This window comes from Ambystoma mexicanum, chromosome 1p (assembly GCF_040938575.1).
Source record: "Ambystoma mexicanum isolate Mex_15411 chromosome 1p, UKY_AmexF1_1, whole genome shotgun sequence".
Taxonomy (NCBI): domain Eukaryota; kingdom Metazoa; phylum Chordata; class Amphibia; order Caudata; family Ambystomatidae; genus Ambystoma; species Ambystoma mexicanum.
The window spans coordinates 206,072,273-206,216,451 of record NC_090921.1 but is presented as its reverse complement, the minus strand read 5'-3'; the positions used below and the strand labels follow the sequence as shown (position 1 = coordinate 206,216,451).

At 44.2% G+C, this 144,179-nt stretch overlaps 2 protein-coding genes across 2 annotated transcripts; both read right to left on the bottom strand.

The window, feature by feature from the left end:
* Positions 1-688: 688 nt before the first annotated feature.
* On the bottom strand, positions 689-21,464 carry LOC138470389 (vomeronasal type-2 receptor 26-like). Its single transcript, XM_069609035.1, has 4 exons — positions 21,427-21,464; positions 15,056-15,138; positions 9,781-9,915; positions 689-1,617 (listed from the first exon to the last, which is right to left on the bottom strand). The coding sequence occupies exons 1-4, from the start codon at positions 21,462-21,464 to the stop codon at positions 689-691; spliced, it is 1,185 nt and encodes a 394-aa protein (XP_069465136.1).
* A 9,600-nt stretch (positions 21,465-31,064) lies between these two features.
* Positions 31,065-101,116, bottom strand: LOC138470223 (extracellular calcium-sensing receptor-like). The gene is made up of 4 exons (XM_069609034.1): positions 101,076-101,116; positions 82,764-82,931; positions 38,007-38,298; positions 31,065-31,934 (listed from the first exon to the last, which is right to left on the bottom strand). Exons 1-4 carry the CDS (start codon positions 101,114-101,116, stop codon positions 31,065-31,067), a joined length of 1,371 nt encoding a protein of 456 aa, XP_069465135.1.
* Positions 101,117-144,179: the final 43,063 nt, after the last annotated feature.

Sequence of the window (144,179 nt, the reverse complement as noted above, 5' to 3'; positions counted from 1 at the left end):
GTGAAGACGCTAAGTGTATTTCTCGATGCAGAACTTACTATGAAGACTCAGTTTTCACACATTCAATCTTCTTGTGGATATACTACCAAGCTACTGAATCGTATTTGTTCGTTCATTTCAGTCAGCTACTGTTCTCTGCTAGCCACATCACTAGTAAACTCTATCCTTTAAATGCCAATGAAAGCCCAAAGTACCGCAAGGATTTCTTAAAACCACACATATCGGGAAGACAGCTGCGATCCCTGGACAATCCGACCCTGTACCAACCCAGATATAAGTTGGTCAAGTTTGGAGGCACACTGTTTGATGTCCAGGCTCTGTTATTATGGAATGTTTTACCTGGACCCATAAAATCGGCAGCTAACCTTGGCCTCTTCAATAAACAGCTCAAACACCATCTTTTCAATCTCAACCCTGACTAAATATGCAGCCTATGCAGCAGCCCATCCCTGGTTTTGAATCTTGTCTGCCATGTCTTTTATTTTTATGTTTTTTGTGTGCCCTGAGGCCCATGGGCATGTTAGCGTGCTACAATAAATAATATAATAATAATAATGTGTTAGTCATGCAAGTTTCTCCTACTCAATTTAGGCCTTATCAATAACATGTAACACTTATGGAGACATCTAAAAACAATGTATTGATGAGGCAGGGACACCAATATTTTTAAAATCATGAGCTATTGTTTCTAGACTATTTTAATCTTTTTGTAGTGTGACTTTTTGTTGCCTAGCAGATGATCTCTGGTGTTTAGATCTGGTCTCATTAATATGACGTAGCATTTGGGAAGAAATATGCAGAAGAATAATCCAGCGCTGGAAGAGATGATGCTAAAGACCTCCACGGCCACCATGTTTTTTCCCTGCGTGCTCAGATATCCTGGCACGAATGACAGCCACACACTGAGGAATACAAGCATGCTGAAGGTGATCCACTTGGCCTCGTTAAATGCATCTGGCAACTTCCGCGCTAGAAAGGCCACTGAGAGGCTGACACAAGCCAACAACCCCATGTATCCCAGCATACACCATAAGGCAGTCTGAGAGCATTCATTGCACTGCAGGATGATGGTCCCAGTCTTTAACTTCATGTTATTCTCTGGGAAAGGTGGGCAGACCACCAGCCAAGTGGCACAAATGAGGACTTGTCCAATGGTGCAACCAGACACCGTAATCACAGGAACTCGAGGACCCAGCCACCTCCTCATGTTACCACCTGGCTTTGTGGCTTTAAAGGCAATGACCACTATGATAGTTTTGGCCAAAACACAAGACACACAGAGAACAAATATGATGCCAAAGGCAGGCTGACGTAGTAAGCAGGTAATAGTCTGAGGTTCTCCAATAAAGAGAAAGGAGCAGAGAAAGCTGAGCAGGAGGGCCCCTAGGAGAAGGTAGGTGAGTGCCCGGTTGTTGGCTTTGACAACTGGAGTGTTTGCATACTTGAGGAAGATGATCAAGGTGGCCATCGTCTTCATTGAACAACAAATCACTACTGATGACAGCAAAAGACCCAGCAGCTCTGCATATGAGAGGAATTCTAATCTCTTTGGAAGGCATTTGCTTCTCTTGTCATTGGACCATTGACTTTTTGGACAGGGCCAGCATTTACTTGAACCTGGAATAGAAGTAAACATTTAAGAAATGTGTTGTTAAGAGGGAACACAATTTTGTATTTTTGCCTATTTGATGTACAGTACATTTTGCACACCTCTTCCTCTACTAAACAATTTAACTGAACTCACTTTCTGTTTGTTTTGGCATATAACTGGTGCAGTATTGCCACACGATAAAAACACTAGTGAATTTAAAAACAACACATCATTATATGAATAGTTAGAGTGGTGGGAATTGTGTAATGCAAACATGACTCCATTATATAATTTGATCCTATAGCAGAGATAATAAATTAACACATGTTGTGCAGAGCCTTCACTCTATTAATGAGAGTCCCATCATCTGGCATTAACAGAAATTATGGCAAATAATTATAGGGAGAGTTTTCTTTTTCAATTTAAAGTGGCATGCTTGAATGTATGTATGTATGTATGTATGTATGTATTTATTTATTTATTTAGTTATTTATTGGTCGCTTGTTAGGCAATTATATAAGAAGTAAATACTGTTTCAAAGCGTCCACCGGGCAACAGGGAGAAGCAGGGAGAAACAATAAAAATACATAAAAATATTAAATACAGTGGGGGGGGGCAAGACATACCTACTATACCTTGTGTGTGCAGTGCAGAAGGGAGAGGGATTGGGATAGGTGCTGTGGTGCTCATGGGTGAGCAACAGTAGTGAGCAACATGAAGTGCAATGTAGGGTAAGTGCAAGACTCCATTGTTGGAAGGTGAGCCGAGGCAAGTGCTGAGGCATTTCAGTGTGGGAGGTCAGGGCCCTGAGGATGCATAAGGGCCCTGAACACCAAATCATCAAACTGTGAGATTAGCAGAGAAGAGAGGGAGGGAAGAAGGCAGAGGAAAAGTGGAAGGTCTTGAGGATCTTCTGGAATTTAAGAAAGTCCTGCTCAAGATTAAGAGGGAGGAGGAGGCTGCTCCAAAGAAGGGAGCAGGCTGAGGAAAGCGATCGACCTTCTGCCCTCTGTTTAGCAAAACCCTTTACAGATGGGAATGGGAGTGGGAATATTTAGTAAGAGAGAGTTAGATATGCAGTCCCTGGGCTTGATGCCAAGGATAAGTCTTGCTGCCCGATTCTGGATTAGCTGGAGGGGAAGAAAGTAGTTTCAGGAGGAGGCTATTGCAATAGTCAAGCCTAGAGAGAACCAGTGCTCGGCTAACATTGAGCTTCTCAGGGAAGTTGAGAAAAAGTAGAATTCCTTTCAGAAGGAAGAGCTAAAGTTGGACTTCTTGACAATGTCCTGAGTGTGAGGGAGGAAGGAAAGAGAGGAGTCAAAGATGGCGCTGAGGTTTCTGGTTTCAGAAGAGAGAGCATGGGGAGGGCCCATGGAAGAAGGCCAGATGGAAGGGTAGACGTAGGATGCAGGGGTCCCAATCAGAAGGATCTCTGTTTTGCTGCAGTTGAGGCAGAGATCATTGGAAGCGCACCAGTCCTGGATGGCAGAAAAGCAGTCAGGGATGATGAAAGGTGCAAGAGGGTCAGCAGGAAGTTTGAAGAAGAGTTGTGTGTCATCAGCATGACACTGGAAGTAGGGGGGGAAGGAGGAGATGAGGGGTGCCAGATAAGTAAGGTAGATGTTAAAGAGCCACAGCAAGAGAATAGAGCCCTGGGGGACACCACAGGTATAGAAGGAAGTAGGAGAGGAAAAGGTGCCCAGAATGACTTGGGAAGAGTGGTCAGTTAGGAAGGAGGTCAGCCATTCAAGTGCCCACTCTGAGATACCAAAGGTGTCATGGAGCCTTTGTATGAGGATGGAGTGGTTGACCGTGTCAAATGCAGAGGAGAGATCAAGAAGGATGAGTACAGCGAGGGAGTTGGAATTCAGGCATGCAAGCAGTTCTTCACAGGTGTTCAGAAGAGCAGTTTCCAGACCTCTGGATGCTCGGACTCCAGATTGATGGTCGCAGAGACTGCCAACAGGTTCAGTGTGAGAGTTGAGTTGGGACACAGCCAACTTCTCCAGCATTTTCCCCAGGAAGGGGGTGATGGGGATGGGGCGGTAGTTGGCAGGACAGAAATGGTCTGCGATTGTTTTTTTTTAAGGAGGGGGTGCCGAAGGGTGTGTTTGAGGGAGGTGGGGAAAGAACCTGAAGCAAAGGAGTAGTTACAGAGATCAGCGATGCAGGGGCAAAAGAGCTAATGTTGTCCTTGATGGTTATGGATGATCAAGGGGAAACCTGTTTGCAAGAGACCTTCATGGAGCGGACAACTCTGGTTACTTCTTCCGGTGAGACAAGTGTGAAGGAGAAGGAGGAAGGAGGAGGGTGAGTGGCCAAGGGAGACACAGGGGGAGGGATGGGTTGGTAGAGTGAGTTACAAGGTTGTTAAGCATGTCCTGAGTATTGGTTGTGAAATGAGTGGGGAGTGCTTTGCAGAGGGCCCAAGAAGGCATAGGGAAGGAGGATACTGTGGAAGGGTTGACAAGTTCCCTGCACATTTTGAAAAGTTCAGCCGTGTTGTTGGCTGAGCCAGATACCTGTACCTGAATGTTTGCCCTTTTCATGGCACAGATAGAGAGTCTGTATTGCCTTTGGAACAGGCGACAGGCCAGTTTGTCAGAGGATGAGCCTGCAGTTTGCCACTTCTGTTTTGCAGCTCTGCATTTTCGTTTCAGGTCTGCAAGTTTAGAGCCATACCAAGTGTAAACATCTTCGCCAAGCAATTATCAGATCTGTTTATATGAAGAGGAGAACTGGGGGGCTGAATATTGAACAAATTCATAAAACGAGCGTGGCAGCGTGCGTCTTGCTAAGCTGTCAATGTGGATGTGATAGTAACACCTTCCTATGTGGACAAATGCATCTATGTTGTATAATCATCAGTGAAGTTGAATCGTTTCAGCAACCATAATTAGCAACCGTCGCCTATGCAGAGCATTCTGTGAGCAGAATAAGGGGAAGATCACACTAACTGGATGACACATTTCAAAGGATTTAGTGATGCATTCAAGCTGCACGGCTAAGTGCACGAGCAAAAACATGAATATACACCATACAATTAATATGATCCTTTATCCTGCCCTTAACATGGACATCTGAATTAGTTTACTCAGTTGTAGAAGGCTAAAACACCTTAATCCAGTGGTGTTTAAACTGGGGGGCTGGAGCCCCTACTGGGCTCTGAAGTATGTCCAGGAGAGTGTGGGGACGTGGCGGACAGACTCTTTTAAAATTTATTAAAAAGACTTGTTTTAATATAAAATATAATCAGATTTTCTACTGTTTATGTTTTTCTATTAAAAGCAGTCACCGTAATCCTTTTTTAAAAAGCCTGCCCACCCTGGGGGGAGCCGAAACAATATTTTTAGTCAAAGGGGGCGGGTGGTATGAAAACGTTTGAATATGCCTTAATCTTAAAAAGACATTGGGCCTCATTACTATAGTGGTGGTAAGGCAACAATGGCGCCGGTAGTGCTACTGGCGCCGTTGTTACCATGCCGCCACATTACGAGTTCTGCTTGCGGGTGCCGGTCTGCACGCCCTGTCAGACCAGGCGTGCAGACCGGCACCCACGAGCAGAACTGGATGGTAGCAACGGTACCGTTATGAACGGTACCGCTGCTACCATCCTCCCTATTCCCATTGAGCCCTATGGGGACTCAAATGGGAATGGGGACGTACCGGCTCCTGGTCCCTCGCAAGGGGAATTACCGGGCCCGTCAAGGTCGGAATGGTCCAGTAATTCCCCTTTCGCGGAACCCGGAGCTGGACCCGAGTTTGGGGGTAGCCATGCCATCATTAAGGGCATGGCTACCTCCAACCTCGTAATGAGGCCCATTGCCAATTGAAGGATAATTCATACACTCTTACAATAAAAAAGAAGCTTGCAGAATAAAGGAGACAGTCTACCTAGGCCTGTGGTCTTTAAACTGTGGGGTTTGATGCACTGGGAGGGCATGAAGGATGGTAGGGGGGACATATTTGAACTTAATGGGGGGCTAGTTAACAATATGCTTACTCAAGAGGGGGTCTCAGCATACAAAAGTTTGAATAAAACTAACCTAGGCAATAGTGTGTCCCATTGGTATTTTCATGGAAGCTGCATAAAATTGGCAGAAGAATCTTCTGCAGTTCAGCGTTCAAAATTAAAATAGGTGTCACAAGGACCTGGGAGCCCTTGTCGTTTGCAAAAGGCAGTTTTTGCTCAAAAGATGAACGACGACTCGGACTTGCTTTTTGACTATTTTTATTTATTTAAAACAATCATAAACCGCTGTTATTATTTTTACATTTGCACACGTGTGAGGGTGCTTAGCCAATCAGGTCACTGGAACAGCGGGCAGGAAAACACATTCTCTGCCCACTGCTTCCAGCCACCTGAGGCCCTTCCCTGGGTGGCATAATTTTCTTTTATGTCGGGAGGCAACAGAGATTCTCTCCCTTTTGTCTCCCCACCCCCAGTTTCCCCCAGAACAATCCCCTTCCCCTTTGCCTGCCCCTCCCTCCCGACTTACTTGCTGGGTCTAGGTACTCCTCCTAACTGCCGGCCAACACCACAGAAATGGAAAAGGGACTTAAGGGCCTCATTACAAGTTGGGGGTATTCCAGCGGTAAATCCAACAGAGTACCACCCAATGGAATTACAGTTACCCCCACTTGGTCTGGCAGAATTAACGCTGAATTACTAGAGGCGGTGGCAGAGTTAATCCCCATTTTTGAGTGTCCCTTGGACTCTATGGGGCATTTTCATTAAAATTACTGCCGACAAAATTGCAGCTGCTGCAATTCTGCCAATGTTGCCACTTTTCAGTAGAAAGTGGGAGGATTTACCTCCAGCATGATGTTAAAGGTAAATCCCCCTCTCCAGGGCCATACTAGTAGTATGGCGGTGCAGGAAAAATGGCAGTAAAGCCCTAGTCCCTTTGCCCTATGACGGCAGGTATCTTTTTTTCATTTTTTATTCGTTTGGATGCATAAGTAATGCCAATCTTCTGTCTGAAACAATATAGAACATTTGCACCCCAAATGGCTTTCACCCCTGCTGTAGGGGGCATACACAGCCTTTAATGGCCCACAGTCCTTGCTGAGGCCCTTGTTTCGCTCAGGCCTACATGGGCTCAGGCTGGTAGATTGGTGGGCAGTTAAAGGCAATTCCCGCCCCCACAGCGGGAGTGAAAGTGCTAATCTGATACTGTTACAACAGCGTGAAAGGAGAATTCGTGTGCCCTGTGTTTTATAAAAATGAAAAAAGCGAGATATATTAATTCTCTAATGGCCTGGAGGTATGGGTTCTTAGAGTATAACTCCTATATACACATTATAAACCTAAGAAGACACCTACGGCTATAGCAGTTTAGATGGATGAGTGAACCTTTCAAAGCCTAAGGGCCTCATTACGAGTATGGAGGTAGCAATGGTGCTATTAGCGCGATGGCTGCCTCCATATCGGCTCCAATACCGGGTTCCTGCAATGAGGACTTACCGTGTCATTCCGACATAGTAGTACCTGGTAATTCCTCCTTGCAGGAACCCATCCACATTCCCATTTGAACCCCCATAGGGCTCAATGGGAATGGTGAGGGAGGTAATAACGGGCACATTACAAACGGCCCGTTATTAGCTCCCTCTTCCCCTCGCGGGACCCGCCAGCAGGGTCCCGCAAAGGGAACCTCGTAATTGTGCATGCCGTAATGAAGGGTGCTGGTCCCGTACCAGCACCCTTCATTACATGAGCGCACGCTTCGTAATGAGGCCCTAAGTGTGTTTTATGACAGTCCATTCCACATAGGCCAATTTATATTAATCGCAATTTACAGATCGGATCAAAACTCCAAACGTCTACTTGACAGCAATACATTCTGTTTGGTTTAGGTGCCCGTCCGTTATTGCTGCTTGTTACTGTTTTGGAAGAGGAATGATATAAGAAACTGTTTATTCTCAGGTTGGGCGGGATGGGCCCCGCCAGCCCAAGTGGAAGTACCCCGAGCAAAGAGAGCTCTTTACGAACGGGCGGGATGCAACCTAGTATTAATACTATCAGCACTCCAGAATGTTGTGCAGGATTAAAAAAAAAAAAATGATTCCGTTTGACTGGGGCACGCACATCTGTGCACCCCTTCATCAATGATTTCCATTATAAATTTGACCACCTCCGATATGCGCCAGAGCCCTGGTAGTGAGTCCCTTTTCACTCTCTATGGTGCCCCTAAGGAACAAAAGGAGTGCAATGTAGAAGAGGGAGGTGCTATCGTGGGGAGATTTTTTATCAAGTGAGCGGGGTGCTCTTGGGTGCTGTGGAGGGGGAGGGCGCAGGGGACTTCAAGAGCAGATTTGCGCCTCAGGGTAAGCCAGAAGTCCCAGGGGGAGATTGGCATCCATAGCACCTCCCGCTGAATATTGGATGCAATTGTAGCAACTGTACGTGCATGTCCACCTGACTGGCTGTCTCTTCTGTGCCAGCTACTAATATTAGTGTGTTTAGCGATTATGATATTATGCCGTTTCCAAACTATCTGAACACAACGTGGCTGTTATGTCTTACTGATTTCCGTCATATTGGCTTTATGTGTAGAAATGAATGCACCGGTCTTGTTGCATAGTAAACGGTGCTGAGCCAGCAATATGAGGGTTTGAGCAATAATAGTTTTCTATCACTACATTGACAGTAAACATATATTTCACAGTCTTTGAACCGAATGTAACATGTAGAGAGATGGGAATTGTTAAGAGGCATGATTGGAGCAGTACTACTGACAACTTAACACAACTATTGAATGCATTGGGCCTCATTAGGACCCAGGCGTTAAGGGATTAATGGCGCCTTAAAGGCTGCGGCGCCGTTAACCCCTTAACGCTTTTCTACAAGGTCCCTTTGCGGCTCCCGACCTGAACGGCTGGTCTGGACCCGCCGTTAAAGGAGGGACCCGCAAAGGGACCTTCATGGCAATTATGCTACCTCAGTGTGCGGTACCGTAATTGCCGCCTTCCCCATTCCCATTGAGCCCTATGGGGCAAAAATGGGAATGGGGAAGGGCCATGGAGAAAGGGGGAATTACCGCCCCACCAACCTTGGAATGGGGTGGTAATTCCCCCTTTCTCCATGGCGGACTCCGGCATGGCCCATGGTGCTAATAGCACCATGGTTTAGTGCCGGAGTACTAATGAGGGCCATTGTGTTGACTGCTCCCTAATGGGAGACTAACAATTTGCCCAAGAGATGAATGTGGGGGGCCAATTAGCCACAGGTCCAGCAAATTCTAAACAGTGAGCAGGTTTTAGCAGGGTAATGAAGAAGCTTAAGCAGCACTGAGTGCCTACTAATACAGAAATTCCTGCCATTGGGCCTCATTAGGACCCAGGCGTTAAGGGGTTAACGGCGCCGTAAAAGGTGTCGCCGCCGTTAAACCCTTTACGCCTTATTACGAGGTCCCTTTGCGGGATCCAACCTTAACGGCTGGTCTAGACCAGCTGTTAAAGTAGGGGCCCGTAAAGGGACTCTCGAGGTAAGTACGGTACCGCAATTTGCGTTACCGCACTTACCGCCTTCACCATTCCCATTATGCCCTATGGGGCGAAAATGGGAATGGGGAAGGGCCATGGTGGCATGGGGAATTACCGCCCCGGCAACCTTGGAATGGGGTGGCAATTCCCCATTCAACCAGGGCGGACTCCGGCATCGACCATGGTGCTATTAGCACCATGGTTTTCCGCCGGAGTCCTAATGAGGCCCATTGTATTAGGCAGATGAGAGACACAAGAGAGGAATAGCAGGCAACAGCAGACAATTATAGGATGAAGAATTAAAATAAGAATGAGACGCTGTGATACACTCGGGGCTGGGCGTTACATAAATGCAATAAATACAAATAAACAGACACTGAACTTTTGGAATAATCAAATCCAATCAAAATGTAGATTCCATTAGTCTTCCTGCTTCTCAAATTTAGAAATGTTAGGGTAGGTTAGATGGTCTATTTTACATTGCTGCATATATAAATTGTATATTATAGCATTATACATTTTAATTTCTCTTTTTATATCTCCAAAGGTGAACTCTACAGACTGGAAAATGTAGTGTATTTGCACACCTCTACTGCCACATGCTACAAATTATTCTAGGAGGAAAAAAGCTTGATTTCTATGCACTTACACAAGCCAAAATATTTCTGAGAGTAGATATCCCAACAGCGACTTCTTCCACCCACCTGTTTCATTTGATATCTCGCCTTCTGAACAACGGAAGCAATCAAAGCAGCAGGCTGGACGACCAACCTGGGTGGCTTTCCTGAAGCCTGCGTCACAGGTCTCGCTGCACGCAGATCTGGGTACCTGTGGGGAGGGATCAGGAAAAGATCAATGTTTTCATGATACGTTGATGAAATGATTGCAAAAAATCAAATAATGGCTCAAGTTTGTTCTATGTGAGTGAAAGGATTTTGGGCAAATTAAAATATATGTAGATGGCAATACAGAAAGTTTTCAGATTTTTTTCGATACAATTCTGTATCCGATAAATATTTGGGTGGCTGCCAGATACATAAAAAAGAAATCTGAAGTTTGCGTCATAATTTTAATCTGCCAGAATTGGGGAAATAAACCACTTGTGTGGATTATGTAAAACAAAGTTTTAGCACTAAGGGGCTGGCCATGTATATGTTGAATATTAGGGATCCCAATGTGCACAGATGTATTCTGCATTTGAGAGTAGAGCAACTCCCTACTTGGTCACGTCTTGACGCCCGTTTTGCAATTCCCAGACAGGAGAGACTCTGTTGATTATGTGATATAGAGACGGAGACCCCCAGACATTTATTAACGGGTTACCTAGTTCTAAACAACATCTATCGGAAAGGTTTTGGAGGTTACAAGAGTATTAACAATATAAGAGGAGCGCCATCATGGGCATATATGTATTCTGTGCAAAATACATACTTGAGTTATAATCTATATTCAATGAAAAAACTTTGTTAAAGGACGTTATGGTTAATTTACGCTCCTAAAAACCTCTGAAATTCAGTGAAAAAACTTTGTTAAAGGGACGTTATGGTTCCAAGTAAAACCAAAAACCCTGTGAAATTCGCCAGTTATGGTAAGCTAAGCAACCATAACACGCGCCACCACAGTGCACTGCTAAAACTAAATCCCAGGACATCAAAGATGACATCACAAATGTCATTGATGACATCACTGATGACATCACATGTGCATTTACCTTTCATGAAAAGTCTGTACATGGGATTCTTATTGTAATGTTAATAAATGTAGTGTCAAGGATCATTGGAATAAATATCATGAGGTACGTAGTGCATTAATCAATTAATTAATCCAAATAGCATTTTATTATGAAGTTTTTTCCAATATACTAACGTACACATGTAGTAACATAGGCATAGTTTGGAGGAGACATGATGAAGATGCAATATTAATAATCTTGCCATGTTAAATACTAAAATTATAAATGCTTTCTTATTAGAGTTTTGCATACTGTGAAACATTTAATAAGTACCTAATAAAACCCACTTACTACATTATTGCACTACTGCACACAAAACACAAACAGACAACTACACATACAAATATGAGCATATACAGGGAAAGTGAAGTAATCTAACTGATTACCTTCATGCAGAGAAATGATTGCTCTGCTTTAAAGCTACTACTTCCCTGTGTATAACTATCACATATTGTGACTAGGCCCTGAGGAAAGTAGCATAATTGCAATGTGTACAAATATGAGCATATCCAGGGAAAGTACAGTAATAAAAAAACAACAGAACTATAAGACATTGTTGATAACCTTACTAATCATCTTCATACATAGAAAGCATTGCTTTCTTCCAAGTCTGTGTGTTCCCCTTTGTATATGTTTCATATGCTGTGAGTGGACCCTAAGTGAATTACTGTAAGTGCATATTTGAAGTATAAGTCTACAAATATAGTACTTTTTGAATTTTTAGTTCCTGACTGTTATTGGCCTAGATATATCAGCAAAGGAAAAAAGAGTGAGCCAGACATGTGATGTCATCAGTGCTGTCATCAATGACATTTGTGATGTCATCTTTGATGTCCTGGGTGTAAGTCTTAGCAGTGCACCGTGGTGGCGCGAGTTATGGTTGCTTAGCTTACCATAACTGGCGAATTTCAGGGGTTTTTCGGTTTTACTTGGAACCATAACGTCCCTTTAACAAAGTTTTTTCACTGAATTTCATAGGCTTTTAGTAGCGCAACTTAACCATAACGTCCCCTTAACAAAGTTTTTTCACTGAATTTCATAGGTTTTTAGTAGCGCAACTTAACCATAACGTCCCTTTAACAAAGTTTTTTCATTGAATTTCATAGGTTTTTATTAGTGCAGCTTAACCATAATGTCCCCTTAACAAAGTTTCTTCATTGAATTTCATAGGTTTTTATTAGTGCAACTTAACCAAAACGTCCCTTTAACAACGTTTTTTTTCAGTGAATTTCATGGGTTTTTACCAGTGCATGCTATTTTCCTACAACTTAGTAAAATCATACTTACCCAATATAGCAATATTTGTGTCCCATTTACAAAGTGTCACCTTAAAACTCTGCCATTTCCCACCTTCCGGAATCATTTTTAACACTTCTATCCACATTTTGCAAGTAATTCAACTTGTTTTGCATCCGTAAAAGTCTACGAAAATCTGACTTCATAGCGGACCTTCCGGACAGTGCCACATGGCCATACGCTGGCGCGGGGCATGATGACGTGTCCGAGAACCCGTCCGCACTTCACGATAAGATCTCTGCTTCACAGACAGTTCAGAACTGCATTTTCTACTGATCTAGGAACTAGATCTAAAATTTCCATTTGCACAGCTCCAACACCTATTTGTACTCATTATCCATTAACAATCTAGTACACAGTAAATACCTTTAGGAAAACTGCTATTTATCTTAAAATGGCATCAGCTAATGCCATCTCTCCTCCCCAAAAGCCACCACCACTGCTGTAATCAAGGAGCATGAGAAACACTGCCCCTACCTTAGGAATAACATACGCGCAACATTTTCCCTTGTCCACCTACCACTCCATATTAGTGTTTGGTTCCCCTTCTCTCATTTCCCTCCCCACCTTTTGTTCTCAACTCTCCTGCCAAAAAAAATACATCCAAAAACAACAAAAGACATATTCCTTTAGGAAACACCTTTCACAGTTAAAAAGATAGAACTAAAAAAACATGTATAGACTCCATCTACTTTATATTTCTCAGTAAAGTACATAAACTCAATAGGATTTTCCAACATTTCCATTTGCATTTTGTGTTATGCTAATGGGTATATTGTGGTTCATCCTCCGTTTCAGGGACTGGATTGGTGGATACCGGCCCAGCAGCCCAGTTTATCAGCCAAAGCGAAACGAGGGTAGATAACAAGGTCTCTGGACCATTATCCCCCCATTCCAGCCCCTGAAATGGGGGATGAAGGCCATTAGCACCATACAGGCCCCTCTTCACTTTCCAGAAGTCGAAAAGAGGACCCTATGACCATATTACCACAAGCACATTTTTCTTTCAGATCTATCCTAATTTTGAATAACTTTACCACAAAGCCAGTCCCAGGTGGACATGGCCACTTGAATCCTATGCGCTGTCCCTTGTGGTCATGGTCAGTAGCCAGATTGTCTGGATCATGACCTTATTATATAATTAGATAAGAATTATAAATTGTAAAAGACAAAAAATGTAATGTTTTTTTATTATGATGACATTTTTATGGTATTATATTTGTAGTGTTTAAGGTTTATGTTTTAAGCACAAACACTTTAATGAAATAAATACAGAATGATTGCAGTAACGCTTTGAGTAAGGTAAGGTTACAACTATTGATCCAATACAAATGGACAAAATAGTTGTGTCCCAAATCCTCACTGCTTACTATTAATGCAATGAATTCACTGATACTTATCACTGTATTATCACATAGATTTAAATAAAGAATCAGTAGCTGCATAAAGGGTATCTTTACAGAATGGCTGAGTCATGTCCTTTGCTCGTATCTTCACACTTTTCAGTTGTTATGAGAGAGCTGTCCTAGACCCAGGCACAGGCATATCGTATTGATGTTTAGTTACTGATTTTCAGATTACTTAACAACAGTGGTGTTGCTAGGTCTGGAAACGATCCGGGGCTATGCTGATGTCGGAACTGTCGAGACTGGGGGCTGGATAGCCTTTTGGTTGTAGCTCCTGAGATTCTATCCGGGGCTACAACCAAAAGACCAGGGCCTTATCCCCCTTAGCCCCCCCCTAGCAACGCCTCTGCTTAACACTACCGTAAAATGGCTCATTTCAGCCCTGTAGAGCAGTGTATGTTAGTGAAGCTTGTAGATAAGATAGCATACATGGAAATACTTTGCAAAGAATGAGGATGGTGGAAGAGATTCAGAAAAGACTTAGACATAAAATAGAACAGCAAGATCAGGGTGCAGAAATAACTGCGGCAAGACAAAATAAATCATCAAGGGTCATATGTGCAACCCATCCATGTCTTATTGTCCATATCTCATGGAGAATCATCATTAGACCTCCAGAGAATCTTGATAATAGTAGTTCTGACGCTCATTCTCATTGGAGTTTATTTAAATGTGGATTCAGCTCCTATCTTTCTTAAAGCGAACTGAAACAGCCATGGCGAAATTGCTCATGCACTCGCCACACCGATATGTTGCTTTTCACATTGTCATCAAATTATTTGTGTAGGAAGTCATCATTAACAAAGCAAGGTGGATGTAGGTTTTACAGTAAAATGTAATTATACAAACATGGTGGCAGGCCAAAAGTGGGCGCTGCATGTGTTGCCCTAATGGTGGTGTGCGCAATGTCAAAAACCTGAGGTTTCTGGATTCTACACGATTTACCTGCCAATTTGGGAGAGCAGGCGGATATGCAGGAATAAAATGTGGACTATAAAAGGTCTGTCGGATAACATCATTCTATGGATCCTCAGCGACCAGCTTCCTTGAAATATTTGTTTTTCAGGAGATACTTTTGTTCAACATTCACTGTGTCTCTCTAAACATGAATGCTATGGAGAAACCCAGAAAGAAACGCTTATTTTAAGGAGAAGCCAAAGTTGCAGCCATCTTGTTTGGAAAGTAAAGGTTGTACTATACCTCAGAGGCGTGTGGGCCCCACCGGATGGCACTGTGATCAATAAGCATCTCATGTCCATTTGATGCCCTGGACTTGATGCTGCCGACCTTCACGTATTGTACACCACCATCAGGGCCTTCCTGCCAGTTGATGATGTCATACCGGTTTGAGGGATCACCGTGGTTGTCAAAGGACATCTCTTCACCTGCCTTGTTCTTAAAATGTACATTCTTCATGTAATGCAGGAGCTGGTGGTGGAAGGAGAAGGAGTTGCCTCAAAGAATATAGAGACAGCCTTAGAATCAGGTTCCAAATCATCAATAAACAAAACCTCTTCTGATCAGTCTAGGAGCATTAGAAAAACAAGTCATAGTAAATGACCACTCTGCAAAGATTACTATTACGACAGTTTGTAATTTCAGCAGTGTTATACGTATGTATTGCCTGACTATGTTTTGTGCATACAAGTGATCCAGTTGTCTTATCTCATTTCAAATATTGTTTGCATTGTGTTGGATTTTGTTGGAGTTTTTAAATTCTATAATTTGGGTCGCCAGCAATTAAACAATTACCCAGGGCTGTAATGTACCAATGGTGGTAAACATAGTACCATGCGTAACCTAGAGGAGAATTATGTCCTGCAGTGCTTGCCAATTACTTCCTGTGGAATCATCTCCATGCTTTTGCAAGCAAATATCCTCTTATGCAAAGGAGTGCATTCATCATATTGATGGCTGCAGAATCCCCTATTGCATAACTGTATTGTACAAGCGTATATTTCTGATATCATACAAAATGTTTCGGGCTATTCTCCAAATCCTCTTTTCTCAGCAATATGCGAAATCATGAAACAGATGGGACCTAAACATGCTGCTGTAGCATCTAATAGCACATAAGATTTATAAAGTGAAAAAACAACTCAAATAAAGATTTAAAAAAACAATCAGGACACATTTTTATGCATTCTAATACAAAGACCTTTCAAACATTGATTTCACAACTATTACTTTACATTTAATTTTGTTGTCTCTTTAATTCTTTGTAATACCATATTTCTATTAAAATAAGTAGTTCTTGAAAACTTGCCGCATACACCTAAACCTGTTGGGCATAAGTGGAAAATATGGCATTGCCAATTGATTAAGTTTTGTTGTGTTATACAACTCAATACTGTAATTAAATAATTATAGAAACTCTCTGAACAGTAAAGGTATTTCATGTCTTGGGCAGATGAAAACTGGCTTTGAGGCAGACTGAATTTTGCATATTTTAACCAATCCAGGGTTGGATAAAAAAAAATGATATATAAAAGATAACAATTGCATTACAAGATGGATGATTCACAGAGATTTTATGAGTAGGGATTTACTCTTTATATACAGAATGGGTGGGACTTTTGCACTCATAAAGAAGTTAATAAGAGAAGGGCAAGTCAGGAGTCAGTCAGAACTACTAACGGTAGCTTCTCTTTGAATGTAAAAGTTTCTCTGCAAGAGTTATTGTTGGTAACTTGTTTGTTTGCAATTTGGCCCTGAACCTTTATGTAGTGGGTTTGTTCATTCATTTCAGGATCATGTAGCTTGGCACTGATATGCAAAGACGCTAACAGTAGTAGGTGGGATTTACTACTGGAAAAAGTGGCATTTTACCCATGAGTAGGTCAACCTACATTTACAAAAGTATTTTCAATGATTCCCAAAATATTTTAGACTTATCTGTAGGTGTATAGTTTGGAGTAAGTTATGCCTAACTGCATAATTTATATTTATTTATTTATTTAGTTTTGTAAAGCGCACTAACAGCCCAAGGGCATCGAGGCGCTGTTGCATGAAATTGCGTTAGTTGCAGTAGGTTACTTTTGCACATGGTTACAGTGAGCGTGCCTACAGACAGAGTAGTTACATTCCTGTTACTTTGATACAGTAAACACATTACATTCTTTCGATGCAGGTTACTTTGGTCAAGGTTACATTGAACTTGTCACTCATAGTAAAGGGTGGATATACCAAAGGTTTTTTTAGATAAACAACCTTGTTTTCAGTGCTATATGTGTAACTTCCTCCAAGACCAGCAAATTTGGATGCACTTAGGAGCCTTTTAATGAGTTGAATTCACCATGGCGGAATCGGTATTATTATCGGTAAAATACCGGCGGCAACCATGGCGCTACTAGCGCCATGGTTACCGCCTGGGTCGTAATGAGGCCCCATGTATTCACAAAAAACACAATTGCCTTGGGAACCTTTAATGATTACAGTTACACCCCAACATTCAAAGTGTATGCGTGGCATGTGAGATGTTAAAGCCAATAGGTGTGTACTTTATCTAAATGTGTTGATCTATTCAATGTACACCACCACAAGAACAGTATAAAAAGCTCAACCTTCCCACTCTTGATAACATCTAACAGATGCACACTCTTCTACCTAAGTGCGGTTCCATGTGTTAATATCCCTGCAAAAATACCGCGATACAAAAATATTGCCATATTTTTACGGTGATATCAAGGCATGGAACCTGCAGAGGACACCGCTGCATTATTTTTAAAGGAGCACCTGCAAATAAGTAAAAGAGATCACACTCTTTAGGGTTTGCCTGCCATGCTATTTAAACTAAACCAATAGAGCAATACATCTCATTAATAGAGATGACTACCAAATATTCCAACAACTCCATGCCAATGACCTTAAATTAAAAGCACCGCTCTCGCATAAACAGTCGCCCTATACCTCTAATTGACTAACATATTCATCTATTTTGCTTTTACACTGCTCACGTAAACAGCCTACGCACATGACAGCAATTAGCTTCTGAACATACTCCATTAACAGAGAAACACCATCACTCACCTCTGTAGCACTATCACACACTCTATGCTAGTTGCTAACTAGGCCCTTGCAGTTCTGGCTTTTAGTGGCTGATATTGGGCTACCACTTCTGGATGAAACACACACCCAAGAGCCACTTCCCACCTAGAATGGCACTGACAGTGACGATTTGAGTATGTCCTACCGATATCAACACCGTAAGATACACCCATTCTTCACCCTCTATTCAATGAACATCCCCCTCTAACCTCCCACTTTTTGCAGGGGCACATCCAAAGAGGCTGACAAAATGGCAGAAGTGTGGCTGTCAATCCTTTTCAATACGAAGAATAATATTGTTGGCCTGACTTTGTAGGATCAGTAACTTGGGGGATTGTTCCACTGACTGATATCCATCCTTTTAGATTGCTGTAACACCATAGTTCAGTTCTTTGAAAACTCTGAATTACAGTTCAATGTAAACGGAGGGTTCTCTCTGTTGCTCAGAGATAATTGTTACCTAAGGTATCACTTTGGATAAAGAATGATAATTCAAGATCATTGCAACCTGATAAGCAGCCCTGCAACATGTGATTCTGCTTGTAGAAGCAGCCTGACTGAAAGTCTGTCCCTTTAGCTGGGTCGATAGCACTGCTGCCTGACTCCTGAACCTGTACATGTGTATGTGACCAGGCATACAGTTCTGCAGTCTAACAAAAGAGTCACTGCTGCTTCAGCCCATACCCTACAAATACTATGTAAACTGAGGAATAACACTGTTGTCTGAGAAGTGTTCATGTAAGGTGCATGTTCCTTTGGTATTGTTCTACTGTCTGTGGCCAGTGCATGTAATGTCAGTGTAGGGAAGGGGATAGGTCTGCTGTGTGAAACTTGTGCTTGTAACATCTGTGCAGCCTGAAAGTTGGCACCGCTGTTTGAGGCCAGAGCCTGATCTAACCCAGATGATTGGATGTTGGATACCAGTATATGCAATAAAGATAGCTTTGCAGCCAGAGGTTTAATGCTGGAAGAGATGGATAACCTTAAGAGTATTGATTATGTATTGAACCTTAAGCCAGTAAAATATGGACTCTGAGGAATAGCCCAGCAGCTGGCACCTGTATGTGTACAATCTGTTCAAACAGAAAGATTGCATGACATTACTTAGCTTTATATGTTTGCCATGGTTTGGGTTAGAGCCTACATACAACCTAAACGCCTCATGGGAACTACCTATAAATTGTAGAAAAAACACAGGTTTAACACGTTAAACCAATACAAGAAACATCTAATTCGAAATTGAAAGCAAGAAACCATTACATTAATTGGGGCCTGCAATCAATCAGTTAAGATAGCAATTGTGCAGTAAATGTAACCATGCAGGATGGTCATTCCAGAAGAGAAAGGGCAAAAGCATGCGTTCTCAAATCTTGATGACAAAACCTACTGATTACATTTAGAAACATGGATTCAGCCAGCATAGTAGTTAGTTGAAGGGACATGTTGACAGACTGAGCGCTTTATACCTCTCCTGAATACTGGACTATGTGGGGCACATATCTCTTGTACCTATCAGGATTTACTGAGATGGGCAAGTGGGGTTACATTTCCGCCCCCTTCCTTATTATCCACGATCTTGCAGCTTGGAAGCCACCAAAGCACTTGTACCAAAAGGCCCTTTTAAGCAGTGTTTGGACACCTTTCCTGTGTTCTTGCTTCAGGTAGGTTTAGATTTGAGCCCACCACCCCTCCTTCCCCCTTAAAACCAACCATGTTGAAGCTTGGAAGCCTCCTTCACAACTATCTTTGTTAATCCCCATTTAAATCTGATTTTTGTTAAACTACATTTGGGTCAATTTGGGAACATACGCACTTCCATTACAAGTGCCCGGGCATCAAAACTACATGGTAGATTGAGCTAAGGGTAGGAATAAATATCTGAACACTTTGTAAACCCCTTCTTCCCAGCCAGAGAAACCAAACACATTACATCACAGAGCTAGCGCCACAGATCATCCTTCATCCATTCCAACATTCCACCATATTCAGCAACAATTACAGCACCACAATCACCCAGACACAATCCAACTCCTTTCAAAACACAAATACCTCATAAACAGCACCACAAACCATGCCTCAACAATTGTACCCTCTGCATCAAACAAGAAAGACATATGCTTTGAAAGAGGCTGGCCAAATGAGCTGCTGTCCCGCCATCAGGACACTCCTAAACACTGCACAACAAGTACAACATGGCCATACCAAAGCCAAAAACACACTCTAACTACAAAAACTCGAATCTGCCACCAATTGCAAGTTACTCTCCAAACCACCATCCACCACTAGCTTGCTTCCATCCACCTCAGTATGAAACTCTCTCATTGACTTCTTCCACTCTAAAATACACTTTATCAGACAAGCCCTCTCATCTTCTGCCCAACCGTCACCCGCTTCTCCCAAACATTCCAACACATGGGCTCATCCCACCCTTTTGAACCTTCACATTATCATAACACTCATGGCCTAAACAAAATCAACACCCTTTCTGGATGTTACATTGACTCCTCAAGCTGCAGCAAACTGCATCACAGGTTTGGCTGCACTGGGTCAACATCATCAACTTTAGTCTCTCAAATAGTGCAATACCCTCTGCACACACAATTAGAAAATCCAATCATAGACTCCAGGCTTCCTGAACACTACTGTCCCATAACTCACAAGAATTATGGAACGCATCTCAAGCCAACTCCAACAGCATATCACCAACTCTTCAACACCTTTCAATCAGGTGTTCCACCCAGCCACAGCATCGAGAATGCAATGCTTCACATCATGGGTGACCTCCAAAATATCACTGACAAAGGCTGGGCGGCCTCCTAATACTCAACAGCCGTTGACGCCATCAGTAACACCATTCCCCTAGATATCCCATGCAATAGAAACAAACTCTCAGGCACCGTTCTCGATTGCTTTACCACCCTCCTCACTGACAGGACATACTGGTTCTCATTACGAGTGTGCCGGTCCAGTAACAACGGTGCTGCCAATTGTTACCGGACCGCCACACTCCAGGCCTGACCTGGCAGGCAGAACGGCAGCCGCCCACATACTTTCACGGAAGCACCGGCACCGTTGTTAACGGTGCCGGTGCTTCCGTCAACCCCATTCCAATTGAGTATTGTGGGGCTCAAATGGTAATGGGGATTAACGATTTTCCGGCACCTGACTTCCAGGAACACCAGGGTTGTAATCCCTCTGTGTTTCCATGAAGGCAGTCGCCCGAAAAATTCACAAGTCTGGTGTCAGCCTGCAGGTTTTAATGAGGCCCAGTGTGTCTCTACGTAACCCTATTGATATGACCCCACACAAGTAAAGTACAGTTTTCCTCAAGGATGCTCCCTACTAACCCTCTATTTCAACCTATTTGTGTGAATCCCTAGAACACATCCTGAGCAAAGGAATGTTGCATGCTATACAACAGCCATATCCTCTGCATGACCCATGGAGTGACATGAGGCGCAGCAAGCATGGCTGTGCAGATTCACTGTATGTGAAGCACATGCAACATGGCATTTAGCTACACCATGTGCTTTCACATACATAAGCAAATATCATGCCCCACGAAATTATCATATTAGTCCTTTATAGCCTTTGGCCATGCCATGTGTGCCGGCGCTCTAGGGCAGAATGTTACATGATTCACACAACTATCCATCAGTACCATCATAAACATGCCACTGTGGCCATCAATGCCCTCCTTTGCTGCTGTGCAATATGCCAGCATGTGGGAGGAGTTTGAAGTTGCGGGAGTGGCACACTGTGGCTCCTACTCATTTTAAGAGATGTCCCATGCAGCCTCTTGTTTTTCTCCACGCCAGGCATAGCCCCTTCTCCAGACTGCCCCCTGAGATCTCTCACAACTCACTTACCTGGTTTTGGGTCCTAGCACCACCAACGGCCACGCCATATCCTCACAGTGTTGGAATTCTCCTGCCAGTGTTTTATGTCCTGGCATTCTCCTGCATATGGCAGCAAATGGATATGACCCAGGGCCCAGGTGAGGATGCCCTTTACTCGGCTGAGAAGGGGTAGCAGGATTTGCCAGTCATTTGCCAGGATTTGTCGGTATTGGGGCAGAATGTGGGTGGGGAGCATGGATGCGCAGTCACCGCTGTCGCTGTCAGGAACCTGCGAGTAGAACTCATAATGCGACAGGACAGTGTGAACGGTGCCGGTGCCTTACCGGCACCGTTCATACCGTCACCGGCAGGGTCCTAATGAGGCCCAGTGTGTAGATCAGGATCCTGAATTAGCAGTAGATTCACACAATCAAGTGTATGGCATAAAGGTACTAAAGTAAATTAGGCAAATGTTCAAATCTATTTAGTTTTAAGTAATTTAGAATAAGTCTCAGGTACACAGAGAAGTTAAGTTGCTACATCAGTTCCAGATGGAAAGTGCAAAGCTGCATATACTCCTTAACAGCTATTCTAGAGTATGGACCAATCTCAATATGGCAGTGTTCAAGATGGCACTACTGAAGTGGCAAAGAGATGTCTATTTGACCGTAAAGATAGCATAGGCTAAGTTGTGCAACCGCCTGAAGAAAAGAAACCAATCAATGTATAACATTTTCAGCAGCATAAGACGGCCATAGGGCCCGCCCATAAATTTAGCATTAAGTGTCAAGGCAAAACATTCATCAGAAGTACTCCAGTGATCAGTGTTTAGTAGTGGTCCTTGACCCTAATAAATAAAAAGAGGTTAGCAACCAGTATCCTCAATAGACACTATTGATAGACAAGGTATTCAGTAAGCAACACTCCGAGGGAATTGAATGAATTACTGCATTATTGCAAGCACTGTGAAGAAGGGACTTTTGCAACATTATTTAATTCTATATTTAATAGGGATAAATAGTATAGTTAGAACACACAGAGGAGAGCGAACAACTATATTAGACGTTTACTTAGTACTTAAAACGAGTAGTAATGTGGAGTGGTTTCTTCCACTTATGCACATTTCTTAGAAGGTGGTAGAACTGATTTTAGTGTCAAAAGATCAAGCTTATCACTTACATAATCGATTGGGAAGAGTGGAGCTCTATTAATACACACCAACTCATTTTTTGGAGAATGCCTATTTAAGTCAGCTAGGAGGATAGTTGTAAGGAACCTCTGGCTGATCAGAGGAGACTGACAGGTAAGCCAACAAGTAATCTAAGGGGAAACAAGGTATTCAAAGTGGGAAGTCATTCCTGGGGATATCATTAATACAATGTACCCTATTTCTGTGGTGGCATTCGGTCATATGCGTTACTTGGGTTGAGCAGCTCCTGTGGGGAGATGAAAACTGAAGACTGACTTGACAGCCCAAATGCTGGGCCTGGAGGAACACACAGACATGGCATGCACCATCTATGCTCTGTACTTGATGTGTAGCTGGGAAGGTGATTGATAAACAGAACACACTGCCATGGAATGCTTCTGTGTATGGTCCAGAGATAGGCATGGAGCAGAGTTTTCACAAGCAGCAGTCCTGGACTGTATGTAGCATGCAAAGTTCATAACCTTCTGACATTTTCATTTTCATGTCTCTGGCAAGAACCTAGCACACAAAGTGCATGGTGGAGACCATTTGTTTTAATGCAGATTATAAAGTGTATCCAATTAGTAAACCTATTCAATTTGGTTTTATATTTTCAATGTTTCAATGTTTTATGTATATTCTTATTTGCTTGTACTGGACTTCCATATTTTCCCATCCCTGGCACTTAGCTGCTCGTAAACATTGAAAGACTCTCATGGTCCAGATTTCCCTTTTTACGTCCCAGCCCGCTTACCATTTCTGTGTTCTACTGTTGGCTCGGGCCACCATTAAGCCTTGCAAAATGATACTAAAAGCATAAATAAATGAATGAATGAACATTCTCTATTTGTTTATTTAAAAATTCTGAAAATGTAAATGCACATTTGAGAGTTCATTTGATCTGGAAGTTCTACGATTGCATGGACCACTTTTTGAAAGTCATCGTTTGATCAACCTGCATATTGGGGGAATCCCCCAAGTCACCTCTCCCTTTCCCACACCTCCCGTTATTAACTAGACCCAATCCCTTAGCCTATCTTTACATATATCAAAGGGAAATGTGTTGATATGTGTGTGTGTCTGTTCGAAAAGTTCTGCAACCTGAAATTTGGCCTGTAGTGTAGGTTCCATGGCGTGGACAATTTAAAAAGTATATTATGTACATTGATCTACTTTTTCTTTTTGCAGTCTGCAGGCTTACCCCTGCCATATGTGAATATGGGTGTGTGTCTGTTCGATACTTCCCAACATGCTCCAAACGTGAAATTTGGCACGTGGGTAGGTTCCATGGTGTAGACAAGGTAAAAAGTGTGAAAGACTAGCAGGCATCGTCGTGCTTCGCCCAGTAATTCCTACTACAGTCCTACTTTGAAGTGTATTTAAAGAACTAAGCCAATGCTTCTTTGTAGACGATATTGCTAGTCCTTCCTGTAGGAGCTAGTGTGAGCACATTGGGCCTCATTACGGATCCAGCAGTAAGCGTGCCGGTTGTTAGGGAAAATTCTCCACAGTGGCTCATTTCCATTACCTACTGAGTCCCTCAGCAGCTTTGCTGGATTTCTAGGTTTGATTTTTCTCACCTGGTAAGAGTGTGGAGCCTCACCTATTCCACAGGCATCATCTTTTTACTGTGTGTCACACTGCACCTTCAGTGCAGCGACACAGGGTTGTCTTTTAGACTTCCCAACTCAGACTCCATTTTCTGGGACTGACTACTGTCTCCCAGAACATGTAAAGTTGCCATTAACTTTATTAGTCTTCTAAAATCCACAGACCCAGTACAAACGATTTTACATAGAGTACTGGAAAGGGTTAATACTTATCCCTTTTTGTCTGTTTCTCTTGGAGCATTGTTTCGCTCCCTTTTCATCAACACTTGGCTGGTGGCAGTGGTAACTACCCTATTTTTCCTACCACGGTTATCTTAAATAACCTTGGTATTGGTTTTGGCTATCTTGGTATGCTCAAACTTAAATACGCTAGACCATATATGTTTTTATATGGTTCCAGCTGGGTTTATTCACATTTATTTTTTTAAATGTCTTATTCGTATTTTACTCCACGCACCAAACCAGGTTTGGTTCCTTTGTTCACCGTCTTTTTGCGGGCTTCTATGCAGAAGCCCTCCTTAGGCGCCTGAAAGTCTGGGTAGGCAGGATGTAAGAGAGGGGTTTTAGGACCCCTGCCATTGGTTCCCTTTGTAACCCAAGTCACACTCCTGTATGATTGGCTAGGTGACTGTCCTGGCAGGACAGCCATCCTGCTGTGTGATTGACAGCCAGGCTGTGTGAATGGGGGAAAGCTGCATAAAAAGCAGGTCTCTGGGGTTGGAAAGGAAGAGCCGCCACTGGAACGAAAGACCTGATGAGGAGCTGACAGAAGAGGACCCCTACAAAGACTGAACCCCCCGGTGAAGCCCTGCTGTAGGTCCGAATCACCAGACTCCAACAACAGAGAAGATCTTCCTACTTCATGTCAGGAACTGCCAGGAACATGCGCCTCAGCTACAGCTTCTTCTTCATTTAAAGGTACTGTGCAAATCTGGTTGTTCGTTTCTTCCAGCCCGGTGAAGGTGTGTGAAACCTTTTGCCAATCTGAGGGCCTGTCCTTCTCTACTCTTTAAACTAACTTTTCTGCCGACCCACTTCGTCCGGAACTCTTGACTTAACCATGAACTACCCTGAACTGTGTGATCTTGAGCAAAAGACTTTTGTCCTATTGACTTTGGCCCTAAGAATTTCTGATTTGATTCCATCACTGTAGTTCATCTTTCTAGATTGCCCTGCTTACTTACCTGTTGGTGCTGCTTTATTTGTGTCTAACTTTGTCTTTCCCTCCCCTTTAAAATTACTGGAGTGCCATTTTTCTCATACTTCATTTTGAGTTTAACTTGTCCAGAATCTATTGGGAGTGGTGTGGTGTATTAAGAGTGTGATTTTTCAACTGCTTTACTTTAGTGAGATGTTATACAACGGATGTGTAAATAAATGTATATTATTTCACTCAGAAACCTTGAGTCAGTGTTTGTTTGAATCATAGTAATTGCTGTCCTTTGTGTAACTATTGATACTGCTCACTTGCTCTTGAGATAAGTCTGGCTGCTCAGCCATCGCTACCACTTTACTGTGTAGTGCAGGCTTGTACCTAAATTGAATTTGTACTGTCACTTGTAGTCTTAATTGTGTGTGATGTTCCCAAAGGGTACTGCATATAATTCTGCCTAACACCGTTGATACCGGCCGGTTGCCGCACGCAAATAAACATTTACCGGTGCCTGACTTGCCGTGGCCGGGAAGTCAGGCGCCAATAAAATGTTATTCCCCGTTCCCATTGGTTCCCATAGGACTCTATGGAGTGGGGACCACGGAAACACCAGCACCAGTAATAACAGTGCCAGTGCTTCCGTGAAAGTCTGCGAGTGGGTGTCAGTCCGCCCGGCAGGTCAGACCTGCCGGATGGGAGGGCACCCGCCCGGCAGAGTTGTACTGTGCAGGTGCGAAAACAACGGTGATGTTAAGCTTACCAGCACTGTTGTTTACAGAGCAGCATGCTTGTAATGAGGCCCATTGTCTTTGCTCCCAACTCTGGAGCAAGCCACATAAAGCTGACCATGAGAATAGCATGAATCCCGTAAATTGCTTACAGCTACTTTGAGTTGCAGCATCCGCAAAAGATATATTTTATACTTGTTCCATTGTCTAAACCATGGAACTGACCCACATGCAAATTTCAGGTGTGTGTCATGTTGGGAAGTATGCTGACCATTTCGAACAGACACACACACACACATATTCATATATTGCATACCGCAAAAATGTGCAAAATGTATATATTATACTTTTTACATTGTCTACACCATGGAACCTACCCACATTCCAAATTTCAATTGTGAAGCATGTTGGAAAGTATGCTGAACATTTCGAGGAGACACACACACATACACACGCATCGCAGACCGCTTAAAATAAAAACGCTAAACATTTTTAAAAAAATTGGAAAAGGTACCTGTTTTACTTTTTACATTGTCTACACCATGCAACCTACTGACATGCCAAATTTCATTATTATAGCATGTTGGGAAGTATGCTGAACATTTTGAATAGACACGCACACACATATCCACACATTTCTTTTATATATAGAGAGATAAGCGGTCTGCAATGCTTACCCGTGCCATATGTTGATATGTAGGTGCGTGTCGGTTCGGAATGTGCAGCATTCTTCCTAACATGGTACAAACCTGAAATTAGGACTGTAGGTAGGTTACATGATGTAGACAATGTTAATGGTATAAACATATACATTTTACACATTTCTTTGTTTTTTAAGCATTCTGCAATACTTACCCCTCCCATATGGCTCTTTGTGCCGTAGTTCTGCCATAGTTCTACATACATTTCAGCAGTTCTTTGTTCCTAAACTTTCCAAACTATCAGCATTCTAGCTGGCATAAGTGGCACTTACTTCTGAAGTCATGAGGGGTACACAAAACGGTTCTTTTGTAGTAATACGGGTGACAGGAAATGGTGCATGTCTCTTCAATAGTGCCTGCAATGACATTGTCCATCACATCATGGCAAATCTCTCATGATAATTACAAGAGCTTTGTTTCCCACAGGAGTTGATGAATGTATTCCATATCAACAGTACAAAGCTTAGATACTTCAGCTGTACCCATACGGGTATGGCATTTCGAGCTAATATGCTTCAGTCCTACACGTACGCCACTTGTGTTGAGGTTGCTGCTGGTCGGCTGTAGATTGGAACACCAATAATGTTGCTGCGTAATCTCCATGCACCAACTCAAAGTAGCTGGTATTGATTGCGGTGTTATTCAGATAATGCAAACAACCATGCAAAATCATCATCTATATTTGTTTATTCAATGAACTGCAAACTAGAACTGACGTGGGAATTACCAAGCAAAATGCGGGTACACTTGGTAGTATATATTACAATACCAGCAACTTTTCAAGGCTTGCATTGAACATTCTGAAAGATTCTCCAGCACAATTTCAAGGTATCTGTCTGTGCATAGAAAATTATAGGATTCTTCATAGACGGACTAATATCTTTTTTTTTTTTTAAATGGTAATCTGGTTGCCAAATCTGAATGCATTTTGAGGGGCTTTTAACATGGGGAAAAATAAATAGAGAACAATCGCAAAATGTACCTCGTAGATTTTCATAATCTCATAAGGTATTGCTGCAGTGAAAATAACATTTGAAAATCAACCTGGCAAATATTGAAATATGAACAATTTAAGCTTTATGAATATGTGGCACATTTGCTGAATTAATGTGCATCTTTGATACAAACTACACATAACCCACCCGTAGGACTGACTATGATGCGAGTTTTCAGGAGATGTAAATGTAATAATATAGAAACTGTAAAACTCATGTAAATTGAATAATATACAAACTGTAAAACTCATATACACCTCTTCTACATTTTGAAAACACACCTCAAAGCCAAAACCGACTTCAATGTATGTTACATATAGGAGGCGTATATCATGGGTGAATTGTATCACTTAATACTAAACACTCGTACACTACTCACACGACATACAATAACATATCAGGCACTTATACACCAAAACATCATATGCCTTATGCCATGAAATACTACAACACACACTCATACAGTGCCTGATCCTATGACACATGCTCATATGACACACACTTTTTGACATATGCTTCTAAAACACATGATCTTATGGCATACTTAGGAGAGACTTAAATCACATGTCCCTCTAACCTAACTCCCAAGACACACACTCCTATGACATATGCCTTTATGACACATGCTCCTACAATACACACTCATACAACACTCACACAATGCATGCTCCTATGACACACGTTCTTATGACACACTTAGGACACTCACACTTATGACACTAGCTCCTATAATATATGCTCCTCTGACAGACGTTCATAGGACACTCACACTTAAAAGACACACTCTTACAACATGCTCCAACAACATACACTCCCATGACACACTTACGAAACAGACTGCTATTACACATGTTCCTGCAACACACACTCCAAAAACACTATCAACACTCACACTCATGACACACCCTCCTATGGCGCATGCTCCTTTGAAGCATGCTCTTATATTAGACTGAAACAAAAGACACAGTGCTACCATACACACTCTTACAACAAACACTTAGAACAGACACAGGCTCTTATGCCAAACACATTTAGGCTGCATGTTCTTACAACACATGCTATTACAACATACACACCTATAACACATGCTCTTTTGAGAAACGTATGAAACATGCTCCTATAGTATACGCTTCTACAACACACACTCTTGCAACACACACACACTCAAAATTACTAAACACACTCTTATGGTGCATATTATTACGGCACACTTAAAACACTAATACTTCTGCCACACACTCCAATGACAAACAATGATATGACACCTGCTCCTTCAACACAAACTCATGAACCCACCTACCCCACTGACACTTATGGCACATGCTCCTACTACACATGCTCCTAAAACACACGCTCCTACAACAAACAATCTAATGACAACCCGGTGAAACAGACATGACACACACTCTTACAACACACACTCTTACAACACATTCTCCTATGACGTATGCATGGGCATAACTTTAGGGGGAGACAGGGGTGTTTGTCCCCCTCAACTTTCATGGCACATGATTTTGTCCCCATTCATTTAGCTGGGGCACTTTTTTTTCAGAAGTCATGTCCCCCCCAACATTTTCAGCAAAGTTACTCCACAGGACATATGCCCTTATGACATGCACACTTCTGCGAAATGCTGCTATATAACATGTTCTTATGCCACCCACATTTACACATGTTCTTAAAATGCATGCTATTACAACATACAGTCAGAATAAATGAACAGCTCTATAAATAATGTACACAAACAAGAAGAAAATGTGCATTATTCACATGTATACTACAATACATGTGAAAACAAAAACAAGAGTCAGCACTCACTTTGATGTTGATGTCAATTGCATTCAGATGCAAACTGCAGAACTGATTACACGTATCAAAAATTGGAAAATACACAGACTATAAAACTAATATGTGCCTCTTGTGCATATTGAGAACTCACATCAAAGTGAAAGCTTGCTTCAATGTAACTTTCTAGACATAAAGGAGGCATATAGGACAGTTGGAAACACTCATATATTACTTATATACCATAGTTACATATCAACCAATTACACACAAATGCTCATATGCTTACACCACACAGTCTTCCGACATGCACTCCCACGGGACATGATTCTATGACACAAACTCTTATGACACAAATTCTTACCACACGCGTACTACACTGACACATGCTCCTATGTCACACACTCGTATGACACACATTCAAATGACACAGACTCCTACTACACACTCTTTTATGACACACGCACTTATGATACCGACACATATGACACTCATACTCACAACACATGCTCCAAAGACATACACTCCTATGACAAACACTCACACTTATTAAACACTCCCCTACAACACATACTCTTACACACACCTATGAACTCACACTGATGGCACTCACACTTATGAGACATACTCCTAAAACACACGCTCTTATGACACATGCAACTATGATACACAACACTTACAACACACCTTTACAACACGCGTTCCTATGACACACAATCCTACAACACACACTTTTATGACACACGCTCACCCTTTTGACACAAGCTCTTAAGCCACATGCTCATTTGACACAAGCTCCTATGACACACACAACTACGACACACTTAGAAACACTTGCACTTATGAAACTTGCTCCTACGATACTTGTTCCTCCAACACACACTCCTATGACACACACTTTTGACATACGAAACATCAAACAGGAAACTCAAACTATAAATAATAACTCTACACCACTTCATATCGAACCTTAACAATCAATTTAAGTTTAAGGCAGGTTATATCAATAACATAGTTGAAATTAGAATTAATTTTGATTTGTTGTGGTATCGAGTTAGTACTATACTTTGAGTTTAAGTAGTAAGTAGTGAGTGTTTGTAGCTTAACGTTATAATTCCCACTCTTTGTACAGTTTAGTTTTTGTTACACTAACCTTAACTCTTTTTTTATAATATATAGACAATGAAAATCTCTGACCTCAGAGTTCCATGACATTATAAAGGCACGCAGATGTGGTCACAGAACTCTTCAGTGACTAGCTATGTCCTCATAACGTACAATAGGGGATACTTTACCCCATATACATTTTATTAGCAAAGGAGTCTGAGAAAAGAACAAGAAAGATGAAAATTAGCAATGTACAGTAGATGGATGCACTGAAATGATGTTGGAAATTCATTGATTTTATGGCATAATGGTTAATTGTTGATATTATTTTGTGAATAAACACATTTTACTACTGATAAACTTTGTTATCTAGAGCCCTTGCCTCAGGTGTCAACAGAATTCACATTAGTACAAAGTGATTGCTGTGCTTCCTCACCTCCCAAGGTCTAAAATTCAAGACGTCAGCACAGGTGTTATTTATGAAGGGCCCACAGCCTGGCACACATGATTGCATATTCCTCAGGGCATGTGCCACAGCGTAAACTGCATTGTAAACAGCATAGCCGATTCGAAAGTCAGGTTCACTGATAGAAGTGTTGCTGAATGTCCCGAGGTCTTCTTGACTGGTACACAGATTTTTCACTACTTGGTCCTGCCTTGTGGCATTTGGTTCACCACTTGACCATTGGCACCTGAAGGCATACTCCCAAAAGCTTTTAAGGAATGTGTCGTTTGGAAAGGAGGAAGGGTGAATCCGGAGGAGAAATTCTCTGAATCCAGGCATCTCACCTTTTTGGATGGCAAACCCAATGGTGCCACTCATGACTTTGGCAATGTCTATGTTGGAAACAATGGCAGCAGTTGACCACCCCTCTGAGGCCACCCAAACCTTTCTAGTCGCATTCAGTTTATATAACTTCTCCATCACAGGCCATATGTATGGATCAGAGGAAAAGACCAATATGACTTTAGCAGTGGACGTTGTGACCTTCTCAACAATTTGGTTGATCTTGCTGTCTTGCGCTATGAGAGGGATGGTTTCATGGAAAGCAATGCAGATCTCAAATTTGGAGAGCTCTTCCTTCAAGATCTGAGAACCCTGCTGACCATAGTCATTCTCAGTAGACAAAATCCCCACCCAAGTCCAACCAAAGTGGAAAACAAGCTGTGCAAGTCCGCGTGCCTGGAAGTCATCACTAGGGATCATTCGAAAGAAGGAGGGGAACTGGAGCTTGTCACTTAGCAGAGTGCTGGATGCAAAGTAGCTGATCTGCAATTAAGGACAATTTTATGATGAAATCATATTGCCAGCACTAGTCATGATGATCTGATTTAGCAGTGAAATAAGTGGTATTTGGACATGGAGATACATAATGAATAACCTACAGAATACCATGCCTGTATTTTTCAGGGTTGACTGTAAACTAAAAATATGTGAACTTGAAGTATATCTCAGGATAAACACCATGCATGCTAAAAAGGAATATCCTCTTTGTTGTTCATGGATGTGACCAGGAAGGCTCCCTGGTCGGTTATCCTTGAACAATAAAGATAACCTGTATGTTTTTTTACAAACTTTAGAAACAGCAGCGACATGGAATCTACTAGCAACAATATAAGGAGTGAAGCACAGATCTGGGTGACAATGGGCCTCATTCCGACTGTGGTGGCCACGGAATGAATGGTGCCGGTAAGGGACCGGCACCGTTCATTCCGAGCGCCACATTACGAGTTCTGCAGCGGGTCCCGCCCTGTACACCTGGCCAGACCAGACGTGCAGAGCGTGACCCGCTAGCAGACCAAGATGCTAACAACGGGCCCATTGTTAACGGCCCCGTTGTTAGCATCCTCCCCATTCCCATTGAGCCCTATAGGGGCTCAAATGGGAATGGGGATGTACCAGGTCCGGGACCCGCGAAAGCGATTTACTTGTCCTTCTAAGGTCGGAATGGACCGGTAAGTCCCCTTTTGCGGGACCCGGTCCCGGACCCAAGTTTGGAGGTAGCCATGCTGGTAATGACGACATGGCTACCTCCAAACTCGTAATTGGGCCCAGGGAGGAACATTTTAAAGAGATGGATCTGAATCTAGGCTGTCCTGGGAGGCCATGGTACAGTTGAGGTTGTTTAAGTTTTGGGAGTCACAAACTCATGAAGGAGAGTAAAGGGAGATGGACTCAGCCAGCTGGTGGGGAATATACTATAGACAGATTTAAATATAAGGAGTAGAAACTTGAAGAGGACCAATTTTGCATAATGACCAACCTGGCATGGTAATGGTACACCAAGGTGGTAGAATTGATAAGTGGGTTGTAAAAGGTGAATGTAGCAAAACTGTGTATTTTCTTGAGGAGGTTAAAACAGTGAAGGGGAGGTCCCGGGTGGAGGTTGGAGCAGTTTCCAAGTGTCCTATAGACTAGGGTTGATTTTAGAGTTTTGGCTGAGAGGTAAGTGAGTTGGAGACACACATTTCTGATATTTACAACTCAGAATGAAGCTGCAGTGACTGTGTTGCTGGGATTTGGTTTTATTTCACTACTGAAGAGATCTATGTGGTTATGATCCTTGAGTAATATAGAGAGGAGATCTGGAGGGAAGGATATTGGGATGGGGGACATTTTCTTTGGAAGAAATGTAATCTCCATTTTAGAGATGTTGAGCATCAAACAACATCATTTCATGGTGGAGTTTCCATGAGTGAGGCACTCAGAGGAGCAGGGAAAGCAAAATATCTGGTAATCAAAGAAAAAGTAATGTAACAAGAAGTTAAAGGATAAGGTTACTTTGCACAGCGTAAGAGTGTATAGAGTAGTAGTAGTAAACTATATCTATTGCATATTATAAGTTTGTAAAATGATACAGGAACAATCATAACCACATACGCAGATGTTATTCATTTATTCACATAGCATTTTTCATCTGAATACATTCCGCAATAATTGTCCTGAACATGCACATTGATATAACTGACTGTAACTGTATGCAATACTTTTGATAAAATGAATCCTATAAATAATATACAATTGATAAAAAGGAGCAGCCCAAGGACAATCATTTTGTGATAGATACAATAGGGGTTTAGGTGTGTTTCACTGTCTGAGAACTGATTGCAGCAAATTATTTGATTAAAAAAACAGCCCGCATGCGGTCAGTTCTCAGAGGATCAAATGCACTCACACCAATCCCCCACCATCAACCTCCTTCTCTACTTACCTTTTCGCTCGCGGCCTGGTTGACTGCAGCCCTCCGGCATCAGATCCGTCCCTCAAATGCAGGTCGGATCAGACACTGCAGGGTCCCTTTTTCTTTTTTTTTTCTTTTTTTTGGTCCTCCGTCTCCAATATTGAGGATGGAGGGGACACCCCTGCAACCCGAAGGGTAATATATACCGATCATAGGAGCTGGGGACACCAAATGAGGTCTGTGGACGATGAAATGGTCAGAGTGATCAGAAGCCTTCATTTGCAATACCTTTCCTTCGAGCAAATGAAAAAAGATTATTTTCAGTCTGGAGGGGTGATCCACAGTGTTAAAGGCCACAAAGGAATTGAGTTGCACGAGGATAGATGAGAGGTCCAAACTGTGAGCATATAATATAATTTTGGGTGGGTTTACCGCTGGCGGAAATATGGATTGATAAATTGGCCTATTTTCAACCAAAAAGTAGGGGAGTCGCCTCCAGCTTGTTGCTGGAGGTAAATCCTCCACTTTCCCCCCATAAATTGGTGGATATAGGATTTACCATGCAGTAATTCTGCCAGCACTAAATCCGGCCAAAATCCCCATGGAGGCATATGTACTCCAAAAGTGCGGAATTAGCCCCACGTGTATTCCGTGGTAAGTCACAGAGCCAAGTGGCAGGAATGGTAATTAAGTTTGGTGGTATTTCAACATTTACCACCAAAATACCACCAAATTCGTAACGAGGCCCCATGGACCAGAGCAGTTTCTTGGTGATCACACAGAGCATTACACTCTAGGTAGTTTTAGCGATACAACAGGGCAAATGTTTTTTAGTTATGCAGGATATTTTGGCTGAGGGGAAGATTGTTGTAAGTTCAGCATGACAAGCTGTATCCAAAAAAAGGAAACAAACGGTTTATTATTCTGTTTCTAGGTCATACACATTGAGAAATAAATAATGTATATTGTTTATAGTGATTGCATCGAATGCCAAACATTGAATGCCTTAGCATCTAAAAAAAAGCAACGAAAAAAAAGCATTGAATGCATTTTTTTTACTGTTTTTTAATGGGGGGGTCCCAACCATACCCTGTTTTTTTTACCCCTTAAACTCCACCATAATTTAAATAAAACCTTTACCTTTGAACAAAATGCATTGAAATTCAATGCTTTTTTTTCAATGCATTTTCTGTCCATGCTTTTGGCATGCAGTGCTTTGTATTCGATGCAATGACTGGAAACCAATGTATATATGAGCTGTATGACTGAGAAAACATGAAGTGAACTATGTAAGTATTTTAGGGTGAATTATAAAATTCACAAATTATGAACGATACAGCAATGACAGGCCTGACATAACTTTCGATAACTGCAGTACGTGTGTTAACATACAAACATATGTGTGATTCGGAAAACAGCGAAATTAAGTGTTCAATGGATTTCTATTTCCAGACAATAACTGAAACCATCCCCTTTGTTCATACAGTGTCCTTGCTAGACATAAGACCGAGAACACTTCCCTTTTTAGTTAGACGGGGATTTGGGAGAAGGTAGTGAACTCAGTGGGCCTCTTTCCGAGATTGGAGGTAGTCATGGCGCTATTAGCGCCATGACTGCCTCCAATAACGGTCCTGAGTCCGCCCTGGTTCAATGGGGACTTACCGGTCTATTCCGACCTTTGCAGGACTGGTAAGTCCCCATTGAAAAAGGCAATCCCCATTCCCATTTGAGTGCCCATAGGGCTCAAATGGGAATGGGGAGGGAGCTAATAACAGTACCGCAATTTGCGGTGCCGTTATTGGCTCTGATTTCCCTTTGCGGGTCCCCTACTTAACGCCTGGTAAAACCAGGCGTTAAGGAAGGGACCCGCAAAGGGAACTCGTAGTAGGGCGCAAAGGGATTACTGGCACTGACGTTCTTAACGGTGCCCGGTATCCCTTTGCGCCCTACTCGGAATGAGGCCCATGATGTGGGCAGCTGGCATGGCAATGTCACCAGGGGGGCCCAGGTTTCAGGGACATCCATCACAGACAGTTTGGGGGTGATGGGAGTCAAAATGGACAGTGAGAAAGGAAGTCTCAGTTCAGAGGGTTTGAGTGTTGCAGAGGGCAGAACAGGTTCTCTAGGTGAGCGTGAGGCTGCAGCATGAGTGTTGTTGGGTAGAGTAGTGTGATTGCAGAGGCAATGTCTAGGGTGCACTTTGAGTGCTGTGTGGAGGATGGAGATGGGAAGATAGGGAGAGAGTAATGAGAAGCTGGGAGAGTTTGTGGAAACACACACAGTTTGTAGGAGAGAGCAGGATAGTAAACAGTAAGGGGAAGAAGGATGGGCAGGAGCATAGAGGGCTAAGAGGCGGAAGAACCTAGGAATGAGGGAATGCTGGACGTCCTCAGGGTGTTTGTTGCCTACTTTGACATGTGGGAGATGGGCACAATTGGAATATGAGGTGGGCCATTGCCCCTTACAGACCCACACAAGGCCAAACAGAATTCAGCCTTGGCTTAAGCACCCTATTCCTGAGGCTTCAGGTGTGTAGGGTACTCGTAGGTCAGAAATAGGAAGGCTGTGGATGGTGGGACCGGGTGACTGAGATGCCCACAGCCCCACTGAAATGCTCTATCCTCAGCCATCAGGGCTATTCTATCACTACAACTATTGAAAATCAGGCACTGTGAAAGGGTATCCTCCCTCCACAACTCTCTATACACCATTGCTTGTTATAGTTTAGTTATAAATGTGCACACACCTTACCCTCCTCATGACCCCTGTTTCTTTTCACAACCTACGACCTATCCTCTCAGAACTGGGCACACCTCCATCCATATACACACTGTTACTAAGTAAGCCCACCCTGGGAGTACTGCTTTTGATTTCTATTGTTGTCCTATGCACAGCGCTTCAGCCACTGCCAACCAAATAAATACAAGAAATATAAATGATGCCACATAAATTATTCGACATATCTTATCATATCTTATCACTGTCCCCAAAATAATGAGTGGGCTAGGATTTACAGACTCCTGCTGCTATTGATAGAAAACAAGGGGTTCGCTTTCAGGGGGGTTCTGGTCCTGTGATACGATGACTCCCGGACAGTGGTCAAAGGAAGCATTGAGTCAGCCTGTAGCTGGCAATTCAACCTGGATTCCGTGTCAGCCAGCACAGGAGCAACCTTCCTACGTTAGGGCCAATGTCTGCCTATGAGGAACAAGGGCACATTAGTGTAGTCAGATGTGTTAAAAGTGAGGAGTGGTACATCTTTTTGGAGACTGGAGAGATACGTGTGGCTTAAACAGGGGTCGAAAAAAGTCCTTGATTTATGTTCCCTGCTGGCCTGCCCCTGCTCGCCACGAACCTCATCGCCACGCCCCCCTCTCACGCACACTGCAAACCCCTAAACAAACACAACTGCTGTTTAAGGGAATGTTCAGTGCAGTGCAGTGAAGAGCAAGTTTCAACTTCTTCCTGCACTTTTCTTTTAAAACGATACCATCGGGAACAATTTATTTTTAAAATAAAAGTATAGGACCAGTAAAAACTTTTTTTTAAAGTAGAGGAGCACTGCTCCCACTCACTTCGACCAATTCGCTGAGGACATACTACACCTGCCTGATCTGGACAAATGAATGCTCCACACTAAAATAAATGTGTACTATGGAATCTGGAGGAAGTTCAGAGGCGTGTATGCCACTTGACCGATTATTCGATTTGTACCTATTATGAAGTTACTAAAATAGAAATTGGGAAGTAAAGAATCGAGAATCTTTGGATTTCCTCTAACAATGAAACGATTCATTGGTGACAATTTAAGGGTTAACATATCTTTTATACAACATATCCCCAAACTGCAGGATATTTGATTAAACGAAAGTATAAACATGACAGCGAAGTATACACAATTCCCACTGGGTAATTGAATCAAACAGAAACAGATACAAGCATTAGATTTCAGCCCCAAGTCTTCAGACATCAACGATCAGTCAATGGTAGGGAGTGTTTGTGACACTAGCTGATCAGATGACGCGCGATGACCTTTGCGTCCTGTCATTGCACATCTGGCCACTGCTTGCTAATATGGGAGAAGCAAATGTTTCATGTCCCAGTGTTTCTGTATTAAGCTGCTTCTATTCAGTTGCCCGTTGCTTCCTTAAACTGCTTACCTGAGGGTACCTGTACAGACCCAGCCACCTAGCAATGGCAATGGACTCCGTTGAGCCGGAGTCTGCTATGACAGATGCGAGTGGGGACTTGCCCTGGTAGCCATAATTTGGGAATTCTGCACCGCCTCCTGCTAAGAGCCATGTGATTGCCTTATTTGATCGAGCCAATGACAGGCAAGAGTCATACATCCGGAAACCCAAGGTGATGTTAGGGAGGAAGCTTTGGTCTTGGTTAATTTCTTCCACAGCAAAGTCCACGGCTCGCGACCAGTGGTAAGAACGTAGGTTGAAGCTAGGAGGAAAAGACATGATCAAGTTACAAACTCTCAGTGAAGACCATCCAAAGAGCAAATAACCTTTTCATGCCTTACTCCATAGCATGTCAATACAAAGTTGATGGTGCTTGGACACCATACTTTTAGAAGTTTGAATTGTCCTGACAGTGGGCCTCATTATGAGTTTGGAGGTAGCCATGCTGTTTTTAGCGGCATGGCTACCCCCAAACTCGGGTCCCGCAAAATGGGAAATACCGGGCCATTCCGACCTTTGCGGGCCCGGTAATTCCCATTTGCGCGACCTGGACCCGGTACGTCCCCATTCCCATTTCAGCCCCCATAGGGCTCAATGGAAATAGGGAGGATGCTAACAACTGACCCATTAATGACAGGTCCTTTGTTAGCATCCTGTTCTGCTAGCGGGTGCCGCTCTGCACATCTGTTCTGGCCAGGCGTACAGAACGGGACCCGCTGCAGAACTCATAATGACAACATTCATTCCGTGGCCGCCACAGTCGTAATGAGGCCCAATGTACTGTTAGCACAGACTCCCTAGCTCTACACATCTTGTGTATTTGAACAAAAATGAGTAACACTGAATGACTCTTGAGAAATGGCACAAAAACCTTATTATTGATTGATGGACCACTGAGTTTATTGATCAAATGATCTGCAGTATTTGATTCACTACACAGGTGTGTATCACCAGTGCAAGCAATGGCCACAATGGTTATGATACCATGTTTTGTTGTGGTATGCATAATTAAAGAATTACAAAAGTAATGAGTGGAAGGTTTTGAATGAATCTGAAATGGCATTGCTCTCGGCAACCTTCACCACCACCGTTTTCTAGCCCGTCAAAAGTGGTTCAGCCATATGCAAATCAGTTAGGTACTGCCACCAATGGTAGCAGCCCAGCCCAAACTGCTATGCCAGGTCCCCTCTGCACGAGAACACAAGCAACCCCAGACATGTTTCAGCCTTGCATAATTATGGAGCACTGTACTCTTGAGATCCTTTTTTTAGAGTACTACTTAAGCACACTGCTTTCCATATATTCTTTCCCGTCCTGCATTACCGCATCTGGAGTGTGATGCAGTGGTTAGCAGATGTTCTGGGGGCTGTGAATGTTTACAAGATTGGATTCTATCATTTCTAAACACTGTACAGGATAATGAACACAATCAGAGAAAATAGTAAAAATACAGAGAAGAAATGAGGGGAAAAATATTAGATTCTACAGCATTATCTTGGCATCATTTAAGTGGCTACATTACAAGCCACTAAGCATGGTAGGGTTATAGTTAAACATGTTGACATGATATACATTTGGTTATTATTGACTGATCAGATTAGGATAAACCGATGGAACACGTCCATAGCAGAGGGGCCAAATATCCTGCTTCTAAAACCAAAAGTGCCATGTCTCGATGGCAGCTCTTAGCAAAGAAGGGCAATATCAAACAGGCAGTGAGTCTGTAAGCCCTTTTCAAGCAGAGATAATCCCCATAGATGGTCCTTGCTAGATAGGAATAGAGGAAGTTGTACAACTGAGTGGCAGGGCCTGGTCACATGGCCAGCAGCCTACTCAACGCTGTCTGCCTGGAGCTGGCATAGAGTCATTAAGCAGAGGCTTGGACGACGGAAAAATAAAGTTGGGTGGAGCAACTTGCTAATGGCTAGTAAACATGGACTTTGTTCACTCACTCACAACCCTATCAAGATATGAGATATTTCTAAACTGATGCCCTCATTTCCCTCTTCTCCAGCTCTCTGATGAAATCAACATGTCATTGCACTCACCGTTCATTCAACAACTCCCTGCTATGGTTCTGGACTTGACTACACTCTCTTGTAATGCAATTGCTGTTTAAACACAAATTGGTAATGCACAAGGGTATACATATAGTCTTACTCGTGGCAGAGGAGGGGCTCTGGTGGCTCCATGAATAGGGTGCCAGGCTCCTTCCAATTCCAGTGTATTGGGAAGATTCCACCAATGAGGATGTCTCCATCCCGCTGGTGACCCATATCCGTTGAGCTCGGTAAGGTGCACCCACCCCTGCTGGTGGTACAGTAACGAAAAGACAAGACCAGTAGCACAAGGAGCAGCAGAGCACAGCAGCCCATTCCTGTCACAGAGGAAGGGGGTGACACCCACACGAGACCTCAGCATTGATCAAAACCCCTGCCCATTGCTAAAAAGTATCAATGCTGGCCATGGACTCAATGACCCATCAATCAACAGAGCCAGTGACGAGTACGACCTCTTGCAGAATGTGAAGGCAGGACTAATTGGTGCTTTATATATTCTCAGAATCCGCATCCTACGTCCCCAGGTATTGCAATTCATTGTGCCATAATGATGTCCCAGGTGGCATAGTGAGAGGTTTTCCTTTGGGTCCTTGCATATTTGTCCTCATTTGTTCTGTAGTCAGTTGTACCACTTTTCGATATGCCAGTGCAGGCGTACTTAGCTTCACTGTAGCTTTGGGTGCACAACCGTGAGTAAAACATTGGAATAAGGAATGTAGCGGTACAGAAGGGTGACAATGAATCCGTAGAGGGGGCGTCATTGGTGCCCCTTTAATCCACAACGCAGGCACTGTGCAGCACAGATCCTGGAAATGTGTCTATGTGCATGCATGTAGACTATTTCACACAAACAGCAAATACACTGGTTGTATCTGCAAAGACCCTGGTCACTTATAGATGGCAATACAGTGCAATTGGGGCATTTAACCCAAAAACCTGTAGTCGGTCTCTGTTTGCATAGAGCTATTTTATTGAGTTGGACTTTATAGAGAGCTTGTCTGACTTTCATGAAATACTCTGAATATTAGCAGGCAGGTAGGTAGATAGCGTCATGAGAGTGATTATTCAGATAGAGACTAAGAGAGAGAAAAAGATGGATGCACGGACGGACAGATGGATGGACGGATGGACACACGGACAAAACGAAGCAACGAAGGAACGGACTGACAGCGGGATGACATGATATGATATGATAAGGGATTTACTACGCGCCTATACACAAGCGTTTCAAGGCGCAACAAGGCAAGGGAGGGGGAGCAAGGGGAAGACAGCAACAACGATCTTACTAGGCCAAGTGGCATTGAGATCGCGCAAGTGCAGGGCAAAGGGAAAAATGCAGGGGGTAGGGGGCAGTGCAGTACATGCGATGACAGTAAACATAAATAGAATAAATAAAAGCAATAAGTAAACGTACGGCCAGCTGGAGGCAAGTGCAAGGGTGGGTGCAGACATGAGGTGTCAAGTGCTGATAGGGGGCTGTAGGGATACAGAAACACACAGAGGAGCCTGGTGAGAGTGCAGCCAATGTTCCCTGTCTTGAAATAGAGGTTCTTCATTGGGTCAATTACATTTTCCATTGTGCAAAGCTTCTGTTTGCCATGACAGTCTACCCATGCACCGTTTACCCCGGCCGGAGTGGCCAGGTCGTTGCTTGAATTCATCTCGATAGACAAATAGAATGATTCAAAAACAGGGAAAAAAGAGGGGGTCAGGGATGGTCTTTGCATCAGGAACCCAGGTGTTTGCCTTGGGGGGCCTGTTTATGGACTCATCAAACAGGGCCCCAAACCATGACTCTGCTTAATGTTCAGTTGAATCTTAAATGACTGCATGTTCTCTGTTTGACTGGATGAAAAAGAGTAAATGAGGGTTGGCCTTCTGGGAAGTGTGAGACACTTTACCGGGATACTGGGACATGATATGTTATGAGAATTTGTAAAGCGCGATATTCACACGAAGGCATGTTGGCGCTAGATCGTCAAACCCTATGTTAAGTTAATTCACTGTGTTGTTAGCAGTTTTGACCAGTATCCATTAAAGAGCTCTATTTACGAAACATGTTACCTAAAATGCCTCTATAGGTACTAGTAAATTTCGATTGTTGTACTGGCCTATATTTTCCCCAGTTCAATCTTGCGAGTGAAGATCGTTTTCCACTTCTGCAAATGACCTGCACTGCTTCAAAAAAAGCATTGTGTGCTGCAAGAATACACTTTGCACCAGGCAGCTAAGGATACACAAGAATACATGTCTACGAACACATTTTACAGCAGCTTCACACCGTCAGTTAGTATATAAAGATTAATATTAAAGTGGCATTTTTCAGTAGAGTAACAATACCGTCGAAATTATAATTGTATTGTGTATTTATACAGCGCTTATACACAGGTGGAGTGCTTCAAAGTGCTTCAAGGAGGGAAGGGAACAAGGGAATGCAGTAATCATTCTTACGCCTTGAAGTTTCTTAATGATCCGTGAAGACCTGTTCTCCAACCTGGATTCTAACACCCCCTGTGTCCTCATCGTGCTTGATCTCTCTTCTGCCTTTGACACTGTCAACCATGCCATCCTGCTCAAATGACTCTGTGATAACCTTGGTATCACTGGTCAGACCCTGGCTTGGCTGACATCTTTCCTCTCTGACCGACACTCCCAGGTCCAACTTGGGCCCTTCCTCACTGCTATTTTTTTCTCTACCTGTGGTGTTCCCCAGGGGTCTAACCTCTCTCCCTGGCTGTTCAACCTATACCTGGCACTTCTTGCCCACCGCATTGCCGCTCTCTGCCCTAACTTTCAGTGCTATGTGGACGACACTCAGCTCATTTTCAGGCTACCTTCGGCCACCTCTTCTCTGTCTCTCATCTCTGACTGTCTATCTGCTATCCAGGAGAGGTGTGCCGCCAATGACCTCTGTCTTAATGCCAGTAAGAATGAGATTCTCCTCATCGGCACACCCGCTCCCTCCTTTCCTGTCGCTCTCCTGTCCCAACCTCTGAGGCTAAAAACCTTGGGGTCATCTTTGACTCCTCACTCTCCTTCTCTCCTCACATCTCTAAGAAGTCACACTACCAGCTGCACCTCCTCAGGGGTATTCTACCTTTCCTCTCCTTCCCGCAGAAGCTTACTGTCTCCAGAGCTCTGGTTCTCTCTAGGCTGGACTACTGCAATAGCCTCTTTCTAAATCTGCCTTCCTCTACTCTCCGCCCTCTGCAACTCATCCAGAACAGGACTGTGAGACTTGTCCTTGGCCTCAAGCCCAGGGATCATATCTCTCCAGGACTGAAATCTCTGCACTGGTTCCCAGTGGCTGCGAGGATCAAGTTCAAAGCCCTCTGCATTGTCCACAAGGCCTTCTGGGGCCTGGGCCCTCAATACCTTCAACTCTCTCTTACTAAATATCTTCCTTCTCGAGCTCTTCACTCATCCGCCTCCAACTCCCTCAGGGTCAGTCGCTTCTCCAAGCAACAAGTTGGTGGTAGATCTCTTTATTCGGCTGGGGCTTCCTTCTGGAACAGCCTCCCTGCCTCCCTGAAACTTGATGAGAACCATCTCTGGTTCCAGAAGCACCTCAAAACCTTTCTCTTTGCTTCTGCCTTTTCTCCTCCTCTCCTCTGCTGACCTCCTGGCTGAAACGGAATGTGCACTGGTTACCTGGCCACCCTTTGATCCCGGGCCCAGGCCCTCCCCCTCCAGTCACACTCACCTGCACTGCCTGCCTGGCATCCCCCCGCACTTGGGGACTGTTTCTATATCTCTACAGTCCCACTACGAGCACTTGACACATGATGTCTGCACTTACCTCAGCACTTGCCCTCTGCTGGCTGTTACTTTTACTTATTGTTATTATTCTATTCCCATGTACCTCACTGTCCCTACCCCTCCCCAGCACCTTTCCCTTTCCCCCATCCTATGCACTTGTGAGATCTGAATGACACCATGCCTAGTATGATCATTGTCTGTCCTCCCCTTGTTCCCCCTCCCTTGTCTCATCGTGCCTTGAAATACTTGTTTATAGGCATGTTATAAATTCCATATCATATCATATCATATCATATCATATCATATCAATGATCTAATCAGAAAAACTAGCATACTAGGCCTCACGACATTTCTCCTAGTCGAGTGCATGAAGTGTTACAGTTGCGACCAAGCTAGGGAGTGAGGACAGCAAGAAGGGAGAGACAAGACAGACAAACTTACTAGTCCTAGTACATTTAGGCCATGCATGCGTACAGACATAGTTGCAGTGAAGAGGGTGTGGGGGGTAACAAACACTTCAGTCTAACAAGGCCCCCGGTTAAGTGCGCAGAGGTTGCTTCGCTGAAAAGTATAGTGATGCTGCACCTATTGCAGTGGCCCAGAGTCAAGAGCAAATACTGGCGGGGGTCCTGGGACCTGAAAAGCTCTGGTGGTGAACCAGGCAACCCGTCAGCAAGAAAACTGAATTGAATAGGGAGGGGAACAAGAAAGGAGGGTGGAGAAAAAAGGAAAAGAGGTTAGCAAGGGAGAGGGAGAGAGAAGTAGGAAAAGAAGAGGAAGGTCCTAAGAAGTTTCTGGAACATAAGGTGCTCCGGCTCAAGATGGGGAGAGGCAGGGAGGCTGTTCGAGAGGGAGGCAACTGCAGAGGATAAAGATCTACCCCAAATATCTGTTTGTGGAAGAGGATCACCCGCATAGAGTTGGAGGAGCATGGGGGCAGGGTTCTAGAAGTAGAGTATTTAGAAAGAGAGCATTGCAGATAGTGTGGGCCCTGGGATTGAGGCCAATGATAAGTCTTGCGGTTCGGTTTTGGATGAGTTGTAGAGGATGGAGAGTAGAAGTAGGAAGATTGAGGAAGAGGCTGTTGCATTAGTTCAGTCTAGGGAGAACCAGGGCTCTCGAGGTGGTGAGCCTCTGGGGGAAAGTGAGAAAAAGTAGAATACCTCTGAGGAGGTGCAGTTGGCAGTGGGACTTTTTGGAGATGTCTGAGATGTGAGAAGAGAAGTGGAGTGTGGAGTCGATGATGACCCGAGGTTTTTAGCCTCGTTGGTAGGTGCGGGCGCAAAGCCAAGGAAGGATGGCCAGTGTGAGAGTGGCAAAGCGGGGGCAGGTGTCCCAATGAGGACGATCTCTGTCTTACTGACGTTCAGGCAGAGATCGTTAGCAACACACCAAGACTAAATTGCAGAGAGGCAGTCATGGATGAGCATGAGGAGGCTGAGGGCAGCCTGAAAGAGAGCTGCGTGTCATCCACATAACACTGAACGTGAGAGGTAAAGGTAGCAATGCTTTGGGCCAACTGGGCCATGTCAATATTGAAGACCACAGGTAGAGAGAGTGATAGAGGAGAGAAAGGACCCAAGTTCACCTGGGAGGGCCAGTCAGAGAGAAAAGAGGTGAGCCACACCAGAGCCTGATCTGTGATGCCCAGTGTATCACGGAGACGGGTGATCAGGATGTTGTGGTTTACCGTATCGAAAGCAGAAGAGAGGTCAACAAGAATCAGTACAGAGGGAGAGTCATGATTTTAAAGCACAGGTGTTCAGAAGAGCAGTTTCTGTGCCTCTGGATGCTCTAAAGACAGACTGATGGTCATGAGACAAATGACAGATTCAGTGTGGAGGGTAAGTTGGGTGATAGCTAGTGTATCCAGGAGTTTTTCCAGGAAAGGGGTGATGGAGATCTGCTGATAGTTTGCCAGAATAGACTGGTCGGCGGTGAGTCTTTTTAGCAGAAGGTGCACAAGAGAGTGCTTGACAGGAGAGCCATGCATCACACTTAGAATGAAATGTGAACATTAGCCACACATCACACTTAAATAGCATTGTGAAGTTTAGCCATGGATTACAATTAGATAGATTTGTGAAGATTGACCATGCATCACGCTTAGATAGAATGATGCATATTAGTCATTTGTTCCAACAGATAGGACAATGTGGATTAGACACATAGAAGAATTTAGCGAGCTCCCAAAGCACTACCATCCCTCTTCTACTTCCTGAAACACACCACCCAAACACTATACACGCCCACTGGGCTAGCCAACCTATATCCGAACACAAACCCAAAATAAGCAACACACACAACAAACGAAACACGGAAAATGGGCCTTACCCGTACGTACGTACGTACGTACGTACGTACGTACGTACGGACATAACAAGCCAATGTGCACAAGCTTTCACACCTGCCAATCGACACATAAAACACATAAATACTCCAACATAACAGTCACATAGAAACATCTCAGGCATTGGACCTTACCCATCCGGATACAACAAGCTAGTGCATGCAACCCTTAATGCCTGCAATATACACATAAAACACACAGACACACTCCAACACAACAAAGCGCCACACAGAAAACATCCCAGGCATTGGACCTTACCTGTACAGATCCAACAAGCCAGTGCACGCAACCTACTATCTGCAAGCCACCACACACACACGCCAGTTTCTCCTGGTTCTTTTCATATCCTGAATCACATCTTCAGACCAGGAGGATAGATCAGGGGCAATGCACTCGCCTTACAAGCAAGATGGCACTGAGCAACACAGGTGTGATCCCTGGGTCCGTGCTTAATATCCAGAGGTTAACCAAATAAAATTATAATCATTCTTCTCTCGCTAATGAACCAGGACAGTCAGTCCAGCCCTTTAAGATGAGGTAGAAATACTTTGAGATGAATGGGGTTGCAGAAGATACTCAAACATCAATAATCAAAACGACTCAGGAAGTTGGCAAATTTGACTGTTTTAATGTCAATTATTTAAAACAGGGAGTACAACAGACATCATCAGACATCTCATGGCATAATCGAAATTAATAAAAAACATTCCTTTTATAGCAAAATCTCGTCATTGCTGATGTTAACCTACGTATACTAACATCATCCTATGTGTCAAACTACAATAACCTAGTGACAAATGTTATAGGCTTAGAGGAAACATCTAAGTATACGCTCCATACTAGTCGATGTAAGTGATAGGCTCTTCAATGATAGGCTCTTCAATGTCAGGTGGGACTACTAAGCCCACCCTTCAAACAGGTCACTCTGAACGTCACTAAATGTATGACGTCCCATTGGCTACACAAACTATAGGGCCCTTAATTACGTAGGCCCCTACAATTGGTTGGCTTACGCAGGCTGGACTTCCAGGTGCTGGTAAGCTGGTCATAACCATTGCTTCTGACCAATTAGCATATCATCCATCAACACCTCAGTTGTTTGCATGTCAATTAAGGCTTTGAACTTGGCTTTGGAAATGTTCTTTGCTTTGGAGAATATGAGAGAGTGGAGGCACGCTCTGTCTCCCTGCGTAGGTGCAGCTCACATGTTTGTCCATTTTCATCCCTCCACGTGACTAAAGAACACAAATGTGAGCTCTGGTGCATTTAAAATATTATTATTTAATGAAACTCTGACATCTTCCTTGTTCTTGTGCATATCTTCTGAACAGGAGTTTCATTCTTTCACATGGTTGTAACTACCGTCTGATCTTCTCGTCTCGAGCGACCTTGGCTTCTTGGGGCTGGTCCAGCCTTGCCCCACAGAGATTTGTTTCTGTATTTCCATTGCTTTTCAACTGCGACACACTGAAAAATGGCCTTCCTTTCCTGGTCCAACTCTGCTATAATACGTAGTGGAATCGTCCATCATTCACTCACTTCCATATATGTATATGTTGGTGCATAATGCAATCTATTCACTACATAGCTAGCCTTAAGAATACTTCATCTGCTTGCGTTTCTTTGCACCTGTACACGTGTAAAATAAATTGATATCTTCATTGTTTCTGTAGCATAGGCCTCATCAACTCGAGCCCGAGATGTTGCTTATCTTTGATACTTTCTTGATGCCTAATAGAATATTAACATTTTCTTGTCTCTGCATCTCTTCTATACACGTCAGTCTGGTTTCGTGTGACATCACCAATCTGCTCTTTTGTTCATTTGTCCTGTTTCTTCTGGGATTTTATTCAAACGGCCATCATACTGTCTCGTATGCAGTTATGGCTTTCTTAATGGGAACCTTGCTTCCATGACTCTTCTTGGCATTGATACCCTCACTGGTACTGCACGTATTTCACACTCTGGTTCCCAACATATAGGCAATATGGGTGAGGTACTTGAGGGGGGTACTTGGCTCCACCCCTACACTAACCAACCCATCATCTTTCTTGCAGAGCCACTTGAGCGCCAGGAGACTGCCCTTGGGTGGTATCGTTGCGCAGTGTAAATCAACATAACATAATCCCCTTGCCAGGAATACCTTGCAGTTTTTCAAACACTTGTCTTCACCTGGTGTACTCTCCTGTCAGGACATTATTTAACAAATGCTCAGTTTCACCTGGTATACTGTCCTGCTAGGACATTATTTTATGACTGTTCCCTTTGATCGTCTGAACAACATTAGCCCACTTCTGGCTTATCCACGTTTGTTTCACAATGTTCTTTTTAATCTTCACTTCCTCTTTCATCAAAAGGGTCTTTTCCAAGAGTATTCCCTTTTACTTCGCCCTTGCCTTTGATATATGGGCTCAACAACACATTTTTATGTTTGCTTTAGAAATACGTTATTTTCTTCATTAGCCTCCCTTTGTGTCTTTTGCCTTATTCTAAGGAAGCAGCATATTTTGTCAGACAACCTGGTAACTGCCTGTCTTCCCTGAGGTTACTGGTTGCTCTATGTGATCACTCTCTTCGGTTCCCTTCCTTCTCCATTATTCTTATGGATGGCATATGCGTTCAGGCAACATGGTAACCCCTCTGTCTACCCTGAATTTACCACTTGCTTCTTGTGTTCCTTTATATGGTACGTGGTTCCCGCTGCCTTCTGTTCTTTGGCGGTGAACTGTCTGGACCTGGGCTTCTCTCTTCAACATTTGGGCTTGCTTTCACACACAGTGTCCTACTGTGTGGTTCCCTTTAAGATGGTTCTTGGCGTCAGCACAGTTCACGGTGCAGTCCAGTGTCTTCAGTTCTCATCTATCCTTCTCTCTTTCAGTTGTAGAAGACGCTGCTTAAAACTTCCCGGCATGATTTCATATTCTCCAAAGACTAGACTCTTGCATTGGTTTACTGGTCTCAGTAATCTTTATTATTCCACTGCTCTTCCCCTCTCATTTGTAACACGACTGTTTCTTGGATGATATTGAGGAAGCTGATACTGGTCTCCATTGGGAGTGATCATTATTACTCCCTGCAACCTCCTCATCCCCGTTGTTTTCATATTGTTCTTTGAGGGATGTTGGGGAGTATTAACAGTAGATCTAGTAAGAAGTTGAGGGGGAGTGTTACAATATGGCATTAGGGCATAGGGAATAGAGGCAACATCTGTTTATGTGAATGGTGGTATGTGATTTCCTCCAATGATGTCATGTCATCTCCCGAGGGTCACCTCCCCAAGTGGTCCCCCTTATGTAGCTGCCCCCAGGGTCAGGATAATGTAGCGGCTGCCATCCTCTAGCCACTAAGAGAGAGGCTACCTCACATCATCAGATTCATCACACTTCCTAAATATATTTTTGAATGCATTTTCTGAGAGGAAGGAGTTTTGACTGTTTTAATTACTGATAGTATATTGTTGAGCAGCACTCCTGATAGTATGTTAACGTGTTAAATAATTTCAAATAGTGTGGTTTGGTAAAGCGGTATGACTCTGAGTAGGTTCATGGCTAGAAAAACAGGCACAGAGCATAAATGTGACATCTATTACACGCACACATATTTTCCATAGATGCACTGGATCCAATTAGAGCATCAACTATTAGGTAAGTGTGTGATGGAATGAATGAGGAAAGTCTGTAAGATAACTGACACTGTTAGCAGGAGTTCGGGTATGCATAGTGAAAACGACTCCTACTCAGCAACATACTGCTGCTAACCTGCTTTGATCGCAATTATAAAAGTTAAACAGGTATAAACCGAGTCCATAGTGTGCCTCCTTCATCTCATTCGATAATGTTGACCGCAGGCAGGCTATACTCATCAGAAATTGTGTGAGCTGGCACAGAAGCTATATAAATATCAATAGTACTGTAGTATTGTTCTAAAAACAAGACAAATAATCTCAAAACACCATAACCCATCCGTGTAAAGGAAAACATAAAGAATGAAGACATTGCAATGATGCAATGAAGGGTTACTCTGACTGGAAAACAAGGTTTCATAGGGATAAAAAGGAAGCAATGCCACAGTACTTAAAGATGATTTAAAAATGAAGACCATGCAAATAGGGCCAATTAAGGCAGGTCATGAGGGACCACTGCAAATGGCTTTAGTTCTTAACTTTGGTCCACAACAGTGTCAAGCCTTTTTTCTAGGTGTTTTTAGTGGGTTGAGTCAGTTTTGAGGGATTTTGAGTCATTGGTTTTCAGTTGATCCGTGAGCACTGAGACAGTTGAAGACTGTCCAATAAAGTGGTGCAGTCCTGTGACAGGGATCACTTGATCAGTTAATGAGAAGGCAGGCGATAGGTCAAGACTGAGGAGAGGGTCCCAGAAATTCCCCTCTTCACCCCCAGATTCACAACAGGACATTAAATCAGAAACATTTGCAGCCAAGACCTTTCATTTTATTGTGTGCACCACGCCCGTTGCGCAGACTTCATCATTTCTTTTGGGAACATTCTGCAATTCACAAAGGCAGCTGTGGGATTGCAGGAAGAGTAATTTCCTGGATTGCCTATAACACATCACCTGGGTTTTTCAACCTTTCTAACTTTGCTGCCTTGGGCCTCATTGTTCTCTGGCCATTCTAAAATGCTGCTCCACATTGCCTTAAGTGTGATTCCTTGCATGGCTTCACTCCCCCCACCATTGGTTGCCTTGGCCTTGATAGGCCAATCTGCTCCCTGTCCAGTGCCAGGATGCTGCTTGGGATTCTCTTGTACCCCTGCACATGTGCCACCATGATGCTGCTACCTCACATCTCAATGAAATCTGGACTACTTTGACATACACGCCTCCCTAACTATGGGTTAGTTCCCTCCTTCTGCACACACTCCTACCCTCTCTTGGCTTCTCTCCCTTCTCTGCTTGTCTCCCATGTTTACACTCTTGATTGTATTGTGTCTTAAACCCACTGCTAGCATCTGAATCTAACTGTAATTTCAAATCTAGCTGTGTTTTTGCATATTGGTTAAAAGTGCAAATTTACTTTGCCCTGTACTGCATGCTTTTTCTGTAACCTGCTGGCCCAGTGTCTGTACCGTTCTACTTGTTCTACTCTTACCCGCTGTCCCCACCTTGCTTCTCTCCCCTTATCTTGCTACCACACCATTGGCCCTTTCTGTTTCTCCTATCTTCTCCAACTGCTTCTCCATCGACTATCCTTCCCTTCACATTAAGTCTGGTAGGAAGAAGTTAAAAATGGATATCTTGGCCTTCAACCATGGACTCCTTATCACTGACACATATTCCAGTGCTTCCTCCAGGCAGACCCTCACTGACATCCTCTTTATCGTTCCTTTGCCAGATCTATGGACTCTTCATATGATCTGTGTGCTCTGTTCTTTCTCCTCTTCTTCCATTAATGGTGGCACCCTTTGGGAAGCCCTAATGGCCCCCTTTGACACCTCTAAGGTCATCATTAATATCTACCTAAATGGCACCATCATGGTCCAAGGCCTTCATGCCAATCTTCTCCTCTTAGATAGGCTCTTCCCTCCCCTCATCAGTATCCTTTCATCTCCTGCTGTCCGCTCCCCCCCTTTGGCTACCTTGCCCTCTATTCCCTCCTCTTCTGCCCCCCCGGGCTCCTTCTTCACCTCTGCAGGTCGTTCTTCTGATTTGTACACCTCCCCGGGAGGCCTTTAAGGCTGGCAACCTTCTTCATCTTGATACTCTGAACTCTCGCTCTGCTGTCAAACACTGGTCTGACATATGCCACTTCCTGGAAGAAAGTTACCTCGATGTCCCCATTCTCACTGAGACATGGTTCATGGCCAGCTCTGTCACGAGCTTTGACACTCTCCTCCCTGACGGCTACAAGATCCTCTCAGCATCCAGATCCACCCGGTCTGCAGGGTGTGTAGCCCTGATCTACCCTGAATAGATTCCTGCCTCTATAATTCCCATGCAGCCTTACTCCTCTTTTGGCCACTCTCTTACCATGGCTACTATCTATTGGCCTCTGAGTCAGATCTCCTAATTTCTCTCTGAGTGGGCGGACCTCTCCTCCTCCCTCCTGGCCTCAACCACTCAACTCCTCCTTCTTGGTGACCTCAATATCCATCTAGACTCTCCCTGTTCCTTCTCTGTACACTTCTGTGACCTCCGTGATTCCCTCCCCCTTTAAATCCTCCCCTCGGGCCCGACTCACTCTGCAGGGCACAAAATTGATTTCGTGATCTCCTCTGACCTCCCCCTCACCATCGCTCCGACCACTCCTCTCCCTTGGTGCGAACACTCTGTTCTCTCCTCTCATGTCTCCCTCTCTACCCCCCAGGCCAGGCCAACCCCAGCACTGCCTCCTACCTTCTCGAACATCCAGCCCATGAAGCATGTATCAGTTGAGGCTTTCGCCGCCACCTCCCCCCTCCGCCTCTGGCTGACTCACACCCTGACACAGCTCTTTCTATGCTCTACTCTTCTATAACGGATACTCTTGATGCTCTTGCCCCTGTTATGAGGATTCGTTTGAAGCCAAAGCCAAGTCCAATTCTTGTTACGACTCTGACCTAGCTACCCTTAAAGGTAAGTGCAGGGTGGCTGAGAGGAAATGGAAGGCTTCTTGCTCATCCTCTGACAAACTTGCCTGCAGCTTGCCAAAAAGGCAATATCGACTCACTGTCCATACTAAGAAGAGAGCCCACATCCAAGCCCATTCAGGGGTCTAACCTCTCACCCTGGCTTTTCAACCAAATACCTGGCAACTCTCGCCCATCGCATTGCCATTTTCTGCTCCAATTATCAGTGCTATGCTGATGACACTCAACTCATTTTCAGGCTTCCCTCTGCCACCTCCTCTCCTTCTCTCATCTCTGATTGCCTGTCTGCTATTCAGTATTAGTGTGCCGCCAACGATCACTGCCTGAATTCTAACAAAACGGAGATCCTCCTCATAGGAACACCTTCACCCTCCTTTCCTGTCATACTCTGGATCATCTTTGACACCACGCATTCCTTTTCTGCCCACAACTCTGATGTCTCTAAAAAGTCAAACTTCCTACTGCACTTCGTCAGAGGTATTCTGCCTTTCCTCTTCTTTCCCCAGAAGGTCACTGTCTCTCAAGCCCTGGTTCTCTCTAGGTTTGATTATTGCAACAGCCTCTTTCTAAATCTACCTGCTTCTACTATCTGCCCTTTGCAACTCATCCAGAACAGAACTGCGAGACTTGTCATCGGACTCAAGTCCTGGGACCGTATCTATACAGCCCAGAAATCTCTTTACTGGCTCCCAGTGGCTGCAAGGATTAAATTCAAGACCCTTTGCATTGACCACAAGGCTTTCTGGGGCCTGGGGCCAAAATACCTTCAACTGTCCCTCCGTAAATACCTTCCCTCTCAAGCTCTTTGCTCCTCCACCTCCAACTCCCTCACGGTCTGTCGTTTTCCCAAAGAAACAAGCTGGGGGTAGAACTCTGTCTTCGGCTGGGGCCTCCCCCTGGAACAGCCTCCCTGCCTCTCTGAAACTTGAGGAGAACCATCTATGTTCCGGAAGCACCTCAAGACCTTCCTCTGTGCTTTTGCCTTCCATCTTCCTCTCCCCTGCTGATCTGTTCTGCTCCGGCGTTGTTCAGCTGGTTACCCTCTGATTTCAGGCCCAGGTACTTGCTCACCCTGCCACACACCTGCACTTGGTTCTGCATCTGTAACCCTACAGTCCCCCCCATTTTCTACACTTATCAGACACCCCTGTCTGTGCCTTAAACCTTGTGTTGTTTTTTATTCCTTTGCTCTGCACTTTCCACTTCTTCCCCTCCCCCCTGCACTTTCCCCTTCCCTCTCCTCTGCACTTGCGCATTCTCAATGTCACTGGGCCTAGTAAGATTTTTGTTATTGTTCTCCCTTGTTCCCCTCCCTTGCCTCGACACGCTCTGTAACACATGTGTATGAGTGTGAAACAAATAAAATATCAATATCAATACCCATCTTATTTTGGATGAATCCTGAGTGCACCAATGATTGACAAATACACATAAAGGTATCCTCTCAGCCAGCCATTCAGACAGAATCCAGTACATGTCTTCAGAGGCACATTGGAGAACACAGAGAACATGGATAGCAACACCCTGATGGACAGTCTTCATTAAGCACCGAGAAGCCACGATGCTGACATCATTAGTGAAACCACAACATAGCAGCATTAGTCATGAAGCATGCTCGCAGTATTACACCGCATTACGCAGACACACACTCGCATACACAAAGAACATGCATACACAGTTCTATAACTAGAGGACAGATACATATACGTACTGTCAAAGCTTATATTATTTTTTCTCACTAGCCAAATGCAGTTACGCAGAAACGCAAGGCAAACAAGAGATCCGGAGCAAGCTTACAGATGCTTAACGTGAATAACCCTTTGGGACTCCAAGAGTATATATGGAACCTGGAAGGACCAAGTGTGGCTAACTTATAGGTTACCTAGCATAACAAGAGCATGTAGAAATCATATTATGAAGTTGAAGGAAAATTACAGAAGGACTCAAAGCCACAGAGCCTGAGACGAGCAGAGCTGATTCAGACTGCGCAGAGCGCAAAGCAGGCTCACAGCCAAGGTCAGAGATACACAGTCACATTCCAATCTTCCAACGACAAGGGGACTAGCTGCAGAGAAACAGTATTCATCCTCATAAATGCAAGCTTGAAAGCTCAATTTTGTGGTACCTACGCATGTGATGCAGCCGGACGAAACAATGGGCATTCACCCATGGTGGTCCCAGCAAAGCCAGACAAAGGAAGCAACAAGCGTTGTAAATGTCGGAACACACTCTCATATGCAAAGGTGATACAATTCAAGTTATAATACAGACACATAATCATTCACATCACCTTGAAGAGGTGCACAAAGGGCTGACAACCAAAGAGAGTCCCAGGCGTGGGGAGATCAGCTCTAACCAATCACAGCATAGAAAATCAGGGGTGCATGGCAGGGTGCAAGGACCAATGGTAAGATCATTACTCTGCAACAATGTAATAGATAGTTTCTTGGGGACGGGACAGGCCAGCCAGCTGACATGCAAGGGCCAGTAGAATAACCTCTATAGGGTGCCTGCATAGGTAATAGTACTCTTGATACCAAATACCCTGTGGTGATAGGTTTGTGTGGGATGTGATGATGTAATAGTTTAACAAAAATGCTACTCACACCATGGACAGCTAACAAGCACCGGAGAATCTTCATTGTCCTGAATGATCCCTGTTGGCTTTTGCAATAAACCACAGTTCTAACTTGCCGTTGGTTGAGTTCTCTAACATGTATTGTGGAGTATTGTTTAGTATTGTTTAGAATCGTTGAGTATTGTTGAGTATTGTCAAGCACTGTCGAGTTTAGTAGGGACAGAGCAGAGGTAGATGTTATTATTTGTGGGTAGGGCACATTCGGTTTCGAGGTAAAAGGTTATGGTGTCCAACCTAGACTATTGACTCGAGGGCTAGGCTGACAGAAGTTATTTAAATAGTGTATTTCCTGTGGGTTGGGCCGTTTAGCTCAGGTTATAGATGACGGTATTCCTGTAAGGTTTTGCAAAGGGAGCTGACCTAGACTGCGGAAGGTGATTCGACTGGTTAAGTCTCGAGGCATTGCAGCAGGTACAGATCGAACACAAGAAGAATAGTGGTATACTCTGCTAGGAGGCAGGAAGTCAGCTGTGGGGTTTATGGTGGAATTTTTGTGGCAACAGGTTATTGCATTTTGTGTGCTATGATTAATATCTCATTACTACTTTGTTAAGTAAATTGGTGATATCGCCCGTAGGTTTGCACATAGGACTTGGAGAACAAGAGATGGTGAGGAGCTAGCGTGGAAAGCCTGAGATTGATAAACAAGATGAACCAGTGGTGGTGCATGGAAGACGCATGTGTGAGATGTGTGGGTGTGCCAGAGGAGGCAACAATTGTGAAAGGGGCAGGGTTCCCAGCAGGCCTGACAGCTCGTTCAGAAGCCAGAGAGGCTTGCAGTGAATTAAAAGGCATTGTGATTAGACTGTGTTTCTACCTTAACAACGGACAATTAAAACCCTCAATTTGAGGTCAAGTAAGAGCAAAAGCAATGATTGGTGCACTGAAATCCCAAAAGGTTTCTCTGCCAAACTAAAACTCCATAAATAGACTATTAATATGCCTCCTTTCTTACAGCTAATGTTGCTCCCGCTCTCAAGGAGATATGGATTTCACCTATTCTCAAAAAAGACCCCATAGAGTCTATCTCAAGGAGATATGGATTTCACCTATTCTCAAAAAAGACTCCCTAGATCCTACGGTGGTGAGTAATTATCATTCAATTTCTAAAGTTCAATTTCTTCTGAAGCTCTTGAATAGAATAACATATCAACAATTGCAGAAGCATATGGACACTCACAGACTATTAAGCCTCCGCCAATCGGGATTTCGGGGAAAAAAAGTTAGACCTACGAGCTAATCTTGCATATATCGCTGATAGGCGTCAGGTTGCACTGCTAATATTGATGGATCTCTCTGCACCTTTTAACCTCATTGATCATGGCTTGCTGCTGGAGAGATTGAGAATCTAGCAGTCTCCTGGTTGGCCTCTTTTTTGGGCTCTCGTAAGCAAGAGTGAAGAATGGCTGACTCGTAAGGTGCCTCAGGCAGCCTGTCTCTCTCCCATTATGTTTAATATCTATATGCGCTCACTTATTGATCTTCTGGATGCCACCAGGTGGGTTAAACCAACTACGCTGATGACATCCAGATATTTTTGGCGCTTACTGGGGACTATGAGACAGATGTAATGGAAATCAACCAGATATAGGGCCTCATTACGACCCAGGCGGTAAGGGGTTTACGGCAGCGTAAACAGCGCCGACCCTTACCGCCTGAGTACGAGGTCCCTTAGCGCCATGGCGGATTTAACACCTGCTTTTAGCAGGTGTTAAAATCCATGGCGCTAAGGGACCGTGGAGTTAATTACGCCACCGTAATTTACGGTGGCGTAATTAACGCCTTCCCCACTCCCATTATGCCCTATGGGGCAAAAATGGGAATGGGGAAGGGTAAATAGGGATTTTGGACTTACCGCCCCGCCAAGGTCGGAATGGGGCGGTAAGTCCGCCAACCACCATGGCGTAAACGTAGTTTACGCCATGGTGGTAAAGTCACGGCCCAGGCGGTAACTTACCGCCTGGGTCGTAATGAGGCCCATAGTCATTGATTCAAATATGGATGGCAATAAACTCACTAGCTCTTAATGGTGGAAAACAGAACTCATGCTGGTGGGCTCTAGCCAACATTTGAAGAGAAAAGGATCTGAGTATAAGCAATTTAAGATCAGTGACTGCAATATTCAGTTCAGCCCTTGTGTTAAGACTTTGGAAGTCTATTTAGGCTCAGGCTTGACTATGAAGCAGTACACTCTCCATGTTAAATCTTCTTGTGCATTTACCATTAAACGTATTAGGTAGATTAAACCCTACCTACCTACCTCCAATATATCCATGTTGGCTACAGCTCTGGTAAACTCCAGAATTGACTATAGTAATAGTCTATTGGTGGGTAAAACAACAAGTAATATCAAAACTCTACAGACCACCCAAAATGGCTGTACGTGGACTGGCAAGGACAGAACACATGACACATGCAAGTAGATCCTTGCACTGTCTTCCAGTCTGTCACCGGATATCCCATAAGGTTTTGTCTCTTACATACAAATGACTTTAAAATCAAGCACCTGTTTATTTAGCTCAATGACTTCAAAGAGCCCCTGCCTTGCGCTCATTGCGCTCCAATGGGGAAAAAAATCGAATTGTGCGCCGGTTTAAAAGGAAGACGTTTGGTGACACATGCTTTTATGTCCAGGCCCATGTTTTATGGAACTCACTTTCCAGAAACATCAGAGACATTCAAACTTTATTAGCATTTAAAAAAGAGATAAAAACCCTTTTATTTAATTCTAAGGATTCAAAAAATTCCATCCTGTAGTCTTTGTGCCCAATTCTCCCTGGTCCTCCTTATTTGATACTGCTTTTTTCTGTTAGCTGTTTGTTCGTCTGTTAGCGCACTGAGGCCTATGGGCATGATGCACTTCAAAAGAATGTAATTCATTCATTCATTCAATGTATCAAGGGAAGTGTGGGGGGTGACACGCCCATACAGCATCTATGTAAGACACTTCCACCTTATAAAGACAAGATTTTCAAATATAGCATAGAATGGACTAAAAGCACTGAGGGAAAGTTAACTAAACCATGGCCACCTTGCAGAAGTTTCTTCAAAGATGTGAAGCAATCACTATTGACACACATACAGGGTACATGGTACCTACATTGGGAAAAAGCGAGTAAGCCGCATGGCAATATTTGAGTTGTGGAGGATGTGTCAGGAGGGCAGCGCGACGCAGCATGGTGTCAGTGGATGCTGAGCCAACAGGAGGTGCAGGGCGCCAAAGCCCCACCTTCCGCTCGCCCGCCCCTCCTCCAAGCGAGGTCTCTGAGTGCACAGACGATGAGCATGGGATGTACCTATTACGAGAGCTAAAAGCAGCAGAGTGATATTCAAACCTGATATATGAACCACCGCCATATACCAGAGAAGAGGTACAGAAAGGTACAGGGCAGCAAACCAGCAAGAGGGGAGCGAGCAGCAAGGTGCAGAGGGGCACAAAGTAGGGGATAGGGAGCATGGCTAAAAATGAGTAGATAGGTGGACAGATCCTCCTGAAGATGGAAGGAAAGATGAATGGGGAGGCGGAGGAAGCAACCACAGTAATAGAAGGTGTTAAGGAGAGCAGCAAAGCAAGTTACTGGGGTGAGATAATGAAGGAAACATACAGACAGGAGAGGGAAAGAGAAGAGAGGCTAGAGATGGAACACAGAGTGAGGAAGAGGGAGTAAGAGAAAGAGTGGGAGCAGTGGGAAAGAAGGAGAAGGGAACAAGTAGAGATTGAGAGATGGAGGGTAGCAGAGGAGAAGAAAAAATGCATGTTAATAGACAGGGAACGAAGGAAGTTGCAGGAAGAGAGAATAGCAAGAGAGCACACATGCAATGCAGAGGAGGAGGAGCGTGCAATAAGGGACATAACGACATGATGGACAGTGAGCAAAGGAAATTACAGAATCAGAGGGGGCGGATGATCGGAGCCGGACAGCACGACCACACAGGGTAGGACTACCACTGTATCGGACAGGTCAGGCATAGGGTCCTATGGCAGAGGGAGCAGACACAACTTGTGGGACATTGACTTTCACATGATGCCGAATGCAGACACCACTACTAGGAGAATGAGCTTTGTGGATGACTTTTGCAGTAATATGGGCTAGGGTTCAGACTATGAAGGAAGGAATAGGTGGGATGATTGAAGTGTGCGTTTCAAGCCTCAGTCCATGGGAAAGGTGCAGACAAATGTGTGACATGGGAGAGGGGGACCAGTACAGCAGGAAGTAAGGGTGACAAGGGCGATCTAACACCACAGTCAGCGGACGTGTTTTGCAATATTGGTGACCTAGAACCATACATTGAGAGACAGAGAAATCTCCCAGGATGAAGGAAGGGAGAGACAGCTATGGTATGATTTAGGGAAAGGATCATAGGGGATCCGATGACTGTGCTTGAATACCCATAGGTGAACCAATAGATGTGTACACCGATATTAGAAATGCTGACCGGCAGATCAGACTGACTAGAGGAGCGAGTGGCGAGGTAGTGATCACGCAAATGCCCCTACTGGAAAAAGGAGAGGGGCAACCTCAATATATACCATGGAAGCATATTGACTAGGAAAACGTAAGATGTGCGTTACCTTTGTTAACCGCGGGTGCAGGGAAATGGATATATGAGATGGAAAGGATGACAGCGGGACAGAAACTAGCAATAGTGGACGTAAAAGGACAACTAGTGGCAATCTACAGAGAAGCCGCTGATGATGTATGTATAGAAGAGGGCAGGGTTTCCAGGAGTGACTACACAGGACACGGTGCACAATGGCTTGCCGTTTGAAAATTGCAGAGCTGCCATATGGCAACCTTAAGGACACAATACCCCAACATGTCAGACATTGGTGCAATTATGTCCCACAAGCTGGGGCTAGATGAAGACCCTTTACACTGTAGTTAGGCGATCCAACAGCTTTGGCGCCTTGGAACGTGAGAACTGTGGGACAAAACAGCTCCAGTATTTTACCACATATTATGCCAGGGACTACCAGAACCGGTTCATAAACAGCTGTAGAAGTTAGAAGGCATGGAGGCAAAACCTTGTTCAGAAATATAGCTTACAATAATACATTACTCTAGGCTATTGCAGGAGAAAATTCGTTAGAAGGCTGAGGAAAGTAACATGAGAAAGCTGAATGAGTGCAGAAGAAACTATCCAAGTATGCATTGGATGGGGTGGTAGTGACAAGCGCAGGTGCACAGGGGACATGACAGGAGCAATAAACACTGTCCCCCATGGGGGAGTATTCATGGAACGGGGGAACATGCTGTATGGGATTCAAGGAAAAGAGGGCCCGTCCAGAAGATGCAGTCATGGGCCACAGATACATCACAACCAAGGTGGTTTCCCGGGAGGGTTTCGAGGATACAGGCCACAGGTGTAGCAAGGCCCACAGGACTATGCAAGGAGAAGGGAGAGAGTTACAACAGTGCTGGTCGTGCTGGCAGAAGGGACACATTTCAAGAGTATGCAGAAACAGTGTGATGCAGCAGAATTGAGGAGCACAGCACCAGCAAGCATATCAGGGGGTCCGAGATGACTATTACACACCGGGCCAACTACATCTACAGCAAGGACAGACACAGAGTACACATCCACAGGCACACCAGCCCATGACACAGATACCACAGATGCAAGCACCCATACCACAGTATTTGCAACCACCCCAGGCTCGAGGCAGCATGCAGCAGGTGGCACAGATGCAGAACAGTTTACAGCCACATGACGACAAAGTGTCACACATTGGCTCCATGGCAATGGGCCCCGTTAGAAACCTGAGAGAGGTCACCATGGTGGGGAACAATCTATGTTCAGGGAATGGGATGTCCTTGTACTCTCAATAGGACAGCCCACAGACGGACTTGATGTGTTCCATCCTGTCGATTACACCCAAACCCACCGGAGAAACTTCGCGTGGGGATGGCGATAAGTGACAAAATGTTTTCCTTTCTTGTAGACACAGTGGCGACTAGGACCTGCATTCGAGAGGAACATTTAGGTTGTCAGGCGATGCTGTGAATAGTCAAGGATTCTCTTGGGCTAGGGAAGTGGTTCCTTTCACAGACAATATCTCCATAGGGGAACATGATTTATCTTTGACTTTACTTTACTCTCGACAGACACCTGTAAATATACTGGGATGAGACATTATGAGCAGAATAAACATGACCATTTTTTTCACAGACAAGGGGATAGAGTGCTCTGCATCAGTGATCCACTTTCTCAATGTGAGCGAGATCATTCACGCTTATGGACTATGAGCTGTTGCTGTATAGGACTGAGATTGTAATTGCACGGCTCCTATGGATCCAAAGGTAGATGTGCATTCTAAATGAGTATTTGTTCAGACCAGGGATACCATTAGACGAGGCAGAGAGGAGAATATTACCAATAGAGATTGAGGCAGTGATTGTGAGGGACGAGTGGATAGCTGTACATGGGATGGACAACACAGGACGACCATGACAAGCAGTGATTGCCGTAGCTGAAGGGTACAGGCTGACCACAGTGATAGACGTAGAACTATTTAGAGATGAACGATCAGAGCACGATACGGTATTCGAGATGAGTGTGACATATTAGTTGAAGATACACTACAGAGAGGTACCACAGAGTATGGCAATGGCGCTGAAAGCACCAGCATCCTTCTGCAATGAGGATTTGGCCAAGGTGCCCAGCGTCTTATGGACCACAAGTCCCAATGATGTGGAGCTTCTGAAAGGAGTGGGGGGAGTGAAGATAAAGCTGAAACCAGGAGCAACTTTACACAGAGTCAAACAGTACCCATTATCAAAAGAAGCAGATAACGGCATTTATGGAACAATTGCAGCTCTAGTGGTGAGAGGCATTCTAATACCATCAGAATCACCATACAACACTGATGTGTACTCAGTTAGAAAAGCAAAAGGGGGGTCATGGTGTTTTATCCAGGACTTGTGCCCCTTAATCACATTGTAGAAGCAGAGTATCCACTGGTTCCGAACCGAGCAACAATTTTGTGCAGCATTCCAGTGGAAGCTGCCTGTTTCACAGTCATAGGCTTGAAGAATGCCTTCTTCTCTATACCACTACACCCAGACTCACAAGATTTGACTTCCTTTATGAATAGAAACCAGAAGTGGAAACATACAAGACTTCCTCAAGGGTACTTTGAGTCACCCTCCATATCCAATAGTGTCCTCCAGATGGACCTAGGCAATGTACAGATGGGAAGCATGGTCATACATTATGTAGACACCATTTTGATTAGCAGCATGACAGAATACCTGTGTAGAAATGACTCAGTGCACATGCTGACAGTGTTAGCTGACAAGGGATACAAGGTGGACAAAGCAATATTACAGTACTGTCAGAAAGAAGTACAATACATTGGACAGATGATCTCACAAAATTGCTGACAGGTCACGCCAGAAAGAGCGGAGACAATACGCAGGACAGCAAAACCCACAACAGTGAGAGAGATGCAGCAATTTTTGGGGCTATGCAATTATGTCAGAGCATGGGTTTTTGATTGCAACACTTACAACAGCCCTTTACTGGGTGTTCTGAAGGAAGCACAAAAGGGACACAAGACAATACAATGGAAAACAGAAATGACTGAGACGTTTGATGAGCTGAAAGAAGCAATATGCACAGCTCCAGTTTTAGGGATCCCAGACTATAAAAAGGAATTCTTCTTATTCTCGCTTACCGATGGGGTGGTGATGAAAGCAATACTGACACAGAAGACAATCTTGACCCAGTAATGAGGAGACACTATCCTTATGAACAAGCTTTGGCTGCAGCCCCATTCTCAGTGAACAAATCAGCATGTACCACCATGGGGTGCAGCAACACTCTCTATGTGGGGAATGCCCTCTTTGTGATACTGGAGAAACCTAAGAGTACACTGACAATACAGAGAGCATCAGGGTACAAGGTGTTACTATCAAACCTATCACTTAAGACGGTGAGGTGCAGAGTGGTTAAACCAGCAATTTTTCTTGCAGACATATTACAGGAAGGTGACTAGGCACATCACTGCACAGAAAACACAAAGGAATTCAGTGACACCCATAAGGTACAGGAGGATGTACAGGTGGGGGAACATGCATTGACGGTTCTTCCACAATTGATCAGACAGATGGGGCCAGACATACAGTAACTGTTGTGCTAAGGTTGAGAAAAGATGAAACCAGTGAGGTAGTGGTCAGTGTGTGATCGCCATCACATTATTCAGCACAGGCAGCAGAATTAGTGGCCTTAATATTAGGCTTGATTCACAGCAGAGGGAAGAGGGAAGGAGGTGACAGTATACTCAGACTTGTTGTATATGACGTCAACAGTACACTCAGGACTGTCACAATGGATGAGGAGGGGCTTCAGGGGGGCAGGCGTGTCACCAGTGCAACATGCACTTTTATTGGGCAGAGTAATTGAAGTTATATACTACCCCACGCAAATATCCATAGTGAAGTGCCAAGCACAGAAATGAGGGGAAGACCCTATTTCAAGGAAATAAAACAGCAGACTCAGAAGCTAAGTGTGCTGCATATTTTGGAGAGCCCGTAAAAATGGAGGCCTCATCACATGCCCATGACTATGCAAGGACGATGATACTAAAGGAAGGGTACAATGTATTACCAGAAACACAGATAATGGATTTGTAGGGAGCTGCACCCAGGGAAGAGAAAGACATGTGGGCTAGGTGAGGATATACAGTCTCTCCAACAGACACCCTATGGTGGCAGAATAACACATGGAAAGAGGTCATGCCACTAGCATTATTGCACACTGCACTGATGCATGTTACTTTATCCAACACACACTGGGTCATTGCCACCCATATTAGAGAAACATGGTTCTGTCCTAACTTGGCGGAACACGTGACTCAATTTGTGCATAAATGCTTGACATGTAACCAGTGTACTGCAGGACATACATTGAGGGTTGTGAGAGGAGCATTATCTCACCCAGCTGGTCCATTTCAACATCTCCATGTCGACTATGTTGACATGATTCAAGTTTGCCAAGGAAACAATTACAAGACAGGGGTTTTGTGCCCATTAGCTCAGTGGTTTGAGGCAGGCCCCTGTTCCCATCCTGATGCCCTCAGGGCAGCAAAATTCTTGGTCCAGGAAGCCATGTGTGAGGTCCTGCGGTCTGACAATGGCCCTCATTTCGCCAATGAAATGTTCAAGCACATTACAACGTTGCTAGACATTCAACATACATTCTCCAGTGCTTACCATCTGCAAGCAAATGGAATGTGTGAACGCCTCAATGGCCACTTGAAGGAGAGCATAGCCAAAACCAAAAAGAGCACAAACAAGAACTGGGTCCATTGTTTGCCATGGAGACTCTTTGTATTGCGCAATAAGCCTCGGTCCGACCACCACTTAACACCACATGGGGTGGTGACAGGACGGCACATGCAATACCCACTGGCTCCTATCACTAGGACATTAAAAGATGCTGAGAATAGTGCAGCTGTGTTAGGCAAGGAAATGTTTGATTACATTACTTCCTTGATGGCTAGTGACTCTTTTATCTCTCGCCAGATACAACGACTCGAGGGAGGCCCTGAAGACAGCGAAGAACGCAACAGTGTCAATGAACCAAAGGACTCTCTGACAGAAAGATGTGTTCATCCCAGTGACACAGTCCTTTTAAGACATTAAATCAGGATGTGGGACACAGCCAGATTTACCGGATCGTATATTGTTCAGAGAGTGGCAGACAGAGCAGTCAAGCTAGAAGCAAAGACAGTTTGGAAGCAACTCTCGGCCGTCAAGCCATACAAAGCTGAGGCCTCACCTGCCAATGAGAGTGACAGGGCCAAAGATCCTCAGCAAGAGGAGCAGCAAGACAATTCTGTACTTACACTCCTGAGTGGAGGACACCCAATGGTTACTCGCTCAAGGGCAGCAGAGTTAGGGCTACGACTTCCTGAACACATTGAGTGTGGATACACTGCTTGTTATTTTATTCTCTACACACATTCATCGTAAAAGCTGACTGTGATATTTGATGACTGTTTATGTTACCCACTGATTTCCACCCTGATACTTTTTTAAGCCAATATGTCCATAATGTTAGAATACCCTGCCAATTTCGAGCGTGTTCACCTAGAGTATATTATCTTGCTTTCGAAGCATATCTGTCCCAAGCTTATTCACAACTTGGACAGGAAACCCATCTGTTCTTACCATACTGAGAGACCCTGGAATTAGAGATCTGTGGGAGCAGTTATTTATTTTTGCAATAAACGATTACATGGTTCATGGGGCTTAAAAGTGTATCTGTTACTAACACAATAATGCTCGCTTTTTGCGCATTGCAGGCGGGCAACTGATATCTTCATGCTGCACAAGCATCCACCAGCACAAGTTAAGATGGGTGAAATAATAAAAAATGTGTTTATTTTGTCATGTCTCTTATTTCCAAGTGTGGTATTTGTATTCATATTGTGGAGAATATCACTTGTTTCAAGTGATACTGCTGCATCCTGTACTAACATTACACCAACCCCAGCAGGTGGATCAACCATGTCAGGTGGACAGGAAAGCACTGAAAGCACAGTAAGGAGATATAAGTGCAGTGCTGACACAGACATGAGCATGGTGGATCTCTATTCCACTGACACTGCTCGAGTGTCTAATAACATGTGGTAAAAGCACATGTCCAAAGTAAGTAAGGAAACCACTGGGGAGAGTTGTAATGTCTGCACATTAATCTTCTACACCATGAGTACCTCCAGAACATTCATAGCAACTGAAATACTATCAGCAAGAGCCCAATGCCCGATGTACCTGTCTAAGAGGAAGTCTTCAAGGGAAAAGAGCAACTCTGAGATGGCTGTCTCAAGCGACGCTCCTGTATGAAGTCAGTTTCGTAAATACTCTGGACATGATGAACAATTATTGGCAGTTAGACCAAGCTATACAGTACATAACTGACGGGCCTCAGAAAGGCGACACAAAAACAATAACATTGAAGGAGAAGCCCTGCCTTAAGAGGGTGGTGAAGGAAACAAGTGGTAACCGCAATGTTGGGAGCCATGCTTGTGTATGGCCAAGTATACACTGAAGAAGGCTGGAAAGATGGAGTAGTAGGAAGCAGAGCACACACACTAGTACAAGCACCAGTGAAAAAAGTACAAGTAGAAAATGACAAATGCCTAAATCAATGGGGTACGAGTGCAAACCTGATCACTTGGGTAGAAAATAAAGCAGAACCAATGCGTATAATACTCCTGAAGAAACCAGCATTGTGTTTTAAGAGTGAAGGAAAAGTGACAGTTGGAGATAACACAGAATGTAAATACACTGAAAAGCACTCAGCAATGAAGATAGGCACTGCAGTACTGATGGACCATTACTGGGCATGTGGATCCAAGGCATACGAGAAACTGCCAACTAATTGGGGTTGAGTTTGATCGTTGGTACATATCAATATGCCATCAGTGGTAGTGCCCCTACAAGGACATAAAGCTCGATGACTTCCCAAAAGTGGACACTAACTCAAGAAAGAAGAGGTATGTGATGCCAGAAGCAAAGGGAACAAAGAAATAAAAGTACGAGAAAGTGAGTAGAGTGAAAAGAAGCATCTATTTCTCAAATGCATCAAAAGCAGCTCTGTGCAATGTGCCCCAAGAACATAGGTTGTTCAGAAGAACTAAAATGTTTTTCACATGCCTAGTTCCAGCAGTACATACATATATGAATGCGAAATGAATGCAGATTACCAGGTGGGAGCTGATGCAGACAATAAACTCTTCAGTGAATGGGTTCAACACAATAAAATAATAACTCAGAGCAGTAAGATTGATGGTGCTCACGAATAGATATGTTCTGGACCTTCTCACAGCAATGGAAGGAGGAGTTTCCACAAAAAGGAGGAGTTCCTGTTGTGCGTTTGTACCTGCCAATGAAAGAGAGAATGGCACTCTGACAGAAGCAGTGACCCAACTGTCAAAGATGCATGCCAAAATGGGGGAAGAAGCCAGGGGGACTGGAAAAGCTTCAAGCTGGAAAGCATAGCTCTGGTCATGGATGCTTCTAATGGCCAGCAGATAGATTGAAAGTATTACTAGGGGCACTAATGTTGATACTAGTTGCATTGTGTGTGATCAATATCTGCATCGTGCAATGCCACAAGATGACAGGAATGAAGGTGATGATGGATGTGAATGTAGGAGGAGCAAGCGACCAAATAGTGGAGGAAAGAGACAAGCTAAGAAAGAGAATAGTAGAATGTCCACTATATCCACATGAGGCGATGAAGCTAGATAATCCATTTGACGGTAAGATTTACAAAGGAAATGGGTATTGTACAAACCAGAAGGAGTGTGCAGTTATATGTTCTGGACTTTTGACAATCATGTAAATTATTATGGACACCTGGAGGCATAACGAAAATTTGGCAACCAAGAATGAAGGGTGTGAAATGTGATCATTTGTCAAAAAGTCGATAAGAGGGGTGACTGAAGAAAGCGTCCCAAGAATGCCCCTCCTCAGCCCCATTTTATTTCGGACCGATTCCAGTGTATGTCTTCACAGGTGTATGGGAGACCATGGAGATCATGGATAGGAACTCCCTGATGGACAGTCTCAATAAAGCACCAAGAAGCCACTATGTTGACGTCATTAGTGACACCACGATGTAGCAGTGTTAGTCATGAAGCACACTCGTTGTCCTGCACCGCATTACACAGACACACACTTGCATACATGAAGAATATGCTTACACAGTTCTATAGCTGGAGGACAGATACATATACGTACTGTCACAGCTTTTGCTATTTTCTCTTACTAGCCAAATGCAGTAACACAGAAATGCAAGGCAAGCAAGAGATCCTGACCAAGCTTTCAGACGCTTAATGCAAATAACCCTATTTGACTACAGGAGTATATATAGAACATGGTCGGACCAAGTGTGACTAACCTATAGGTTACCTAGCATAACAAGAGCATGTAGAAATCATATTATGAAGTTTGTTTAAGGAAAATAACAGAAAGCCTCAAAGCCACAGAGCCTGAGATGAGCAGAGCTGATTCAGGCGGCACGGAACGTAAAGCAGGCTCACAACCAATGTCAGAGATACATGGTCACATTCCATACTTCTGACGACAAGGGACCAGCTACAGAGAAACAGAATGAATCCTCACAAATGCAAGCTCGAGAGCTTTGTGGTCCCTAACCTTGTGATGCAGCTGAACGAGACAATGGACATTCACCCGTGATGGGAAAGCAGATCCGTCCCAGCAAAGCCAGACGGAGGAAGCAACAAGTATTGCAAACATCGGAACGCACTCTTATAAGCAAAGGTGGTACAATACAAGTTACAATACAGACACATAATCGTTCACATCACTTTGAAGAGGTGCACAGAGGCTGAGAACCGAATCGAGTCCAAGACGTGGGGAGATCAGCTCTAACCAATTACAGCATAGAAAATCAGTGGTAGATGGCAGGGTACAAGAACTAAGGGTAAGCCCATTACTCTGCAACAATGTAATAGATAGTTCATTGGGATGGCACAGGTCAGCATCTGACATGCAAGGGCCAGTAGAATAACCTCTATAGGGTACCTCCATAGAAAACAATACTGTCAATCCCCAATCCCCTGTGGTGATAGGTTTATCAGGGAAGGGCGCAGGTGATGAGGTAATATTTGTACAAAAATGCAACTCACACCATGGAGAGCTGAGAAGTACCAGCGAATGTTAATTGTCTTGTTTGATCCCTGTTTGTTTTTGCAATAAACCACAGTTCTAACTTGCCGTTGACTGAGTCCTCCATTTATTCTGGGGAAGAGAGTCAGGTGGACCCCCAACCATCCTCTGGTAAATGTGGGAAAACTACCCCAACAAGACTTGGTCTCATATTAGTTGTGTTGGTTCATTGAGGCCAATGCATTGATGCTGTGCTTCATTGATGATCGGCTCAAAGATTTTGGAGTGCAGGCAGGTGATGCATCAAGTCAGTCGCTTGACGGCTCAACAGAGGATCAGGAAGGTGATAAGGGTCCAAGTCAGTTCCTGTTGCTGGAGTTCGAACATTGATTAAAGCTGGAATAAAGCATCCAAAGTAGGTTCTTCTTGGTGATTGGGCACCCCATTCATGGCCTCTAGAGGTGAGATTGGACCTTCTCCATCTCATAGCCAGGAGGGTTTTAGAGAACAGCAGGTTTTTGTCACCTCCTGTAAGCATGTTTCCGAGTACTAGTGGACTCAGATGCGTTAAGCATAGTCCATCCAGTTGCCCATTCAAAATATTCTCCATGGGTGATTAAGGGAAAAGGCTTTCTTGGAGGTCTTAGTTTTCACCTCTATGACAGATGGCATCAGAGGTGGCATTGGAGATGACTGTACTCCCGACAGGGTTCCTGGTGAATCCTTCTCTTCTTGATGTTGTTGGGATGCTAGTGCAGCATCCCAATTGTGGGAAAAGGTTCAGGTTCAAGAATGTGCTGTTATATATAGGATGCTTTTGTCACAGTCTTATTTATTTCTGTGTCCATAGAAACATATATTTTATTAGGTCATATACAAGGGGAAAATAATAATACTGAATTATAAAGTGTGTTAGCAACCTGAAATAGAACAGAAACTGAAATGAAATACAAAGGAGTTTTTTTGTATATCGCTGCAGATGTGCATTACCCAGACACAGATAATATGTGGTATAAACATATTAAGTAGGTGGGAAGGACAAGGTCATATGAGAGCTATTATATCTGCTCTATTATACCACACACAACAAGCACACCCACATTATTTATCCATAGACATATGCCTGCTCTGATAGCACAATGCTTAGCGCACCTGGCCCTCTCTGTAATGCAAGGGTTGTTTCATGGACACAGGGTTCAAGCAAACATAATGGAACTAGATGAAACTGAATGTGCACGAAATAAGGAGCAAGAGTGCTGTCAAATTAGACCATTATTGAGAGTGGAAGGTGCACTGTTCATTAACAACAAATGAGAACAAGGACTGGTGAGCTGCAGAGCAGGGGGCTACTGGGGTTCTCATAGGAAAAAGTGGCAAATGTGAATAAAATGTGTCACGATAAATAGAGCACCTAAAGTTGACTAGGATTGAAATGCACAGAAGACCTGCTAAAGTATAGATGCTCACACATTGCTGCGTCTGTTTCAAAGGCAACAACACCATGCCTGTCTGCACCAAAGAACATTGCGGCAACTTTATTCATGCATGATTTGACTGGTGGCATGGCCTGCCTTATGGATTATTTTTTGACATGTGGACAGTTTGCCTATCTCCACCACTAATCATCCTGGAAAAGTGTTTGTTCTCTAACAACGTTGCACTCTGCATTGTGCCCGATGCTCACTTGTCTGTCATCAATGTGCCAGCCCCTGGCTGCAACTGTACTCCCTCCACATCAGCATGTCCTCTGATCACTCAGATCCTTGTGTCACAAACGCTCCAACTACTGGTCTCGGGAGTCCACAGACAAGTTAAAATAGATTCCTGAGCATTGCCGGTTGTTTACAAAAATGAAGCAATTTTCACTTCCCTTCTCGTTCTGGGCTTCCAAACAGCAGCAAATGCCAAATGGTTGTAGATAATGAGGTGGGGAAGGCTATAGAAAGCAAATCAAACCGAGCAATGCCTCAACTCCATAAAAGAGGAATTGCGGGCCATCAGATTTATGAACTGCTATGTTCTGGATTTCCTTACTGCTATGGGGTGGGGGAGTGGAAGAGGCTAGGGAGTTCCTGCTGTACATAACTACTCCAAAACTACACCAATAACGGGTCCCTAATCCACGCTATAGGGGCCCTTCACAACCTGTGCATTGTGATGGAAAACAAAGCTGGAGTGGGAGAAAAAGATTGCCTGGCTTCATTGTTCTCATGGACCCCTTCATGGTGAGGTATAGTGGCAAAATTGTTGATTTCAATAGTTGTCTTTATACTGGTTATACATTGCGCCTGCCAGCTTGATGGATGTCCATCTGTTTAATGTCATGGCTAAATATTACCTCTGTTTTGGCCTGCAACCCTGCAATACCAGTTTTAGCCAGACACTCAGAATTCACATCACAAAAACCCTGACTGCAGAGTTTAACTAATTCATAAAAAGAGCACACTGCATATGGATGTGTAAATTCCCCATGTGTGTATATCAGTGCATGAATGTTTAATAACTATTGTGTCTTTTTAACAGTGGGTTCATCCTCTTCCTCACCTGCAAATTATGAAACCCCTCCTTGCCCAGCTTCTAGACACTGCGTAGCACACCAAATCTAGATTATGTGTATATTTCAATGGCGATTTTAACATTTATCTTACTGCGCACATGAAAATCAAAAATCTATCAACTTAAAAACAAAATAACGCTTAAAGTAACAATTATCCCATTAAATACATATAAAATTGCAACATTGTGTCCAATTCCACGCTTCCTCAGTGACAAAGAAGGTGCGCGCTACAGGAACCCTCTTTCACAGTGGGACCTTTACTGACATTACCAAAACAGGCCATGATGATGTCTGTGTCCTTTAAAACAGGTAAATTTGCTCTTCTCACAAAACACGTGTACATGCAGGCCGAGAAGTGGAAGGGTGAAATAGAGCATACAATGGTAAGAGTAGAACTCCCAGTTCATCCCAGCAGGGACACTGTCACACTCCCCTCCTGTCCCTTAGAATTATGTTATGTATTTGGTAGATCTTACAGAGCATGCGGTAAGTTGTTTTATGACATGTACCCCAGAAGAATACGCTTAGATGGGGGAAAGCTTGCATCACGTATGGCAAGTGTGGGTGCCCATGGATGATGATTATAGGTTATCCAGTGATAATGTTGCAGTGAAGATGGCTGCCAGGTAGTGACATTTCCTTAAAAATGCACCTCCCAGACAAGCAAACACTTTCCCCAATTATTTTGGGAAAGAACTTTGGGAGTCAGGAAAAAGGCCACCTACCTGGTGACTTTTTCACAGTGAGATTATCACATGGAACCGATTACAGAAGGAGGCAAGCAGGGTTAGTTAATGATTTAACTAAGGGGGGAATATTTGGATGCAAGTGCAGTGTCCCAATCATGAGAAAAGGTTCAGTGTGCGCAAAATATATTAGTAAGCCATTAGAGTTACAATTTGCTGTTTGGCAGTTTGCACATGAGTCATTTGTAGATAGTTTTGACATACATTAGAAGCATCACAAAGCCTTAAAAGAACTTGCAATAATGCAATGATGCTGTGGATATAGAGGTTACAGCCAGGGTGATGTGTAGCAGCTTGTGTATTTAGCAATAGTGAATTATGTAGTATGAGGAGTATGTGAAAAGGTAGTTAAAATTTGGTTCAAGCAAGACAGGGGATCAGAGAGGCATTGCACTGAATGAGAGGGCTATGTGTGCAGTTAGCAAGAGTCCCTGTATTTTGGATCTAGGGCTTAGTTGTAATCCATGCCTTTTTCGGTTGTAGGAGAAGCAGGCCCTGTTTGAAGCTGAGGCTCACAATCAGGCGATTTTACAAAATATGATAAATAAATAAGCACAATTCAGGCCTGAGGAGTGGTACCCCAATCACATCATTCATGGGCACCTTGGATCCCAGGGATATAAGGGAGGAGACATGCTGAAGTTGTACCATTTTCTGAGATGGGAGTTGCAAGAGGAGATGCCAATACATTTAACTGCACGGCTGTGGAAGCTATTTGTGCATACCACAGCATCCAGTATAATGAGAAGACCATTATATTACTGAACAGGTTTGACCTCATCATACACACTAGGTGCCTTATTGGGTCATGTTGGGGCTATGCATCCATAAGGAAAGTTAAAGAAAGTTTATCAGTGCAAGAAAGTACATGTGTAATGAGCACCAATCAAATCACAGTGGTGTCTGATAATTACACATTAGGTCATGCCTGCAGGATTGTCTTCAGTTAAAGTGTGACTAATAGGGTAATGTACTACATGGGATGCAAAACGAGCAGGTCCCAGTCTCACTGCGCCAAGAAATTGCAAATAAAAACATCAAGTCAAAAAGATTTATTCGCGGAACAGCCTTTGAAGTCCAAAGGATTTATTCAAGCAACAGCCTGGATTTGTTCGAGGAACAGCCTAACATGTGTTTCGAGCCTTAACCGGCTCTTCATCTGAGGCTAATATTAAACATTAATTACAAATAAAATAAAGAACGAATTGTACAACAGTTATTAACAGTTGCAATGCTATTAAAGAACAAAAACGGGACAAAAAATGGCATAACATCCTGGGACAAATACAAATAGCGAGTTTTAACTGGCATCTTAAAGCTAAGATTGTAAGCTTTCCAAAGAGCCTAGAACCGACTTTCTACTCCCTATAGTGCCTCCGTAATTGCGCTCGACGCACGCGACTAAATTTACCGCGATTTGACATTTTGCTCAATTTCAGCCACGTGTAAAAATATTTGTCCTTGCTTTCCTTGCTGAAATTCGCGTGCAACCTGACAATCATTCATAGAGCATTGCCAAAGTGATCCTGAATTAATTTAAAGTATCTCTCACTCACCCTGAACCTCCTATAGGGAATTAAAAGCAATTTGAGTACATTTGTCACTTCATTGCCACCACATTTAAAAGGATTTTGCCTGTGTTTAAAACTCCTACCTGTTTTCCTCTAAGCTTGCTAGGGGGAAACTGAATTATGTTTTATTGCATTCCTGAGAACTGTGTGCTTTTCTCCCATTTCTTTACCTTGCATAAAGGGGGGGGGGGCGAATTGTCAAAGAAAAGTGATTACATTGTCTTTTGTTGAAGTCATATCAAGTTTATTTTCTGTACTGCATTTTCATTCATCATTGCATTGTCCTTGAAGCCATAAAAGCATTCTCAGCTACTTTATCCTCTCTATATTACTTCTAAGCCATCAAAAAGAGTGCACCACTGTAACTTTAGCCATTGTTGATCACTATCATCCTCACAAGTGTGCTATCAAATATTAATTTACTATAAAAGTGTGATAGATATATATTGTTTCATTTTCAAATAAACCTTTTAAATTTGCAAAACAAACCTACTTCTTGGCTCAGCTGGGTCGGGGGGATTCTGAGAGAGGGGTGTTATATAAGGGTTGTCATCCAGAGTAAATGAACTGGACATAAAAATACATTAATAAGGGCTTCCATCAGCATCCCAGACTAGGCATTGACTTAGCTGTAGTGTTGAATTGAAGTCGCTTACAGGATCCAGCGCCAATACACACAGGGTTTCAACTATCCTTCTTACCTCGACATTCAGTAATCTATGAGCTTTTCCCACTGAAACCCTGTACACAGCAGCAGGAAAAAAAAACATGCCTTTTTGAGCACCAGTCGAGCGCAGGGGTCCGCCTTCCCTACATGCTCACAACCACCAATTCCACCTTACAGTATCTCCTAGCCACATTTGAATGTAATACACTTCTTTTTTTTTCTCACAAAGGGTACACTGCTGATTTGTTTTTATCGATCAGGTTTTGGGTCTCTGCCTATAATGTTCATACAAGGTGAAGTTAACCCCCCTCTTATATATGCAAAAGGCCACAGTGGATTTGATACCCCATAGCCTTCTGAAAAGGGTCCAATCCATGTTACTGATATAAAAGCCTTTTGCCTGGTGATGACATGCTGAGAGTGATCTGTCTGTAGGAAGTTGGGGAGGGACAGGAAGGTTGAGAGCCCTGGAAGAACACAAGATAGTGGGACTCTTCTGTAGACTCATGCCCATCCCCTAGCTATTCTAACTCCCCCCTTCCTCTGTCCGCCTATTTCAAACAAAGAGTATATTTTAATTGACACCATGGGTGAGTTTCTTTGGCCAGGCAGGGTCTGGCCTTTAATGCACTGGACTTCTCCCTACCTCCTTAATTTCCTGGGCAAAGCCAAGCAGTTTCCAGGGAAGCTGGGATCCAGACCAAATGATTGTTTTGTGTCAAAATAAATCCCAGACAAAGAACAAACAAGATGACATCAATTGTTTGTGGCTGCGGAATTGTGTAAGCACAGAAGCCACCATGTCAGGCCCAGGCATTGCTCATTTGTATTTATTAATCAGTCACCACCATACATTGAGGAGTGTCCAATTATAGTGTAAACAGAGGTCAAACCAGCGGAACAGAATTATTAACACTCAAAGGGACGCAATCTGACCGCCAAAACAGGGAAGTTCCCCTAAAGGTAACAACACAGATCACCCTACAAAGGACAAAAAGTCATTTAAAATACTATATTTATTAGAATTTGTACATATTAAAATCAGTATTAAATCGTCTGGAGTTCATGTGCAATATACGCAAAATGTAAACATTAATATATCAATAATAAAGTGCATCATGTAAAATGAGAAAGTGCTAATTTAACTGTTGGCTGCAAGTAAGAGAGTCAGTGAAATAAATCACAGTGGGCCTAGATGCTACTAAATTGATCCCAAGAAGGGTTTCCCATACGAGCAAAGGGGATCATTCAAGTGGGGAAACCCCAGTCACCTATTCAGGTCTAAAGGCAATGGGCCAAAAATAAATTAAAAAGAGCAATCTGGTCACTTATAAATCATGCACCCAACCGCAATAATTAGTTACAACAATGCACAATAGGATGGAAACACAATCATAGAAAAAGAACGCTAAAATTAGCCAAGGGATGCTGTGCGTCAACTACTCATGTGTCAGGACAAGAACAATATAGCATACAATAGAATAGGCCTGACACAGTTAACAGATAGTAGTTTCGATGGAGAAAACACATCTAACTTAAAAGCAGATGATATCCATCTTCTTCAGGACGTGGCATTCCCGTAGGCGTCATACATCTTTGGAATTCATCTGTGTCTTTATATACACATAGTATTTAGAAAGAAAGGCTAAACATTTTATAATTTATAAAAAACCACACAAAATACAAAATCAAAAGAAAAAAGAAGAAAGAAAGGGGTGTGAACAATTACATGGCCAATATGAGAAATACAAGTAAGAGTTGGTGATCTGTGGGTGGAACCCCAGGGGGCCAATCCCGTTCCCCGCAGCTCAGATGCGTCATGAGGTCTGAAGAACAATAAGGGAGAAAAGGTATTTACCTTGATCTCTACCCATAAGGCTGGTCCCGGAATCCTGTCGATAAGTCCAGGAAATATTAATTAGGCCGTGCCAAAAGTAGATCTCTGTGAATTGGACCTGAATGCAAGGGTGCAAAATAACACATAAACGACCGCAATGAGTGCCCAATTATATACTTTTGAACCAGGGAGGCTCAAAGTTAATATCCACAACTGCCTGTTGTAACGTTCTGTTCCAGTAGCTGTATTGATGAATCTACATATGCCAATTGAAATTACCATGGTGGCACAACAAGGAATTTTTCCAGGAGATATCAGTAGACAGTCACAACAGAGGTATATGTATGCATGATGCTTTTTGGTACGGGACATTATGACATAGAGGCTGTTTAGCTGAGCTCACTTTCAAGGCAAATTCACTCGCATTCGTTTTATCATTAAAAAAAAAAAGAAATCATGCTTTCACTATACCAAATGATAGTATTCCATGCCTTCCTAAGAAGGTATACTTCCAATGGCATGTGGGAAACTAACATAGATCAGTTTTTCTTGCGCACACTCACGCTACAAGGTGCATTCACTCCGATCAATGATCCTGAGCCCTTAAAAGACACCACCGTTCACACATTTTCTGTGAAAAGCTTTTAAAAGGACATGAAAGTTTGGTGTGTTGCCACTTTAAGGATGTGTCATGACCACGTCATGAATGACTGTTAATAAAAGGACCCTGTGCATGCACGTGCCCTAGAAGGGTGGCAGACCCCATGAATGGCACAGTGGCACTGTGTACCTGTATCTCATTTTGTTGGGTCTGCAGACCTACCCTGTGTGATCACGGTCCTGCGGCCCTGATGATCTAGGGTGCCCCAGATCAACATGTGTGACCTGGTGCCCCCAGACCACTGTCCCACTGTGCGTACAAACAGCAGCTGCTAGTGTGGGAGTCCCTTGCAGCTGAGGTCTGGCCACGTGACCATGGCAAGCAAGGTGATCCCTGCACCTGTAAGTGTTGGCTGGGTGTCCCCAGCAACCTTCGGACTGGCCCGAGTGCCCATGAGCTAGCCCGCAACCGCAACCGCGACAACTAAAGGGTATGCTGAGTGCCCCGGCACTAACTGGACTGGCCTGTGTGACCACAGGTCCAGTCACAACAGAAAGGTAAAAGATTGTAACTGGGAATATATACCTGCACTTTAGCTAAGGAGACTGGGTGCAAAGTGCCCAGTTCCACAGTGACCCTCAAACCACAGGGGCTCTCTCTACCAGTGATTGCAGCATGGACAGTTTTCTGGCTGCTTAACCAGGGGCGGCACATATCCATAATTTCAGATGTGTGTCCGTTCACAATGCAAACATTCCCAATGAAATGTGCAGCAAACAAGTCGCTACACAACATTTTCAAGCAAACACACACACATGTAAATAGCTACAAGAAGGTGTATTGGCACCCAAAGCTGTATGCTTGGTGGTCTTATTTCCGAGTCACAGCTGGAGTCCAGTAACCACCCATCACTGCCTTCAGAAAACATACGAGTAGTGGTGCTCTGGAAAGAGTATGCAGTGGTCTCTGTGTCCTATCCCGACCGAATGCATCATTGAGAAAGTGCACCTGATGCCATTATATCTAGTCCTGCAGTTCTCAACGTTTTGGCGCCTCCTACTGCCAAAGATATGGTACTGCCTTCTAGTGTTCGCATCATTCTTTCAAAGGGTGTGGATTGCAACAATGTTGTTTCATTTGCTTTTCATGTTACTGGCTTCTGAATTGTGCATTTAACATGATCCGTACACCCTTGTCATTGACTCTAAAAGTATGTGAAATGATGTGTAATGTCTTCTGTTCTTCAGTATTCATTATTTGTATACACATATAACATGCTCACTTCTCATCTATGTTAGAAATTCCTGAAATGCTTGCTTCCCTTGCGTATTATCAAACCGTGCATATCTATGTATGGTATACGTGCACATCTAAGGGGTTTTAAAGTCTCAAATGGACTACAATATGCCTCTAAACTTCTCTTACTAAGTCTCAAAATGTGCAGTGCAATGTAGGCTGGTGGTGACTTCCTTTTAGACATGTTTAGATGTTGGCACATAGCTGTCTATTCCGTAAAAGCAATGCAGCAAAAACTTTTTCTTAAGAGAGGTTTGATGGAATGAATAGACGTTTGATTCTGCACCAATTAAACAAACAGTAGGTGTTTCTCTATGTTATCAAAACTGCTTTCCTGTTAATGTGATTGATGGATGTCTGCCAATCCAGTCATCTCAAATATAATGGGATAATTGCAGGCATTAAAACATGTCTTTATCCTAATCCGTGTCACTTTAAAGTGGTATACAATAAAAGCATCTGTCTAAAAAAGGTAATACAACGAATACAAACTGTGTGATCAGTGTGCCTTTTGGGAACTTGATTAATTAGCAATACACTCTCGGAGCACATAGACCTGAATTTAAAAAAAATTAAAAAAAAATCTATTGATCATTATAAGTGAACACATTCTCACACATGGTTCCCTGTACACTCTAAACATATGCTATGCTGTCGTCTCTGCTAAAAAAAAGCGAAGGGCATTTAGCCAGCAAGTACACGTAACTCGTATCTAAATATTCAAGACCAGGGGGCCGATTCATGGAACAAACGTGCGCCGAAAAGCCCAGCGCAAGCTGGCGCAAGGTGGCGAAAGCGTGAAAAAGCAAGCACACACTAACGCACAGGCGTCAACATGTCCGCCACAGGAAGGCAGGCGTAAGCGTCCCCGCGCACAGTATAAAAGTGGACGCAAACAACAAACACGCATATACAGCTAAGATGAATGCCCCATTTGTCGCAATACTGATCGTGGGACACCGCAGGAGGAGGAGAATAGCCAGGGCCTGCATGTTTTCCTCCCGGACTAGCCTTTTTGGGATGCCTGACAACCAGGTCTATGGCAGGTACAGGTTTCCACCTTGTATCAGCCTAGACCTGGTCAGGGAGTGGGAAGATGACCTTACACCCCCCACCCTCTGCTCCCAAGCATTGAGCCCCTTGGAGAAGGCACATATACATGCCCAGAACACCCGCAGAAAGGCAGGCCATGGTCCAGGAATTTTACAGGGTGGCACACTTCCCCTAAGTGCTCGGTGCCATAGATTGCACCCATGTGGCCCTACGTCCGCCTAGGGCCACTGAGCACATCTATCGAAACCGCAAGCACTGGCATTCCATCAAGGGGCAGGTGGTATGCGATGCTAAGGGAATCATCACCTCTGTCTATGCAAACTACCCAGGCTCCACCCATGACAGTTTCATATACAGAGTGTCCGCCCTGAGCCGGGCCCTGGAAGATGGGCAGCATAGCGACACATGGCTCCTAGGTGAGTACAAATGCCCCTGCACATGCATGCATGTCACACACACACAAATACAAAAACCCCAATAATCACAACCATTATCACCTCTCCAGGGGACAGTGCCTACCCTCTGAGCAACCACATGATGAAGTCAATCCAGAACCCCACCACACCACCCCAGGTAAGATACAACGCTGCCCATATTGCAACCAAGGGCATAGTGGAGCGCACATTCAGAGTGCTAAAGTCACACTTCCGCTCCCTTGACCGCTCTGGCAGGCAGCTACTCTATGCACCCCTAGTAGTGTGCAGGATCATTGTGGCAGCATGTGTCCTGAACAATGTTGCAACACGGCAGGGCGTACCGGTGGACATGGTGGTGCCCCCACATCCCCAACCATAGGTACAGACGCTGCCTATGGGAGGGGATAGGGTACGTGGCGAGGTAGCCCGGACCCAGCTTGTGGCTACATTTTTCACCTAAACTCCCACCCCTGCGGAGTGCACACAGGCCTGGCACATACCAGGTGACAATCGATGATGACAAAGAGACAGTCAACTGTCACAACCTTACCACCTTGAGAATTTTGCCATGGAAGTGCTACATTGTGTGCATCCCTAGCTACTAAAACACGAACAATTGTGTGTGACCAAAAGGAACACATGCAAGGTGTGAATCACACACCCCTGCAAAACAGGCCATCAAAATCCCTGGTATGTCATCCAAACCCTCCTAAACCACATCACCCTTGTTTGACACACCATGACATGGCAAGGAAAAGGCCAACACATTACCAATAATACACAAAGTGATATGTGATAAATGGAAATTGCCTTCACACAATGACACCTGTCATGGAATCTGATGAAATGACTGACCAACAACCTCCCACACAAAACAAGTCATACGCAAATGCATTCCAACAGTAGTAGCATGAACATATCAATCAAAGCCTGTTCACATGCAAATTGGCCAAGGCAAAATCCCTAATCCTGAATACGTGTGCTGTGTGCAATCTTCTACAGCACACTGCTCAGCACACAGCATAGTGACCAGCCATTGTGACAGAGACACACCTTGAGCATCACATGAAAAGGACAAAATAACCAAATAAACAAACAATTGACGCATGTACAGGATCCACAAATGGTCATAGATAATATGCTGCAGGGACACAGTGGTCCCCAGAAGGCAAACTGTGTGCACATTTGGACACTGAAGGGTGGATGTACATGTGGTGGAGCATAGCGCGACTGTGTGTGTCAGTAGGGACATGAACTCAATACATGCATGTCCAATCAAGTGACCATCAGTGTCCTCTACACATCACATGTGAACATTGTCCATGTGCACACCCCAGCATGGCAAAACACACCAATCCCCTCACACCTGAAAGGTAAACACAACACAGGAACAGGCATTCACCAGCAGAACACATCATGTGCATAAGACACCACAATAACAATGTCAGGGTGCCCATCACACTGCAGGCCACGACAACTGTCCAACAACCAAACACCCTCCCTCATTCACATATCACCATGACCTACTTAACAACCGTGTCTGCGGTATGTAGCCTTCTTCCTTGAAATCTACCTGGCCACTGGATCACCCTACCCCTTTGTCTCCATCTACCACCTTGCATGTAAATAGTGTCCATCACCCTCAGAGGCCACCCTGACTGGCAAAAATACCAAATCGAAGAGAACGCAAATGAGCCAAACACACAAGCCAGCCAAAAAGCCTGTAGGCAGCAAAAAACACTTGAACAGTCTCCAGTAGATGATTTGAAGTAGCAGTAAATTTCAAAGCACATGTACAAGCACAATGATGGAACAACCAAGTTGGCACACTTAAACAATGCTACAACAGGATGTGTACCATGTTTGCTACATAATATACAATGATGCAGCACCAACTGATGGGTAGTGTCACTGCTCCGGTGTCCATGCGCAGGTGTGGAGCGAACCAACCACCCCCTGCGTGGTCTGGGCGCCTGCAAGGTCAAACTTACACAGGCCTCTGAGACCATGGTGGGGAAGGAGGGTCAGGGATATGTTGACTGGACAGGCATTGGTATTCTAGATAACCGGAAAGAGGGGCAGGAGAGGGGAGTTGGATTGTCAAGGGAAAGTAGGGAAAAGACTAAAATCTACTATTCACTATAACCCATACTCAGAAAAACCATGTACATCATGCACACTGTACCAAATCACTCAAATGGAAGTCAAAGAGAGACTTATCTCTGGGGTGAGTGCTGGCCTCCTGTCTGCGCACTCTTAGGTCCGGTAACAGGAGCAGTTCAATGCTGCAAAGATAGTAAGAGTTACTAATCTCTGTGTGTCCATAACACACACACCACCATACATGCCCCAAATCAAGTAACTCCTACACAAACAAACACTTGTGTCTGCTGCTTCGTACCCATATGTAAGACTCCCCCCATGATGGTTCATACACTGTCAATGCAGTAAGTCAGGCACACATGGGCGCGTGGCAAATGGAAGAGCAGATTGTCAAGATTAACACATCATGCAATGGTCCCTGGGTAAGCAGCTACACGCATATAGGGAGGTACGACTTCAGTACAAGTAGTGTTCTGGCATCCCCCAAATAAAAGAGGTAGTGCATGTGTCAATTTGAACATGCAAATGACATGCACTGCACACCAGTCTGTCCCTCGCTGGGTGTCCCTGTGCGCAGCTCAATTTTTTCATGCTTTGAATGCTAATGGGCTTATACATCTGCTTCAATGGAGCATGCAGGACTGGAGGATGTGTCTGACAGCCCCTGCATGTGCCCCTGACAACTTGGAAAGCAACATGCCATGTGTCCACCAACTCATCTTAGCTGTACTGTGTGCTTCAACACCAATAACTGTCCAAGCTGACCGTCAGTGGCGCTACTTAGCATGCATGTGCAACAAGCCTAGTGGAAGGATTGGCTGTGGTGTGTGCCCCTTGTGCTGCTCACCTTGCATGGAGTTCCTGAAAACATGTCTGCTTCTGTTGGATGTATGAGCACAAGCTCTGTGGCACTGCTAGCGCACACATGCACATGTCTGCACCACCGAACGTGGCCAGCTGCCAGACGTACACCGGCCCATGTCTGCCGTCAAAGGTGGTCTGGAGGCTCATTCTCCTGCAGAAAGGGCACACAACACAAAATTAATGCAGGGAAGTCACCTATTGGTGTCTCTTCATGCTGGTTGTGACTGGACCATGTCAGAGACGTACATCAGATTCCATCCCACCATCAGGCAAAGGGTGGCGGACATTCCCTATAGCATGAAGTGCATCAAGCAAATGTACATTGAAGAAAATAAAAATAAAACACAATGCATAGCAATTAATGGACACCTGACTCCTGAAACCACCCATTCCTAATGCTGAAATGCCGTTGATAAGACTCCTACAATCCCCACTAGGGCTGTTAACACAAGTAGTACAGCAGCAGACAGGTCACAGATATGACAGTCCAAAGCCCTAGTGAAATAGACTGTAACACCGAACCATCCATGCGAACCCATGGATAAGCGAAGCAGGAGTGGCCTATGTGAGTCAGGACCCCAAGCTGCAAAAACATACACGAGACAAGCTTGAAGGGCCCAGCTGGAACAGACAGTGGAAGCTTTCAAAAGCCACAAACCACCACACCGTCACATGAAAGCACAATAGACACGCAAATTTAAACTATATTAACTAATTACACTAACTATAAAAAAACCTAAATTACCTAATTAAACTAGCTATCAATTGGAATGTTAACTAACTAAACTAAAATTAAAAATCAAAAATGGCCACAAATGACCCGGGGGGGAGCACCCAGGATGGGGGAGGTACAGGGTGCAGCTCAACACCCACATGCGATGATGTTGAGTAAAAAAAAAACCTCCAAGGGTTCAACGCCTGCACAGCCGACCTGTGTGGGAGATACCTCGTCTGAGTCTGGCTCTTCCTGAAAAGGAGGACATGAGACAGGAGCCTGACCACGCCTAGCCACAGCTTGCCCCTCGTTGGCAGCAAGTCTGCCGGATGGGTGAGCCTGGTTCTGTGCGGCGATGACACGTAGGTCTGCATGCAGAACCTCATGTGATACGCGCGCTTCATCTTGCAAGGTAACACGTGTAACACAGAGTTCTTCCTGCAAGGCTGGGTAGGACAACTGATGCACCTCCCGGCAAGCATGTAGCTCAGCCGAGATGGTACGCTCAAGCTGCACAAACCTCTCCTCTGACTGTGCCCTCTGGGACATCAAGAGGACACCCAGAGTGGATCTGAGGGACTCATACTCAGCCCTCAGGGCCTCCATGTGTGCCTCCACGTGAGCAGCAATTGCTTGACACAAAGACAACATTTCAGCCCGGCGTGCTCTGTCTGAGCCTGCCATGCCCAGCCTGAGAGAGTGGGCCGTGGACTGTGCCGTCCGCTGCTGGAGAAGCACCTGCCTGTCAGGGGGGAGCACGGATTGGACCACAAGCTCCATGCTCACAGCGATGTTTTCCATTGCTGCCCCCTAGTGTTCTGAATTGGCAGTCATGTCTTACTCCCACCGCGCTGCTGGGCTTGACACCTGCGGGACCCAAGGACCGGCCGTCCTCGTTTGGTTGGCACTGCCCGCAGCTGCACGACTACATGCCCCTGTTGACGTGATGGCCCAGGCCCATCAGCGACTGGTGTGGAGGGTGACTCTGTGTCCCAATCCACCATAGGCGGAGGTCCCACCACTGTCTGACCCCTCAGTGCAGGTGTCACGGACAGAGGCGTGTCCACATCAGAATCACTCACCCCTGAGATATGGACCTGATGCACATCCAACTCGACATGGACGTCAGAGTGGTCATCTGGGCTGGACTCATTGCCAGGAAAAGACAAGATGGACTGTAGCACATGTGGGTTTTCGTGGTCTACCACCCCACGACCCCCACTTGTGGTGGGTTGCTGTAGTGATAACAACCCTGTGCCTGGCGTGACAACACCGTCCTCCGGCTCCATTGCGTCATCATCTGAAAAGTAGAGAAAAAAAAGATCAATACACATGTTAGAAGAACACAACACACACACACATAGACATCACACAGACAGACAACACATAAAGCAGACATGTCACACACAAAAGAGAACCTGCCATGCATGCCGGGTCAACTTCACATTGCTACTGTGCTTAGGCATCTAGAAGGGTGTTATGCCAGTCAGAAGAGGCTCGATACAGTGCAGAACATTTGTACGTTACTATCAACATGTACAAGTACTTCATGATGTGCATCAGGAAACGTGAAGGCAGTGCAAGGTAAAGTTCAGGCATCACGTGCAATGTGCATGCAATGGGTTGCATGGCTACAAGCAAAGCACCCCTCCCCCTAAGTGGAAATGCAGGGATGCCTTGCATGGTATCAAAAGGATGACCAGAGACCTGTGTATCGGCAGACAGTGTTGACTAGCATCAATTGCATCATCTGAGTCAACTGACAACACAGCAGATGATGATGGGGCAGTAAGCAGGCCACATGATGAGCCCTCAGTAGTACACCCACGTGTGCAGAAGACACTACACCAGTTGGACTGAGTCAGTGGGCCTGAAACAGGCTGAGGCCTGTGACCCACAAAGACTGTCACACCCTAAACGTGTGGGACGAAAGACTGAGCCACAGTGGCCATGGGAAGGCTGATGAAATGCCATGAAATGCAGGTCACCCTGGACACGTACTACAATGATCATCCAGTCAAGGACACATAGGGCCAAGCATGGAATGCACATGGAGCATGAATGGGCACTCATGTCCCTGCGGAGCATCTGACATCTGCACAGTCCAAGTGAGACACCCTGCATCAAGTACAAAGGATGTACCCCACTGCATGTGTCTGGCAGGTTGGCTGGTGGAAGTTAGCATGTACACAGGATGCATGAACAGGCCATTGCATTATGGCAAAATGATGCAGACCAGTGCAAAGGTGATATTGGGGTGCATTGGGGGGTGGAGGGACAAGGGAGCCTGCCTACATAGAGTACCCACATGCAGGCAGAGGACACATGCACGTCAGTCATGCAATGACATAGTCCCAGTGCTGAGAGGAAGGACACCCCAGGCTATATGCAGAAGGGCCAGTGAGCTGGAACATGGACCGGAGGGGCATCCAGGTGACCAGCATGTGAGTAGGGTGCAAGTGTGGTGATGCGGACAGCCCCTGTCTGCTCCACATGTCCACCATCCTGCAGAGCAGCCATGCAACAGTGAAGCATTGCATTACTTGCACATCTGAACCATGTACACATGACATGTAGTGGCATTTATGCACAACACATCACACAAGTAAAACACACATGTCCTCGGCAAACAAGCTGCAACACTCACTGGACTGGGCAGCAAAGTCCGGCATCTCTCCCACTCCTTTGACCGATTCAGGAGGTATGAACTCCGCAATGAGTGACTTGTGCGGAGTGAGGTCTTCCTCCTCAGGTACCGGCCCACTGCCAGTCACCAGAGTCATGTTGTAATTTGAGGCACGCTTAGCCTTAGCACTGCATTTGAGGTAATTCCAACGCTTTTTGCATTATTGAGCCGTGTGCACCTCATGGCCGAATGCACTCACATGTTCTGCAACTTGCTTCCAGTGGGTAACACGGTGGGCAGCCATAGTTTGACGATTAGGCCCCACTAGCATGTCACGGTTGTTGTCCTGCATGTAGTCCATGAGGAAGTCCAGTTCCTGCACACAGAAAGGCTTCTTCCTTGACGTGCAGGAGGTTGTGACTGTGTGTGGGGTCCCAGCCTGTGCTGCAGGTGCAACCTTCCTCCTCTTGGATAGTAGCGCGGACCCTGGCTGGCAAATGCTACCTTGATCAGTATGGGCACTGGCAGTGGAGGATTGAGCCAAGGGAGTGGCAGGTGGAAGGACGACCAAAGGCCTGACTTGCGTCAGTGGCTGCTGGGTGCCCTCAAATGGACCCTGCGTAGCAACATCCGCTGTGGCAGGGTCAATGACCGTGACTGTCCTGGTTGGTAGACTCACAACCGGGGTGTTTTTGGCTGCATCTGCCCCTGCACTTGCCAACACCTGGCTGGTCGGGGCAGCAGATGACATTACTGCCCCAGGGAAACGTGTCTCGGTCAGGGCAGCCCTGCGTGCACCTACGGTGTTCCTCCTGCCCTGTTGGAAATCTTCCATGTTCTCTTCAAGTGCCAACGCAGCCTGCACTGGCAGACCCTGAGCCTGGGTGGTGGTGTCCACAGCTGCACCTGCAGCTACCACTACCCTTGGGCCCGCCCGTGGCAGTCGACTGCCGGGTAACATGGGCGCCAGTGCCAGATTCAGAAGCTGCATCTCCCGGAACCACAGGGGGTGGTGGCATGACTGCACCAACACATGGCACAACATCATGCCAAAGTGGTGATTCTAAATGGTTTGAATTAGCTCTCTACCTTGTAGCAGAAAACAAATATGAAATAACTGAGCCCTTAATACTTTGCAGTTATTGCACTACAAAACTTGACAACAACCAAACTCCTTCACGTTCTATCACAAATAATTTGGAATTATACCCAGTACCAAAACCTCTACAACAACTTAATTTATATGAGAACATCATAATTCAAACAGTACACCCATTTCAAGCAATAATACGCCTTCAACCAAAAACAGCAAAATTACCTCCCTCTGAATTGATAAAAGGCATTTGTGGAAAAGTAGTTTATTTACCATTAAATCTAAAAGAAAATGTGCATACTCTAGGAGTGCAACGTCCAATGCAGCAATCTTTAATTATATTAGTAAATGGAGTACCTACAAAAGACAAAAAAATATGGCAACAGCTGGTAGATTTATATAAAGTTAGACAAGCCTTCCAATATCTGAAAGAGAATAATGAATATTACAAAGAAATTAATATTAAAGAAAACTTGAAAGATACAACTGAAATAATTCAAGAAACACAAGAAGCTGGTCAATTTGAGCTACTAGATCCTGCTACAATATCAAATACTTTAGATCATTATACAATTCATCCTTTGCACTGTAATGACACCGTACAAGATTTACTGGAAACTTACTGGAAACTTACCAAATGCGTCAAACAAAAGGATCGCCAATCAGTATATGGGAAAAAAGTATAGAAGCACGTGCTTTTCCTCTACTCTTTCCTACTGGCAAAGGAGGAAGGTATGATGATAGACCTATTCAAATATCAGCTTCAGAATACCGCTCATTACGGATGTATTCTGAAGATCCCAGATTTAGACAAAATGTGGAATACATATTCCACCTACTCTTTGAAAGTGAACTAGCAACTTTATGTTACGGAGTTGCACACATATTAAAATCAGGATCACACTTTCAAAATATGACAGCTAAACAATTATTAGAGAAAGTGCAACAAAAAGATGAGGTTTTACAATCAAATATTACAAATCTATTAGCATATATGCGTGGTACTAAAGAGTACTGGTTTCGACGTCATGAAGATGTACGTTGTATGATCAGAAACCTTGGCCCACCCACTTGGTTTCTTACATTAAGTTGTGCAGAATATGCATGGGAAGATTTACATGACTTCCTAAGCATATCAAATACAAAACAAAACAAACATAGATATTCTAACTCCTGGAGAACTTTGTTCTTTGGATCCTGTTAATGTTTCAAGATATTTTCACCATCGCTTCATTGCTATGCTACATTTTATTTGTAATAAAACTGTTCCTCCCCTTGGAGAAGTGCAACACTTCTTTTGGAGAAAAGAATACCAAGCCAGAGGGGCACCACATATCCACATGCTTTTATGGATTAAGGATGCTCCTAAATTTGGTCAAGACAGTGATGCCACTGTTTTACAGTTTATTGAAAAATATGTCACCTGTGAAATTTCATCAGAAGCCACAAATAGTGATCTTCATGCACAAATTTTACAATTTCAAAGACACAAATGTGGAAAATATTGTCGTCGCAAATACAAAAACAAAGGCAAATACTACACCAAATGCCGATTTGGTTTCCCTAGACCAGTTACAAATACAGGTCAAGTAAACAACCTCATGTCTTCAGTTAGACATAGTGTTAAAGGTAAGTCACCTAAAAATACATATTACATAAAAAGAAAAGAAGAAGAAAAATATATCAATGATTATAATGCAATCATTGCCCACTTATGGAATGCAAACATAGATGTGCAGTACATTGCAGACAATTCTACTGCAGTTGCGCGATATGTCACAGCATACTTAACTAAAGCAGAAAAGACAGAGCTCCAAGACCTCTGGAATGACCTGTCATCAGATAAAACAGTATCTCAGAAATTATACAGCTTGGTCATAAAAATGCTCACCCATAGAGAATGTGGATCTTATGAAGCAGCTGATCGTTTAACTGGTACTTCATTGTATGGTAAATCTGAAAATATAGTATGGCTAAGTCTTGGTCCAGCTAAATCTAGAAAAAGAGTTCTAAAATATTATGAAGATATAGAAACAATAGCCAAACATGATCCCAACAGCCAAGACATTTTAAAAAACAATTTATTGGACACATACTACCCAAACAGAAGTAATACTTTGGAAAACATGTGTCTATACCAAATAGCCCAAAACTACACATACAAAAATAATATGAAACCTGATGAAAAAAAGGTAAATATAGAGTGACAGACTGTGAAGGCAGCTTAGTTAAACTCACTAAACCAAATTTAATTAATCATATCAAATTGTCATTGAAGACTCCTCAACATAAAGAAGTATATTATATGTCCCTGCTACAACTCTTCAAACCATGGAGAAAAGAAGAACAATTACTAGATAACTATGACTCTTATGAGGATGCTTTCAAAGCAAATGAAAGCACTATAACTGATGTAAACTTTACACAGTACAAAACAATGTTGCACAATGAACAGCAACATGAAGAAGAACTCCAATCCCAACTAGATAAGGATACTCCTGACAGTAGTCAACCTTCTGTAACAGGAAGCCAAGAACCACTGGGAGAACCACTAATAACAAATGAGGCAGAATTTACTATGATAGAAGTAGAAAACACTATGTGTCAGTATGAAGATAAGGAAGACTTAACTATACTACAATCTAAACTAAACAATGAGCAAAGTAGCATTTTTCAAGAAGTAACAAAACAAATTGCACATGGTGTAAAACATGAAACTAAAGAATGTTCCTGCCATAATTATAAACCTATACTACTGTACGTCAGTGGTGAAGCTGGTTCTGGCAAAACATTCCTAATCAAAATCATTAGTAAGTTCCTTCAACAATTGACAAACAACAAACTGTCAGCTGTTGTCACTGCCCCCACAGGTTTAGCTGCCTACAACATAGGTGGTGTTACATTACACCGATTACTACTATTACCAGCAGAACACCAGAACAAATTAGACTATTACAAACTTTCTGCAGAAGCTGCAATGGAATTACGCAGAGTATTGAAACAAATGAAAATGCTACTAATAGATGAAGTGAGCATGGTCTCCAACCTGATGTTAGCTTTGATTCACCTCAGATTACAAGAAGTACTCAAAACAGACTGTAAAGAGCTCTTTGCAGGAAAACACATTATTGTTTTTGGAGATCTGCTTCAATTAACACCAGTAAAAGGGGAACCTATTTTGAAAACATTAGGGCACAAACTCTGCCGTAAAAACTGTTGGCAGCATTGGAAATGTCAACATTTGGCAACATTTCCAATACAGAGAATTAACAGAAAACATGCGCCAATCTGCAGATCTAACTTATGCCAACATTTTAAAAAGTTTGAGAGTTGGTATACCTTCTAAAGAAGCAGAAGCAACATTGAAAACCCGGCACATTAATGCACTTTATGGCGACAATGCATGTGCTACGGATGTTATGGAACAATTAGCCCACAAAAATGTCAATTGTATGGCCTTAATGCCAACTCTTGCAAGCTGTCTCAAATTCAATGAAATAACATTAAGTAAAGAAATGCAACCAATAATGGAAATTAGCGCCACAGTCAAACTAGATGTACATGGTATGACACTACCCATGTGTGACCAAGTCACAACAAGGCTAACTAATTTAGAAAAATCAATCTCAAACACAGCAGGCTTAGAAAAGATGTTAAAATTATCCTTAAATTGCAGAGTAATGCTTAAACGTAACCTTGACGTGGTCCAAGGACTAGTTAATGGAGCACTGGGTACAGTTGTTGGCTTTCAAACATACCCACGTGACAACAAAATTCAGTTTGTCAATATACTCTTTGACAAACTTTCAGAAGTAAAAGGGATAGGACGCTCAACAGCTAGATTCCTTCTCTTCAAAGATATGTATGTAAGCAGAGAACAATTTTCTCTAACTCTTGCATACGCAGTCACGATTCATAAATCACAAGGTCTTACCCTAGACAAAGCAATGATAGATATTGGTAACACAGTCTTTAAAGAAGGCATGAGCTACGTAGCACTATCACGCTTACGTACACTTGACGGTCTATTTCTAATCAACTTTGATGCAAGTAAAGTACACGCTGATATTCCTTGCATTTTAGAATATAATAGACTTTGCTCACTATACACTCCCCATCTAAACACATATTCTGTTCCACAAAAACTAAAACGTTGTAAAAGAAAACTAAATCCAACAGAAATGCAACAGGACGTCACTGCAAATCCTCCAAGGAGAGTAAAAGAAACGAATACTTCATCAAGTGCCACAAACAAAAAAGAATCAATCAGAGAAAGTAAACCAGGTACTTCTTTAAAGAAGGAAGACAAACTCCAAAAAAAGAAGTTAGATACAAAACTACCTGGACCATTTAAATTCTCAAATATAGTTGGTGTAAGTTGCTATGCAAATGTAGCAATGAATATTCTATTTCAATTACCACCAATTGTTGACAACATTTACTTACACAGTACAGACCCTTTGTGTTTGCAATTGTTAGTACTTCACAGAAATGCAGCAAACAATCCTGACAACACATATAGTGTTTTTGGAATAAGACGACAATTGGACTACTGTGCTGGAATGGTGAAATTCACTATAAACTCACAGGAAGATCCACAAGAATTTCTAATGTACTTACTATTAGTACTGGAGAACAAAAACATACCTATAAATGAAATCTTCCAGATTTCATACATGTTGAAACATACATGCACTCTGTGCAACAATGCGACAGAAGAAGAAATTCCCAATGAACGCTTCATATATATATCAATACCAAATTCTGAATCCATTCCATTTCAGCAACTTGTACAAAATGCAAACCATGGTAGATTATGCTCTACCTGCAATTCAGATAATCGCTCCACGTTAGTAATACAAACACATAGTAAATACGTAATACTAATGCTTCTACGTTACAATGCAGATGGTACCAAAAACAACTGCAAGCTGACTGGATTCACACATAGTCAAATATCACTTGGTAAGAAAACCTTCACAACAATAGGTATAATCTACCATGCTGGAGCCACAACCAATTCAGGGCACTACACGGCATATATAAAAAAGAAATGTGGATGGTTTGAATGTAATGATAGTACCATTACTCTAAAGCAGAGATTACCAGCAAATCTTACAAACGCTTATTTGATGTTCTTAAAACCAAAATTTGATAAATAAACTGTATTTAAACCTTTAAGTAAATTTGTGTTAAAAAAATATAAACTGTTAGAATACTCCAAAAGCTATCTAACTGCTCAAAGATTCTACAACAACTAACCAGATAAATGAATACCACTAAATTAGACCAAAAAATACACAGTTAGAATACGCCAATTGGTATCTAACTGTCCCAAAATTATAAATTTGTGTTAAAATAATATAAACTGTTAGAATACTCCAAAAGCTATCTAACAGCTCAAAGATTCTACAACAACTAATCAGATAAATGAATACCACTAAATTAGGCCAAAGAATACACAGTTAGAATACGCCAATTGGTATCTAACTGTCCCAAAATTTAACAATATCCAAATAGATAAATCAAAACCACTAAAATATATTAAAAAAATAGACAGTTAGAATACGCCAATTGGTATCTAACTGCTCGAAAATGTTATAATATCAAAACAAATGAAGAAGCTGTTACTGCTCCAAAACAAATACAACAAAGCAAAGAATAAAGCATGAGCCAGAAACAAAAAGTGAACACTGAAAACAAACAAACAAATAAACTGTAGCATAACAGAAAAAGGTTTTTTTTTAATCCAACATGGATTTTTTTTTCTCCCACAGACCCAATGATTTTAGCAACAAATACAGAAACTGAGCAAATTGCACAGTACTCTGATTTGTACTCTACTAAATATGAGGGTCGAAAAAAAATAAAAGTATATTGCTTATACAATGTAATAAGTCATTACAAAATACTAATACTAACATGCTATTTTCTTTTATCACAGAAATGAAGAAGAAAAACATGGACTCCCATTACTAGACCAAACAGTAAGTATACAATATTAAGGACAACCATAGCAGCATATCACATCCATAGTATCTAATACCTTTGTTCCTTATACATTTGTTTTTCACCCAAAGTTATAAGCACATATGAATGTGATATGCTGCGGTGGTTGTTGCCAGGGCATAGAGTCTTGGGTGCATGGCCATTATGCTGCGGTGGTTGTTGCCAGGGCATAGAGTCTTGGGTGCATGGCCAAATGGCCATGCACCCAAGACTCTATGCCCTGGCAACAACCACCGCAGCATTTCACATCCATAGAGTCAAACATTTCAACTATGATCTATGGGAAACTTTTAATGTCCGCGAACAATGTGAGTGTTCTTAGAACACTTTGAACTTGCCAGCGAACAATACGGACACCGTTTTCAGGACACCCCTACGAACATTTCAGAACAACCCGATAGTTCTTAGAACACTTTCAACTTAACAATGAACAATACGGACAGCGTCCTAAGGACACCCTCTACAAACATTCCAGGACACCGGGAGTGTTCTCAAAAACGTCTTCAGAACACCCCCATTTTGTTTATTTGCGAACATTTCAGGACACCGCAGGTGTTCTTAGAACGCATTCAACTTGACAGAGAACAATACGGACAGCATCCTCAGGACACCCCCTACGAACACTCCCCGGACACCGCGAGTGTTCTTAGAAGCGTCTTCAGAACACCACCATCTTGTTTATTTTCGAACATTTCAGGACACCGCGAGTGTTCTTAGGACACATTCAACTTGACAGAGTACAATATGGACAGCGTCCTCAGGACACCCCCTACGAACACTCCCCGGACACCGCAAGTGTTCTTAGAAGCGTCTTCAGAACACCCCCATTTTGTTTATTTGCGAACATTTCAGGACACCGCAGGTGTTCTTAGAACACATTCAACTTGACAGAGAACAATACGGACAGCGTCCTCAGGACACCCCCTACGAACACTCCCTGGACACTTTGCTTGCGAACAAAACGGACACATATTGAGTCCTTAGAACACCCCCCAGTCAGTTTATTTAGAACATTTCAGAACACCCGTGATGTCCGCAAACAAATCGAACACAAAAAGAACGTCTAACACATAAAAAACACAACTTTCATCCAATCTCATACTTTCCCACCCTCCCCAAACACTCCTACACACCAACACACTCAACAAAATACACATTCTGAACAAAGTTTCACTGCGCTGTCCGCGGTCCGTGGACGTCCGCGGATCCAAGATGGCAGGCGTACCGAAAAATCGACGCGCTTCACGCTCCACGCCGTCCAATCAGCGAACACGTTGCATGTCCGAGAACATCACGCAAGACGATTGGCCAATCAGGACACTGTCAGCGGAGCGAAGAGGGAAGTGTGTCCGCGAACCGAACACAGATATCACTAATTTTTTTTTACCTACTTTTTGGTCATTTTAAAAAAAACTACTGGACGGATTTTCTGCTCCTGGTCCAAATTTGGTGGAAATCCGTCCAGCGGTTTGGGCTGTAGGCGCGAGCAAACATTTTTTCCCATTCAGTCTATGGGAAAAAAAAAAGTTTTGGGACCCCCCTATAACTTTGCCCCCCCTGGACGAATCCTCACCAAACTTTGCAAAAAATTTCAGAGTGACCCAAATACTTTTTTTTGCAATGTTTGGTGAGGATCCGTCCAGGGAGAGCGAAGTTATAAGCCACCCAAAAAGTGCTCTTCCTATGGAAACATCAACTTAACCATAACTACATGGCCACTACCGTGGCCATGTAATATATATATATGTATATATATATATAAATATATATATATACATATATATATATATACACGGTAGTGCCTGTGTAGTTATGGTTAAGTTGCTAATCCCATAGGAAGAGCACTTTTTGGGTGGCTTATAACTTCGCTTTCCCTGGACGAATCCTCACCAAACTTAGCAAAAAGTATATGGCCGACTCTGGATTGTTATGTAAAGTTTGGTGAGGTTTGGTCTAGGGGGTGCAAATGTCTTTTTTACCCATAGAGTGAATGGGGAAAAAACTTTGTGCATGCCTACAGCCCAAACCGCTGGACGTATTTTCACCAAATTTGCAGCAGGAGCAGCGGCTTGGTCCCGAAAGTGTGCTTTTGTAAATTTGGTGAAAATCCATCCAGTAGTTTTTTTTAAAATGATCAAAAAGTAGGTCTAAAAAAATTAGTGATATCTATGTCCGCTCTGCAGTCACACTTCCCTGTTCGCTCTGCGGACAGGACACTGATTGGCTAATCGGCTCGCGTCATGTCTGCCGACTTGTGATGCGTTCACTGATTGGATGGTGAAGAACGTGAAGTGTATAATTTTGTTCCGATGCCCCCGCCATCTTGGATCCGGCAACAGTTTTGGGGAGTGTTTTGGTGTGCAAGAGTGCTTGGGGAGGTTTGGGGAGTAAGAGATGGATCAAATACTGTATTTGTTTAGGTGGCAGGTACTACTGATGTATTCGACATGCCTGCGCTGTCCGGGATGTTCGTAATTAGTGAAAATGAGGTATGTCCTAAGGACAGTATTCCAGTCTGTGCTTTCCGCAGGAAAGTTGAAACTGTTCTAAGGACAGGTGCGTTGTCAGTGGACATAATAATTGACCATATGCCACAGTTAAAATGTTTGATTCTATGGGTGTGATATGGTGCGGTGGTTGTGGCCAGGGCATGGAGTCTTGGGTGCATGGCCGAAGGCAATGCACCCAAGACTGAAGTTATATGCACTGAAGTTATAAGCCACCGTTGGTGGCTTATAACTTCGCTCTCCCTGGATGAATTCTCACCAAAGTTTGCAGAAAGTATGATATGGGTGGGTCCATATAGACAGTTAAAATGTTTGATTGTATGGGTGTCATCTATGGGTGTGATATGCTGCGGTGGTTGTGGCCAGGGCCTAGAGTCTTGGGTGCATGGCCGCAGGTCGTAGGCCATAGGCCATACACCCAAGACTCTAGGCCCTGGCCACAACCACCGCAGCATATCACACCCATAGATCACACCCATAGAATCTAATATCTTTCAAATATCTGCAAATATACAGTTTGTGTACTGTTTGATTTGTATAGTTTGTATGTGAAGTTTTGGCTACGTCATGTCATTAAGATTGTAGATTTTGGTAACAAGCACTGTCGTATAACATATCCATGGAAGTAAACATATTGTATTGAGCTGTATGGTTAGATGTTTGCTTCAATGGTTCTGTTATGCAGGAGTATTTATGCGTTGTATTAGAATATGCTTACTGTTTGATTTTTTGAGATTGGATATATTTCTTTCATGAGTTGGGTAACTGGAGCACATATTGTGTGAGAAAAGAAAAGAGCATGTTAGTGTATGTATTTTATAACGACTTATTACATTGCATAATAGACATTTCAGCTTTTTTTTCAACCCTCATATTTAATAGTTTACAAACCAGTGTACTTTGTAATTTGCTCAGTTTCTGTGTTTGTTTTTCAAATCATTGGGTCTGTGGGAAAAAAATCCATGTCAGATTTAAAAAAAAAACTTTTTTGTTATGCTACAGTCTATTTGTTTGTTTGTTTTCAGTGTTCACTTGTTGTTTCTTGCTAATGTTCTATCTGTTGGCTTGTTGCAGATTTTTGGAGCAGTTAGATACCTGTTGGCCTATTATAACTGTGTATGTTTTGTTATAATTTAGTGGTAATGATTTATCTGTTTGGTTGTTGCAAAAACTTGGGGCAGTAAGATACCTGTTGGCGTATTCTAACAGTTTATAGTTTTTTAATTGAAGTTTTGTTAATGTTTAAGTACAGATTAGTTATTAAATTTTGGTTTTAAGAAGATTAAATAAGCATTTGTAAGATTTGCTGGTAATCTCTGCTTTAGAGTAATGGTACAATCATGCATTCGAACCATCCACATTTCTTTTTTATATATGCAGTGTAGTGACCTGCAATGGTTGTGGCTCCTGCCTGGTAGATTATATCTATTGTTGTGAAGGTTTTCTTACCAAGTGATACTTGACCATGTGTGAATCCAGTTAGCTTGCAGTTGTTTTTGGTACCATCTGCATTGTAACGTAGAAGCATTAGTATTACGTATTCACTATGTATTTGTATTAGTAAGGTGGAGCAATTATCTGAATTGCAGGTAGTACATAATCTACCATGGTTTGCATTTTGTACAAGTTGCTGAAATGGAACGGATTCACAATTAGGTATGGATACATATACAAAGCACTCATTAGGGATTTGTTCCTGTGCCACATTGTTGCAGAGAGTGCATGTATGTTTCCACATGTATGAAATCTGGAAGCTTTCATTTATAGGTATGTTTTTGTTTTCCATTACTTGTAGTAAGTACATTAGAAATTCTTGTGGATCTTCTTGTGAGTTTATAGTGAATTTCAGCATTCCAGTTCAGTAGTCCAGTTCTTGTCCTATTCCATGAACACTATACGTGTTGACAGGATAGTTTTTTGCGTTTCTATGAAGGACTAACATTTGCAATCACAATTGGTCTGTACTGTGTAAGTAAGTGTCAACAAATAGAAAATAGAAATAGAATTTTCATTGCTACATTTGCTTAGCAACTTACACCAGTTATATTTGAAAATTTGAATGGACCAGATAGTTCTGTGTCCAAGTCATTTTTTCGGAGTGTGTGTTGCTTCTTTGAAGAAGTACCTGAGTTACTTTGAGTAATAGGTTCTTCTTTGGTTGTGGTAATTGATGAAGTATTAGCTTCTTTTACTCTCTTTGGAGGATTTACAGTGAGATCCTGTTGCATTTCTGTTTGAATTAGTTTTCTTTTACAACGTTTTCCTTTTTGTGGAACAGGATATGTTTTTAGATGGGGGTGTATAGTGAACGTAGACTATTGTATTCTAAAATGCAAGGAATATCATAATTTACTTTACTTGCATCAGAGTTGATTAGAAATAGACTGTCAAGTGTACGTAAGTGTGATAGTGTTACATAGCTCATGCCTTCTTTAAAGACTGTGTTACCAATATTTATCAATGCTTTGTCTAGGTTAAGACCTTGTGACTTGTGAATGATGACGGCGTATGCTAGAGTTAGGGAAAATTGTTCTCTGCATACATACATGTCTTTGAAGAGAAGGAATCGAGCTGTTGAGCGCCCTATCCTTTTTACTTCTGAAGGTTTGTCAAAGAGAATATTGACAAACTGAATGTTGTTGTCACGTGGGTATGTTTGAAAGCCAACAACTGCACCCACTGCTCCATTAACTAGTCCTTGCTCCATGTCAAGGTTACGTTTAAGCATTACTCTACAGTTTAAGGAACATTTTAATATTTTCTCCAAACCAGCTGTGTTGGTGATAGAATTTTCTACGGTATTTAGTCTTGCTGTGGCTTGTTGACACATGGGTAGTGTCATACCATGTACGTCCAGTTTGTCTGTGGAGCAAATTTCAATTATTGGTTGCATTTCTTTTTTCAACATTATTTCATTGAATTTGAAACAGCTTACAAGAGTTGGCATTCAGGACATACAATTGACATTTTTGTGTGCTAATTGTTCCATAACATCAGTAGCACATGAGTTATGGCCATAAAGTGCATGGATTGCCTGATTTTTAATATTGCTTGTGCTTCTTGAGATAGTACAGCAACTCTAATACTTTTTAAAATGTTGGCGTAAGTGAGGTCTGCAGATTGCTGCATGTTTTCTGGTAATTCTTTGCATTGGACATGTTGCCAAAGGTTGACATTTCCTATGCTGCCAAAAGTTTTATGGCAACGTTTGTGTCCTAAGGTTTTAAAAATAGGTTCACCTTTAACTGGTGTCAATTGAAGAAGATCTCCAAAAAAATAATAGTTTGTTTTAAGTACTTATTGCAATCTGAGGTGAATCAAAGCCAACATTAGGTTGGAGACCATGCTCACTTCATCTACTAGTAGTATTTTCATTTGTTTTAACACTCTGCGTAGTTCCATTGCAGCTTCTGTAGAAAGTTTGTTATATTCTAATTTGTTTTGCTGTTCTACTGGCAGGAGAAGTAATCGGTGTAAAGTGACACCGCCTATGTTATAGGCAGCTAAACCTGTGGGGGCAGTTACAACAGCTGACCGTTTGTTGTTTGTCAATTGTTGAAGAAACTTGCTGATGATTTTGATTAAGAATGTGTTGCCTGAACCTGCTTCACCACTGACGTATATTAGTATAGGTTTGTAATTTTGGCAGGCACATTCTTTATTTTCATGCTGTACACCATGTGCAATTCTTTTGTTACTGCTTGAAAAATGGTATGTTGCTCTTTGTTCAGTGTTGATTGTAGTAAAGTTAAGTCTTCTGTATCTTCTTCTTAGAGACACATGTTGTTTTCTACTTCTGTCATAGCTAATTCTGCCTCATTTGCTATTTGTGGCTGTCCCAGTGGTTCTTGGCTTCCTGTTACACAAGGTTGACTAATGTCAGGAGTGTCCTTATCTAGTTGGCCCTAGAGTTCTTCTTTGTGTTGCTGTTCATTGTGCAACATTGTTTTGTACTGCATAAAGTTTAAATCGGTGATAGTGCTTTAATTTGCTTTGAAAGCGTCTTCATAGGAGTCATAGTTTTCTAGTATCTCTTCTTCTTTTCTCCATGGTTTAAAAAGTTGTAGCAGGGACATGTAATATAGATCTTTATGTTGAAGAGTTTTTAATGACAATTTGATATGAATAATTAAGCTTCGTTTGTTAAGTTTCACTAAGCTGCATACACAATCTGTCACTCTATATCTACCTTTTTTCATTGGGTTTTATATTATTTTTGTATGTGAAGTTTTGGGCTATGTGGTACAGACACATGGTTTCCAAAGTGGTACTCCTGTTCGGGTGGTATGTGTTTAGTAAATAGTTTTTCAAAATGTCTTTGCTGTTGGGATCGTTTTTGGCTATTGTTTATATTTTGTCGTATGATTTGAGAACTCTTTTTCTAGATTTAGCAGGACCAAGACTTAGCCATCCTATATTTTCAGATTTTCCATACAATGCAGTACTGGTTAAACAATCTGCAGCTTCATAGGAGCCACATTCTCTATCATAGAGCATTTTTATGCCTATGCTGTACAATTTCTGAGATAGTGTTTTGTCCAATGAAAGGTCGTTCCAGAGGTCTTGAAGCTCTGTTTTTTCTGCATTTGTTAAGTAGGCTGTAACATATCATGCAACTGCAGTGGAATTGTCTTCAATGTACTCCACATCTATGTGTGCCTTCCATAAGAGGGCAATGATTGCATTGTAATCATCGATATATTTTGAACCTTCTGTTCTTTTTATGTAATACGTGTTCTTAGGTGATTTACCTTTAACACTATGTCTAACTGAAGACATGAAATTGTTCACTTCACCTGTTTCTGTAACTGGTCTAGGGAAACCAAAGTGGCAGTTGGTGTAGTATTTTCCTTTGTTTTTGTATTTGCAACGACAATAGTTGCCACATTAGTGTCTTTGAAATTGTACAATTTGTGAATGAAGATCATCACTATTTGTTGCTTTCGATGGAATTTCACAGGTGACATATTTTTCGATAAACTGTAAAACAGTGGCATCACTGTCATGACCAAATTTAGGAGCATCTTTAATCCATAAAATCATGTGGATATGTGGTGCTCCTCTGGCTTGGTATTCTTTTCTCCAAAAGAAGTTTTGCACTTCTCTGAGGGGAGGAGCAGTTTCATTACAAATAAAGTGTAGGATAGCAATGAAATGATGATGGCAATATCTTGAAACATTTACAGGATCTAGAGAGCAAAGTTCTCAAGGTGTTAGTATATCTATGTTTGTTTTGTTTTTGTTTGATATGCGTAGGAAATCATGTAAATCTTCCCATGCTTATTCTGCACAACTTAATGTACAAACCAAGTGGGTGGGCTAAGGTTTCTTATCATACAACGTACATCTCCGTGACATAGGAACCGGTACTCTTCGCACCACGCATGTTTTCTAACAGATTTGTAATGCTTGATTGTAAAAACCTCATCTTTTTCTTGCACTTTTTTTATTAATTGCGTAGCTGACATATTTTGAAAGTGAGTTCCTGATTTCAATATGTGTGCAACTCTGTAACATAGAGTTGCTAGTTCACTTTCAAAGCGTAGGTGGAATATGTATTCCACATTTTGTCTAAATCTGGGATCTTCAGAATACATTCGGAATGAGTGGTATTCTGATACTGTTATCTGAGTGGGTCTATCATCGTACCTTCCTCCTTTGCCAGTCGGAAAGAGTAGAGGAAAAGCATGTGCTTCTATACTTTTTTCCCATATGCCGATTGGTTATCCTTTGGTTTGTCGCAATTGGTAGATTTCTAGTGCATCATCTATGGTGTCATTAAAGTGTAATGGATGAATTGTATAATGGTCTGAAATTTTGGATACTGTAGCAGGACCTAGAAGTTGAAATTGACCAGTTTCTGGTGACTCTTGAATTATTTCAGTTGTTTACCTTAAGTTTTCTTCAATATTTATTTCTTTGTACTATTCATTATTGTCTTTAACAATATCCAAATAGATAAATCAAAACCACTAAAATATATTAAAAAAATAGACAGTTAGAATACGCCAATTGGTATCTAACTGCTCGAAAATTTTATAATATCAAAACAAATGAAGAATCTGTTACTGCTCCAAAACAAATACAACAAAGCAAAGTATAAAGCATTAGCCAGAAACAAAAAGTGAACACTGAAAACAAACAAACAAATAAACTGTAGTATAACAGAAAAAGGTTTTTTTTTTAATCCAACATGGATTTTTTTTTCTCCCACAGACCCAATGATTTTAGCAACAAATACAGAAACTGAGCAAATTGCACAGTACTCTGATTTGTACTCTACTAAATATGAGGGTCGAAAAAAAATAAAAGTATATTGCTTATACAATGTAATAAGTCATTACAAAATACTAATACTAACATGCTATTTTCTTTTATCACAGAAATGAAGAAGAAAAACATGGACTCCCATTACTAGACCAAACAGTAAGCATACAATATTAAGGACAACCATAGCAGCATATCACATCCATAGTATCTAATACCTTTGTTCCTTATACATTTGTTTTTCACCCAAAGTTATAAGCAAATATGAATGTGATATGCTGCGGTGGTTGTTGCCAGGGCATAGAGTCTTGGGTGCATGGCCAAATGGCCATGCACCCAAGACTCTATGCCCTGGCAACAACCACCGCAGCATATCACATCCATAGAGTCAAACATTTCAACTATGATCTATGGGAAACTTTTAATGTCGGCGAACAATGTGAGTGTTCTTAGAACACTTTGAACTTGCCAGCGAACAATACGGACACCGTTTTCAGGACACCCCCTACGAACATTTCAGAACAACCCGATAGTTCTTAGAACACTTTCAACTTAACAATGAACAATACGGACAGCGTCCTAAGGACACCCTCTACAAACATTCCAGGACACCGGGAGTGTTCTCAAAAACGTCTTCAGAACACCCCCATTTTGTTTATTTGCGAACATTTCAGGACACCGCAGGTGTTCTTAGAACACATTCAACTTGACAGAGAACAATACGGACAGCGTCCTCAGGACACCCCCTACGAACACTCCCCGGACACCGCAAGTGTTCTTAGAAGCGTCTTCAGAACACCACCATCTTGTTTATTTTCGAACATTTCAGGACACCGCAAGTGTTCTTAGGACACATTCAACTTGACCGAGAACAATACGGACAGCGTCCTCAGGACACCCCCTACGAACATTTCAGGACACCGGGAGTGTTCTCAAAAAAGTCTTCAGAACACCCCCATTTCGTTTATTTGCGAACATTTCAGGACACCGCGGGTGTTCTTAGAACACATTCAACTTGACAGAGAACAATACGGACAGCGTCCTCAGGACACCCCCTACGAACACTCCCCGGACACCGCGAGTGTTCTTAGAACAGTTTCACTTTGCTTGCGAACAAAACGGACACATATTGAGTCCTTAGAACACCCCCCAGTCAGTTTATTTAGAACATTTCAGAACACCCGTGATGTCCGCAAACAAATCGAACACAAAAAGAACGTCTAACACATAAAAAACACAACTTTCATCCAATCTCATACTTTCCCACCCTCCCCAAACACTCCTACACACCAACACACTCAACAAAATACACATTTTGAACAAAGTTTCACCGCGCTGTCCGCGGAAGTCCGCGGATCCAAGACGGCGGGCGTACCGAAAAATCTGACGCGCTTCACGCCGTCCAATCAGCGAAAACGTTGCATGTCCGCGAACATCACGCAAGACGATTGGCCAATCAGGACACTGTCCGTGGAGCGAACAGGGAAGTGTGTCCGCGAACCGAACACAGATATCACTAATTTTTTTTTACCTACTTTTTGGTCATTTTAAAAAAAACTACTGGACGGATTTTCTGCTCCTGGTCCAAATTTGGTGGAAATCCGTCCAGCAGTTTGGGCTGTAGGCGCGAGCAAACATTTTTTCCCATTCAGTCTATGGGAAAAAAAAAGTTTTGGGACCCCCCCTATAACTTTGCCTCCCCTGGACGAATCCTCACCAAACTTTGCAAAAAAATTCAGAGTGACCCAAATACTTTTTTTGCAATGTCTGGTGAGGATCCGTCCAGGGAGAGCGAAGTTATAAGCCAACCAAAAAGTGCTCTTCCTATGGAAACAGCAACTTAACCATAACTACATGGCCACTACCGTGGCCATGTAATATATATATATATATATATATATATATATTGTCAATTCTACCTTAGGGTAGCCAAGTCGAGCTGCACTCTCCATAAAGCCATGCTTGCCCAATTTCCACCAAACAGCAAACAAAGGAGGGGGGGAGGAAGTAAAACTCCACACCAACCGCTTTCCGTTTTGTTAATTTTCTTCTTTTATTGATCCACACGGGAAAAAATATTTAAAAATCATGGAAATCCATTTCAGAAAGTAGAAAGTATGACCCCAATGTGGGTCCTCCCAAGTGCAGCACTCGAGGCGTGACGCGTTTCGCGGCCAACTCGCCGCTTTTTCACAACAAACAACCTCTCCACCATACACCACTTTAAAACATGAGGCTAGGAGGAGTAGAGAGGGAAAGGAGGGGGTGGAACGGCAGGCAACATAGAAATCAAAGAAGGCCTCATTTAGTGATCTGCATTACGTGCCTAAACCATGGCAGACATCTTTGCCTAGTAAGTTTGCCTGACAGACATACATTCATGCGAATGAGCATTTTGATTCTAGAGGTAAATTTAAAGTGCGTTGTGCATTAGCAGCTGGGGGGGGGTATGAAATATTCACCACCCAAGTTTTTTACTTTATTTCTTCCGATTTTGAAGTGACTAGTGCATAATTAAAAACGTCTATAACTACCTTGCTGGGGTATAAATAAGTATCTAAAACCCCAAAACATGGATCTCTGTAGCTCACCCTTAATCTGTTAGGTCTTTTAGTCACTATAATATTAGTGTCCAAGGTATAATCATTTATAGTATTAGATCTCTGCTTGGTCACTTGTTTATCTGTACTTAGTGCAAAACCATGGCAGACATCTTTACCTAGTGAGTTTGCCTAACAGACATACAATCATACGAATGATCATTTTTTTCTTAGAGGTAATTTTAAAGTGCATTGTGCATTAGCAGCTGGGGGGGGTGTGGAATATTCACCACCCAAGTTTTTTACTTTATTTCTTCCGATTTTAAAGTGACTAGTGCATAATTAAAAACATCTATAACTGCCTTAATAGAATATAAATGAGTATCTAAAACCCCAAAATATGGATCTCTGTAGCATACCCTTAATCTGTTAGGTCTTTTAGTCACTGTAATATTGGTGTCCCAGGTATAATTGTTTATATTATTAGATCTCTGCTAGGTCACTTGTTTATCTATTTGTTTAATGAAGTACTTAGTGCAAGGGAAATCCCAATTCCAGCATAATAATCGAAATTGAGATAATATTCTAGATATATCCAACCATAAATGGAAGATTATCCCCAGATGCATAACAGCACTAATAAATCGATATCCAGTTTGCAGACTATGTTTTTCTAGTTAAATCTACTTCCCAGTTAGCCTCTCCTTGCTCTTCTTCTCCCCTTCTCTACTCCCCCATTACCATATGTATAGAAAGAATAGTGCAGAGCAACAAATGTGCTCCGAAACAAACACACCATTACCAACATCATAAAAAATTGTTTAAAACACAGAAACTTTAAAACCAACTATTTGATCTCTTATATCGTTACAGAGCACTAGGAGGAAAGAAAGGGACAAGAATATTCCTTTAGCTGCCCAAAAAGGTGTATAACTCTTCATCAATGTTGTGCCCGTTGGGATGTTTACTTTCAAAATCTAGTATACACCTTGTTTCTTTTTGTCTCAGTTGCTTCTCCCTGTCACCTCCCCGGGGGCCCAATTCTATTTTGTATACCCCAAAGAATTTAAAACTGTCTATTTCTTTGTTGTGACATTCATAGAAATGTTTAGCCATGGGGTAGTTCACATCGTTATGTGTGATGGCTCGCACATGTTGTTGTATTCGAATCTTTAACTTGCATTTTGTGCTGCCAATGTAGTATTTATGGCATGCACAGGTGAGGGCATAGACTACATAGTCTGTTTCACAGGTGATCCGTTGTTTGATCTCTGTTTTGTGTCCTGTCACTGGATGTTTAAAAGTGTCGCCGTCAATTGCAAATTTACATATATTACAGCGTGTGCATTTATGAAAGCCTTTCCTTTTCACTGTTAGCCAGTTTCCTTCTATCTTTTCTTCTTCCTTGGCCATAAAACTGGGAACCAGCATATCTTTGAAGGACCTATTTCTTCTGAAAGTGACTTCGGGATGGGGTTTGAGGCTTTTGGCCAGATCAGGGTCAGTTAGCAAAATGCTCCAATGTTTCTGCAGAATGTGTTTAATATTTTTTGACTGGTTGTCATAAGTAAGAATGCATCGGGTGCTCTTTTCTCCTTCTAATCGATCTTTGTTCTTATTTCCAGCTAATAAGGTGTGTCTCTCAATTGTTCTGGCTTTCAGGAAGGCTCTCTCGATGACTTTTTTGGGGTACATCTGCCTTTTAAAACCTGCTGCCGTCAATTTGCTTTCTCTATCGTAAGACTCCAAAGTGGTGTTGTTTCTTCTGAGTCTCACAAATTCTCCATAGGGCACACTCCAGATCACATGTTTAGGATGTCCACTATGTGCGTGTAAAGGAGTATTAGAGCCAGTCTTCTTTCGATGCAGCTCGCAGGTTATTTTCTCATTCACAATTCTGATATTAACATCTAGAAAGGTAATTAGTGTCCGGCTGTGAGTTTCCGTAAATCTTAAGTTTTTTTTGTTTTGGTTCAATACCGTTACGTACTCTAACCATCCCTTTGCAGTGCCTCTCCAGATAACAAACAGGTCATCGATGTATCTTAACCATAAAACCACATTTTGCGTGTGTACCTGATTCCCATCTGACCAAGCCTCACGTTCTTCCCACGACCCCATCATCAGGTTTGCATATGAAGGCGCGAAAGTAGTTCCCATCGCCGTTCCTTGCATCTGCTTGAAATATTCATTGTTAAAAAGGAAGACGTTGTTTGTAAGGCATAGATTGATCATTTGCATCACCATCTCATTGTGTTTCAGGAAATTCAAAGATTTAGTGTTCAAATAGTGTAGACATGCTGTTTTCCCATCCTCATGTCCTATCGACGTGTAGAGGGAGACAACATCCATCGTGGCCATTAAAAAGTCTTTTTCCCAGGGAATATTTTCTATTTTACACAGGAAATCAGTAGTGTCTTTTACGTATGAAGGAAGTGTACACACAAAAGGGAACAATACCTCATCAATGTATTTCGATATATTTTCCAATGCTGAGCCGATTAGGCACACGATTGGTCTCCCTGGGGGTTGTTGCAGATTCTTGTGCACTTTAGGTAGAAAATATATGGTAGGAGTTATGGCTTTACTGATATAGAGAAATTTATATGTTTCTTCCGATATAATACCCATTTCTTCATATTTCTTTAGGAAGGATTTCACTGTTTGTTCTAATGCTGGCATAGGATTATCCTTTAGTTTCGTGTAGCACTTGGTGTCATTGAGCTGTTTATACGCCTCTTTAATGTATTCTGTTTTTTTCTGCAAAACAATATTATGTCCTTTATCTGAGGGTTTTATAATGCAGTTCTTCAACTCCTGCAGTTCTTTTAATGCTTTTCTTTCATTTCTTGTGAGGTTATCTTTGAATTTCACATTTTTAGTTTTTCGACGTAAGCTTTTTAAGTCCTCTATAACAAGATTCTGAAATACTCCAATAGTGCTAGCTACGTTTGTCGTGGGATTGAATTTGGATTTCGATTTCAGATTACTTTTTGCCATCCAATCAGTTCTGATCCCTATCTCTGCAAGATCAGTCGATAAGTTTTCTTCTTCCATGTCCATTCCTTTCTCTAGTTCCATAAGATCGATAAGTATGTCCATTTCCTTAATCATAATCTCTGTTTTTCCTGTCTGTACTTCCTTTTTCTTTTGTTGCCACATGTTATTGGCAAAGAATTTCCTGAGACGGATCTTCCTTATGAAATGGTCCAGATCTATCCTAGTGTCCACATAATCATTATTAGCAGAAGGACAGTAGTTTAGTCCCAAACTCAGAACTTTTTGTTGAGTTGTTGTTAAGGTGTGATCCGATAAATTTATTATTTTAAAACTGCCATCCTCCTGCATATCAGCCTCGCTCAGTTGCCAGAGCGCAGCGATCTGCCCGAAGTATTGTTCTGGGAATTTCCTGCTCCGTTTTCCCCTCCTCGTTTTTTTCGGGCGCCTCTTCCTCTGCCACGATTCGCACTTCCACCTCTTTTTTGTTTGTTCTTTTTGCCATCTTGGCGTAGCAAACGCATTTCTTCTAAAAAATTCCTGCGCACTTGTGGTTCTTCTGTGTCGCTCCCTGTTATGTCAGACTCTGACATTGAAAGGGATTCGCTTGCACTTGTTGGTGTAATTTCGGTGGTTATCGGTGCTGCTCTGGAAGATGTTAATCTCATCTGATCAAACCTTCTTGCAAAGGTGTATACTCTGCCCGTTTCATAATCTTCCTTGTCTCTTAAAAACTTTCTTTGTTTTCTTTGTTTTATTTCTTCCTCATACTCAAGCAAGTTTCTTTCCATTGAATCTTTCAATTTCTTCCCATCACCGGTTTCTGTAATCAATTTTAATTTTTCTTCCACTTTTGTTATTTTTTCCAGTAGCCTCTCGCGATCACTGCCTGCATACTTTATAAGTAATAGAAGGAAGGTTTTTGAACATTGGTTGGTGGCCCCACTCCATTCTTCTAACATCAGTGGGTCCTGTTCTTCGAAGGATGGAATTGTTAAAATCCTCAGTCCTCTCGGTATTCGCCCAACTTCTACATAATTTTTTAAGGAGTGCTCCTCCCACCATTTGCTAACCTCCTTACGTTGTAATTTTTCAAGTTCTTTTAGCAGGCCTATCTCGCTGTCATTTTTAGGTATTGCTTCTGTGGGTATATCTTTTTTTGTGGTCGATTTTAAAGTTTCATTGAAAAGTGTAAGGGCCTGTGCCCGCCGTGTTGCTTCTCTCTGCTCCTGGGAGTTTGCCATATTTTTCAAGTGTCCCTTTAAGAGTAGTCACGAGTTTAATACACTCCAAATACTTTGCCCGTGTGGAAGTGTGTGGTTTTTTCCTTTTGTTTTTGCTGATTTAAAAGTGGAGGGCTTTTTGATTATGGAACTAGTGAGAAGAGTTTTAAATCCACTTCTCAAGTCGTGTTCTTTTTCCGAGTAAAAAAGAATTACAAATGCAATTTTTGTTCGCTTGCACGTTACAGAAAACAACTGCTGTAGTGCCTGCGTAGTTATGGTTAAGTTGCTAATCCCATAGGAAGAGCACTTTTTGGGTGGCTTATAACTTCGCTTTCCCTGGACGAATCCTCACCAAACTTAGCAAAAGTATATGGCCCACTCTGAATTGTTATGTAAAGTTTGGTGAGGTTTGGTCTAGGAGGTGCAAATGTCTTTTTTACCCATAGAGTGAATGGGGAAAAAACTTTGTGCATGCCTACAGCCCAAACCGCTGGTCGTATTTTCACCAAATTTGCAGCAGGAGCAGCGGCTTGGTCCCGAAAGTGTGCTTTTGTAAATTTGGTGAAAATCCGTCCAGTAGTTTTTTTTAAAATGATCAAAAAGTAGGTCTAAAAAAATTAGTGATATCTATGTCCGCTCTGCAGTCACACTTCCCTGTTCGCTCTGCGGACAGGACACTGATTGGCTAATCGGCTCGCGTCATGTCCGCCGACTTGTGATGCGTTCACTGATTGGATGGTGAAGAGCGTGAAGTGCATCAGATTGTTCCGATGCCCCCGCCATCTTGGATCCGGCGACAGTTTTGGGGAGTGTTTTGGTGTGCAAGAGTGCTTGGGGAGGTTTGGGGAGTAAGAGATGGATCAAATACTGTATTTGTTTAGGTGGCAGGTACTACTGATGTATTCGACATGCCTGCGCTGTCCGGGATGTTCGTAATTAGTGAAAATGAGGTATGTCCTAAGGACAGTATTCCAGTCCGTGCTTTCCGCAGGAAAGTTGAAACTGTTCTAAGGACAGGTGCGTTGTCAGTGGACATAATAATTGACCATATGCCACAGTTAAAATGTTTGATTCTATGGGTGTGATATGGTGCGGTGGTTGTGGCCAGGGCATGGAGTCTTGGGTGCATGGCCGAAGGCAATGCACCCAAGACTGAAGTTATATGCACTGAAGTTATAAGCCACCGTTGGTGGCATATAACTTCGCTCTCCCTGGATGAATTCTCACCAAAGTTTGCAGAAAGTATGATATGGGTGGGTCCATATAGACAGTTAAAATGTTTGATTGTATGGGTGTCATCTATGGGTGTGATATGCTGCGGTGGTTGTGGCCAGGGCCTAGAGTCTTGGGTGCATGGCCGCAGGTCGTAGGCCATAGGCCATACACCCAAGACTCTAGGCCCTGGCCACAACCACCGCAGCATATCACACCCATAGATCACACCCATAGAATCTAATATCTTTCAAATATCTGCAAATATACAGTTTGTGTACTGTTTGATTTGTATAGTTTGTATGTGAAGTTTTGGCTACGTCATGTCATTAAGATTGTAGATTTTGGTAACAAGTACTGTCGTATAACATATCCATGGAAGCAAACATATTGTATTTAGGTGTATGGTTAGATGTTTGCTTCAATGGTTCTGTTATGCAGGAGTATTTATGCGTTGTATTAGAATATGCTTACTGTTTGATTTTTTGAGATTGGATATATTTTTTTCATGAGTTGGGTAACTGGAGCACATATTGTGTGAGAAAAGAAAAGAGCATGTTAGTGTATGTATTTTATAAAGACTTATTACATTGCATAATAGACATTTCAGCTTTTTTTCAACCCTCATATTTAGTAGTTTACAAACCAGTGTACTTTGTAATTTGCTCAGTTTCTGTGTTTGTGTTTCAAATCATTGGGTCTGTGGGAAAAAAATCCATGTCAGATTTAAAAAAAAAACTTTTTTGTTATGCTACAGTCTATCTGTTTGTTTGTTTTCAGTGTTCACTTGTTGTTTCTTGCTAATGTTCTATCTGTTGGCTTGTTGCAGATTTTTGGAGCAGTTAGATACCTGTTGGCCTATTATAACTGTGTATGTTTTGTTATAATTTAGTGGTAATGATTTATCTGTTTGGTTGTTGCAAAAACTTGGGGCAGTAAGATACCTGTTGGCGTATTCTAACAGTTTATAGTTTTTTAATTGAAGTTTTGTTAATGTTTAAGTACAGATTAGTTATTAAATTTTGGTTTTAAGAAGATTAAATAAGCATTTGTAAGATTTGCTGGTAATCTCTGCTTTAGAGTAATGGTACAATCATGCATTCGAACCATCCACATTTCTTTTTTATATATGCAGTGTAGTGACCTGCAATGGTTGTGGCTCCTGCCTGGTAGATTATACCTATTGTTGTGAAGGTTTTCTTACCAAGTCATACTTGACCATGTGTGAATCCAGTCAGCTTGCAGTTGTTTTTGGTACCATCTGCATTGTAACGTAGAAGCATTAGTATTACGTATTCACTATGTATTTGTATTAGTAAGGTGGAGCAATTATCTGAATTGCAGGTAGTACATAATCTACCATGGTTTGCATTTTGTACAAGTTGCTGAAATGGAACGGATTCACAATTAGGTATGGATACATATACAAAGCACTCATTAGGGATTTGTTCCTGTGCCACATTGTTGCAGAGAGTGCATGTATGTTTCCACATGTATGAAATCTGGAAGCTTTCATTTATAGGTATGTTTTTGTTTTCCATTACTTGTAGTAAGTACATTAGAAATTCTTGTGGATCTTCTTGTGAGTTTATAGTGAATTTCAGCATTCCAGTTCAGTAGTCCAGTTCTTGTCCTATTCCATGAACACTATACGTGTTGACAGGATAGTTTTTTGCGTTTCTATGAAGGACTAACATTTGCAATCACAATTGGTCTGTACTGTGTAAGTAAGTGTCAACAAATAGAAAATAGAAATAGAATTTTCATTGCTACATTTGCTTAGCAACTTACACCAGTTATATTTGAAAATTTGAATGGACCAGATAGTTCTGTGTCCAAGTCATTTTTTCGGAGTGTGTGTTGCTTCTTTGAAGAAGTACCTGAGTTAATTTGAGTAATAGGTTCTTCTTTGGTTGTGGTAATTGATGAAGTATTAGCTTCTTTTTTTCTCTTTGGAGGATTTACAGTGAGATCCTGTTGCATTTCTGTTTGAATTAGTTTTCTTTTACAACGTTTTCCTTTTTGTGGAACAGGATATGTTTTTAGATGGGGTGTATAGTGAACGTAGACTATTGTATTCTAAAATGCAAGGAATATCATAATTTACTTTACTTGCATCAGAGTTGATTAGAAATAGACTGTCAAGTGTACGTAAGTGTGATAGTGTTACGTAGCTCATGCCTTCTTTAAAGACTGTGTTACCAATATTTATCAATGCTTTGTCTAGGTTAAGACCTTGTGACTTGTGAATGATGACAGCGTATGCTAGAATTAGGGAAAATTGTTCTCTGCATACATACATGTCTTTGAAGAGAAGGAATCGAGCTGTTGAGCGCCCTATCCTTTTTACTTCTGAAAGTTTGTCAAAGAGAATATTGACAAACTGAATGTTGTTGTCACGTGGGTATGTTTGAAAGCCAACAACTGCACCCACTGCTCCATTAACTAGTCCTTGCTCCATGTCAAGGTTACGTTTAAGCATTACTCTACAGTTTAAGGAATATTTTAATATTTTCTCCAAACCAGCTGTGTTGGAGATAGAATTTTCTACGGTATTTACAGGGTAATTCATAGAATCCAGCGCACAAGTAGCGCACGCGGCTGGCGCACAGCGTGCGCCTGCGATAGTCTGCGCCAGGCACGTGCGCTAAAACTGATTTCCGCGCACAGCGTATTCATGGATTTCATGCTCCCAAACCAGCCGTGGCGCAGAGAATCGCAGCGAGCCTGCAGCAGCGCCAGTAACGCCCCCAAGAACGCCCTCGCGCAAGGAAAAGCCATCAAAATCGCCAAATCATCGCTAAGGGCTGCGCTAACCCTGGACCACTTCACAGGGCAGGCAAACAAGGAAAGCAAAGCGGGCAATCTTCAAATCAGGAGTACGCGGGAAGTTCTACACGCGACTAGGCAGGGAACGTGAATTACAGGGGTACGCGGGAATTATCACACGCGAACAGCCAGGGAACGCGTATTACAGGGGTACGCGTGAAGTAGAACACGCGATAGGCCAGGGAACGTGTATTACAGGGGTACGCGTGAAGTAGAACACGCGATAGGGCAGGGAACGTGTATTACAGGGGTACGCGGGAATTATCACACGCGAACAGCCAGGGTGCGTGTATTACAGGGGTAGCGGGAAGTTCAACACGCGATTGGCCAGGGTACGTGTATTACAGGGGTACGCGTGAAGTAGAACACGCGATAGGCCAGGGAACGTGTATTACAGGGGTACGCGGGAATTATCACACGCGAACAGCCAGGGTGCGTGTATTACAGGGGTAGCGGGAAGTTCAACACGCGATTGGCCAGAGAACGTGTATTACAGGGGTACGCGTGAAGTAGAACACGCGATAGGCCAGGGAACGTGTATCACAGGGGTACGCGGGAATTATCACACGCAAACAGCCAGGGTGCGTGTATTACAGGGGTAGCGGGAAGTTCAACACGCGATTGGCCAGGGTACGTGTATTACAGGGGTGCGTGGGAATTATCACACGCGAATAGGCTGGGTGGGCCCTCACAGGTGTACCCTGTACACCCTCCACGGCCCCTGCAGGCAGCCCACAAAACAGGGGACTACCCTGCACACCTGATCATGTCCCCCTGCACCCCCATCCACCAGGGGCACCCTCCACCAGGCCCCCACCCATGTCTCCCACCACCCCCACCCCCCAGCAGTGCAGGGGCACCTGCCATCAGGCCCCCACCCATGTCTCCCACCACCCCCACCCCCCATCCACCAGGGGCACCCTCCACCAGGCCCCCACCCATGTCTCCCACCACCCCCACCCACCAGCACTGTGGGGCACGTGGCCAGCAGGCAGTCAGGCAGCAGCAGATGGCAGGTGGGAGCGTGCTCAGGGCTCTGGGGGACTGTAATTTGGCCTCCTGGCCAGGAGCGTGGTCTTTCGTGTTTGAACGCGTGGACAGCCTGATAGGGAGTGATTTTGCACGTGAAAACCCCACACTCAGCGAATCGCGCGAAAACCCGTCACCAGCATATGTGCGTCTATAGTTACCTGCACGTGCAGTGTCAAAGCGTGTGATTGGTGAAAATGGATCTACACGCAGGAGTGACAAAGCGTGTGATTGGTGAAAATGGATCTACACGCAGGAGTGTCAAAGCGTGTGATTGGTGAAAAAGGATCCACACGCAGAAGTGACAAAGCGTGTGATTGGTGAACATGGGCCAAGCACGTACACGCCGTAAGTGACGCTGTACGTGTGGGCCTGTACATAAGGTAGTGTAGAACACCATTTCCTTGTACGTGCTTTTCGTGGAGAGCGAGCGGGTGAATTCTGTACTTCTTGTCGTTTCACACGCGATTTACTTCACAGCGTTTCCAGTTCGTACTCCCTGTTACCTCTGACAGCTTTTTCTCTTTTTCCTCTTGTACTGGTTTACCTGGGCCTGTTCCCTCAAACAGTGTCCCCTTCTACTGTTGTCCTGTCTCCTCAGACAGCGTACACATCTTCTTTTGGCGGGGGTGTTGCCAACCAAACGCGCTCATTTTTCACGCTCTTTTACCTGGCAGACGGTGAGTCACGCACGTATCTAACTTCTGTGCTTGCCCCGTGTGTAGCCTACCCCTTCAGAGGTCATTCTAGGCTGCGTGTGACACGCATACGTTCATTGTGTTACTGGATGCCACAGCGTAGTGCAGGGTTTTCCATCAGCACACGTGGTCTAGGAGGGGTATTGTGCACGTCCCTTAACTTTTCTGGGGTGCCTGTGCGTTGCGTGACCCGTCATCTTTCCCCAGGGGTGTCATATAGCCTTGCCACTGCACTAGGGTACGAATACCATCTGGTACCCAACCCCTTTGACACCCAATTGCCCAGGACAATTGTGCACACCGACTCCCATACGCACAATAACATCAGTGCCATGGTTGGGAGGCGTGCAAGCCGTAAGGGTGGCAAAGGTGGCCGAGCCACACGTGGTGGCCGTGGAGGATCCACTAGGGGACGTGGTTGTGACTTGCAGGGTGCCCCTGTCCCCCCCAGTCTGGAGGACCAGTCAGGGACACCCATGCCCCCCCCCCCCCCAGTTGAGGGTCATGTGGCTGATACCAACCCTGATCAGCCCTTGTCGGACCAGCCCATTGTGGCAGCAGACCTGTCCGAGGGTGATCCCATCGCTGACATCCAGGTCAGCAGGTCCACTGCACGTGCACCGGTGCACATTGGTGTCATCAGGGCACGCGCATCTATGCCAGATAGGTCATCTGCTGGCCCCCGTAGCCAGGGTGTGGCTCCATCCACCCCACCTCTCATACACCCTGCCAAGACTGTGTCGGTCCTAGTTCATGCACCTCAGATCAGGCCTGACCCCATCCCACTACCCCCAATGCCTGCACCTACTCCCATGCTGAGTGTGCAATCCCACACACCCAGTACTGAGTCCACCACGGCACCTGCCCCTAGTGTCCACAGCGGCGTAGGACACTCTGGATCCCCACCCCCTTCCAAGCGCAAGAGGAAGAGTGCACGTCCGGCACAGGCTGATTCCCCAGGCACGGCTGCACAGTCCGGCCCATCAAGGAAGCCAAGCTTCACAGACGCCGAACTGAATGCACTTGTTCAGTATGTGTCAGATCATGATAGGGAAATGGTCATCGTTGCAGGGTCCAAGACCACACATGCCAGACGCCAGGCACACTGGCAGACCATTGCTGACAGAATAAGTGCCCTTGGAGTAGTGAGGCGCACAGCTAGTGATTGCCAGAAGCGCTGGAATGACCTTAAGCGCAGGGCAAAGGATAAGCTGGCCTCAAGTCATGCCGCAACCTTGGTGACTGGAGGTGGGTCCCCAGCACAGGAAATAGAACTCACACCACACGAGTCCGTAGCTGGATCCTACGTCACCGAGGGACAACTCCAAGGTGTGGGAGATCTCCCTGATTACGAGGCATCATCCGGTGAGTGCACATGCATGTGTGTATTATCCATGTGCATGGTGTGTGTGTGAAGCATTCATGTTGGGTGCCTGTCAAGGGGGTGTGTGGCAGAGTTGATAGTGGCACCCATGTGCCTCATCCAGTATGTTCAGTGCAACACCATCTGCCCACAGCACTATCCCAACTGGCAACAGTGCACATATGGCCCTACACCATGGAAGTTGCCCTTGAATTGTCATTTTGTCACTACATTGTTGCTCATACTCCCCTGTCTATTCATCTGATGTCTTACATACCATTCCTATACTTTCCCCCAGCCAATCAAGTTTCATCTTCACATGCCTGACATGCAATGATACCACATGCTAATGCGTCCTCTGTATATAAATGGCAACCAACATGCTGTCATACTGTGGATGTTGCCTTGACATCCACCTCCTACCTGTGTGCTTTGGTACCGTCTGGTTTCGAGCCCCATTCCCTCACACTCCATGCTGCTCTTCATGGTCTATCTTCCCTGACTTCTACAGTTCAGACCATCGTGCCCTACTCACGACACCTGCTTGCTAACAGTCAAATGAGGGCACCCTGCCCTCCAATGCGACCCACCCTATTGCTGACAAGTGCATCTGAGCCTACTCAAAGCCAACTCTCACTGACATCTGCTCATACATGCCTTTGCCTGTCCCATAGACCCTTCACATGGTCCCTGTCCTCTCTCCTTGCTCCTCTTCCACCATCAATGGTGGGACCCGTTGGGGTGTACTCCTGGCCTCCTTCCAATCCTCAGAGGCCACAATTGATGTGCATGGTAATGGGAGCATCTCAGTCCAAGGCCCTTAGGCCAACCTCATTCTCCTTGAGAAATGCTACCCACATCTCATCAACTTCCTTTCCTCTCCTGCTGTCCCCCCTCCTCTCTCCTCATCAATCCTGCACTGCCTCCCTGCACCCTCCCATGATCCTTCTCCGCCTCCCACTCCAACTCCTACACATGCTGCACCTCTGATCTCTAGCACTCCCCGTAAGTCCTCCAAGGCTGTCAACCTCCTCCACAATTACACTCCTTTCACTGCGGCTGCATCAGGCATTCCTCCGATATCTGTCACTTACATGAAGTTATGCACCTTGACATCCTTGGTCTCATGGAAACATGTCTGACGGCCAGCTCTGTCTGCATCCTTCACACACTCCTACCTGATGTTCAGGAGACCCTCTCCTTGGCCCGCCACTACTGTGCAGGGGGGGTGTGCCCTTGGCTTCCCTGAGGGTATTCCTGCCACTGTCACTCCTACTTAGACCTACTCCACTCTGGAATGGCTTGTGTGACGTCTCTCTCTACCACACCTTGACATTCACAAACTGTGCGTACTGTGTCTGGGAAAACTGGTCAAATGTACTACTTCCTTTCTGAGTGTCCTCACCTCTCCTCCTCACTCATGTCCCCAGACACAGAAATCCTCTTCCTTGTTGCTGTACGCATCCACCTGCATGCTTGATGACCCCCCCACGTGACCTTTCTGTGACCTCAGCAACTCCCTCTCACCCTCTAGACTCCCGTCTGTCCCTACTCATTCTGCAGGGCACACTCTTGATGCTCTGATCTCATCTGACTTTCCCCTCTCCGTCCATCTCTGCACTCCTCTCTCCTGGAGTGATCACATTCTCCTCTCCTCCCAGCTCACCCTCACCACCCCACAGGCAAAGCCACCCTCACCACTGTCACACACCTTCTTGGTATTCCAACCCATGAAGTGTGTGTCAGTCGAGGCTCATGCTGCCAAAATCTCCCCCCCATCCAGCTCCCCCTTAGGCTCACTCCCATCCTGACAGGGCCCACTCCATGCTCCACTCTATGTCAGGTACACTGGATGTCTTTGCCACGGTCATGACCACCTGTCTGAAGCCCCATGCCAATGCAGAGTCCTGGCATGACTCGGATCTTGTGAACCCAGACCACAGGTGCCGGGTGGCAGAGAGGGAATGTCCTGCATCATGCTCATCCTCTGGCAAACTGGCCTGCCACATGCTCCAAAGGCAATAGCGCCTCACCCTTTTCACCAAGATGAGATCCCCAATCCAAGGGCACATATCTGCGGCATGTGACAACTCTGCAGGACACATAGAAATCTGCAAGGACCTTGCCGAGCCAGATGCAGTGTGTACCTCCCCTGTCCCCTCCGAGCCCACAGCACTGCATGATTGTCTCTGTACCCCTATAGGCTACCCCCCCAGCACTTGTCTGCGCCTAACACCATCTGCCCTTGACGTTAAGTCCTACTTACCTTGTACAGCACTTCCAGCCGCCACTTCCCCTTGCACTTCATTGTGCCACCCACCCCTGCACTTGCGTGACATGAATGACACCAGCACCAGTAGGATTGTTGACTGGCATCCCCTACTGCCCCACCACCCCTCAGTGCTCCGCTGTACCTTCATACATTTCTGGACCGGTGCTTCACGAATGCTATATGATTCCTTTACAGGTGATGGGGAGGTGGAATCTCATTGTTTACTGCATTTTGTTGATGTAGACAAGGCACTGTGCATCGTGGCCAATTTGGACTAGCAGATCCATGTACAACATGTTAACTTATTGATGTGATGATGCAATGTCAGGACCAGAGTGGTAGAAATCCAAAAAAGTTGCCCTCCTCTCCCTCTTCACTTGGTGGCTATGTCACATGCCATGTGTGTGATGGCATGTGCCTTTGACATGGCAATCACCGGCCAATGTGTGATGGCAGTGCTAGGCAGCATGGTGAGCAGGCGTTGCTCTCCAATCTGTACATTGTATGCCCTGAGCCTCCCCTACAGACCCAGTGATGGTGAATGCATAGGAGGTCTCCCAGTCATGTGGGACATGTGTCGTAGAACTACTGCCTCTGTTGTTCATCAGCCCTTGTTGCATGCTATGGTGCTAATGCCTGTTTCCATTTTTCTCTTTCATGTCTTTGCAGGGGACGAAGCACTTGTTGATGCTGGGGATGTGGTGGTTGAGCCGTCCCAGGAGGGCAACCCGGGCCGACCTTCCACAAGTGAGGGACGTGGTGTGTTTGTGGGTGAAAACCCACAAGTGCTGCAGGTCGTGCTGTCGAGGGGTGTCTCTGGGGGTTCCTCCCCCGAGCAGTATTCAGGTGTAGACTCGGAGGATGACACCTATGTGCAGTCGCAGGTGAGTGTTCTTGGGAGAGAATCTCCTCTGTCCGACCCACCTGCAGCCGGGCCATTGCCCTCAATGGGGATGTCAGTGTCGGCAGCTCAGCCTCCGGTGGTTACGTATGCAGGGCCACACCACACAATCTCTGATCCTGTTCCTGGGGCTGCAGATCAGAGAGGGAATGCAGTCCTGCAGCCTGAGGCCTTGCCGGCACAGCAAGGCGCAGTCCGCCTTGCCCCAGGCAGGTGTGGTGCCCGTCAACGTGGTGGCCGTATGCCACCTGGCAATACCGCTTGGGAGCAATCCATCTACGGTATGGCCAACCAACAGGCAGCATCATCCGAGATGATTGCACAGGCCATGGATAGGGTGGCCACTTCCATTGTCCCCCCAGAAAGGCTGATGGAGCGACTGGAGCAGGCTACAGAGTCCATCTGCCAGGCACACAGGGAGGATATGTTGGCGTCCAACAAGGACAGGCGGGCGGCACTGGCGACTCTGCGGGAATCACTTTCCATGGAGTCCCAGCGCCACAGGGAAGGCCTGAGGGAAGAATTCCATCACCTCAGGTCGACCCTGTTAGAGCTTGAGGCTTCATCCCATAGAAGGACAGAGGAGCAGCTGGAGCGTCTGACACGGACGCTCTCGGCCGAGATGCAGGCAACTCGTGCGGAGGTCAGGTCATCCCGGAAGTTACTGCATGGGGACCTCCGCATGATTATAACCCAGAACCAGAACTACCAGACCCGCCTGCTTGCAGCCATGGAGGAGCAAACTCGTGCTTTGCGTGGGCTGCCTCCCATTGTCACACCATCTTCTGAGGCAGCTCCCCCACCTCCTGAGTCAGCTGCAGGGTCTGGCCAGAGCGATAGCGACTCATCTCCCACAACAGAGTAGCCGTGTGGGCCACGAGCCTATGGGGTGTTTTAGTTTCCCATGATCCACACAGGTGGATTGTGGCGTGCATCCTGTCCTCGGACCTCATATGTGCCCCCCCCCCCGCCGGCCCTTTCATGGCCATTTTTTCTCAATTTTCTTTTTTCTTTTCCAAGAGTGTTGCCTTGTGTGGGTACCTGGGCATACACTATTGTGGCTGGGCACATGCAGGCTTGTCCTGAGTTTGGTTTCGATGCTTGGGTAGCAGACATCCACACCCCTCCTGCTTCCGTTTCCATGGGCTTGCAAAGGGTGTGCCCAAGTGACAGCAAATTACACGGTGACATTGGACTCCCATGAGCTGTTGGCCAGTCCATAGTCAATACTGTGTAGACATTCATAGTGTACATTGTTGTTGCACCTAACTATGCATGATGGTTTGATATGTGCCTCTACTTACATATGTTGCTCATGTTTTGCAGGTATTTCACACAGTTCTTCACACGGGCATACTCTCTGGAGTCAGACTACATGTCGGTAGATGTGCACTGACACTTTTGCGTGGCGCCATCACTGTACATCTGGACGGTGAGGACATACCAGCAGAATCAGGTAATGAGACTACCATTGATTACATGCATTGTGTCTTGTTTGGGTGGGCTTCAGGGTGGGTTGGTGTGTAATTTGATTGAAATTACTCTTACACAGGTGTGTAGTAGTGGCTTCAGCGCGGTTAGCTGTTCAAGTGCGGCTATGTTCCATTTGGGGCACTGCTATTTGTGACACCGGTGTCATGTTGTGATGGCCAGTTTGTTTGCTCTCACATACCATGACATGGTGTCCTCAGTGGCAGGACTGTGAAGGGAATGGGTGACATGGCAATGTTGTCATGTAGTGAATCGCCTGTGGCAATGCATATTTGATTGATGGAGTTGTGTCTTTTCGTTGTGATGCATTGCTGGTGTATGTATAGGTAGGGGTGCACACATAGTGACACTTCCATGTTAACAATCTCAGGCTGATGTGTATCTGACAGTTTATTGTCAAGTAATTTTGTGACATTGTCAGGTAGTGTCATCATTGATTGTCAGATGGTATGTGCCAGAGCAGTGTGCACTAGCCAGCACTGTGATTCCTAGGTGAAGAAGTTGGCCACCAGTTGCGTACGGGCTGCCACCCCCCGTGCCCTTTCCCCTCCCATGCGCAGCGGGCGTGCATGTGGTTGTGGATGTGGGGGCACCACCATGTCCACGGGCAGGCCCCGGCGTGTTGCAACGTTGTGCAGGACACATGCTGCCACTATGATCCTGCACACTATTCGGGGAGCATATAACAGCTGCCCGCCAGAACGGTCAAGGGAGCGAAAGCGTGACTTCAGCACTCCGAATGTGCGCTCCACTATGCCCCGTGTTGCAATGTGGGCTGTGTTGTACCTTACCTCGGGTGGCGTGGTGGGGTTCCGGATTGGGGTCATCATGTGGGGGCTGATAGGGTAGGCACTGTCCCCTGCGGAGGTGGTGATGGGTATCATTAGTGGTGTTGTGTCATGACCCAGTATCTGACATGCATGCATGTGCAGTGGCATTCATGCTCACCAAGCAGCCATGTATCTCCATGCTGGCCAGCCTCTAGGTCCCGGCATAGTGTAGACATTCTGTAGATGAAGCTGTCGTGGGTGGACCCGGGATAGTTGGCATATACTGATGTGATCATTCCCTTGGCATTGCATACAACTTGCACGTTGATGGAATGCCAGTGCTTGCGGTTTCTATAGATGTGCTCTGTTGCCCTGGGTGGACGTAGAGCCACATGTGTGCAGTCAATTGCACCAAGCACTTTGGGGAATTGAGCCACACCATAAAATTCCTGGATGCACGTCCGCCTTTCTGCATGAGTCCTGGGGAGATATATGTGCCTGCGGACTGATGGCCGTGCAGTGATGATGTTCAAGACCTGGTGTAGGCAGCGTGACTGCGTGGCCTGTGACACACCACCCACTATGGCACTTGTCCGCTGAAAGGATCCAGTGGCCAAGAAGTGCAGTACATTCAGGACCTTCTGCAGGGGGCTGAGTGCTTGGGAGCACAGGGTGGGTGATGTGAGGTCATCCTCCCACTCACTGACCAGGTCCAGTATGATGTGTGCTGGAAACCTGTACCTCCCATACACCTGGTCATCAGGCATCCCGAATAGGCTGGTTCTGGGTGTGAATATTCTGGCCCTGACTCTCCTCCTCCTCCTCCTTTGGTAGCCCACTGCCACTGCTGCTAGGAACGGTATGTTCATCCTGGCATCTGGCTTGTTTATTGATAAGTGCGCAAATTAATGCCTTGCGCGTGTTCTAGGCGAGCGTGTGACCCTCGCACCCCTGGAATCTAGTTCCCACTCCAATAGCGTGTGGAAATTCCCACACAGCAGGCATACAGGTGCGCTGACGTACTTGCGTGTGTAAGTGCCCGCGCACCCCTGAAATACACGTACATAGGCCAATGGCGTGTACGCGCACTTTTGGCCAATTACACGCGATGTAATACACGTACATTGGCCAATCGTGTGTACGCGCACTTTTGGCCAATTACACGCGATGTAATACACGTACATTGGCCAATCGCGTGTACGCGCACTTTTGGCCAATTACACGCGATGACACTCTGACGTGCAGTATTTCCACGTGTGCTCCGTCATCACGTGCTGAGTGGGGAACGCCCGTGCGGATCACGTCAGACGCGCTCACGCGGTGAGGGACTCTGGTCCAATAGAATCGCGTATGCGTGCTGACGCACTTACGCGCTAAGGCCCTTTCCTCGGATTTCATGCTGACGTGCAGGAATTTCACGTGCCAAATCACTCCGTATCAAGCTGGCCACCCGAAAACACACGGAACACCACGCTCCTGCCCAGAAGGCCGAGTTACTGCCCCCCCCAGTGCCCTGAGCAGCCTCCCACGTGCTATCTGCTGCTGCCTGCCTGCCTGCCTGCCTGCTGCCACCGTGCCCTGCCATTTGGTGCCTGCACATCAGCCATCTGCAGGGGTCCAGTTGCTGTGTCCACCCCTGCTGGAACTGAAGACTCCCAACTGGGATTACATCGCTCCACAGCCCAGCCCCAGGACCCAGTTGCCCACCCACACCTGCCTCTGGGGTTGCCATGTCGGGCACTTCGACATCTGGCACCAGTGGCAACCCCAGGCCAGAGGGGCAGAGGGGCACCAGCTTCACTGCCACCGAAGTTGGTGTCCTGGTGGAGCATGTCCTGGGGCAGTATGATGCCCTCTTTGTATCGTCCCGCGCCAGCAAAGAAGGACGGGAGAGGATCTGGGCCGACTGTGTGGTTGCCATCAACGCGGAGGGGGTGGCAACCCGCAACGTCCAGAAGATCAAGAAGCGCTGGGAGGACTTGAGGTCCAGGACCCTTGTGAAGGCCCGGCGCCTCGTGGAGGGGGGCTGGGGCCGCATGAGTTCCATCCAGAAGAGGGTCCTGGAACGCGTACGCCCAGCGCTCCACGCCCAGGTCCTTGAGAGGGAGGCCCGTCTGGAGTTGAGCGGTGAGTGTGCAAGCATTACTGTGTGAGACAGGGCATGTTGCGGTGTGCTGGTTCTATGATACTTGCCTGTATGTGTGCCATGGGCCATGTATGCATGTATGTGTGCAGGGACATCATGGTAATGCATGTGCGACCAGTGATGTGTGACCCACATGGTTGTTGCATGTGTTGAAATGTGGCATGGGGAGCCCTATGCAGATTTAGGACATGAGAGCATGCCAGTCTCTGTACCTGGACATGGATGGGGGTGAAGGATGGGTGCTGATGCCAGGTACATATATGGTAGCCATGTCTGTGTGCCTGACCTGCGTGTCTGTGACTTGTGCATGCCATGGATGCATGACACATGTGTGTGACAATGCACAGATTCTGTGACGCACCCAACTAACCCTTGTTTCGCCTGTGTTCGTTGTGTTTGGGGCCAGATGGATGTGACTGAGGTGAAGTGTGTGCATGTGATATGCATGAGCCATGATGCATGTGAGTTACATATCATTGAATGTTTCAAGAGTCAATTGGACATGCATGGAAATGTGCATGGCATGCACCATGCCTGTTACTGTGTGTGTTTTGCCTGGACTGACCCATGTGTTGTGGAGGGACATGATGGAAGTGTACTTTGACAGGGGTGCTCATCTGCTATTGCTTCCTGTCTAGGGGACCATTTTACAGTAGCCTGATGCTTGTGTCCTTTGTCTCCCTCTACGCAGCGGCTAGTGAAGAAGAGGGCGGAGACTGCGCTGTGGAGCAAGGCGGCGGGGATGCCCCCACGGCTGCAGCGGAAGGGGTGGGTGAGCCCCCACAGGGGCCTGCTACGGCGGGAGACGGTGAGGAGCCATCCAGGTTGGTGGTTTGCACAGAGGAGGAGGAGGCCGACACTGGTGCACACATGGGGCCTGGTGGGAGCATCCCTGCTGGTGCAAGTGGTGCAGTCCAGGGCCAGGGGCAGGAGGCAGCACAGGTCACCGTGGAGGTGCCTGTGCATGTCGCTGTCCCTGACCCTGTGAGTGCACCACCATGCACCAGCAGGGATGCCCCGTCCCAGGCCCGTCCGCAGGTAGTGGGGATGTCCATGTCAACTGACTCCCCTCCACCTGCGGCCGTGGGAACCCCTGGCCGCGTGGAGCAGGTCCTGATTGGGGTCGCGATGCGCACGGCTGTGATTCGTGATGACGTGCGTGCTTCCCGGGAGGAGCACGCACGTCATCACGAAGTGCACCGTGCCGACGTGGCCCAATTGGGATCGGCCATGTTCGGGGGGTTCCTGCATGTGTTGGCCAATCTGACGGCCCTCTCCTCCTCTGTGCAGGCTATCCACCGGTCGTTCTCCTTGCCGTCTTCCGGCCCAGATGCCACCATGGCCCCCTGTGGACCTGCCCCGACCAATGCAGCCAGCTCGGTGGGGATCCCATCCCTGCCACAGTTGGGAGTCGGAGGTCCAGCAGGGGTGGACGACACAGCAAGTGGACCCCAGCAGATGGAAGATGTGCCGGCATCATCGGGCAGGGCACGTGCACGACGGCGTCGGTGGTTACCATCAGCCTGGATGCCGTCATGCTGGCAGAGGCAGTGGCGTCGGAGGCAGCAGCGGGCTCGACGTGGGAGGCATCATGGCTCAGGGCCATCAAGATCAGAGGGGCAGGCATCGGCCGGAGGGCAGGGCAACCCTGGCATGGCGGTGTGTTCCGTGTGGGAGGAGTTTGGCCAGCGGATAGGTGCGGAGCGGCAGCGGGCGGAAGAGGAGCGGCTCGCCATGGCCAGGGCGGAGATCTCCATGCGTCGGGCATTGAGGCGGGCTGAGTGCCTCGAGGAGGCTCGCAGGGATTTTGGTGAGCACATGGGGTTGTCCCTGCGAGACCTCGGGGCCAGGACAGAGTCCCGCCTCCAGGACATTGACATGGAGTTCGAGGATGCCCTGGCCAGCATCACCAAGTGAGCCGCAGGACTAGCCCGCTGCCTTTGTATATAGTTTTTTAGTTAGTTAGTGCTAGGTTTCCTTTATTTATTTTTATTATTTTGGACCGCTCGGACAATGGCCACTTTTTTGTACATATTTATTTTATTAGTTAGTATTAGGTTTCATTTGTGCTGTTGGACAAATTATATTGATTTTTTAATCCTTTGTTTTTTGGTTTATCATTTTTTTTCTCGGACATGGACCTTTTATTTACTTTGCCACATAGTTGTATGTTTTATTGGTTTACTTGATTTGTGTTTTTAATACATTTTTATATTATCTTACACTTGTGTTATTTTCTCTTTGGTTTCTTACATGTCATGATATGGGTTTTGACATTCACTTGCACCCATTGTGTATGTGTGTGTGACGGACATGTGTTCTTTTGCATACTTGCCTTTGGGGTTGTGTCATGTGATTGCATTCACTATGTGGGTGCATGCAATCCTTGCCTGGGTGTTTGTGCTGGGTATGCTGGCCATTACTGCCATGATTGTGTATCGTCAGGACCTGGGGCCAGGGGGACATGGGTGGGGGCCTGCTGGCAGGTTCCCCACAGTGCTGGGGGTGGGGGTGGTGGGAGACATGGGTTGGACATGGGTGGGGGCCTGCTGGCAGGTTCCCCACAGTGCTGGGGGTGGGGGTGGTGGGAGACATGGGTTGGACATGGGTGGGGGCCTGCTGGCAGGTTCCCCACAGTGCTGGGGGTGGGGGTGGTGGGAGACATGGGTGGGGGCCTGGTGGAGGGTGTCCCTGGTGGATGGGGGGTGGGGGTGGTGGGAGACATGGGTGGGGGCCTGCTGGCAGGTTCCCCACAGTGCTGGGGGTGGTGGGAGACATGGGTGGGGGCCTGGTGGAGGGTGTCCCTGGTGGATGGGGGGTGGGGGTGGTGGGAGACATGGGTGGGGGCCTGGTGGAGGGTGTCCCTGGTGGATGGGGGTGGGGGTGGTGGGAGACATGGGTGGGGGCCTGGTGGAGGGTGTCCCTGGTGGATGGGGGGTGGGGGTGGTGGGAGACATGGGTGGGGGCCTGGTGGAGGGTGCCCCTGGGGGGTGGGGGGTGGGGGTGGTGGGAGACATGGGTGGGGGCCTGGTGGAGGGTGTCCCTGGTGGATGGGGGGTGGGGGTGGTGGGAGACATGGGTTGGACATGGGTGGGGGCCTGCTGGCAGGTTCCCCACAGTGCTGGGGGTGGGGGTGGTGGGAGACATGGGTGGGGGCCTGGTGGAGGGTGCCCCTGGGGGGTGGGGGGTGGGGGTGGTGGGAGACATGGGTGGGGGCCTGGTGGAGGGTGTCCCTGGTGGATGGGGGGTGGGGGTGGTGGGAGACATGGGTGGGGGCCTGGTGGAGGGTGTCCCTGGTGGATGGGGGGTGGGGGTGGTGGGAGCCATGAGCAGGTGTGCAGGGTAGTTCCCTGTGGTGTGTGCTGCCTGCAGGGGCCGTGGAGGGTGTACAGGTAATGCCTGGGAGCACACAGCCAATTCGCGTGTGGAACTTCCCGCGCACCCCTGAAATCCACGTACCCGGCCATATCGCGTGTGGAACTTCCCGCGCACCCCTGAAATCCACGTACCCTGCCATATCGCGTGTGGAACTTCCCGCGCACCCCTGCAATCCACGTACCCGGCCATATCGCGTGTGGGACTTCCCGCGCACCCCTGAAATCCACGTACCCTGACTAATCGCGTGTGGAACTTCCCGCGCACCCCTGCAATCCACGTACCCGGCCATATCGCGTGTGGAACTTCCCGCGCACCCCTGAAATCCACGTACCCGGCCATATCGCGTGTGGAACTTCCCGCGCACCCCTGAAATCCACGTACCCGGCCATATCGCGTGTGGAACTTCCCGCGCACCCCTGCAATCCACGTACCCTGACTAATCGCGTGTGGAACTTCCCGCGCACCCCTGAAATCCACGTACCCGGCCATATCGCGTGTGGAACTTCCCGCGCACCCCTGAAATCCACGTACCCTGCCATATCGCGTGTGGAACTTCCCGCGCACCCCTGAAATCCACGTACCCGGCCATATCGCGTGTGGGACTTCCCGCACACCCCTGAAATACACGTACCCTGACTAATCGCGTGTGGAACTTCCCGCGCACCCCTGAAATCCACGTACCCGGCCATATCGCGTGTGCAACTTCCCGCGCACCCCTGCAATCCACGTACCCTGACTAATCGCGTGTGGAACTTCCCGCGCACCCCTGTAATCCACGTACCCGGCCATATCGCGTGTGCAACTTCCCGCGCACCCCTGCAATCCACGTACCCTGACTAATCGCGTGTGGAACTTCCCGCGCACCCCTGCAATCCACGTACCCGGCCATATCGCGTGTGGAACTTCCCGCGCACCCCTGAAATCCACGTACCCGGCCATATCGCGTGTGGAACTTCCCGTGCACCCCTGCAATCCACGTACCCTGACTAATCGCGTGTGGAACTTCCCGCGCACCCCTGCAATCCACGTACCCTGACTAATCGCGTGTGGAACTTCCCGCGCACCCCTGAAATCCACGTACCCGGCCATATCGCGTGTGCAACTTCCCGCGCACCCCTGCAATCCACGTACCCTGACTAATCGCGTGTGGAACTTCCCGCGCACCCCTGAAATCCACGTACCCGGCCATATCGCGTGTGCAACTTCCCGCGCACCCCTGCAATCCACGTACCCTGACTAATCGCGTGTGGAACTTCCCGCGCACCCCTGTAATCCACGTACCCGGCCATATCGCGTGTGCAACTTCCCGCGCACCCCGGTATGCACGCACACGTTTATTTTTTCTCTCAGCGCGTGTCTGTGTTTGTGGGTACCCCTTTGTACGTCATTTGTCCTGGAGGCCCACAGTATTGGACATTGATCATGTCTGTATATAGGTGCTATTTGTTGGCGCACCTTTTAGCGCACATTTCTTGCAGGCGCAGAGACGCTACCGCCTGCTTTCTTGTGGCGGTCGTGTTTGTGCCTGTTTGTGCCTGTGCGCTGCTTTGAGCGTGCGCTTTTTTGCCCTATTCTATTCCATGAATACGTGTTGTATGCGAGCGTGTGGGCGTTCCGCCCACTTGCCTCCTATACTTTCCCCGTGCCGCCCACATTCTTCCCCATTCCGAGTGTTGTGCCCCATTTTATTCCCCATTCCGAGTGTCCCGCCCTGTGTTCCGCCTACTTTAGAGCTGTGCGCTGCGCTCGGAGTGATAGCGCAGTGGCCGTGGCGCACGACGTTGGTTGACCTGTGCGCCGGCCTGCGCCGCGCGCTTTTTCAGCGCACGTCCTCTGCTTTTCTTGCGCACGGACTTCCATGAATCGACGTGCGCTGGTTTCCCTGCGCTTTTCGCTAATTTTCGGCGCAGCGCACGTATTGGCCCCTCTGCGCCGGGATTTTCGGCGCACATTTATTCCATGAATCGGCCTGATAGTCTTGCTGGGGCTTGTTGACACATGGGTAGCGTCATACCATGTACGTCCAGTTTGTCTGTGGAGCAAATTTCAATTATTGGTTGCATTTCTTTTTTCAACATTATTTCATTGAATTTGAAACAGCTTACAAGAGTTGGCATTAAGGACATACAATTGACATTTTTGTGTACTAATTGTTCCATAACATCAGTAGCACATGAGTTATGGCCATAAAGTGCATGGATTGCCTGATTTTTAATATTGCTTGTGCTTCTTGAGATAGTACAGCAACTCTAATACTTTTTAAAATGTTGGCGTAAGTGAGGTCTGCAGATTGCTGCATGTTTTCTGGTAATTCTTTGTATTGGACATGTTGCCAAAGGTTGACATTTCCTATGCTGCCAAAAGTTTTATGGCAACGTTTGTGTCCTAAGGTTTTAAAAATAGGTTCACCTTTAACTGGTGTCAATTGAAGAAGATCTCCAAAAAAAATAATAGTTTATTTTAAGTACTTATTGCAATCTGAGGTGAATCAAAGCCAACATTAGGTTGGAGACCATGCTCACTTCATCTACTAGTAGCATTTTCATTTGTTTTAACACTCTGCGTAGTTCCATTGCAGATTCTGTAGAAAGTTTGTTATATTCTAATTTGTTTTGCTGTTCTACTGGCAGGAGAAGTAATCGGTGTAAAGTGACACCGCCTATGTTATAGGCAGCTAAACCTGTGGGGGCAGTTACAACAGCTGACCGTTTGTTGTTTGTCAATTGTTGAAGAAACTTGCTGATGATTTTGATTAAGAATGTGTTGCCTGAACCTGCTTCACCACTGACGTATATTAGTATAGGTTTGTAATTTTGGCAGGCACATTCTTTATTTTCATGTTGTACACCATGTGCAATTCTTTTGTTACTGCTTGAAAAATGGTATGTTGCTCTTTGTTCAGTGTTGATTGTAGTAAAGTTAAGTCTTCTGTATCTTCTTCTTAGAGACACATGTTGTTTTCTACTTCTGTCATAGCTAATTCTGCCTCATTTGCTATTTGTGGCTGTCCCAGTGGTTCTTGGCTTCCTGTTACACAAGGTTGACTAATGTCAGGAGTGTCCTTATCTAGTTGGCCCTAGAGTTCTTCTTTGTGTTGCTGTTCATTGTGCAACATTGTTTTGTACTGCGTAAAGTTTAAATCGGTGATAGTGCTTTAATTTGCTTTGAAAGCGTCTTCATAGGAGTCATAGTTTTCTAGTATCTCTTCTTCTTTTCTCCATGGTTTAAAAAGTTGTAGCAGGGACATGTAATATAGATCTTTATGTTGAAGAGTTTTTAATGACAATTTGATATGAATAATTAAGCTTCGTTTGTTAAGTTTCACTAAGCTGCATACACAATCTGTCACTCTATATCTACCTTTTTTCATTGGGTTTTATATTATTTTTGTATGTGAAGTTTTGGGCTATGTGGTACAGACACATGGTTTCCAAAGTGGTACTCCTGTTCGGGTGGTATGTGTTTAGTAAATAGTTTTTCAAAATGTCTTTGCTGTTGGGATCGTTTTTGGCTATTGTTTATATTTTGTCGTATGATTTGAGAACTCTTTTTCTAGATTTAGCAGGACCAAGACTTAGCCATCCTATATTTTCAGATTTTCCATACAATGCAGTACTGGTTAAACGATCTGCAGCTTCATAGGAGCCACATTCTCTATCATAGAGCATTTTTATGCCTATGCTGTACAATTTCTGAGATAGTGTTTTGTCCGATGAAAGGTCGTTCCAGAGGTCTTGAAGCTCTGTTTTTTCTGCATTTGTTAAGTAGGCTGTAACATATCATGCAACTGCAGTGTAATTGTCTTCAATGTACTCCACATCTATGTGTGCCTTCCATAAGAGGGCAATGATTGCATTGTAATCATCGATATATTTTGAACCTTCTGTTCTTTATATGTAATACGTGTTCTTAGGTGATTTACCTTTAACACTATGTCTAACTGAAGACATGAAATTGTTCACTTCACCTGTTTCTGTAACTGGTCTAGGGAAACCAAAGTGGCAGTTGGTGTAGTATTTTCCTTTGTTTTTGTATTTGCAACGACAATAGTTGCCACATTAGTGTCTTTGAAATTGTACAATTTGTGAATGAAGATCATCACTATTTGTTGCTTTCGATGGAATTTCACAGGTGACATATTTTTCGATAAACTGTAAAACAGTGGCATCACTGTCTTGACCAAATTTAGGAGCATCTTTAATCCATAAAATCATGTGGATATGTGGTGCTCCTCTGGCTTGGTATTCTTTTCTCCAAAAGAAGTGTTGCACTTCTCTGAGGGGAGGAGCAGTTTCATTACAAATAAAGTGTAGGATAGCAATGAAATGATGATGGCAATATCTTGAAACATTTACAGGATTTAGAGAGCAAAGTTCTCAAGGTGTTAGTATATCTATGTTTGTTTTGTTTTTGTTTGATATGCGTAGGAAATCATGTAAATCTTCCCATGCTTATTCTGCACAACTTAATGTACAAACCAAGTGGGTGGGCTAAGGTTTCTTATCATACAACGTACATCTCCGTGACATAGGAACCGGTACTCTTCGCACCACGCATGTTTGCTAACAGATTTGTAATGCTTGATTGTAAAAACCTCATCTTTTTCTTGCACTTTTTTTATTAATTGCGTAGCTGACATATTTTGAAAGTGAGTTCCTGATTTCAATATGTGTGCAACTCTGTAACATAGAGTTGCTAGTTCACTTTCAAAGCGTAGGTGGAATATGTATTCCACATTTTGTCTAAATCTGGGATCTTCAGAATACATTCGGAATGAATGGTATTCTGATACTGTTATCTGAGTGGGTCTATCATCGTACCTTCCTCCTTTGCCAGTCGGAAAGAGTAGAGGAAAAGCATGTGCTTCTATACTTTTTTCCCATATGCCGATTGGTTATCCTTTGGTTTGTCGCATTTGGTAGATTTCTAGTGCATCATCTATGGTGTCATTAAAGTGTAATGGATGAATTGTATAATGGTCTGAAATTTTGGATACTGTAGCAGGACCTAGAAGTTGAAATTGACCAGTTTCTGGTGACTCTTGAATTATTTCAGTTGTTTACCTTAAGTTTTCTTCAATATTTATTTCTTTGTACTATTCATTATTGTCTTTTCAATATTGCAAGGCTTGTCTAACTTTATGTAAGTTTACGAGTTGTTGCCAATTTTATTTGTCTTTTGTAGGTACACCATTTACTAAGACAATTAAAGATTGCTCTATTGGACGTTGTACTCCCAGAGTGTGCACATTTTCTTTCAGATCTAATGGTAAATAAACTACTTTGCCACAAATGCCTTTCACAAATTCAGAGGGAGGTAATTTTGCTGTTTTTGGTTGAAGGCGTATTATTGCTTGAAATAGGTGCACTGTTTGAAATTATGATGCTCTCATATACATTGAGTTGTTACAGGAGTTTTGGTAGTGGGAATAATTCCAAGTTATTTGTGATAGCACGTGAAGGAGTTTGGTTGATGTCAAGTTTTGTAGTGCAGTAACTGCAAAGTATTAAGGGGTCAATTATTTCGTATTTGTTTTCTGCTATAAGGTAGAGAGCTAATTCAAACCATTTGGAATCTTCATTGTCTTCTAATTTGTATGTTAAGTTTATAATTTGTGTGTTACTTTTATAAAAAGTTCTGCGGCAACACACACACACATGGTTTGGTACTTCAGCGGATGTACCTTTAAATTTGAGTATTTCTTTTTTGTATGTGTGTAATAGAAGGTTGCCATGTGCAGAATTGTTGCTAGTCTGTTGTAAAGCTATTGCATTTTGTAAGTGGCTTTTACTTCCAAAATATTTTCTCTGGATATGGTCGATTTCTTCGAGTATATCTTTGGGTGTACCATGTAGAAGAGTGTTATTTAAATTGGCTAGTGCTAAATCAAGACTTTTAGCATAGTATAGTTTATAGACTAGATGTCTTATAGTTGAATGATGTGTTGATATCATTTTGATATGATGGAAGGTGCTTTTGCAAATAGGTCCTGAAATGCAGGCTAATGAATGTCCTTTGTATTTGTACAGTGGACAGCTATCCATATTTTGCAGCACTTTCATTTTGATTTTGTCTTTGCCTTTCACATACTGATTGAGGAACTGGTGTAAAGATTTGAAAGATTTTTTGGGAATGTTACACATTGACGTGGATGGCCATTTGTATACTGGACATTCTGGTTCAGTCGAATGGAGAGGTAATTCTGAGTTTTTTGGGGATATTTTTGTAAGCAGTATTTCTTGTTCCATTATGGTATTATTAATTTTTTCATAACCTCGTCCACTGCTATGGATGGCAATTGTGTTTGTTTGGTTTGTTTGTATGCTTCTTCATTAAAATATGGTTCTGTGCTCGTGGTGTGACTCCTTTCACCTCCACAGAAATGTTTGTTGACATTCCGTTTATTGAGAAGTTTTTTTGTAATTTAGTAGTTAGTTTTGTTAGTGCTTTCATTCTGTTTAACACTAAAATGAATAACTTTCTTTTGAGAAGGATTGCACTGTCTATCAAAGCTTCTAAGATACATTTTCTACGGTAGGTTTGAAGGGTTGTGCATGATTTGTCTCCTGTTTTTATAAGATTCTGAAGGACCGTGTGGCAGAACATTTTTGCTAAAATACTATTTTTGGTATGGTTACTTGCGAGTATATCAAGATTTATAGGAGCAGTTTTAGCAGTAGTGGTAGCCGAATTCTTGTTAATCATTTTCTATTTTGTTTTACATTTTGATAGAGGAGGCAAAGTTTCTGTACTGGATGCTTGTTTTGTTTCGCTAAATGCCTGTATTAGCTGTTTTGTTTGAACTTTTTGTACAAACTCTGGTAGAGATGGATGCTTATTTTGGACACTTATATTTTCATCTGCTCTATTTCTGCATTGCTTTCCACGGACTTGCTTTTTGGTAGGCATTCTTTGGGGTCTGTTGAAAAATAAAAAAAAGGTGTGGGTTGCGTCGTTCAGCAATTTATGTGTGCTGTGTGCATGAGTGTCTGAGTATGATGGGAAAGATGTATGTGGTGGTGTGTGATTGTGCATTGGGAAGCTACAATTAGTTGGGAAGGCTATTCTTCTATTTGTGTGTTACTAAACTGTGGTCCAGATGAGAGTAGAATGTGAGCTGGTGGTGAGGAGAAGAATTAATAGTTAACCTAATGGTATAACATTAAAACAGTTCTTTGTTTTGTAGTACTAACATTCTAAGGGTTGAGTATGTTATTTGTGTTCCAAAAAAAGGGGGATTTGTGTGCCATTCTGCCTGGTAATCCCTGTTTAATAAATGGGGATTTGTGGGCAGAATGGTTCAGAAATCGCTGTTTTTTTTGGTGCGCAAATTACATGAATGAACACCACAGTGTGTTTGAGGAACAGTATGAATATTAAGGTAGCATTGTAATTACTCTTTTTTTGTGGAATGAGCAGGTTTCTTCGAATATGTTGTTTGTAGTTCAGATGCTGCTGATTTTCAGGAGAGTGGTCTTCACTGCAATTGTAAAAGAAAGAAGTTAGTAATTTTGTGTGTTTATACCACTGATGTTAATGTAGACGTTGATTTTTATGTTTTGTGGTAGTATTCTTGTTTGATATCTGAACATAGTGTATGCATGCATTTCATTTGACTATGTGCAGCCTTTATATTTTATTTACAATATGTTAGTTGAACATGGTTTGCAAGTGAGTAGAATTTTGAGTGAATGAAATTCAGTTGTTTTTTTTAAATCTATGTTGTAGATAGCAGACATGTTTGGAAGTGATGTCAATAAGTTCATTTTAAAGATAGACATGCCAACAATCGGGCGCCTGTGAGACAGAGATTTCAGCATAGCAATCGGGAAGATTTATTTTTCCTATAGGATTGCATTGGAATTAGCATTAATTTAGGCGGGAGACAGTAAACAATAGTGCGATATTTCTGTCGGGGAGAAGCTGGATCCCCCCCCACCCCCAGGGCAGTGGGGGGCCAGCAGCCATATCCTCACCAGCTATGGGAGGCCCCAACACCTCCCATATGGCCCCCAGAAATGCAACAGAGTTCCAAGCAGGCAGCAACATGTTTCAAACTGCTTTATTTCTAAGCACAGAAAAGAGAAAAAAGCCAAAGAAAAGCATCGTGAGTTCAGGCGCCGTCTCCCCCGGGGCTGTCTTGCAAGTAAGTTTTATAATCACACTGCAGGCTGACCTCACAAAATTGGATCAGCTCCCAGAAACCTATCTCCTCCCGTTATTGGCTGCAGAGTGGTGGGTTACATATGTAGCACTTATAGAGAGCCTGATAATTGGATATTTACCTCCTGCGTCAGTGGGTTGATTTAGCTGTGCCAGCCCCCATTACCTAATCCTAATCATGTTGCAATGTGACTTTGTTCCCATAACTTTTAGCTGGACAAGCAGTTCGCACCTGGTTCTGGCTTGTTACAAATTATGTTTCAATGTTGTGCGTGTCCTTGAGAAAATGTCTTTCTTTCCCAGAAAGAAAAAAAAAGCACACTGGGTTGCCGTGATTTACTCGCATTTGTGGATAATTAAAAAATGTCTGTCTGCAGAAAGTAGTTTTATCTTGAATTTGCGGCCTTGGCAAGTCGGACTTGTTTTGCGAGGAATGTTGATAAGGCTCCCGCAGCCAGTGTTCAGTGTTCAGTGAGTGAAATGAACTTAGCTGTAATTTTCCTGAAACATAGCTTTACACTGTGCATTTAGTCCATGTTAGTTCATATAGGCATTTGCAAGGCTTTAAACAGGGATTTTTGTGTTTGTAGATTCTGATATTGCAGCATTGATTCTAATGTAGCATAGAAGTTGCACTGTTGGTGAAGTGGGTGTGTTTCAGCATATTTGTCACCCATGGGTGCGCTGGGGCGCTTGGGGTGCGGGGGCATGGATTTGGTCTCCATTTTCCCTCTTCAGTCCCCCCTCTGGTCGACTTTGTCGACCACACCACCAAGCAACATTCACCTCCTTCCGGTCTGCATATCTTTGCCAATTCCTTGAAGTGTCCATAATTTTCTGCATTTGTTGTTGATCAACAGTACATATAGGAGTGTTCCCCTTCTGTGTTCCACCACACTCACTCCCCTTCGTACTTCCTCTGATCACAGGGAGTGGCCACCTTTATTACTGCTGGAACCATGTTGCGCACCGCTATCTTAGTCCGGCTCTTCCTTTCACCATGTCTCTTATTTGCATTCCGATAACTTCTTCTGTTGTTCTTTTGCAATGTATCTCTATCTTGCACAATGGTGCTGTGCTCGGTACTCGTCCTTCCGTTATCACCTTCAAGCAACCAGGCAGTCATGATGTCATCCATCACCATGCAAGCACTAGCTAGTTCTTTGCTTTCTTTTTTCAGATACATTTTTTGCTGATCATTCTTTGGTATGCTGGTACTGCACCCACTCATCCTTCTGTCTCGCTCGAGAAGTAATTCCCCCCTCTTTTTACTTCTCTGTCTGTTTCTCTTCTTCCGTTGTTTTCCATCTAGGTGAATGTGTCACTCTCCACATCTTCCTTGGTCATCACCAACAAGGGCATGCTGGTGCGCTCCAATTAACACTCTCCTCCCCAATTCAGTGGTAGTTTCTCTTGACCTTTGGATGCATGTGGTCAATAGTAGTCCATAAGCAGTGATGTTCCTGCTCTCATCTCGCAACTTCTCTCAACCTTCTTGCATCCAGCATGATTGTCCACTTCTTGTCACTGTTGTGCTGGTAACATAACGTTGGTACCTTAACAGTATACGTCCTTCTTCAGTGACCATCTTTGCTCTTTTCTCTCACTCTGTTAGGCACTTATCATATTTTTGTCTCTTATTATTTTATTTGTTCTTCTCTCCTTTTGTTTTTCTTTCTTCTTTTATTATTTATTTATTTATTTATTTCCAATCTCAATGTTGCTGTTTTCCCTTGCAATCTTCTTCGCACCTTGTCATACATGGGCGTCGTGCTCTGCTGTAGTAATTTCTGTTGTAATCAATTCTCTTCCGGCATATGTTAAAGAACAGTCAGGACAGCTCTCTCCAGTGGTGTCCCTACCAATTTTGTACATGTGTGCATGTTGTTGGTCACTTCTGATATGTGTGTTATGTGTATGTTTTACTCCCCTTGTGTCTGCCTTTAACTCTCCTTAGTTTAGCAGCAGCTTTTCCTTACCCACTGACGACGTAACTGTTCCTGCTTAGGTTAGGGAATGTTAGCAGGGGATACAGCGGTAATGCTCATTATTACAAATAATTTTCAAAGTACCACCCCCATAATTTCGTTCATCATTAATAGTCCCATCGTGAAGGTAAAAGTCCTTATTTGCGTGCCCATAACCACTTACGCTGCTGGGTCCTTGCAGCTGATGAGATGATAAAGTTGCCCGCCTGAAAATCGCAAGAAAAGCGTTAATACGTTAGTACATGTTAGTAACATCAAGCTCCGCGAACTAAACAATCACTAAGGGCAAAAATCAAACCTTCCCCCGGACATTTTGGGTTTTCAAAATTTCTCAATATGGGTAGGGAAAATCTTGGGCTGTTTATTCAATGGAAGCAAGGAAATATACTTCAGGGAAACATGCTCTAACGGGTCTGAGGTTCTTGATAGGGTGGGCAATTGAGTGGGGAATGCTACACAATGTTCTAATCAGTAGGCCTCACAGTTTCTAATGGAAGATAACATTAAGGAAATTTCCTACACATTTCTAACAGCATACATACGCAACAACCTGCATGTGCGGGGAAAAGAGAAGAAACAAAACAGTGTTACAGCTGTAGGTGCACAAAATGTAATATGAAACTCAATTAAACTTTGGAAATGCGTGTGTCTGTCCCTATTCTAGTTGCTAGTGTGCGTTGGACCATGGGATGGCCATGTTTCCCTAACTCGGGAGAGTTTGTGCTATTTTGCAGTTCATGAAAATCTCTTGCGTTGGCCCTGTTGATCGTTGCTCCCTCGTTGCCAGGGTGGCCACCGCTTTGTAGGGCTTGACGCCTTACACTTCTGACCAAGTCTGTCAGGAGGGGAAAATGTCCCACTGTAGTCCATAGCCATTGGGTGTTGGTTGTCCGTTGTCTTCAGGCCTGCCCTGGGTCCTTTGTATCTGGCGAGAAATGAAATGGAAGCGCTTGAGACCTGAGAATTTACATATTCTTCATTTTCTTGACCTAACCTCTCTGCACTACTCTCACATTATTCAGTGTCCTAGTGGGAGGAGCCAATGGTACACCTCTGCACCATCCTGTCACCACCTGGTGGCGTTCAATGGCGGTCTGACTGTAAATTATTACACAATTCGGAATGTACCCAGAAAATGGGTAGGCACTTAATTTTTGTGAAGATACTCATTACACACTTGGATCATATATATGCAAATTGGGTGCTAGTGTACAAATGGGCCTTTGGATCTTTGTATTTACTGTGCTTTTGTTGTAAGTTATTTATAGTGCGTGCCTTTGTCCCGTGGGGCATCAGGCACTGACAAGCTAAATAGGGAAACATCAGGGTGGTAAATTTGTCATATAGGGTGGCTGTGTTTCTAAATTAAGTGCACCATGTTACTTAGTTAAGATGATCGCAGGGTTTTAAAATCCTTTTTTTTTAAATTTATTTATTTATTTATTTTTTTCTATGGCTCCTCTCACACTTCTCAGGGCGTGCCTCGCAGTGAACTGCAGGCACTTTAAGCTGGTACTAATGAAATCCGCTACCAATTTACTCTCATTCTCTCTATCCCACCCCATGTCCACTTTTTAAAGCTTACCTACTCTGTTAATTACTCATTTAATCTAGTATTTTATTACTCCACTACTGTAATTACTGTTACATTTAAACAATATATATTTCTAATTACTGTTACATTTAAACAATATATATTTCTAATTACTGTTATATTTAAACAATATATATTTCTCCCCCCAATATCTGCTTTCAAATTTTAATACAACCATCATTCTCCAGTTCGTGCAGCAATGACCTCTTTCCCTATGTGTGTTGGCTAATGCATTTGTGCCAGTGTTATTTTCAAAAGCGCTAGTGGCAGTACTACTTGCACTGTTATTTTGTCGCCAAATTAATTCTGTTGGGAACATGGATCATCCACTCTTTACCCCTATTTCTCTCCTCCTGTGGTGAACTGTCAATGAAATGTAGTCCTCCCCCCTCAAGTGCACCTTCTTCTACCTTGTGTGTCTCATTTAATTGTTCTGTGTTAATCGTGTATTCATGAGCCCAGTCTCCTCACTGAAAGATGTGTGCTCAAAATGTAGCTAAATGTACTCTCTTGTGATGCGCTATCATTATGCACCCCCCTCTGTATCGTGCACCCCCATTATTCTTAAACAATCTTCCTTACTTTCAACATGTGTATGTCTGGTGTTTAACAAGTTATGTATTTCTCTGTTAATAAGGTGGTCATATCCACATTGCTCATGATGTCACAAATGTCTCTTCCCTAATGCATGGCCTAGTCGCCCCACTGTCACCCAGAAAAGAAAATGTTTTGATACCTATCACCACCCCTATGCAATTGTCCTCTGCATTATTGAGTGTGCGTGAGTGTGTGTGTCGGCGCGCGTCTCGCCCGCTCTGTCGGTGAAGCGGAGCATGAGTGTGTGTGGCAGAGTGAGTCAAATCAAGTTTGTCTTGGGCTGTCCTATTAGCGGTATAATGTCAATCTATGTCCTTTGAAAGATTTGTTCCCCATCAGGAAGACCCCACCCAGTCATGTAACCGGTACCATTGCTATTGTGTCAGTGTTCTGTATGGGTGCTGGCTGCTGTGCAGTGCCCCTGTGTTGTTATTCTAGTCAGTCCTGGGGTAGTGGTGCTGTCATTTGTTGTGTCTGTACATGTAGTGGTGACAGTACCTGGATTGGTGCTTGTGGTGTCTGCTGAAATGATCCCATCCTGCCCCATGTATCCTCCCCACATGGGCGGTGCATATTGTGGTGATTGTTGACACTGCTATTGTGTGCGTGAGTGTTGAAGCTGTTTTTAACTGCCCCTCCCATCGCATGCTTGAATTATTTATTTTGTGCCTACTTGTCCTCAACTGCCTTTCTCTGCCCCTGTGTCATCAAATATTACACTCCCGGAGGTTCAGAAGGGTGAGTCCCCTCTTCCCTCTGCTCGTGTTTTTTCAACATCAGCTGACCCCTCGCATTTTCCTTTTCCTTCGTGCACACAGTTCAACTGTAGCCATGTGCTTTTTAAAGCTATTCCCGTGTAAGTGCTGTGTATGTGTGTCCTTAGCGATTGCTGCACATGTGCTTTTAAAGCTATTCCCGTGTAAGTGCTGTGTATGTGTGTCCTTAGCTATTGCTGCACGCTTCTGGAGAAGCCGCCTATGAGCAGCCATTGTCTTTTTAATTTACCTTCAGTACTTTTGAATCTTTGCACACTATGTTTTACTGACTTATTTCAGCATGGAAGCTGTGTGCTACACAACAAGTGAAGGGGAGTCATTTCTGTATTGTGTGATACATTTTACCTCTATTCAATTCGAAAATTTCGGTAGTCCGCTGTTCAGGGAGCAAAAGTTAGAAGATAATTGAACAATATTCAACTTCTGTGAGCCTTCTTGGCTCCGCACCTTAGCCAGTGCACTCCACGTGCAATCCATCTTCACCAAACCATTGCCTTCTCCGGCACACTCCCAAAATCTTGCGCATGTGTCTTCCACACACCGCCTCTTGGTCACCTATTCTCCAAATCCAAAACCACACCACTATCTCCTCACCATCAAAACTTTGTGTCCTTATGCATCAATCTGAAGGTGACGTCACCAAACTAAAAACACAATGCAAATGAAAAGACAAATGTGCATACACAGAACAATAACCCATTTCTCCCAACCCCACAAAAAATCCCAAAATAAAACCCCACAATCCCCACAGCTGTCTTCCTGTCTCAACTGGAACAAGGTAAACCACAATAAACTCTTATAATTGGACTGCACACACTGCGTCGCCTAGTGCATGATACGCTCCTCACCAGGGGACCTTAACCAGCCAACTATCTTCCGCACTCGGGAACAATGTAGCTACCTCCTGCGGGGAAACATCATCCACTCACTGAACTAAAACGCTCAATTAGCAGGGAACCTCATCTACTCATTGATCTATAACGTCAATTCATAGGAAATCCAGACCCCGTACATGAAATCACCATCCAGACCAATCAGCGCGGCAATCCTGTTCTAGACCAATCAGCGCGGCACTCCTGTTCTATGTGTAGGGAGTCACTACCCCACCCAATATGCTCAAAAACACAAGAAGGGACCACTGCCACCACCCCAGTCCCAACTACAATTCACGTGCCGATCACTACCAATGCGCTGAATTTTGTGACAATGTACAATCACCCACCACCCAATTTACAATCCCTCCCTAAAAAAAAAAAAAATTAAAAAAAACACTTTAACATTTCTACTTTAAACATTTCCCCCCCTCAGAGCCCATGTTGCTGGTTTACTTACATTTTCCTATGCTGCACTGGCAATTGCACCACTGCTGGACACTCCCTCAATGCGCTTCACCGGACCCCTTCTCCTGCAGGGCTCTCACCTGCCCTCAAGCGGGGTATTTCCAAGTGGCCCCCGAAGCCTTTAGCCGGTTACGCGTTTTTCCGGTGGTCTTCAGGTGCAGGCGAGGGTCTCACAGCTTCCTTGAGTCGGCGGCAGGGAGCTCAGTCCATCACAGGGCTTGCGCAGGCAGAGCTCAATTACCCATGTTACAATGAGCAATGAGCCTCACAGAGGGCACCAACTTGTCGGGGAGAAGCTGGATCCCCCCCCACCCCCAGGGCAGTGGGGGGCCAGCAGCCATATCCTCACCAGCTATGGGAGGCCCCAACACCTCCCATATGGCCCCCAGAAATGCAACAGAGTTCCAAGCAGGCAGCAACATGTTTCAAACTGCTTTATTTCTAAGCACAGAAAAGAGAAAAAAGCCAAAGAAAAGCATCGTGAGTTCAGGCGCCGTCTCCCCCGGGGCTGTCTTGCAAGTAAGTTTTATAATCACACTGCAGGCTGACCTCACAAAATTGGATCAGCTCCCAGAAACCTATCTCCTCCCGTTATTGGCTGCAGAGTGGTGGGTTACATATGTAGCACTTATAGAGAGCCTGATAATTGGATATTTACCTCCTGCGTCAGTGGGTTGATTTAGCTGTGCCAGCCCCCATTACCTAATCCTAATCATGTTGCAATGTGACTTTGTTCCCATAACTTTTAGCTGGACAAGCAGTTCGCACCTGGTTCTGGCTTGTTACAAATTATGTTTCAATGTTGTGCGTGTCCTTGAGAAAATGTCTTTCTTTCCCAGAAAGAAAAAAAAAGCACACTGGGTTGCCGTGATTTACTCGCATTTGTGGATAATTAAAAAATGTCTGTCTGCAGAAAGTAGTTTTATCTTGAATTTGCGGCCTTGGCAAGTCGGACTTGTTTTGCGAGGAATGTTGATAAGGCTCCCGCAGCCAGTGTTCAGTGTTCAGTGAGTGAAATGAACTTAGCTGTAATTTTCCTGAAACATAGCTTTACACTGTGCATTTAGTCCATGTTAGTTCATATAGGCATTTGCAAGGCTTTAAACAGGGATTTTTGTGTTTGTAGATTCTGATATTGCAGCATTGATTCTAATGTAGCATAGAAGTTGCACTGTTGGTGAAGTGGGTGTGTTTCAGCATATTTGTCACCCATGGGTGCGCTGGGGCGCTTGGGGTGCGGGGGCATGGATTTGGTCTCCATTTTCCCTCTTCATTTCAATGAAAAATCGGGAGTGTTGCATCTAAATCTGGAGGGTTGGCATGTATGTATAGGTTATGCGGGAACCAGTAAAAAATAGTGCAATTTTTCAAAGAAAAATCGGGAGTCTTGCACTTAAATCGGGAGGGTTGGCATGTATGTATAGGCTATGCAGGTTTAGTGGCATTACTCTGTTTATATGGATTCATAAGAGTTGTACATGTACTGTGAATAAAATATGCATACCTGTAGTTTGTATTCATGCATGTGGATATGAATGCAGCTGTAAGTAGAAATCTTGGAGACTTGTAGAGTAGTTTTTGTAGTAGGTGTTTTCCAATGATATGAGACTTGTACTCAGAGTGATTGAAGTGCGGAACTGTGTTGATGGAGTTAGATGTAGAGGTCCTGGATGTGATTGGTGGATGGCTGGGTGACTGCTTAGCTGTATCCAAGGAGGGAATGGCATTGAGAGTGATGTGGAAAGGGTGGAAGGGCTGGCTAGGAATTACGTGCCGCGAAGAAAACGCGGCTGTCCGCGGATAGGGCGTGCACATCCAGGGTTTTCCAGAAAATCCAGTATGGAAAGGGGACTGTAGGGATCGGCCAATCAGATGTTGATGTTGTGGATTTGTGTAGAAAGAGAGTGTGTGTAGTGAAGATGGCAGAGGTGGAGGAAGTCAGAGTGTTGGTGATCAGAGATATGTTTGTGCATGGATAACAGCAGTATGCTCAATGCAGGCACGTGCCAGCAATTTCGATGTTAAAGGAGTGGAGGTGGTGTGGATCGCTTTGCCTGATTGCCATGTAGAGGGAATTCTACAATTTTGTGAAGATATGTGCAGGATGTAAAGTCCCCATCTGGTAGTTTTATACTATGGTGCTTTCCATTTGGGCTACGTCATTGCCCCTACTTTGTTGGCAGATTTGGAACAGTTGGTTCAAGCAATAATGAACATCCTTCCAAATGCGAAAGTAATTTTTTCTGGATTATTACCTAGGGCAATATGAGACAATAGTGCTGTTTTTTGCCCTCACCAAAACATTGCTAGGTATGCAATCAACCAAGGCATGTGTGCTTTCATGCTTAGAGCTGGTATGTTTTTCTGTAGTAATGAGAATATTGATTCGAGTAATGCTGTTTATTTTGAAGAAGATGGCATTTCCTTATCTTTTTTGGGAAATGCCATGCTGTTTTGGAATGTAAGGGTTGCTTTGGAGAAGGTTATGTGAAGATTTTAGTAGTAAAGTAAGCAGAAAAAAAACCCCCAAAAATACAAAATAACAGGTGTCTGTCGGGCATCTGCAAAAAAAAACAAAAAAAACTTTTAACTTTTAACTTTTAAAAATTAATTTTTTCTCGTATTGTGCAAAGACAAATGTGGCTGCGTTCTTCTTCATTTGGTCCACAAATGGAGAAAGCGAGGCAACATTTCAATAAGGCTGTTTGTGCCTTTCTAAGAGATGTTGGCATGTCCTCTTTTCACAATGAAAATATTATGTTTCGTAGCACATACATTTTTCGCAGAGATGGAGTCCATCTTACTTATTTTTCTGGGAAATGTACAAAATGAATTGCAACCTTTTTTGGAATTACAGTCATCCATTTTGCAG

Coding starts and splice junctions, on each gene's coding strand:
- LOC138470223 (XM_069609034.1), bottom strand. CDS start 101,116: ATGCGTGGTGCGAAGAGTACCGGTTCCTATGTCACGGAGAT. Junction 38,299..82,763: donor TTTCAGGAACTCCATGCAAG/GTGAGCAGCACA, acceptor TTTTCCTCCTAG/CTTCAACCTACGTTCTTACC. Junction 31,935..38,006: donor GTCTGTACAGGTACCCTCAG/GTAAGCAGTTTA, acceptor CCTTAATTGCAG/ATCAGCTACTTTGCATCCAG.
- LOC138470389 (XM_069609035.1), bottom strand. CDS start 21,464: ATGGCGTGGCCGTTGGTGGTGCTAGGACCCAAAACCAG. Junction 15,139..21,426: donor GTGCTAGGACCCAAAACCAG/GTAAGTGAGTTG, acceptor CACAAAACATAG/TCAGGCAATACATACGTATA. Junction 1,618..9,780: donor CGAGATATCAAATGAAACAG/GTGGGTGGAAGA, acceptor CTTCTATTCCAG/GTTCAAGTAAATGCTGGCCC.